The sequence below is a fragment of the Ciconia boyciana genome, chromosome 7 (genome assembly GCF_034638445.1).
Source record: "Ciconia boyciana chromosome 7, ASM3463844v1, whole genome shotgun sequence".
Classification (NCBI taxonomy): Eukaryota; Metazoa; Chordata; class Aves; order Ciconiiformes; family Ciconiidae; genus Ciconia; species Ciconia boyciana.
Window position 1 is genome coordinate 38,388,521 of NC_132940.1, and position 143,793 is coordinate 38,532,313.

The 143,793-nt window shown below is 45.8% G+C and overlaps 3 protein-coding genes across 7 annotated transcripts; 1 reads left to right on the forward strand and 2 right to left on the reverse strand.

Moving 5' to 3' along the window:
• Positions 1-3,020: 3,020 nt before the first annotated feature.
• On the reverse strand, positions 3,021-70,553 carry RYK (receptor like tyrosine kinase). 3 transcript variants are annotated; one of them, XM_072868689.1, is made up of 15 exons: positions 70,098-70,552; positions 49,965-50,086; positions 48,147-48,246; positions 46,771-46,905; positions 43,808-43,864; positions 42,239-42,383; positions 38,296-38,396; positions 35,643-35,768; positions 32,337-32,423; positions 18,023-18,092; positions 14,749-14,881; positions 12,858-12,967; positions 8,841-9,000; positions 4,921-5,057; positions 3,021-4,037 (listed from the first exon to the last, which is right to left on the reverse strand). In XM_072868689.1, the coding sequence occupies exons 1-15, from the start codon at positions 70,408-70,410 to the stop codon at positions 3,926-3,928; spliced, it is 1,908 nt and encodes a 635-aa protein (XP_072724790.1). In that variant the 5' UTR covers positions 70,411-70,552; the 3' UTR covers positions 3,021-3,925. The 3 variants fall into 3 exon arrangements, with proteins under 3 accessions (XP_072724790.1, XP_072724789.1, XP_072724791.1); XM_072868688.1 differs by having other exon boundaries at positions 35,643-35,776; positions 38,295-38,396; XM_072868690.1 differs by lacking the exon at positions 46,771-46,905 and having other exon boundaries at positions 35,643-35,776; positions 38,295-38,396; positions 70,098-70,553.
• Positions 70,554-93,724: 23,171 nt separating this feature from the next.
• AMOTL2 (angiomotin like 2) lies at positions 93,725-101,475 on the reverse strand. Of its 3 annotated transcripts, none has more exons than XM_072867115.1 (10): positions 101,358-101,475; positions 100,013-100,836; positions 98,315-98,549; positions 97,638-97,782; positions 97,392-97,484; positions 96,432-96,727; positions 96,031-96,323; positions 95,709-95,920; positions 95,392-95,544; positions 93,725-95,077 (listed from the first exon to the last, which is right to left on the reverse strand). In XM_072867115.1, exons 2-10 carry the CDS (start codon positions 100,747-100,749, stop codon positions 95,019-95,021), a joined length of 2,223 nt encoding a protein of 740 aa, XP_072723216.1. In that variant the 5' UTR covers positions 100,750-100,836; positions 101,358-101,475; the 3' UTR covers positions 93,725-95,018. The 3 variants fall into 3 exon arrangements, with proteins under 3 accessions (XP_072723216.1, XP_072723215.1, XP_072723217.1); XM_072867114.1 differs by having other exon boundaries at positions 95,392-95,547; XM_072867116.1 differs by lacking the exon at positions 95,392-95,544.
• Positions 101,476-121,226: 19,751 nt separating this feature from the next.
• On the forward strand, positions 121,227-142,697 carry SENP2 (SUMO specific peptidase 2). Its single transcript, XM_072868246.1, is given in 19 exon segments — positions 121,227-121,250; positions 121,253-121,280; positions 121,283-121,412; positions 124,673-124,728; positions 126,378-126,511; positions 127,364-127,439; positions 127,975-128,053; positions 129,565-129,709; positions 130,627-130,730; positions 132,598-132,695; positions 133,883-133,940; positions 135,765-135,819; positions 136,550-136,699; positions 138,078-138,209; positions 138,622-138,825; positions 138,953-139,032; positions 140,517-140,601; positions 141,299-141,394; positions 141,971-142,697. Coding segments are annotated over 19 exon segments (1,797 nt in total). The 3' UTR covers positions 142,034-142,697.
• Positions 142,698-143,793: the final 1,096 nt, after the last annotated feature.

The following is a 143,793-nucleotide window of genomic DNA, read 5'->3' on the forward strand; positions in this document are numbered from 1 at the left end:
AGAAGAATGCTTTGATCCTCCAAGGCATCTCTTGAGTTACATGGAAAAACTGCCCATGGAGCAGCCATTCTCCCAGCATTGCTTTCCAGGTGCCCTTCATATTCCTTATTTAGTACCTCCACAGCTCTCGACCCACCACTGTTGATGAATTGTCTGCTCTCAGCCTTCTCCTCTTTTACCACTGTTTTTTCCTCTCTGTGATTTGATCCCCTCCACTCTGGAGCCCTACTCCATCATAAGTCCTCCGAACCAACCCTGACCTCTGCTTCCATAGGGAGTCCCATGACACCTTGCACTTAATGCTCAACTTATCTTGCCTTTTACCTCTTCTTGCCTACCTTTTTCATCCAGCATCACACCCCCAAGAACACAACCTGGAAGCCACAATCCTCCTCATTTCCTCCCTTTCCTGTAGCCACAGCTTTCTGTTCTTTTACCTCCTTGACTTACTCCTTGACTTACTTAGTCATGCTCCATCTAGCTCTCCCAAGGGTCAGTTTCATAGTTTCTTTTACTGCTTTACTAAGCCTCTCCTTTGGCTTTTCCTTAATACAGGAGCACTATAATTTCCAAAACCCACTCTCATCCGACATGGTTTACTCATTTTTGTCTCTAAGCCCATCAAGAGAGTTACTGACAGCTGCTTCCCCAACCCTCTCCACAACACCTCCCCTACAGTTTCAACATCAGCACTCCAAGTGAAATGGAGGTTCTCCAGTGACATTATTTTATAGAGGATCCACAGCAAGGAGCTATCATGCTCTAGAGGGTTGGGTGCAGAGAGGACCGGTCCACCCCCACCCTGCTATTTTCCCCAGAAATTTGATTAGGACTTTCTCAGCTGTTTCCTTCTTCTTTAGCTCCTATCTCCTGGCTCTCCCACATACAAAACATCTTTTCTGCACATGAAGTCCACAGGTTGTACCTCTCTGCCAGACCCTGTTACCTCCTGTTCAAAGTCAGACATGGGGAAAAAAGATTGAAGAAAGACTATGATATGTTTAGTATGGCCAAAACAGCCACTCTTCTTTCATCCCCTTCTTGTCAAAACAAAATACGCCTCCATCCTAGTCTGCCACTGGAGCTTGTAAGCCTGAAGGCTATCGTCAACATGTTCTTGATGCCTCTCCAGCATAAAACATGGTGCCATACTGGACCTTGGTAAGAGGGTGTGTATTTGTATTCAGGTAACAGGTATTGGATCAATCCAAACTTCAATACTGAGACTTTTCTGTGTACTTTAAGAGTAGATGCTTCTGATAAAATACAGACTTTCTGGAAGGAAAATGTTCAGTCTTCTACCCAAGTGACCTGCTCCTCAAGACCTTTCCTAAAAAGGCCATGGAGCTAAGATATATCACATGCAGCAGTGAAGAAAAATGCCAGCATGAAAGCTATTTTCAATCTTAGGTACAATAAACACTTGCAAGGAATCTACTCTAGGTAGCTCTGCTATCAGCAAAATGCCTGTCTTAGCTTTAACCCCTGTAGGTGAAGCATGTTTAAATGAAAGTAGAATTTCCAAAATTGATAGTTGTATCTATATCTTAACACCACACTGAACAGCTTCTTGGTCTGTACTGATGTGCACACTCATCTGGGAGTAGATGCGAAATAGCCTATCAAAGGAAAAGCTGACGTAGTTTACCATTCCCACAGCTCATGCTGATTGAGCCAAGCAGCTTGAGGTGCAGTACATCCCTAAGCCACCTTAAGGCCACAGTGGTTATATGTCACTTCAGATACATCAGAGGCAAACAGCTCTTGCAAGATATACACCTTGTATGTGACTACTACAGTGCACTCAGTGAAGAGTATACTACCCTGTGAAGTACATACACATGCATACCATTTTCACCCTGGGCTGATTTCCAATCTCAAGTAAATCTTACAGCTATGACCTCTGTAGATCCCCATAACACAGATCTGGATACTAATAACTTGCCACTGATAGCTTTAACAACCAAGTCATCATAAACAAGTACTGACATTGGGTAGTTTTCCTGGGTCAGAAAAGAAGAAGATCAGAGATACACACAACCGAAGCCTTACTGCTATCTCCAACAAAACTCAGTGACTCCAAAGCCAACCAAATGATTCAATTCATTCAAGCAGTTTCAATTCATTCAAGCAAGCACAGCCTATCATAACATGCTCAAACTTGAGCCAGCAGGAAAATTTCCTTCTAGGATAAAGCAAGACTTGGTTCACTAGCCACACAGATAACTAACACCTAAGTACAGATAGAAAAGCTCCTGCATTTTGAAGGACACTCCATTTTAGTTCAGCAACACAAAGGTGCAGCCTGCGAGACTGAGAACAGACCACACAAAGTTCTGCCTCACGTGATACTAATTAGAAAGAATTAATTTTTTTCAGCAAGGTTCAAAACTCGGGAAAGAACAAAAGCTACACATCTGCATGACACAGCCAAATCCAGCTGCTCGTACTTGCAGACCAGAGTCTCCTAAAATGCTACGATCGCTACAGAGCCTGACAGGGAAATGGTCCCAACCATGCAGCTGCACAAACGCTTGAGGTTATGGGTGCTTTATTCTGAAGATGGTGTGAGACAAAAGGTAATTTTTCACATTTCACATTGTGCTAAAGTGCAACCTGCCTCATGTTGCCATCATGTAAAGGATGCAATCTACAGTTCATTTGAAGAACTGGAAGTTATTCTACAAATAACTGTTCTATAGAGAATATGAAAGTTACTGAGGCTGAATCAGTGGATCACCACGCATTTTCCTGAAACACCTCGTTCAGTCCTCTTAAGTAATGTTCAACTCAAAATAACCTGGGGTGGAATGGATTAAAGAAGAATGGGGTTAAAGGCAGCAGCAGGACAATGTATTAAGTCTCAGGGACTAGTTCTGCAGGGAGGGAGGCAGGCAATCCACCTTGTCTTCATACCAACTCCAGCCCAATGACAACCACCAACCTTCAATACACAGGGCAATGTGAGGGACCAAGCTTTCACATTAGATGTAATAGAAAAACATTCTTTACTCTGCAAGTGTCTTTACAAATATATATTTATATATTTAAGCCCACTTCAGGCCATAAAAGCCCATAAAAAACAACCAGTACCTTTCTGAACAAGAGAAACTGCGATCCAGAAGTCTGAGGTGAAAGACTCCCACACAAGGGCTGCTTCGGCGCTTCTCTGAAGGCCTCTATTTAGCACATAAAACCATCTTAAAAATCACATCAGCCTTTTATCTGCAAGGAGGGGCACCATTTTTACCCCACCTTTACTACTCTCTGTATGAGGTAAACTGGAATCACTTTTACATAATCACTTACTGCTTTAAAAAGGGGATATTGTATCCTGAAGACCAGCTTTCCCAAAAACATTTGTGAATGGGTTAAAAAAGTAAGATGCCGCTTGTGGATCCAACCACAATGTGCTATTGTCTCAAAATAGAAGAAGTTGATACTAAAAAGCTATTCCAGATACATACAAGTACAAACACTAGAGCTGGTCAGAAAGATTCAGTTTTGACATTTTTAAAAAGCAGGGAAAATTTTCTGCAGTGTGGCTTTTGCATTAATTTCCCCTATCCTCACTTTTGTACCAGTTCCATATACCCTTCAAAAAAATCATGTGTCTGTTGTAAGAGTGCAAAGTCCATCCAAATCTCGCGTTTAAGTTCACTATCACTACACTTTAAAAATCCTGATGGCAAATAAAAAGGTCTCAATTTAACTTAGCAAAAGTGATACCTAGAAAATATTCAACATCAAGAGGTCTTACAAAAAACTTCAGACTACTAAAGCATTCTAAGGCACAGTGTTTTGGAAGAAGTGCTTTCTCCCTTTGGTGTTGCTTTATCACGTATGTGAGTCCACGTGATGCATGGAGATGCAGAGGTATGCCATGCCTTCTCCCAATCAGTGAATTGAATCATCTTCTGCAGTTTCAGACGTAGGCTCCCAACGCTGCATGAAATTCAGTTAGACATTGCACCAGCTGCTGAAACTTGGGTCTCTCTTCAGGATCTAGGGCCCAACAGCAGGCCATCACAGCAAACCTGCAAGATGAACACAAATGGAAGACATGAGAACGTAAGCCAGGCGACCACCATCCCAGCCTGAAAATGAAAAACAGCATTTGCCACTAGAAAACCTGCTGACTAGAGAGGGAAAAGGAACCCTGTATCTTCTGATACACAATGCTGAACAACTCCTTCAGAAGACACCTGAAATGATCAATAAATGTGCTGTGACTGAAAGCACTTGTTTGATTTAAGATACAAGTCAGAGACAATCCAGGAGGAAGCAATACATAATTCATCAGAAATTGCTCAACTATTGTAAAAGCATAGTTCAAACTGTTTCTGTGGTAGGTTTATGGGAAGTGGATTTAGAAGAACACAAGGCAGAAGGTAGGTTTATGGGAAGAGGATTTAGAAGAACACATGAGGCAGAAGGTAGGGCCTGTGCTCTTGCATTCTCCTATACCATTAGGATTATGAATAAACACCTCAAGCACTGCCATTTAACTCCACTACACACAGTACTTCTCCATAGTCTTGCTGAGAGAACAGACATTCCCTCTACCTACAACCCTAGTGGCTTCCTACACTGCAGTCCCACAAACACTAAGCTGAAAACCCCTGGTCCCTTTGCCTCCCTCCTCCCATCCTGCTGATCAACCCCATTTCTCCCATGTGTCAGAATAAGGAAGAGAGTTGGGTCAGGATTAAGTGAAACTCAACAACAACAAAAAAAAGCGTTTCCTGAGTTCCTTGACATAGGTCACTGAAGCCACACAAATACTTACACAAGGGTCAGCCTAAAAGGCAGAATAAACAGGCATGGGAAGGCAAACCTGGCTCTTTCATTGATAAGGCTTGCTTAACATGCTGGTAACAAAATAGACATTTTATCCTCTCTCCAAAAACATGCACTTACAGTTCATCAGGGCAGTTGATTGGCTGAGCTATTCGATAGCCATCCTTTAAATAAGCAGCCATCTCAAAGGGGTCAATGTCGACATATGGAGTCTGACCTAAAGTCATCAGCTCCCACAGCGTTACTCCGAAGGCCCACTAAAAAGAAATAGCATACAGCATTAACAGAGCATGTCAAATTTTGGGAGCTCCTTCAGACATTCCACAAAATCAGTCATGAGTAAGACTACACAGAGTAAGAAAGCTTTATATAAATGCTATATATATATATATATCTCCAAGTTCAACATGACAAAACTTTGTCTTGAATAGGGACAATTAAGAATCACAGAACAGGTGTCACGAACTAAAATTAAAATCTTAGTGCACTAAGTTTTAAGAGCTTAAACAAATCATGTATTTACTGTATTCTTCCAGGATGACATTTCAAAACACTTAACAAATCTAAGGAACATTAAACACTAAACCCACCATTTTGAAAAAATTATATTACATTTTACCTCTTCAAAACACTACACGAAATTCCTAAAAAAGGTCTCTGAAATCAAAGGTTCAGAAGAGCAGACTGAATGAAACCATCATTTCTTAAAATGAGTAATCTGTATATTTTCAGCATATGCTCAGAAGTAGGACCCATGAGAAAAATAAAGATTTCATCCAAGTAAATCTGATAGCTGGATCAGCATTCCACACATTCAGCTGACAATACTTGCCAAAAGGAGCTTAAGGTGGTAAAAAAAAAAAAGAACCCAAACAATCAATTCATGTGCAAGCACAGTACAAGTAAAATTATTTACTAGCTGGTATCAAGAGACAAAACATAGATGGTGCCGACGCTGCACACTGATGATTCACTGCTGAAGTTACAAGTGCTGCAAACATCATGATTTATTAAAAAGGGGCAGAATTTTGCAAGCCTTTAAAGATTCTTGGTTTTAATCAAAACAAACTCCCAACCAAAGCCTTAACTAAGGGATACTGTTAGTGGACACTGATGGGAAGCTCAGAGCTAGAGAATAGCAGGGGTACAGATGCAGCCCCACTCTGAACAGCCATCTATTAGCAGCATGGGAAGGCAGGGGAGGACATCCTTTTTATGTGCAGTTAAGAAAATGCTGAGGGACAAGTAGTGGTGCACCAAGAACGTGAGAATAAAGGGCGATTCAAACAAAACTACTCTGAGAATATGGCTATTTCTAATTCCATAACTAACTGCATACAAATGGCATAAAGAGATGCAGAGCTTCACATGCAACAGAGGGGGGGAAAAAAACCACAGAATTAAAATTCAACAGGAATCGTGTTTTGTTTTGCTACACTTTGGCTGACTGATATACATGTTGGCAGAGGAGGAACACATTAGGAATGTTTCAAGCCAGCAAAACCATTTTAAAGAAATGCATCCAAAAAGCAAGCCTAGAACACATGCCAATTGCATCTTAACAGGCACCACCTAAATTGCTTGTAACAGATTTCATCACCGATTATGTTACATGCAACCAATAACTAGATTTGTTCCTAGCAAGCAGACGGAAAAAATATTACACCGTATTTGTCAAAAGCGTCCAGGAAAATGCAAAGATGATATTTAGGGCAGATAGTATTTTCTACACCCAGAAAAACTGTCCAGTTTTGCACACTGCAAAACTCAGATAGTTCTTAACTTTGCATACATAGCTATGTATTAGAAGCTGAGTTGCATTTATCCCTATATAATTTATCCCTATAAATGCAAAACTGAGTTCTGTATTAAAATAGTGTGGACTATATGCTGAACTGCACTAGAGTTTTCTGAAATGGTTATGATACTGAAGTGCCTTCATCCGAATAAAAGTCTACATTTCACTGCCAGTGTTACATAAGCTTTTATTTCCAAGTCCAGTCTTCATGAACAGTGAACGCTTTTGTGTTCCAGATTTAAAAAAACGAATAAGAAATCAACATTTAATTGATCCCATTTAGTATTATAAAAACATGCTTTTACAGGCAACTTCTATTTCCTGTTCTGTCTTCAAGTTTGTATAACACATTTTCCCCACACATTTTCCAATGAGTACAGAAGTATTTCTGGAGCAGAGCTGACTCCTTCCCTTTTTCTTTTTGTTGTTGTTGTTTATGTGGCTTGAGCACTAGTACAGAGACCATGGCAATGAGGAAAAAAAAACCCAACCAGAACTTTTGAAAAGTTCTCTAAACTAGATGCAGGTTACAATCTCTGGATGTAGCCATGTTAAGGAAAGCATCATTACCAAAGAAAATACCCCTTTAGCAGGAAGACACAGATCATAAGGGCAAGTGGTTTACCATTAATGAGCACTCTAATTACCACAGGTTGATCTTCAAGGACAAGCTCCTGTAAGCACAACAACAGCCCGTTCTGATGTGCAGGAAGCTGAACAAGCATGGTAGAAGGCCACTATGGATGCACTGACTAAGCTCAGACACTAAGGAAGGAAAGGGAGGGTGGAAGCAGGAGAAGGCTACTTGGAAGAATACAGTGAGAATGCAACAGCATGCAGGGATGGAGTTTGGAAAACCAAAGCTCAGCAGAGTAAACTACCAAGAAATGCCCATAGAGGAAAACCTTTAGGCTGCACTGAAGCCAAGCGCATACACACCAGACCACTGTACCAGACAGGATGCATCAAAGAGTGCCGAGGGAGCAGGTTGAAGTCATTGCAACGCTGCTCTCATCATCTTTGAAAGGCCACTGCAACTGGGGGAGGTTGCTGACAACTGGAAAAAAGGCACCCTCTTGAAGAGGTGGGATCCAAGGAACTATGGGCTAGGTAGTCTAACATCAGCTCCTGCTAATGTTGGGGAGCATGTGATCCTGGAAGTCACTTCCATGCATATGAAGCATAAAGGTGTCTGGGAACAGCCAGCGTGGATTTATTGAAGGCAAACTGTGCCTGACTATCCTGACTAGTTCTTTGCTGAGAAGACAGTATTAGTGGACACAAGGTGAGCAATGGATGTTCACCTTGACTTCAGCAAGGCCTTTGAAGGCCACAGCATCCTTATACCAAAGGATGGTAAGGATGCCACAGCATCGTTATACCAAATTAGTGACATGTTGACATTAAAGTGGCTGTACTGCTGGACTCAAGTTGCTGTTACCAGCAGTAGTAGTCCAACTAGCAGCTGGTTATTAGTGGCATTGCTCAGGACTCAATACTGTTTTATCTTCAGTAGCAACCTGGACTCTCAGGAAGTTCATGGATGATACCAATCTAGGCAGAGTGGCTGACAGGCTGGAGGACAGGGTTCTGCAGGAAGACCTCAAGAAACTGCAGAAATGGGCTGACAGGAACCTCAAAGTTCAAGGAAAGCAAATGCAAAGTCCTGCATCTGGGAGGGAATAACTCCATGCCACCAGGACTGGCTGAGGCTGACCACCTAGAAAGCAGCTTTGCAGAAAAGGACCTGCGGGTCCTGGTGAACGAGCTGAACACATCAGCAGCATGCCCTTGAAGCAAAAGAAGCCAGCTGCATTCTGCGCTGTGTTAGCTAAGTGTAGCCAGCACGTCAAGGGAAGCAATTCTTCCCCTCTTTTCTCTATCTGTGAGACTGCAACTGAAATACGCTGTTGTGGACTCTGTATCACGTTCATTCAAATAGCAGACAAGTCCCAATACAGATTGCTCACTGAATTTAATTGCTTTTTCTGCTAATGGTACCAAGGAGAACAGTGTGCAACGGACAATTTTGCTGTGCAAGAAGGGCCTGCTTGACCTTTGAACTATCTGCCACAAGCAGCAAGTTCAGGAAGCAAGTGTATAGATGCTGCTCTGGAAAAATCACTGTTATCTATTCAGTGCCATGATTCTCCAACGGCTGAAAAAAAAGGGGAAAATGTCAACAGAATACATTTACAAAATGTAAGAGAGGGGAAAGAAAAAACCAAAACCAACACCTTACCACATCACTAGCACTGGAAAATTCATTGTTAACCAGGCTTTCAAGAGCCATCCATCGAACTGGTCTGTTCTCATTATCTCCCAGGCAATGGTAGTCCATAGGAAAGAGGTCTCGAGATAGTGCATTGTCTGTAATCTTAACCTGAAGCGCATCGTCAATGCTAATTTGAAAGAACAGAAGTATTTAGCAAACTTGGCATTACAGTTCTACAGAAAAAAATTTATGCTCAACCTTAAGTTTCAGACTCAGGATTTAATTGAGGAACGCTAATCTCACTATCAACATTTTGAAGGACTAGCATTCTTCTAGATCAAGACACGCTTGTTCTGTGATTATCATATATTATCAAAGAATGTATTTATTCTGTGTTAACAGATAAGCACTAGAAAAATCGGCAGTCTTAGATTAAATAAAATCAAACATTTACAGGTGCAAAACCATACAGTTAAAGCAAAACAAATTCCTCCCTTAAATGATTCCTGCTTCCTTGGAGATCCTCTATCAGAGCAAGTAAACCAATTTTAGCTATGGTACCTCTGTAGCAATAATGAGCCAAAGATTTAAGCAAAGCAAGATCTAGTATTACCTTGTTAAAGCAATCGATATTATTTGTGGCCTAAAAGATTGTCTCTAATTGAGCAATCTGGTAAGATATTATTTATTCCCCTCAACAAGAGATATTCATTCTGACTGCTGTCAGAAGTAGGATACTGGCTAAGGGAAACTTACTTTTAATCAACAAAAGATTACTCAAAAAAGCACACTGAGCCTACTGATTCCCCCTCCATGTTAATTCATATTCTTCTGAACTTAAAAAAGTGTCTAATAAAGTTCAGTGTTCTCATAAACAGCCGACTTCAGAATATAGGTAAGATATTGGCTTTAACATCTTATGACAAAAATATAGAAATAACATTGGGTTAGGGGGATTGTAACAAAATGGCATTTGCTGTCTTTTCATCTTGTCAATTATTTCTTTATTTTGATGAGAAAAATTAAATAGAAATGCTCAATTTGTGTGTTTCCCGCTTCACTATCTCAAGTACCTTCTAATTTATCCCATTTCTATGCACCTTCAGATCAGTTCACTGCCCTCAAAATTTATAGACCAGGAAATTTCCATATCTAATCATTCTTAAGAGTTCAGAGAAATTCCTAGAAGACCTGTCTATAAACAAATACAATACAAAGGGTAATTTTCCACTGACTAGAGAGCTCTGACTTGTGTAATCCATATGTCCACTCTAACTGGGCCCAACTGTGCCACAGGCATTTGAGACCAAAAGTATTTCCCCCCTTAACAAACCTGCCAAGACCACTGCAATCCTGGCTCCCTTCCCAAAATTAGGGCACAGGTACATAGGTGTGATACACTTCATACCAACTCCTCCCAGTCTTTCACCACACAGGAACAGACCTGGGGAACAGAGGGTGGTAGATGAACAAAGCCCTTCAAGGGATCCTGGCTACTGGCACCCTCTTTTTCTCTTTAGGCTAGCCCAGGATTTCTTGTACTGCAGCACAGATCAGTAGATGCTCAGCTCCTGCCTCCATTTCCCATGGAGAAGAAGTGCCAGGTGCATTATGAATTGATTTTTATTGCCAGCACTCCAGATCACATGTATGGCAACTTATCTGAAGCTGGACTTTGCCCCAGGAGGGCAGGGAGTCAAGCTGTTGGACTGCCAACCCTTTGCACAGCAAGGACACAAGGCAATTAATTCACTGGACAGAAATGAGAGGTTGTCACAAGGTAATTTTGCTGGAGCACTGTTTACGATCTTTGGTCTCCTGTGGTACCACTTCTTCCTCAACGTGTTCACCAGAGAGGAAAAGCAATAGGAATGGAAAAAAGTCTCTAAGGAACTGTATCAAACTGAGCATCCTTATGTAGCACAAGAGCCAGGAAAGATTCTGCTGGACTATCTCGCTGGCATCAGTTCAAGAGCACAAGGGATGGCTTCAGGGTGGATCTCACTGTTCCCTCTGTCTCAGCATTTGCTACACCAACAGTGCGTGATGCCAGTACAACAGGTGCAGCAGATAAAATATCATAGGACAAGCATGAGTGCTTAAGTGTCTCCCAGCTTTTTCTCTTATCCCCTGGGATGCAACGTCAGCAGCTCTGTTGGCTCTGGATGGGGTGTTTGAAGAAATGGGTGAAAGACTGACAACCCTGAGGGGCTAGGCAGGAAAGCTAACCCAAATTTCAGGAGTGGAACTTATCCTGGTGTTGGAAACAGGACCCATATTTTACTATTAATTGCTGAGCCAGATGTGCAGAGGTCTCTAATGGACACTAGTGGCATGGCCCCAAGGCAGACCATGCACTAGAAGGGCGTGCTTTCCATGAAAGCTTCAAAGACAAAAACTGGGCTTCCACTTCAAGGACTATGTGGGAAAAATCAAAGCAAACCCCCAGTCAAAAAGGAGTACAACAAGGTGGTTCAACACCTGTGCCTTGAAGATATTGGAGGGACTGATGCCTTGAGGATCCTAGGATGTATTTCCAAGGGTATACTGGAAAACATGTTGGCAAATAAGGAAAAACACAAAGGTAACAAAAAGTTGAACAAGATGGAGGCCAAAGAACTGAGACAGTAACACAGTCACTCCTTCTGCCTGGGCAACTGAGAAACCTGAAGACTGGGGAGCGTGCTTCAGTCTTTACACCCTTGCACTGGCAGAAGACAGGGCCTGAGAAAACCCTGTAGGTATTGCTAAGGCAAAAAGTCTCTCAGATTACATGTAATGCATGCCCCAAGGTCATCAAGAAGATGTGGGCAGCAATTCTGAGAAACTAACTAGTTTATCAATAATATTTTCATAAAACAGACACAAGAAGAATCAAGCAAATGACTAGACCATGAGGCATTTTATTTTCTTCCAAAAATAAATGAAGCATTGTAAATGAAGGAATGCAAGATGTGCATTCATCCCAAGTGATCCAATGATGTACTGTTTCATAAGTGAAATTATAATAAAGCAGAGCTCATCAAATCTCAAAATCACCTCCAATAGCCAATTTCAGGTTAAACACTTTATATTCATCAGTAGTTCAGTTACCTCACTAGAACTTACTTCATTGAGTGACCATTTGTACACGGCCCTGGGGTATAACCTAAATGTTGCTTCTTTCTCCTTTACTTTCATTGCTAGTTCATTAACAGACCAGTACATGTCGGGGCAGGGCGGGGGGCAAAAAGGAGAAGTCTCTCCAAATCAAGAACTTGAATTCAAGGCTTCAAATATGGTCTTGAATTCTGAAAAATAACTATGTGACTTGAATTATGACGTTATTTGCAGATATCACAAGACTAAACTTATGGACTAACTGCCCTTTTAGGTATTTTCAGATGTTTAGTTAAGTTTAGGCAGAACCCTGTATCTTCTATGTTTCCCCTTATTAGGTATGAAAGCAGGTGGAGAATAAGCACAGTTGGTGGTCTCCAAGTGATTTGGTCTACAGAAAGCCACTAAACACCTCAAAGAATCTCTATATTTTGAGGGCATATTCCAGTCAGAACACGGTCTCAAACCCTACTTTGGCATTCCTACCATTTACAGAGCACATTCATATCTATCCATCATTTGACAACTAAGAAATCTACCAGCGATCAAAGCAATTAGGCTATTTTTTTGTAAGAAAATAAATGAAGAAAAACAACACCATAAAAAAAATAATTGGTAAACAGCCAAAGATATTCCAAGTTTTTATTAAAGTTTAAAGGAAGCTTTAATATTTTTCAAGCCTTTGAAAAAATAAGGATAGAAAAAAAACTAGCAAAAGTATTTAAGATGAGGATATTCTGCTTTCTTGAAAACCATGCTTTCTGGTTCACCTTATGTTTAGAGGAAAACAGCTTCACTGACAAGACTTCACTCAAAATTTGGAAAAAACCCCAAACAGCAGTATATTCTGAACTAGAGATCAGGTCAAGTGGAGAAAGCCCATCCTAGCCCTAGCTACTGACGTAACATTGCCTGCACGATGACTCTACCCCGTTAAGTACTTACACACAGTTTCTAGCAGCCAGGTCTTTGTGGATGACCTCCCGTCTGGCCAAATAACTCATTCCACAGGCAATCTGAATAGCCATATGTACAAGATCCTGCTGGGAAATTGCCTGCAAGAGCACAGAAGAACAATCATTGCAAAACTGCAAGCTCAGTGCCTGTTAGGTTAGTATTTTTGTTGTGTTCTAGTTCCCTCTCCCCTCACCTTTAGTGGCTGATGCTTTCTGGTAGCTTGTTACAGACACTACCACCTGCTGAAACCTATGAAGACTCCTTATTCTAAACTTTTTTTCCCCCCCCATGCCAGGGCAAATGTTTCTAATTTGCCACTGCCTCACTGCTACACAGCTTTTCCTCTGACTAGTGGTGAACATAGGCAAAAATGGTCAATTTTACCCTCCTTACCACACTTCTTTCACTTTGTTTCTCTAGAAACCAACTCATTTTCAGACAGCAGAGCACTAAACAGCAGTCAAAATTCTTGTTGCTATCTATTGCTGAAAACTAGTATCAAAGATTGTTGCTCCATCTACTTTTACAACTTCACAGTCCTATACAAATTAAACCCTTGCACATACTTACACCCCAGGTTTGCTCTTCCATTTCTACAGTGTTTCAGAAACTTCAGTATGTAGGTGGACACACTGAAGTTGCAAGACTGTGGTTAAAATAAACCAAATACTAAATTAAAACAATAATAAACTAGCTTCTTCATTAACAGGTTGTTATTAAGAACAGCTGCCATGTATTACTTCAGAAAACTCAAGAGTTTGCTTTACACATTTGTAGGAACATTCCACCTTAAAATAAGTATCTAAGACACCAAATGCCCCATTTTTTGATAGTACAGTCATACCTAGTTACCAAGATGCAACTGCTGTTTGACATAATACAGATTATAAATATCATTTCTACTTAAATTCTTGGAAAGGGATATTGGTGCATTACATAAGGATTTATAACTCAGATTAAGCAGCAAAACAAGTAAAATCAAAGCTGAAAGATCCTAGCAACTTATCACAACTTGTACATTAACAGAGGTAGGTGGCCCTTGCTAGTTTGAAAACTGGTACATAACAGGGACAAACGCTGACCTCAGGAAACAAGATTTCATTTTGTGCTTGATTTAGCCTAAAGACAGAAGCCAAACCAAGGTGAAGTTGAAGAAAAGAGAAGACAAGGTAATCCTAACAAGAGGGATAGTTTTAATAGATACATATATACATACATCACTAAACACACAGATTTGTAAAAATATGCAAAATATGTTCTCATCTAGGAATATTTTCTCACTTCCTGTGAAATATATGCAACAGGTTCCACTGAAACACAATAAAGTTATGTATGCTAGAGAGCACCCACAGCAGCAAAAAAATCAGCAGATCACTTCCTTTAGTATCTAAAGTTAAATAAATCCAGTTATTTTACTTAATAGCAAATCTACAACAGCACTGTAAGTTTAACAGAAGTGCTTTATGCTTACTATAAAATAATTAACTACAGTAAAGGAATAATCTATTAATTATACCCAAAAAATCAGCAAATCTGAAATTCCTCGATACACAATTTTCCCATGTATTTTAACTGAAATCCACAATCATATACCATTTTCTTTATTTTTAAAATATTTTTAAGATGTATTGATATACCAGCTAGTACCCTAATCAGAGTTTAACTCAGCTTCATGCCCTCTGAACATCTGTGATAAACGCAGACAAGAATGTTTTCCTTGTGTGAATCAAGAAAAAACACTTGCTAGGGAACCTGGTTGCCAATCCACTCATTGTCACAACGGAACAGGTGAGTACCACAACTATTTGTAAGGCACATACACAGATGGTAAACCAAGTCTAAGTTTAATGGGCAAGAAGTCACAGATTTCTGAGTGTACCTGAGGATTGTTGGCCTCTACCAGCTTGCACTGTCGCAAGAATAGTTTAAGGTTCCCCCAGTTCATGTATGGCAGCAGCACCATTGGTTTCTCTCCCTCTTCTATACAGACATGAGTGATAGGTAGCAGATTCCTGGAAGACAGGGAGAGAAATTCCTAATTTTATGAAACTGAAATTTGATAAAAATCTTCTCGATCCCTAAACACAGTAAGTGAAAGTAATTCAACACTGAAGAAAAGCATTAATCTCGCATTACAAATTGCAGAGCACAAGGTCTCAAAATAACTGAAGCCCTAGACATTAAAAAAAAAAATTAAAAAAGGAGATATTTGAGTACTTTCCCATTAGGAAGAACCCTCCAAATTTTTTCACTTCGTCCAGAAGGGCTGAAATAAATTTCTCTGAATACAAGTTATCATTCATATTAAGAAGCAATATATCTTCAACTTGGAAGTGTATCATTCGAAATGCAACTATACCTATAAAATATATAGCTCCATTACAGAGTGGTTTAAAAAAAAAAAAGGTCAAAACATCATGTTTGATTCACTTCAAAATGACATGGCAGAAATTTTTAGTTTTGAATCAACTAAACATTAAATTGCACTCTAAATGCAGAAGCATCTCAGGAGTTTCATCACAGGTGTTTTACTCCTCCTTATGGCTCAGATTACCCCCATGCTGCGTTGCTTAAACATCTTCCTATAGTATCAACATACAAATTTGTAGAAACTTGAAACAAACTGTAAATAGTTTTGATTTTAAAAAAACTGTATTTTCTGTTGAAAACATATCAGGAAATCTTCAATGAGTTATAATGATTTTTAAAAGGGAACTTTGAAATCTCCTGTTCTTACTTGAAGAAGTCCGATAGTCAGGTGTCATACCCATGAGCTCTACATACCCATGTAGCTCTACCTTCAATCAACATAAAGGTCCCAGCTTTATAGGCACTGTACAGAAGAAAAGCTTTTTGGACTTTTTAAAGAGTTTGACTTGTAAAAGAGAGGATAACAGGTGATTCTGAATGATGAGAAGGGGGTTGTTTCATTTTGTTTCAATTTTAAGTATGTTTCCCCAAGAACCTGCTATTCCTCTTAATACAATCCTATATTTTAGGCAAAGTCTTAACTATAACAACTCTTAGAAAAGCAATTTTTAAATGCACTGTAGAATAATTTTGCTTGAACTATTTTCATTTCCTTCACATTACCAGCAAATAAAAAAAAAAAATCCATTACCAGTCTAGGGACTTGAAGGTAAGCATAGGTTTCTTCTTACCTGCATCCTTGTCAGTAATGAAGATCTTTAAGGCCAATTTCAGCCTTTAATCCAAGCTGCAAAACTGCCACTAACTCAAGCTGTTTGGGGCATCAATTTAAAAACTTAAGCCATCACTCCAAGAAGACATGCCATTAATTCTTAAGAAATATATCCCATCAGTGATGTCACAATGCCATACCAGGACAATATGTGTGCAAAAGTCCTAAAAAGCACTTCCTTGTGTCCATGTGGGACGGTACCTAATCACAGTACTTTTCTGTGCCATGCAGAAAATTATGAACAATACAAAACAGACTAGTAAATTAGCTAAACTGACAATCAACCTGTATATGATTATGGGGGTTATAGCATTGGTGGATAAGGGAAGAGCAACTGATGTCATCTACCCAGACTTGTGCAAAGCATTTAACACTGTCCCGCATGACATCCTTGTCTCTAAATTGGAGACACATGGATTTGATGGATGGACTACTCGGTGGATAAGGAATTGGCTGGATGGTCGCACTCAAAGAGCTGCAGTCAACGGCTCGATGTCTAAGTGGAGACCAGTGACGAGAGGCGTTCCCCAGGGGTCAGTATTGGGACCAACACTGTTTAACATCTTTGTCAGCAAGATGGACAGTGGGACTGAGTGCACCCTCAGCAAGTTTGCTAATGACACCAAGCTGTGTGGCGCAGCTGACATGCTGGAGGGAAGGGATGCCATCCAGAGGGACCCTGACAGGCTTGAGAGGTGGGCCCATGCAAACCTCATGAATTTCAACAAGGACAAGTGCAAGGTACTGCACATGAGTTGGGGCAATCCCAAGCACAAATACAGCCTGGGTGGAGAATGGATTGAGAGCAGCCCTACGGAGAAGGGCTTGGGGGTGTTGGTTGATGAGAAGCTCACATGACCCAGCAATGTGCCCTTGCAGCCCAGAAAGCCAACCATATCCTGGGCTGCACCAAAAGAAGTGTGACCTGCAGGTCGAGGGAGGTGGTTCTGCCCCTCTACTCCGCTCTGAGATCCCCCCTGGAGTACTGTGTCCAGCTCTGGGGTCCCCAGTAGAAGACAGACATGGACCTGTTGGAGCAAGTCCAGAGCAGGGCCACGAAGACAATCAGAGGGCTGGAGCACCTCTCCTATTAAGTCAGGCTGAGAGAGTTGGGGCTGCTCAGCCTGGAGAAGAGAAGGCTCTGGGAAGACCTTATAGTAGCCTTCCAGTACCTGAAGGGGGCCTACAAGAAAGCTGGAGAGGGACTTTTTGCAAGGCCATGTAGTGATAGGACAAGGGGTGATGGCTTTAAACTGAAAAAGGGTAGATTTAGATTAGATATAAGGAAGAAATGCTTCACTATGAGGTTGGTGAGGCACTGGAACAGGTTGCCTAGAGAAGTTGTGGATGCCCCATCCCTGGAAGTGTTCAAGGCCAGGCTGGATGGGGCTTTGAGCAACTTGGTCTAGTGGAAGGTGTCCCTGCCCGTGGCAGGGAGGTTGGAACTGGATGATCTTTAAGGTAGCTTCCAACCCAAACCATTCTATGATTCTATATATACTTACTCTCATCATCACTAAGATCCCACCACATTTAACAACTAGCCTGTGCAAGAACCAGCGTAAACCAACACACACCTGCAGCACCTTTTTCTGTAATAACTAAGAATATATAAAAGGAATACCTACCCATATTTCACTGCGAGGCTTGGAACACCAAACCAAAGACTTTCCCCATTGTCTCACACACTGCTACCATTTGATTTTACGGACTGTGCAGCTAGGAAAAAAGCTCATAAGAGGTCTTTGCAATAAGCAGCATATATAGAATTCTGTATTTTGAAGTGACACAAAAATAGTTTCAGCTCTTTATGGCTTAAAAAACCCCTTCAAACATACAAAACGTTGCTGAATTCTGAAAAAATTGTTTCCTCTCTTCCTAAGGAGCTTTAAGCACAAGTATTTTCAGCTCACACAGATACAGTTTTGCTTATAAACACTGCTTAACTTACCTGTGATGAAGTCCTCTGAGTTTACAGCTTTCAGTCAGCATCATTGTCACCTGTACCTCTGAGGCTTGATCTAATTAAAAAAAAATAAAAAAGGAACCACAGCTACAACTTTGGAAACAAATCAACATATTAATTAAAATTTGGTCCAGATTTGCAAGTCAGTTGAGGTCATTTGAGCACAAACAGAACTTGTTTGCCTACTTTTTTAAAATGGTATTTAAAAAACCCCTAATGAGTAAGCCAAGTTCTAGGGCATATTTCTGCTTAAACAAATGGGGTGAAGCCGAAAAAGGAAATAAAAACACACTCCAGGTGCTGACAGACTGTACTTTTGCCACTTCCTGACAGCTTCTGGGCAGGCATGAACTGCCTGCACTAGGCAGCGCAGGTCACATCCTGCACACGGGGCCAGTGCTGCTGGAAGAAGGGGAGGATGCTGTGCGTTTCCCAAAAGCACAGAAGTGCTCAAAAGACACTGGTTCGCTGCTGAATTACCAGCATAGGCTTCTGCAGATTACTTCCACACAGATGGAGACCATTTATTTCTAAATTTACTTATTTACTGCTCTCTACTTGAAACATTTGACTCTTGGTAACCTTAGAAATGTTTGCTGTTCTCTTCCCCACCTTTCAAAAAAAAAAAAAAATCACTGCTGCCAGCTAAAATTCAAGCATCTGTGGTAACTCCAGTAACCCACAGCAACCAGAACATCAGCTGGGCAGAAGCAGAAGTGTGGCCTGTAACCCCTTCCCCACAAATATTTTTGTGTTTGGGGGGTTGGTTGTTTTTTTTTTTGCCCTCTGGTGCCAAGAAGCAACAGGGAAGCTTAACACAATGTAAGTCAGAGCTCTCAATCCCACCCTCCTCACACCTGGGTGCATTTTCTGTCCCTCCTTCATGCTAGAACTAGTACTGGTGTGCCTAGGCAGCAAGCTAGCACAGGAGAGAGCCCAGCAAAGGCCAATCAGTTTTCCTCACTGCATTAGGAAGAATTTACATATTACAGATGAGTCAAACCAACATTTTACTGCCCTGGGAGGAAGAATAGGAGAGAACTCATCTGCTCTTTTCCCTTCTTCATGGTCTTACCCTCCGCCCTGTACCAGCTCTGACACCCTTTCCTAATTGAACTTTAACCCTGCAAAAGAAAACGTGACTCTTGACTGAGTTAAGAGTGGTGAACATGGTCAGTGCAGATGAGCACAAGGTAGGGAAAGAAAGCACAAAGCACAGAGGGAGAGCATGGCCTCCCCCTTATGGCAATGGCAAGCTAAAAGATGGGCTCTAACTGTAATACACAAATTCACCTTTAGCTTTCCAGATCTGCTGGAAGTGGAGACAGCTTCAGGCACAACATGGCTCCTGCCTAAGAAGGGTTCATCAAAAGAGAAATTGTGCAACTCAAGAACCTGCGAGCCACAAAACATTGGCTGGATTGAGAAAGTTCCCCTAAGCCAGGGAAAGGAATGATATCTCAAGGCAAACTACTTCAAAGGCTGCTTTAGCACCTCAACTCAGGAGAGATTAAAAAGCAGGCATGCCTTCCCGAAAGCATGCAGGCACTGAAAAAGAAGGAGATCAGGAAATGGAGGTTATAAATGCAGATACAGGTCCCAGCCAGAGGCACTGAACCCTCAGCATGCTTGGAAACCCCTAAGGAGCATCACTGCCTAGATCTTGTAGAGGCTGGAAGGACCAAGACGACCTAAAGCCAAGACACAGCACTCTAGAGAAGTCCAGACACAGAGGTGCCATTAGATTAGTGACAATTATGTCTGCGGTATATTGTGGGATGCAAAATGGTGCATTTCCTTGTATTTGATAACAAGTACGTATGGGGGGAGGGTATGAACAGGTTCTTGCAGTTCAGGAGACATTTAAGTAATGGTCAGCTGAAGCCTCTAGTTTGCACTCCAACACACAGAGGTGTGAGAAAGAGAAGGTCCTACTGTGCAGCAACAGCACTCAAGTGTTTTATATGTGATGAATTTGATATGTAGGAGACAGACTTCAAAAGGCTTGTAAACAAGTAAGAAAAACCAAGATACTACATTAAAATGAAGTTATATAGGCATGAATGGCTGAATCATCCAACTGTTATGAAGGGAAAGAAGCATTAAAAACAGAGGTGTAAAAGCATATTATAAGAAGTTAGAGGAACTGCCAGCAGGCTACTAGTACACAGCTTCAGGTTTAAATACATTAATTACTAGAACTCAGACACCCCAACCTCTTCATCCCAGCATACCATGAAGGGAGGAAAGAGATTACTAGGTGTGAGTTTAAGGTGATTAACTCGCTTATACATTCTTTGGCCCTATGCTTGCTTAACTGGTTTGCTTTTAATCATAAGTCCCACCATGCAGTAATTCAAAGCTCTAAATCAGAGATTATTTAAGACCGGCTTTAAAAATCTACAGAACAAGTTAATCGGGTTTGGACAATGCACCTATTCATCTCTTCACGCTAATACTGTAAGAGATGACACTCTTCTGCCGATGCCTTTCCCTTTCCATCACGCAGGGTGTTTTTCAGCAGGTCACTTATGTTTCATTGTTTTCCTTCAGCTTGGAGACACTATGCTATAGTTGTTGAGCGCCCAAAAGGATGATTGACTCCCATTCAAGCACATACGGAAATCTAAATCTTATCTTGTGAAACAGTCCCAGTATCCATATTGTGTTTTCTTATCAATATTATTTCCTTGTTTTCTGTATGGAAAAAACTTACACAACACCAACAAATTCACCACATTCAGAACACACAATAGCAGTACAAGGCTAATCCTCCTCTAGCTTAGACCGGTGCCAATTTAGAACAACCACACAATTTGATTATTGTGGTTTTGTACTAGATAGAATTCAAAATGGACTATAAATCACCACTTCTTTGAGTGATTCTAGTCAAAAGGGGGTAAAAAAAATACTAAAATAATGCTACTGCAATAGTCCCTATTGCAATTACACTTCCTTTTAAGGCCATTTTCTTTAGTTACACAACAAAAAGTACATTTAAACAAACTGTCACATTTAGTAGATTATAACCACTTTTGAGCATCCAAGAGACAGGTCTTCATAGATTAGGAAGAAAGTGATTTTGGTAATAATACATTTAGTTGTAGAGGACCTGGTGAATCTGACCATCCTGCACTGAAAACCCTTAAAAGCAATCCAGAAAATCCACAGCATTTCTGGCTTTTATACAAGAAGTCCCAGAGCAAAGCCAGCGACAGCCAAGACCAAGCAATTCCGGCTTGGTGAGACGTTTTTACAAGGACATACTAAGGTGAATCCTACAGATTTCATTTTCCTGCCTGGGCCAAAGTGTAATCCTGTACTGAAACCATGTATCAAACATCTAAGCATTACATGTAAGCACACATACGTGGGCATTTTATTCACAGAATTGTTTGTGTAGCCACACAAAACAAGACCTGGGGAATGATGTTGTCAAACACACAAGAATGCCCACAGGCTTTTGCGGCTCGTTTTTTCTGTACTGGATCCATGAAGTCATTTGATATGAACACAGCCACACACGCAGCTAAAGAGGGGGAATGGGGGAAAAGCCTCCCACAGAGCCAGAAACCTCTTAAATTAGAATAGCAACTTAAAGGCACGACAGAGGAGGCCATAGTCTCCCATATTTTAAATTTGCATATCAGGAAACAGCCCCGAGTTTAAGTCGAACACTCCAGGGCAAGGCAAAAAGGCCTTGTTGCGCAACTTCTTCAAAGCCCTAAAAATAGCTAAACTTCCCTCTGAGATACTAAGGCTATTTATGATTAAGAATACGTCAGTACTCAACAATTCATGCAGTTGCAGCCTGATGATCATGAGCTCAGTAGCCAGGTCAGTGCTTCTTAGCCCTGAAAGAGCATCATCTGTTTTCACAAGGCCGTCACACACCAACAGCTGAGTAACTGAACAGCAAAGACCTCAGGTCACATGAGTTAAGAGAAAGATTTAATACCCAGTAGTAATTCTAGATGTTCAGTTAGGACCAAAAAGGTCCAAATTTCAGAAGGTGCTTAAAAACAAGGCTATTTGAGATAGATGTAAATGCATTCCAGAACTAGGAAGATGCTTTTAAAGCACTGTTTTTACCCACTCTGTGCCAAGAGCCTGGCTGTGAAAATCTACCCTAAGGCACAGAGCAAGAACAAGCTAGGACTTCAAGAAGCTTTGATACAGCTGCAAGTTTATCTCATGATATTATGTCATTTGTATATAGCCAGGCACAATGGGGCCCTCAGCTCTACTTATTTTTATATAAGAGGCTAATCTCTCCACACAATTCTGGCAAGTGTTATACGTGCTGAGGCCCTTCCTGGTTCACAGAGAGAAAGAGCACCTATTTGATTTTTACCAACTTCTAAAAGGCCATCTGCAAAACTGCGTTTTAAATCTTTGTTTACCATCACTCATCAGTCACATGAATCACTGTGACACTCATGCAAAAAAAATCTTTGGCAAGTTTTGTGATGACACTAACATTGCAGCAATTTGCTTGCTACAAGACTGGGCACTCATAACAACTGCAGAGCATCATGCTCTACATTCACTAGGTGGTAGTATATCGGAAAAGAGTCACTCCACACCTCAAATTACTTACCAGAGATGAAAAGCAGCAATTACCTGGATATTGCAGTGGGTTACCCGATTAGCTGGATGGCTTTCAAGAATAACATTTTAAGTCAGACCTCCTAGAATGTCAAACTAGCAAAGCACAGCATTACAACTGCTTTAGATTGTAGCACAGTCACAGAGATCTGTTTCTTCAGACAGAAGACAAAAGCAGGATCTTAAAAGCAATATAACCAAAGGTTCCAAAGTTAAAATAAGTAATTCCAGAGCCCTTTCATAGCCTACTATGGGCAGTAACACACAGCAACTTCTTTCAGCGCTCCTATCAAAAGCGGCTCCGCAAACACTATAGCTAGGCAGTCTAAAGCTTCCGATAAACACATTTCCTGACAGCAATATTTAAAAAAGATGTTTTACCTGAAGCTTTTCTCACCTTTGGACTATTTGTAACATCTTGTTCCCATGCAAACTCCCTTCTGTCTCATATTGCAAGCTAATATTCACCAACATCAGACCACTTATACAACCCATTTTCTATATGGCTACCTGTTTTCACAAAGCTTGTATTACCCTTATTATCTTTCAAACTTGTGGGCCTTGCCAAATATACTGTGACAAAGTCCACAAGCTCATTATTGAAGGCTGAAAAGTATACAGGCAGGCACAATAGTCACAGAGTCTGCGCCCATAGCAATTAAGAGTGTAGTACTAGAACTGCCCTAAATGTTCAGCTTCAGGTAAGAAATGCTCCTAGTATCAACACATCTTTTTTAATTACTGCTGCTTCTACAGAGCAATTCATTGTGTAAAATTTCTCCCAAGGCAGAATTCAATCCCAGTTCAAAGAGAATACATGCCTGAATACCATTTTAACCCTTCTACACAAGTCTCTGTTTTTTTGGAAGAAATTCAACACTCAAAGACTATCCTGAGTTCACATCTGTTGCACATGACATTTTTAATACTTCTAGCAGACATTTTCAGAACTTCCCTTCAATAGAAGGATGAACTGCTCCAGGAATGCAAGTAGTCATGATCTAATCTGCTTTTTTATAGATAGAAGGGGAAGCACACACACAAAAATATTTATGCTTTCAAACTTCAAGAGGCCCTAACAGTTAGACAGTGACAATTTACAACAGAAGCCAGTAGCACACCTGATCACTTTCTGCCTACCACAGAAGTGAAGGGAAAACACCTTGCTCCTGTTTAGCTGCTCTACTGCATGCGCAAGTCTAGGTAGCTACAGGGGCATTCATGTAATAGCTATACTTTCACACATCAACATCTACCTGCTTTACAAGGCAACCATGAATCCTACAGAATTCAAATCTTCCTTATGTTAAGACATACATACACAAATTACAACGTAAGGAGGTTAAAACATAGGACACTACGCTTAGTCTTGTAAAAATTTCAGAGCAGGATTCTTCCTCAAATCTTAATATCAAGGCTATTTACATTGAAATGTTTGTTTCCACACCACAACTGCACAAGTTTATTTTCCAAAGCAACGCAGTTCATATTTTCAAATTCAAGCCTAATTTTAATATATTCTGGAACTGAATTCAACATGACACTGCTAAAACGGGGAATGCTGTTCTGGTTTTCCTACATTACAAATGCACACACAATTTTAAAGCACAGAAAAGGGCAGAGAGAAGTATGATTTGGGGATAGTGCTATTTCCCTACATAACAGTAATACTAGAATCCAAGTAGCAGCAGCAAATAGCAACAAGTAAAAAGCTCTTTGCTCAGTAATCCATTTAACTTAAAATGAAGCTGTAAGTATAAGTCAATGTGAAGTGAAACTGGGGAAGAGACACATAACTGATTTTGTGTTTCAAAGTCTATAAACTGCTAAAGAGCAGCAGTTAACAAAATTGAAATACAAGCAGTGATTTTTTTCCTGCAGAAGCATATGGAACAGCAAATCTTTAAATTAAGAAGTACAGTACTTTGGACAACAACCTCAGAGCTGCTACTCAATTTTTTTTTTTTAATGTATATTGTACTATTTTATGTGTCTCAGGATATTTTCTTAATGAACTAGGATTGAATGACAAATATAGTGCATTTTTAAGCTGATATTCAGAAATTTGCTGCTTTTCCCTAATTCTTTAAATTCAAGTATATTTCTTTGTGAAGACACTTAAGAATTTAGCTCAGACTAGAAGCAGCTCTTTCCATGAATGTTTTTTGTCATAAACTTTCTTCTACAGAAACAGGATCCTGTACTCTTGATTTTGGGAGGCTAAATACTTTTAACAATTGACTTATATACTGTACATCTAAGGCATGAACTTGAACTTATAAATATTTTCACAAGGCAGTGCCTTTAAGCATGAACTGCCCAGAATAGTAAATTCAATGCAATTTAAAAATGGTACCTTGGGAACAACTGTGTACACTCCAGGTTGCGGTATACTGTATGTCTAAAAAAACAAGAAACCCTTCAACTTGGTTAACACAAAGCTTGTTATACACACTTAAGTCACCTAAGTATGCCTATTGCTTTCTCCTGCTTTGCATAGCTTAAGTTCTCAGGATCTCTATTCCTACACCTCCTAACTGTGCTGAAGAAGTCGTAAAGGCTCACCAACTTGCACTTGGCTAGGTCATAAGCAGGCCTAAACAGACATCACATGAATGAAGGCAGTAACAGGTCTGTACACTATGGACATTTAAGTCCCACTTGTTTTAACATACAACATTTAACATCTAATAGGTTTCCTCATATCTACAACTCAATACAAACTTGCACTACAAAGTGCATGTTTTGACTCATACTAGAAGAGTTGTGTGTACTACAAATACTCTGAAGACAGCTGCAGTCCTGAGATGTACCAGATGAATACATGGTAAGGTCCTTCTCCAAGGCTTCCATTACAGCATCATGATCTATGTTGTCTATGTGGGTGCACTTTGAGCATCCCCTCTTACCTAGATTAACAATAAATAAAAATTTTTAAAAGTATAATGTTAGGGTAGCCAAGAGTGCTGAAAGAGTCCTTTAGTGACCTATGATGACATGAACAAAACTCAAAGCTTTGTTAAAGTTGGTAAAATGATGAAGTCTTAAGAGTTAACCTTCACTCACACTCTGACTTTGTTTCCAGTGTTTTTCATGGGTGGTTTGTTTTCAAACACTCCTTTCTTGTACATAAGAAAAAATTTAAGTGGTTAGAAAATGAAATGGAAGCAGTCAGGTTATCTTGAACAGCATGATTGGTTGTTTTTAACAAAAATGTACCTTGGCCAGAATGTACTAAATGAGTCAGGGCTCTGCACAACTCAAACTCACTGCGTATGTTCCTGGAATAATACAATTCCATTTGTTCTGCAAAGAATTTTCTCCTTCACAGGAAAAGCACCATTAAACAATGTGTTCTTTAAATCAAAGGTGAAAACCGTGTGTTTTCTTCCTCTTCTGACGTAAGATGATCTAAAAGATTCACAAGAAAGTCTATTTCACACCATATAAAGGCAGAAGAGTTCTGTCAGTCACTGGCAAGGGATGCAATACCAGCTTTGAGAAACATGCCAACCAAGACACTTCCCAAAGTTAAGCGTGACTGGAAACCTCCTATCAGAAAGTGAAGCATTACGGCCTCATAAGACAGTTCTACTATAGAGCAAGAAGCACAATGAAGAAAGCAAATGCCAGCTAAGTCTCTCATCTTTTTAACAAAGAACTTATTCAGGTTGCGTTGATCCATGGATTCCAATATCCCAAATATAGTACAAATAACATACTCTTGTTCTTACTGGTAATGAGACACGCATCCTTAATCTTCATGAATGTCCATTTAAAGAAAGAACAAAGGCAAATTATCCATAGAAAAGTCTAAATGTGAAAGAAGCTAAAACTTTTACAACAATGAGTAGCAAATTAATACACAGTGAAACTGTAAACTGCAAATAGAAAAGAACAACCAGATGGCCTACATGAAGGGTCTAGAGAAACTATGAACAAGTGACACCTTTTGCCCAGAGCTTGTGATCTTTGTACTCCCAAAGTTATTAGAGCTTCCAGAAAGCTACCTCTAGTTTTGCCAGCTGATACCCATTTTTTCTTCTAAGCTCTCCTCTTTGGCACAGAGCACTGCACATAATGGAAGACTCGGTATCCAGGCACACTCTAAAGTGTTAGATGATACAGCATTAAAAAAACCCACATAAATTAATGTATTGCATGAACATGCAGGTAGAAGCTTTTTCACTACCCAGGGCATGTTACAACTTTTCTCTGGAGTGCACTACAGTTAGGTGAAAGAAAACCTCTTCTAAGGGATCTGGAGCAAACTTCTGGCACTCAGGGATGAATTCTGCCTGCAGACTATATCTTCATAAAAGATGCAGTGTTGAGATTTCAAGAGAAGTGTCTCCAACTTTTCAGTCATATCAATTTACAAGCTACGGAACAAGTAGTCACTGAATCAGTTGAAAAGCACTTCAAAGACTTAATGAGTGGTTCAGATGAAAGACCCCAGACAAATTCTGTGGCATAGGAGAAACTAGTCAAATAATGCTAAACAAGCAAACTCCAATCTATTTGCCACCTGCACTGATGTTGCTTTATTAGGATCAAACTTGCCCTTTGAGAGTCTGACCTAACAGGTCAATCCCAGCTTGAGAAAATGGGGAATACAATACATTCCTGGAAACTAGTCTCACACTCTGAATGGCCTCTTTCACTTAAAGAGTTTCTCAGGACAAAGGCAGGCAGGGTCCAGGCTTTCTCAGTTTTTATGTATTACCGATTCCTTTAACAGCAGATCACTTCAGAAAGGAGAACAAATAGTAAGTTCAGAAAAATCAAGGCTTCTTGATTTCAGTTAGCACTATTCTAGTTTATAGTAATGATCAACATCTTACCAGAAGGCTAGAAAACATCAGGGAAGGAAAGTGGGAAGGGCTGCTGCAGTTACTGCCATAACAGCCAACTATCTCTGCTTTTTGATCCTTTGGGGAAAAGGATCAACCCCAGGGAGTGGTAAGAAGATAGGAAAGAGGCAAACTGACAAGGCTGCAAACACACCCTTCTCAGAGCAGGAAATACTCACAGATCTAACTATTGTCTGATGAGCATGTCATCCACAACATTCATCTCCAGGATATGAAATTAGAAGACTGACAGCACGTGCTCCTCTGTCCACATTATTAGCAAGTAACCCATCCTGAAAGGTTATGGATCTTATAAATACACTAATACGAAGAAGGAACACAAGAAAAAAAGAGATCCATTATGATATGCACCTGCTGTTATATCTATGGCATGACCTTTTTTCACAGGTTTTCTTAATAAGAAGTATTCAGAAACCATTACTTGAATGGCACAATAACCCTTCTTTGACACCTTTCCTAGTACAGCAGACATCATCTCCTAAAAGCCAACGTACATGAGCTGCCCATGGCTCAAGGAAGCCTTCCAGTCCCATATATACTACTTGTTGGGCTTTCTTGGGCATGTCCAGCAGATAATCACTTAATCCACTAGCTTTACCACTCTGCACAACACAAACTTGCTATGATCAATATAGCTTGCAATGGTAACACCCAACACAAAGCCACTTACATGCCAGTACACTGGTGTTACTCTGCAGGGGTGAAGGCTCATATCCAGTCACACAGACAACTGCAGCAACTAAGGTCATGTCTAGACAAATTTCCCAGGTTGAGGGAGGTGATTCTCCCCCTCTACTCTATTCTCATGAAACCCCAACTGGAGCACTGCATCCAGCTCTGGGGTCCCCAGCACAAGAAACACATGGACCTGTTAGAGCGGGTCCAGAGAAGGGTCATGAAAATGATCTGAGGGCTGGAACACCTCTCCTATGAAGAAAGGCTGAGAGAGTTGAGGTTGTTCAGGCTGGGGAAGAAAACACGCCAGGGAAAACCTTACTGTGGCCTTTCAGTACTTAAAGGGGGTTTATAAGAAAGACAGAAAGGTATTTTTTATCATGACCTGTAGCGACAGGACAAGGGGCAACAGTTTTAAACTGAAAGAGGGCAGATTTACATTGGACATAAGGAAGAATTATTTTTTTTTTTCCCACCACAATGAGGGTGGTGAGACACTGGAACGGGTTGTCCAGAGAAGGTGTGGATGCCCCATCCCTGGAAGTGTTGAAGGCCAGGTTGAACAGGCCTTTGAGCAACCTGGTCTAGTGGAAGGTATCCCTGCCCATGGCAGTGGGTTTGGACTAGATGGTCTTTAAAGGTCCCTTCCAACCCAAACGATTATGATTCTGACTTTAATACAAAATTCTAGTTTGGGCACAAGTGTACTGATCATATTTGCCATGTCCAGGTGTTCTCCTTCCAAAGGGTTTCTTCCATTGGCAATTCCAGATTTGAAGCCATAGCAACTACCCTAATATCAAAACAGCCAATACAACATCTTTAAGTTTCTCAAGCTCTGATCCTGCTGAGAAGGAAGAGGTGTTTCTCCTCTGAAGAAGGTTATTCCTCCTCACAGTACCTGCTGAAAGAATTTCAGTTCACATTTTTCACAAGATTTGAAACACGCCACACCCCCTCCCATTATTCTCTGTCATTTGGGGTGCCACTGGACTTATTTTATCAGAGTGCACCACTAGGTAAAACAAGACAGTTCTGGAGCAGCCCATAGGTTTTTTTGGGGGGCATAACTTAGCTACATAGACAAAGTCTTTTTCCCTTGTTTCTTTTCCATGACCCTCAAGCTCCTTTCTTGCCTTCAGCAACAGAGATACTTAAGTCAGTTTAATAGTTCTCATACCCATCTCACTTTTGTGGTCCTGCCCTACTCCTGTGTTTGTGCCAAGAGAGCAGTGTGTGTGTGGTCACAGAAATAACAAGATCAAGGAAAAAGTTGTTAAGAGAGAATTTTTGCAGGTTTTTTTTCTTCCAAGAAGATCAAATTCCCAACTTATTACATGACCCAGCTGCACACACAGCTATCACAGCCAGGGTACGAAGACGAAGCTGCTTAATATTAGCACTGCAACTGAACTGCTGTAAGAAGTAGGGATGTTTATAGTTATTCTCCTAGCAACGTTCTGCTGCCCAAACCAGTATTATTTTAAAGACAAGTATCAGCAAAATCTATTATAAACTTTGTCCATATAGATCCTTTTTAAAGCTGAGAAATTCTCTACAGACAACAATTATGTGAATATCATTACTCCCTTAAGACCATGCTCCAGTTCACTGCAGCCAGCAATTCTTTCACTGCAAAGGGGAGGGCTAGAGAAATCAGGATGTGCGCTGTGTCAAAGATACAAGCCACTGCAAGGGAGAAATGCAGCTTTAAGAGTAGATTAGAAGCCCCTTTTTGGTAAAGCAATTAGACAAGCAGTGATGGGAGGCAGCTAAATTAAGATCTGTTTTCACAAGTGTTGACTTGTCATTTAATCCAATGCTATAAAAAGTAAGCATGCTTGAGTAGTGCTGCACAGACGTCAAACTGCCCTAGCTCACAACAATTTTGGGGCTCACAAGAGCCATAGTGTTTGTTGACTCTGAATCAGGGCAGAGAAGCACCAAATAACACAGTGAAGGGGATCACAGGTTAAGGTAACACTGGTGAATGATGCCCCAAGTTAGAAAGCCTCATCATACACAGAGGATGATCAGGCTCACATGATATGGGATAAGTCTTCTGGAAACTATATCAAATAAAAACAAAATGATAGTCAGAACCGTTTGGCAGGGAGGGGCAACAGAAGAGGGTAGAATTTGGGAAAAGTTCCCAAAATACTGCAAAGAAGCATACTTTTTTTTTTTTTAAATTGAGGATGGTCCTTTACTTCTTGCTAGAAGTCACTACAAGAAAATACTTTCCTTTTTACAAGAGGACCATTACTTTTGTTACAGCTATTACTACTTCAGCAGACACAGTTCTAGCTACCACCATAATGCTAAATGGTAGCTACCAACATGTTCCAAAGGGGGAGCATATCTACTTTTCAGAATTCTTCTCTGGACTCAACAGGGAGGAGAAGTGCTACAGAATGAAAGCGTACCACCTCAGAGGCACTCCTGAAGAAATAATGGAAGTATCTTGCAACTACGAGAGTAACTGTCACCCTCAATCTAGGAATGCACATGAGGATATGCAAGAGGAAAAAGTAGGAAAAGTGACAGCAGCAAATCCTCACTCTTCAGCCCTCCCTGAATCCCATTAGCAGAAACACAAGCAGTTGTCCCAGAATACAGATCAAGCTCTGCTGGCTGACTCAATGCTGAAACATATTTACTCACAGGCTACCCTCCTGCTGCCCACAAAGCACTACTTCACTGTTGGTACCCATCCCACCTTACAGTTCAGCCATACCAGGCTGACTAGGAGGTAAGAATTTGTTAGGCAGGAAAGGAGGCTAATTTCACACTGCCTATGTTGATTACTCACAACTGGTACCTGTCTCATAGTACTGACAAGTTGGACCTTTTTAAGTTCAACATATTTTGTTAGAGCAGCACATATGGTATCAGGCAATGACCCGTCTTCACTGCCAAAGCACACCATCCTGCTAGGCCTACATCAAGAACTATGTGCAGCTAAAGAATGCAACAGCATCCATCCCAAACTGCCACTTCAGACTGTTTCAAGAAGTAGGGACCCCTTTTTCAGCTACCTTTATTCCAAATCATGTTGACTTTAAGAAATTCCTCCTCTTGAAGTGAGCGTGAATCTTTTTCTAAGTGGCTTTCCACCTAAACTTTTTTTTATCACAAGCACACATCTGATTGTGTGAGAAACATACCAAGAATAATAGAAGGTTGCTTTCTTTAAGCAATATATTTTTCTGAAAAAACAGTACAGAATAAATGGGTACCAGAAAGATTCAACGACAAAATTTAGCAGCTTCACCAATTCCCACCTTTGTCTTTAAAATTAGTATCTTTAAAAATTATTAGCCAGGCAAAAAAATTTAAAACAAGTTGAAATTCTTATAGAAGCCCAATGTTTTTTAAGAATTAAAGAAGTTGTAAAATTAAAAACCAAAGGCAATAATACACCCAATTGAAATGATGCAAATAACTGGTGAAACAACTACTGCACAGGGAATTCAGCAAAACTGTTGTGAGCTACTAGAGAACTCCTACAATGATGAGTGTAGAGGAAGAGATATATGTAGGATATATGTAATACATATATAGAATATATGTAATACGGTTTTCACCTATACTTACGTCGTTGTTTCTTAAGTCTACCTATCACGATTTAAAGCACTCCAACAACATACTTTTTGAACAAAGATGCTATATAAGTTAAGTTCTAAATTATAATTCTCATGCTTCAGTAGCAAAGTTTAAGTATGGCGGAAACTATACCCTATCTTTTGTACAGCCATGCATGTTTATAAAAGATTTTTAAGATGCATTGCAGGTGCTTTTTTCAGCAATTTGCAGGGGGAAAGGCTGTGGATGGAAAAAACAATGACATGATAGGGGAAAAAAAACCAAATATATTTTTTACTTAGAAGAATAATAAGCAAAAGTATTCAAGACGCAGTAACTGAAGGCACTGGTGGAAAACACACACATTTTTCTTCCATATAAGATTTCTGTTCTCTCTGGCTGAAGGCAGCATCCAAATTGCTTTTGCTTTTTAAGCAGTAGTCATTTGCATATTTTGAGGAGGAGAGGTTTGTTTTTAAAGACAGATTTCATACACTCAGCATGCACCACAATCCAAACAACTGGACACAAAAACCCCCTCCTTTATGTAAACATACCTTTAACAGTTTTGACAAAAACTTGTTTCTCTTTACTGGGGTCTTTTTCTTCTATTAGAATTCCATGGAAAATGCGCCCAAATGTGCCTATGAAGAGAACAGACAGTTAAGTATTATGTAGTAAAAATACACTGTAATAGATACTAAATTCTGTTAATGTAAGAAAACACTACCTTAAAATGATTCTGCAACAGCAGAAAGTTAGAACAACTACTGTTAAGGCATAAGTCCTGAATGCCCTATTAAGTCAACAATATATAACCCAGCCACCTCTCCAGCACTGAATCCAGATCTGGATTCAGAACTATATGCAGTAAATGCTGAAAGTTTAGATAACTAAAACTTAGGGGGACAAGCGTGAGTGTGAATTAATGATAGCAACAGAATCCAGTTAAATTAAGTATCGATACTGATGATGGGTTTATTTGTGGCAGTTCAGCCTTTGTCAACTGTCTGCACTAAAAACTCCAGCTCTGTCCTTTTTTCATCTAGCAGGTCTGGAATTCTCCAGTCAAAACATTTCTCACAAAGATGAAATTTTTTTTGAAATGTACACAGGGAAATACTGGTTTCAGCTAACCAGTACACATGGAACAGTCTGAAAAAACAGTTATCGCATTATTCAAATGTTTCACCTCAGCTGGAAGGTGTTGGGTTTCTCTGGGGATTTTTTTTTTTTTTTCAGTCTCTCCAACATTCTTCCATTCACAAAATTTTGACAAAGCTATTACAGGAAGAGGAGCTACACTGAACAGCAATTGCAGTGTGGTAACCCACCCAGAATTAACTTTTTATACAACTCAGGTTGGCAATGCTTTTCTGTCATGCTATTACTGCGGCACCAACATGTGCATCATCTTCATGCAGTCTATTCATGTGTTGCATCCCTTTCCCGTTGATTTGTCCTGTCTGATTAGGTTGAAAGGTCTTTGATAGGGATTGCCTTAGCCTGGTTGTACATCTTCTGGCATGAAGCGTGGGTCTCATTTGGTTTCTAAATACTTAACAGGGACAGTGCAACACTTCCAGCATCTACCCTGGGACTGTGAGTAAACCCTGCAAGACAGGGATCTTGTATTTCAGGGAAATTGTAATTCATTAAGAAGCAATTTAACTAGAGACTACAGGCAACCACAAACATACAGAATGAGTTATTTAACAGTAAACTAAAACCCTCCTATCTTGGTTCCTGAAGACATCGTAAGAGTGCCTTAAATACGTATTTCCAATATCCAGATATATGTAAAAGTCAAAGGGAAGACAGCATCTTGTACTGAAACATGTTATGGTATCAAGCTATCTAATATTTTTAAATGCTGGAAATAAAGAGAATGAGAAAGCGTGTAAAAGCAGTTATGACTAGAAAATAATTTTAATGCAATCCAATATCTAGACATAGTAAAACTGTAACGCAGCATGCCTGTATGGTCCATGGTTTGGGGTTTTGTTGTTTTGGGTTTTTTTTAAGGGTACCCCAAAAGACTTTATCTTAGTAGTAATTGTGTGTCACCAGTGTGCTATAACATTTAGAGACAGCACTGTGAACACACTACTTCTGCCTCACTCTCCTCTGGGCTTTTTGCAGATTATGCCATTTATATTCGAGACTGGACATGTAAGTCATTTCTCTACTTCACCAGAAAATGGTAAAGCTTCACTTACTATTAACATCTGCTCCATTTGCTAAAGCATAGCTATTTCATTTGAAAGTTTTGTTTTGGTTTTGTTTGTTTAAGACACGTACACTTTTGTCATACATCTAGTACAATATGAGCTTGATGCAGGTTTAGAATCAGGTGCTGCACAAGCCCAGCACTACAAGAGGCCCCTACAGATCCCTCTTCCTTTGGGCACTCTCAAACCCTGGTGCTTTGCATTTTCCAACTGGTTACACCACAGCAGAGCCATAATCTCCTAAATTTATAAAATGTTAAAGTAGGTTAAGTTATGGAAGCTACTTGAAGTTTATAATGAATCTCTGGCTAAGACTTGTAAAATATCTTTAAGTTTCATTTGCAGCACTTAGGAATTCCTGAGAATTTTATGCAAACATTTCTATTATTCACTTCTTCCCCTCTGAAGCTCGTTAGTTCTTAGATGACAGAGGCTCAACTCTGCTACAAGCCTGAACTAAAACTGATGATTGTTCATCAGGATCTGTCTTCTAGTCCTCTGACTAACTTTTGAAGGTTTTGACAGACTCAAATACTAACTGGAGGCCAAGAAACAAGATCCCAGTATTAACTGAGTCCACATTGCATTCAACAGCCATTTAAGCCACACCTCGCAGAACAGGGCAGCTCTGTCACTCGGTGCTGAACATCTGAAGTGTAGCTGCGGTACCGAGTCACTTCTAGTCATCGGATGACTCCTAACATCACAGCTACAGGCAACAGACAGTACAAAGGAACACAAAGCACAACCCACATGCGAAGGAAGCTTTTTGCAGAACCGACATTGGAGTTGAGCACAAAGCTACCTCCTTAGAGATTTAGAGGCATATATTAAGTGGGGAGTGTTAGCATCCTCTCATTGTTTTTCAGACAGTAATGCAAAACATTTAGCAGTTCTACCTCCAAAGGATGAGTATCTCCAATCTCTAGCTTTGGAAAGTTTGATTTCTCATGAGGCTCAGGGAACACAGACTTGAAGTTGCAGCAGTAAAGACTGATGACAAAAAAACCCTAAATATGTAAGTCTATTTGCCAAATTCAACATCAACAAGAACCAATTAAGTGCATGAACACTTTTGAAATAAACATTAAACAAGACAAAAGAATCATGTAATCTCTGAATTTTTCATATCAGAGCTATAAATGTTACATCTGCTGATTAGATTTCCAAATCAAAAGCTATTAAATTGAGACAATGAGTTTAGACGACTGAGGTTTTTGTGGGCTTTGGGGTTTTTTGTTTTGATTTTTTTTTTGTTTAAGAGAAGCTCTCCTGCACTAACTTACAAAAGTGAGTTACTTTGCCACTTACAGCCCCAACTGATTACCTCATTCCTTAGCCATCTAACCCTTTCCTTTATTTAAAGGACCAGATTATTAAGACAGACAAGCTGAATGATTTACTTGGGCATGATTACTTGCTCCCCTGTTCTAATGAATTCTGGAAGCTGCTTTCCCCACCCCCACACACCCCAAATGCAAACATCATTCATCATTCTTCTCCTCCTCCAAAGTTACAAAGATCAGAAACGTCATTCATGATTAATTTCAGGAAAAAATCTAGCTATAAAAAAAAAATATATATATATATACACCATGTTGTAGCCAAAAAGTATCCAAGTCCTGTAAATACCTTCTTGGAGCACATCTTTTAGAGTTATCCTCTCCCTGGAGATGGCTATGTCCTTCACTTTAGCTTTTGCTTCCATTAGAGTGACACTTTTAAGATCATTCTTCTCTATCCGTAACGTAGGATAACCTGAGGAGCCAGCAGAGCCAAACAAACCAATATAAATACCCTTATAATGAGAACACAAGGACATTGCTTCACCCCAGCACCACCTACAGGTATAAAGACATGCAAGCAGCATGTACTGAAACAGATTATGTATTAATCTTTAAAAAATTATAGTATTAAACAACAAAAAACACAAGAGAAGTCATATGAATATAATAATCTGCAGCAGGAAAAAAAAATCACATGGGAATTCTATATAGTGTCATGCAATCAAGTCTCATTATTAACACCAAGTAAACAAAACTCCTCCTTACATGCTGAAGCCGATTAGCACCACACTGCACTTCCCTGACAACAAGGAAATAAAGATCACAGTTGGAGACTGTCAGAAGACTTGTTAGAGTGAGGAAAATGCCTTACCCCAGCAGGACATAACCACAACTACCAGTGCCCTCTTCTGGCACCTCTAGACATCTAGATACACTAATATAGTCAGAAAGGTCTGAATATTTTTGTACAAGTTTATGAATTATTAGAGAAATATTGAGAATTACTTTGATGGTTTCAGTTTTTTAATTTAAATGTTACTGAAAACAAATTTAATACGACTGTGGAATGACTAAGAATGTTCTTCCTGTTTATTTCGTGCATCCAACCTTTTTTCTTCTTATATTTGTTTACACCCTTCCCTGTGCTACCAGGGGTGTCCCAAAACAGGTAAGAGGCATTCTGAAACAACACAGACTGAACACAGCAAACAGTTGCTATTCAGGCATAGTGACTACCACGCTCATCAAGGTGAGGAGGCCTCCTTGGTTTGGAGGCCACCTTCATGACAAGTCCTCCTCTCCTCTTTTGCTAGAGGCTCAGTAATGAGTTTCCAGGGGTCATATTCAAATCAACCAGTGTCACTTAGAGGGTCAACCTAAAAACCTGATGTTGAAAGGACATCAACAGCAGAATGAGATCTGGGATAAGAGATGGAAAATAAAAAGGCTGAGGAGGGACTTCAGGTGGCAAGCAGGAAAACCAGCTCTAGAATTAGTTGCATTAGCTGCTAAGGTGTCTTCCAAACTCTGTGGAAAGGAATTTATTTATTTTAATATATTTTTATTTCTTTTTATTTTAAAATTAACTCTTCTACTAAATACATTTTTAAGGCAGTTTTTTCAAAGATGAACTCAGATGACAAAAAATATCCCCCCACCCCCCCCCTTTTTTTTTTTTCCAGGAGATATAGTACAATTCAGAAGAAAGCCAGAACTCTCCCGAAGTTGCAGGAGTTCAATCGTAGGTAAACACCTGCTTCCACACATGGGGAGGAAACAAGAAAACACAGTAGGGCTGAACAGTAATCATGACATTTGTGCAGTGCTCCCTCATGAATTGGGATGGTCTGTATCACTACCAAGTGCAATCAGAAGAAAATGGGAGACACTTTTGGGTCTTATTGGTTGCTTTTTAAAAAAAAAAAAATCAAGCCATTAATCGTTATTTTTACCTAGCTCTAAATAACAGATCTACATTGACATTTCTACTCATTAGATTGCTGAACAAAGTCTCTTCAGGCAATTAATACAAAACTATTAAGCATTACGGAAGAGAAAATCACTGGTGGCAGTAGATGAAAACAGGAGCCATTTAATTTACACTTTCTGAAAAGGTCAGGATTACCAGGGTACTGTTTCAGCTTGGCAATTCCCACTGTATTGAGAAAAAAAGCAAACTGAGTTTAACAAAGAGACAGTTTGTTCCTCTCGCGGGGCTTCCCCATTTTTCTCACTTTGTAATATAAACCCTTACCTCACTTTAGATCAGCAGGCTCTCCGGCAATAGCTTAAGCCAACTGAGTTTAGGCTAAGTCATGCCTTCTTCCAATGCTCAGTCATGTAGTACCATACCCTCTAAACATCAATCTTGGTGCTCATATAGCTAGGCTACAAACCAGTTCAGAGACCTGAGTCAACCAAAAATCCATGACTATGAAAGAAGTCAGTTTTTGGCTGGCTCAGCTCCCTGAATCATCTTGCAGCCTAGCAGCACAAGTGCCAGCACAGAGGAAAGGCTCATGGTCAGTCCAATGAGACTGAACCACTAGGGAACTGCACACCAAGTGTGTCTCTACACTGTCCAGGTTCCTTACAGTCTAAACAGTCCCTTGCCTGGAGTGATGCTATATGGGATATCCCTCCACTAGAGAAGACAAACAACTGGAGGAGTAAACATTCTGCAGATAATAAATACCTTCAGCAATTACGGAATTAACACAGGACATAGCTAGTATCAGTCTATCACAGAGTATATAAAACACTGCCACCCTTCCTTTTAATTCACTGCTCTTTTTAACTATTTAATGTTCTTTCAAGCAAAGCTGTGAACAAAAAGAAATAAGTAATATATCACCCTTGAAAGGTTTTCCCCCATTCATTTCCTTTGCAGGTTGTAGCAACAAGATGAAAAGACTAATCAGTGAGACCCCTACCACCAAATACTCCGGCTGTGTCCAAGAGGGTCTGTTGCAAGGGTCTGTAATTAGATTAACACTTACTGGTTACTGGTGTTGCATTGTTTGGCGTGTCAGCTCGCAAGTACTGTGTCGTCTGTGTGGAAGGTTGGGATAAACCTTGTGAGCTACTGCTGTCGCTAATGCTGTTTTAAAACAAAAATGGACATGAACATGACTGCTTGCCACTGTAATAAATTCAGAATTAATGTATCAAAGTTAAAACCAGAAGATTTTCCAGGCTCGACTTTGAAAGAACGGCATTTTTAAAGTCTCTCACACATTAAACTGTATTTCAGGTAACTCAAAAATCTTAGCATTTCTGTCCTTTGAGCGTGAACAACTTCCTCCTATTTGTTTTGCAGAATTTGCTCTGTTTTCCAGTACTACTTCCCCACTTTCAAAAAGTCAAGGTGACAAAACATTTATTGCAAGAACTACCCCGTCATACCAGAAACAACAAAATTATTATATTCCAGAGAAGACTTGTATGCATTTGTTTCATGGTACCAACATCCCACTGAGAATCAACAATGAATATACAAGTTTGAAAGCAGTAGCCTGAGCCAAATGGAGAGGCACCCATAACATCCCGCAAAGCTTAACTAGATTTTTCAGCCAGAGTGATCTCCTCTTGCTTGCTCTGGGCATGCCAGCTGCTAGCAGATAGAGTATCTGCTGCCCTTTAGTTCCTGTGCTGGAGCAAGTATCAAAAAGATATTCCCTAGTGCACTGTTGGAAACAGTTGTTTGCCCTATACCACTGTACCTGTCTCAGCTCTCTTTTACAGACCAAACTGCCCTAGCCTACTTTGTCATTCCTCTCTCTAAGGATGCTTGTTGCCCCTTCCAGGGCCACCTACAGTGTGCTTTTGAGATACTTTCTTCGGGTAGAAGTACCATAGCTGCACGTAGTATTCAAGAGACAGGACATTTTCTGTCTTATCCTCATAGACAAAATCCTACAGAGAGAGTTGTTGTAGCTGTAATGGCCTAAGAACAGGTGAGAAAGTTTGCAGGCAGAGGCAGTACCTGTTACTAGCTCAGGTGGCAAGGCTGGAAGAGGCTTTTTTGATTTCTCTCCCAAACATACACAAACATCCCCCCCTTTTTTGAGACTTAAAAGCTCCTCCACTTCTGTTGACTGTATTGGGAGAACAAAGAAGAGATTGATTATTTGGCAAGGCAGAGGGTTATACCCAAAACCAACACTTCATTTGCTTCTTGGGCTGCTATTGAGCACTGACCAAGCAGCGCTAGCCATCCTTGTAGGATTTTTAGACATGCTTGGAGATGCCCTCAAGGACCACTGTTAGGTTTTTGAAGCAGGACTTCATTTAAAAAACAAAAAAAGCAAGCCAAGTCAACTCTTCCCCATTATACGATAATCACAGATGCACCTGCTGCATTTCTTCTTTAGTGCAGAATCTACTAATTCTCACAATACAAACATCAGGCTTACTGATTTATAACTGGCCTCTATTTCTCTCTGGAAACTTTTTTAAAGCTATTCCCACATTGTCTTCCAGGTGTAGGGTCCCAGCATAGTTTTTAGCATAAGGTTAAAAGCCACAGCTGGTGGTCTAGCTACTCCCCTTTAACTTCCTTTGAAGTTTTTTTAATTAATATTCTCTGGTGCTGGCACCTTATTACTGCTTATTTTAACTGTTTGCACTATTGCACCTACAAGCTGCTTCAATGTGATCCACTCTCTAGTGAGTTCCCTGGAAAGAAATGTCCTGGCATGGTCACTGTATTAAACACTGATGCGGAACTTGCATTTCCTTTTCCTGCTATGGCTTTATCTCCCCTGGAAACTCCTTTTGTAACTTGATCACCTACCAACCCCACAGATTTCTTTGGCTGCTTTCCTGCTGCAGGCAATTTTGAAAAAAGTAAATATTCTTTTTATGTCTGTTGCAAGTTTGAAAAAATAACTTTGTTGGATTCATTGTGGTTTTTAGGTTTAACTTGTTTGTGTTTATGAGCTTTCTTAGTTTTCTCACTTGTATACTACGTCAGCTTTTTGAACAGTGCCTTCTTGCTTTTAATAACCTCCACTACCGTGCTGTTAAGCCATGCCAACTTTCTTTGGCACTTTTTCAAGTGCCTTTGATCAGCATTTGCTCTGAACTTTCAATACAATATTCTTAAATAGTCCACGTGCAGCCTGTAAACTCAGCTGCCTGGTGTTAGCTTCTATTTAACAACTCTCCTCATTTTTATTTAGTTCTGGTTTTTGAAATTAAGAGCAACAGCAGTGGGTTTTTAAGCCTCTGTTGCTCCTGGGAGGTCATTAACTCTAATGATGTCATCTTTGATTCAGAACCCCTTTACAGCAATGTTTTGAGCTTGTTATTCAAAACCAAATCAAAAGTTGTTTATTCTCTCACAAGTTCCTTGACTAGTTGCTCCACCAAGCAGTCACTGATCATATGGAATTCTATTGCATAACATTGAGCCTCAATTATAACACTGAACCAGTTTCTCAACCAAGCACTGAAACATCACCTCGCAGTCTCTTTGCTGGCTCCTGTGCACGCTGCCCGTTCTGAAAACAAAACTCCACAGATCCTGATTTTCAGGCTTGGCTCTGTTACACCTTTGCTACAACACTAGTTGACCACAGCTCTTACCCAGGAGCCCATCCAAGGTTTTGTCAGGTCAGGCACCTTTGGGCTCAAAAAAACAAGTCATCACATGGCTCTGAAGAGCTATATCCCACTATCTGCACAAACTTCACAGAAATTATCAGAAGGCCATATACTGATTTAGAGCAAATTCTTTAATACCTGCAAGCCACAGAGTATTAACATTAGATGAATTTTTAGCTTGTATCTCCACAGAAATCAAGTACAACAGAGTGGATGAAAGCACATTTGATCACACTGCTAGGCTGAGACAGTCTCAAACTCAGATGACACTATTCACATACTCTATAAATGTAATGCTTTTCCTTTCTGAACTAAAGCAAGCTGCACATCCTTTAACACCTTCTATTGATTAATTAACCTCAGTAGACAATTAGGCACAAATGAATTGAGGAAAGCTGACAAGTCATCTGGTTAGACAATCAGGCCTTGAGAAACCATTACTACTTACTACACTGACACCTCCCAAAAACAAAGTGGTCTGGGGACACCAGAGGATAAAATGACAAAGAAAAACAGAAAGAAAGAGATGAATTGAGAGAGAGGAAGATGAAAAGATAGAGCTACTCTGAGAGGCTGCAGGCAGGAACAGAAACAGTTCAAGATATCCTTTCAAAAGGGGTGACCACCCACAGGCCCAACTGTTTTCCAAAGTATTCCGTTTCAAAACTGCCTGCTTCTGAACAGTTGTATCTGATACCTAAGCAGAGCCTCAGTCCACCTGCTTCTTCAGCCCCCCCCTTCCACCTTGGTGCTTAATCCCCACTCAGCTGACCATATTGCCCTTGGGTTCACATTACAAGTCCTTTTTGCATGCATGTGCCAATTAGTTTTTTCTGGATTGAAAACACATTTGGGAGCGCGCCACATTTTCAGCTTTATAACCAACCAGTTGTAATCCCCAGACTTTACCCTAAGGCCAAAGTGAATACTGGTAAATCAATCAAAATAGATAAAACTGAAATTCAATCTCCTGTAGAATCCAGTAAAAAGCAAATATTTTCAGTGTGCCCAGGTATCTATCAAATTTTCCTTCAATCCTGACAATCCCTGTAGATCTGATTCCGTCCAAATTTCCCCACTGTGTGTCCTCTGTGCAACTGTTCTGGCAAGAGTCCAACAGCCACAATCCTCCCACCTCAAACAGCAGAGCACCTGCAACTGCTGCCTTTCTGCAGTATAGCACTTACCACAACTCTGCACAGGTAGTAATTGTCACAGCTTGACATCAAGAGCAGAAATTGCAAGCTACTATAGAGTGCTCATTTTGAGACTAGAACTCCCACTAATCTGGGTAAACGTGTCCCAGAAATGCACCTGAAAAGCTTGAATACATACCTGTCATCCAACTCTATCCTTTTCATGCTGTGGAGATGCAAGACAGCTAATATTATTGCCACCAGGAATATAACAGCACAGCACACGCCTACACTGATATAAAACACACGGGTAGAAGTAGTGGGAGCTGCGTTTACAGGATCGACTGAAATAGAAAGGTGAAAAGTTACTGAACCTTTCTCAAGAAAAAAAACCCCAAAACAAAAAAATAAGAAAACAAAAAAACCCAAATAAACCTCACAAACGACATTTTGTTAGTTCCCAGCAGGCTGACATGTCAGGAAGGCAGCGCTGCTGTCCCCAGACTCGCCTCCAGTGCCCTGCCACCCAGGTCCGGCAGGAGCAGGAGCCAGCCTACAGAGGCAGATCATGGTAACCCCCAGAAGAGCAGGCACCACAGTTCCTGCTGCAGCAATGCAAGCCACTCGATGCCTCCATTTATCTACTGGGACAAAAGGAGGGTTCCTCCTGAAGGATAAAAGCCAGCCAGGAACCTCCTAAAATGGTCTTATTGGTCCTTCTGGTCCAACCTCGAACAACCCCCGACCCTCCTCCATGGCTCCCATGCTGCAAACACAGTAGGAGCATGGACAAACCCAGCCTCCAGCTCAGCTGAGCCCCAACGCAGCAAGTGGCACAGACTTGCTAGTTGGGGCTGGAAGAGCAGGAGTCACCTGCACACCAGGACACACACCAAAACAGTAAATAAAATGAGACTAATACCTAGGTGTAGTGTGATAGCACTGCTTACTCACTGACCGAATGTGCCAGAGCACACAACTTCAGCTCCTCCTCCTGTTTTTAGCGTATGATGGGTGGATTGCAGCCCCCTGACCTGAATCTTAATGCAGCAGTGTTAACAGGGAGTTAATCCTCTTTCTCAAAAGAATCTCAACTGCGACGAGTTTTACAGCAAAATTCTGCAATTGCACCTTGGCAGCAGAGGGCTGTCTGCTGCGCTGGCCTTCAGCTGGTGCTAAGCAGCAACACAGGCAGAGGGACTGGAGGCAGGAAGAGGCAGTAGCCCTAGCCATCCCCACTTTCAAATCACGCATTGTGGAGGAGCAATTGCCCTGGAACAGACAGTGCACGGTAAAGAGAAAACTGAGCAATGCACTCCACTACTTTCCAAAAGCATTTTGGCAAAAATGTTTACATTTTGGGTACTACAGAGGCTGGCCACAGTCAGTCGATGATATTTCCAGCTAGAAGAGGAGTAAAAGAAACTACCTCATTCTATTCATTCAGTACTGACAAGTTAAAACAGCAAAGCAGACAGGTCCTAAAGTCAAGAAAATAGATCAGAGTCAAGTACGGAAACCAGAGCCTGTAAGACATGATTTAAAAAAAAAAGAGTTGTTAGGAGACTTGAAATTGTTTTTTTTTTCCTCTTCACTAGTATATATTCCCAGTGAAAATAACTACTACAGAAAACCCCCACTAAAATACTGGGTATAGTACAGACTACCTGGGGAGTGTTTTCATGGGGAAAGCTGTGGAAACAGAAAGAACATCAGAAGGTTTTCATTTTTTACACTTGAATTAAGTTGTACACTCAGAATTACTTACAGATAGCCTTGCTGCTGTTTTTATCAGATGTTGGAGATTTTGATTCTGGTTCAAGCTCTAAACAGATGAGAGAAAACCATTAAGTTTGGTATACATTTATTATTGTAGCCCTTCACAGGAAGTCAATTGCCTCATTTATGGAAAAACAAATCTGCTTTTCCAAATAGGTGAGCTGACTTAAGGACTATAGTTATCTCTAGATTTCCATTTTAAATACCTAACCACTATATAATAAAACACACACTTAAGACACATGGGTCAGATATATTTCACCACTGATACACATATCCATTGAGGCCATGCTTGAACCCACTGAATCTACCCACCTCAAAAAACCCTCCGGCTTGTCCACCAAAGTCCAAAGCAGCGACAGTAGAAAGAGGAGGTGCAGAGTATGTAAGTGTATGCTAAGACACTAGACAAAGACCTCACAGAATCAGTTACTACAGGATAGAAAATAACTTCTTGAATGTCCAGTCAATACTACCCTGACCTTTTGGAAGAAATTCTGGCTCTGGTCTAATGCTACTTATCCTAGGAAGAAGTCAGAGATGCAGCCACAGGCACTGTGCCTTCTCAGCTGATGCTACACTCTTGAGTGTTTTAAACCTGAAGGATGAAAAAGGTAATGCCTATTTAAATACTCATAAATATGGAACAAAAGGCACAAGGACAATACTCAGTTCATGTGTGAAAATAGTCCTTTAAAAAGGGAATAAACCTTTGTCATGCTTACTATGAGTCTGGTCCCTAAGAGGAACAGTGCAAACCAAGGGAATGCAGGCTGTGGAGACGACTTCAGATGAACCTCACTGAGGATTTGCATGCAGTTAAGGCAATATAATGGATTTCTGTGGCTGCAAAGGCACGGTCCCACTTGCACATCCCCCTTCCTGCTCCCAGCTGTGAAGAGCTGCTTCCTCCCAAGTACAGCCCCTTCTGACTCCTTGGCAAGCCAGTTCAGCCTGATAAACTTGCGAAACAGTAATCTGGGGGAGGGGGAGGGAAAAAATGAGAGGTTTGGGGGGGGGGGTTTGGTTTTGTTTGTTTTTGAAGTGTTTGTGTTTTGTTTTTGGTTTTGGTTTTTTTTTTTAAACTTTAGGAAGAACTGTTACGAATGCCTTGAGCAAAACCACTAGCAAGTTCCTGCATATTTTTAACTTGTGCACTAAATTAAATCAGAAATCCCTGCATGCTCTATACCAATCAACACACATGAAAAATGTCACTGACATTTTTATGAGCCGACAGAAACATGTACTTTTTAAGAATCATTTTTGCATAATTTAGGAAGTGGCCCTATCTCTCACACCCTGATAACTGTGTAGCGCCTATAGAAACCTCCTCTGCTCATTCAGCAGCTCAATAAGCTGTGAATGCATAAGCAGTGCTGACTTCCCCCACTTAGAACATTTGAAAAAGTTGCTAGGAAAACATGAAATAAAGATTAAAATGTCAACATTATCAGCCAGATCTCCATTTTTGCTAGAAAGAGAGATACACTTCAAACTAAGAATGATCTTCCCATAACATCAGTGGAAGGAACACGAGTATCACATTATGTGCTAAAAAGCCACACTAGCTCTTTCACCTTCCAGAAGTTCATCCTTAGACATTCATACTCAAGAGAAGTGACAAACTCACCTCTGAAAAGCCAACTACTGTCCTCAAAAGCTCCAAGTAAACTGAACAGTGCCAGGAGGAGCACAGAATCATAGAATTGTTTAGGTTGGAAAAGACCTTTAAGATCATCAAGTCCAACCGTTAGCCTAGCGCTGCCAAGTCCACCACTAAACCATGTCCCTAAGCACCACATCTATACATCTTTTAAATACCTTCAGGGATGGTGACTCAACCATTTCCCTGGGTGCCAATGTTTGACAACCCTTTAGGTAAAGAAATTTTTCCTAATATCCAATCTAAACCTCCCCTGGCACAACTTGAGGCCATTTCCTCTCATCCTATCCCTAGTTACTTGGGAGAAGAGACCAACACCCACCTCTCTACAACCTCCTTTCAGGTAGCTGTAGAGAGCAATAAGTTCTCCCCTCAGCCTCCACTTCTCCAGGCTAAACAACCCCAGTTCCCTCAGCCGCTCCTCATAGGACTTGTGCTCTAGACCCTTCAACACCTTCGTTGCCCTTCTTTGGACACACTCCAGCATCTCCATGTCTTTCTTGTAGTGAGGGGCCCAAACTGAACACAGTATTCGAGGTGTGTAAATAGAGAAGCGGCCATCCTCAAATGCTGCCTGAGAACAGGATACCACAGCCATTTTTAAGGAGAGTACAGTTCTTGGGATTCTCCAAAATAATTTTCTTCTGATACCTATGAAAATACTTCTAGGAAGCAGCAACAGGAGACAGTAACAATCCAAGAATAAATTGTGCTTGCAGATTCCCAAGTCAAAGCACAGAAGTCGATCTGGGATTTCTGAAGTCTGCATTATCTACCAAGATCATTTTATACTCCAAATCTGAAAGACTAACACCTGCTTACATTCACTAAACAGCCAATTTTAAGTAATTTCAATTTATAAATTAAGTAGATTTCAATTTATAAATTAAGTAGATTTCAATTTATAAATTAAGTAGATTTCAATTTATAAATTAAGTAGATTTCATTGGTAATTCTTAGAACAATTCGAATATTCAAAGTGCTGCAGTTTTGAGGAAACTAATTTCTTTCTTCCAAGCACAACAGAGAAAATGCTTTATGCTATATATGTAAAAAGGTCAGTCAATGCAGCAGAACACTTGAGGAATCTGTTCATCCATCTGGTTTTACCAAAAGTCCCCATTCATCTCTGAAAGGCAAAATTTTACCTGGTTTCTTCCTATCCTCTCCAACATTCACTCTTGGGAACTGTTACTCATGTCCTGGATCGTATACCTTCCCACTCCTTTTTCCTTATCAAACTTTAACACTAAAAGCTTTTTAATATTTGAAACTTAATGTCTTACTTCTGTAGCACATTTTCCTTCGTTTGAAATTTAAAACTGTGATGTTTTTTGATGAATTTATTGCCAAGTTGAGCTGCATTAATATTGTGACCTCAGAGTCGAGTCTGCCAGTGCAGGAGAGTTCAACACGAAACGCTACAAACAGACAACAAATAGTCATTACAGTTAAGTTCGAGCACTTTTCAAACATTGTGGTAAAAGAATATTTAAGTGATAAGGATCTTTTTAAATGATGTTTATAATGCACATTTTTAGAGAACTTGCACAAGTTCTTATAAATGCTATAAAATGCTATAAAAATGCTATAAAATAGCAATTCTTAATAAGAAATGCTAATTTCAGACAACTATGTCTGAAATATAATTTCAGACAACTATTGAAGCATTAAAGGGCAGAGATTTTAAATGAATTTATGTGAGCTATATTAAAAGTTTACAGATTACTAGAATTGTATCTGTGGATAAATTACCATTAGCTGACCATTAGCTATCCATTAGCTTTGGAGTTAGTGCTGTCATAAGAGGAACCTCTGTTACCACAGAAAACCAGAAAATTCAGTTTTCCTCATTGCTTTTTCAAATGCTATGAAGGTTAGCTTTTTTCACAACCGTTAAGTTTAAATATTTTGGTCTCTGCAAATCTGACTGGAATCAAAGCTTAAACTAATATGACATTATTTACTTTCTAGTTTATATACTAGTATTATTTATGCCAGCAGAGCAGACACAACAAGCCTAATTCCCTAGTGTCTGCTTTTATAAAAAAGTGGTAGGAAACCAAAGCATCAATATATATTTTATTGCCCTTTGAATATCTAACAGAGTACAAGGAACCACAGTTGAATGAGCAAGGAATGATGATCACTTGCACATTCCCTGAAACAAATAAAATAGTTTCTAGTATAAATTCTATGGAGGAGCTAATACATATTCAAAATAGTTTTCTCAGTTTTAAAACTTACCATAAACACTTTAATGTATTAACAACTCCCACATATCTTGAAATGTCATCTCTATAGGCTAGAAAAATCAAAAGGCGTGGATTTTAAAATCCATGCAGTTGCTAACGATTATTGTTGAAAGGGAACAGGAACGTTGTGTGTGTACATAGACATAAAAAAGTCACTTTTCCTTTCCAGAAAAATCTCTATCCTCCACTAAACAAAAAATATTACTCTCGGACTAACAGTCTCAATCTATGATACCCTTTTAGCAATGTCGTAACTGTTGCAGAAGGCCTGTAAACTTATTATATTTAATAGAGAAAAATTATGCTCTTATGCAACACTACACATCTTTTGGAAAAAATAAATTACCTCCAGAAAGCATTATTAGTATCAGTGCTAGCTGTGCACTTTCAGGGGGTGGGGAGTTTACCTGAAAGGCTGCGAGGAACTTCTCCTTGTAGAGAAATGTTGGCCTGGGGCATAGCCATAGCCATGGGATTATCTACCTGAAATCCCAGTTTATACTCAACCTGTAACAATAGTTGGGAGATGGAAAACACGTAAGAAATCTCTACACTAGTAAAAATAAATGCTACATACCTTTTCATAATTCTTCCTGAAATTAAAAAACTGTATCTTATTTTCAAAGAATGTTGATGATTTCAGGTGTCCAAATTCAAGGTTTCTTATATGAAGTCTAAATATCAGACTTTTGTGACAGTTCAAATTAAGAAAGCCAAAATAGAAGCCACTCTTGAAACCATTCTTGAAAATGTGGGGCAGAATTTAAAGTGCTGTATTAACCTCCCTTGCTGATACTTTTAAACTTGCTTGTTCAAAAGACAGTTTGTTAAAACCATAGGAATTGAAAAAACACCCCCTCCCTTAGTCAGTTTTACAAACTACACAGGAAAAATTGCTTACAGTTGATTCAACTATAGCCAACATCTTGTTTCCACTTAAGAAGCTGATTCTGAAAAAATTCATTCAAAAAAGTACAGGAAAGTCATAAGCTCCTATTGGAAATTCATCCTATTCCTCCACACCCAGTTGAACAAATTTGGTTTGACTTTGCCCCATTGGTTTCCTTTTTTTCCCCCTTTCTAAAACATAATAGGATGCATTTGTGTTATCGATTTATTTTTCAGTCAAGATGGGTAGAAACATAACCCAGTTTCTGAGTTCCTATAACCTGCACTACACCCATCCTATAAAGTTAGCACAGAAGATGCCGAGTGGTGCAATCACAGTAATAGAAGCAGGGCTACACAAGCTCAAAAATTCCTATTCAAAATTCACAGACAGGCCAAAAGAAACTCAGGGCAGGGACAGCGATGCAGGTAGCTCATAGCTGAAGTTGTAACAATGCAACTCTTTCAAAAGTCCTATTAAATGGCAAGTGACAGAACTGCCTGTGAAGGTGGAATGAGCTATCAAGTACAACAGCCGGCTTGCACTGTACCCAATACTGTTGCAGGCCAAAATTCACATCTCGTAAGAACTTACACCTCAAAGGGAAGAACACTGGCAGAGGGAATCTTCAGAAATTGCATTGGTGGAGTTGTTAAATATTACTGTTCCTACTGCAGTCTTTCCTACTTAAGGACAGAAGAATAACCATCACTCAAGTTTAAAAAAAAAAATTTAACATCTGGCAGAGACTAAACAGATTGTTTCCTATCCAAAAATAAATTGTTAAGTAACTAGAAATCCTTCAAACTGTAAGAGCATATGCAATCTTTATGACAGCTGTTGCTGCATGCTTCAGCCATGATGATTAAGTGAAATAAAAATCCCTTTCCATTTAATCAGTGCTCAGTAATGACACACTAGATGCTACTTTTATAGGTTCTTCTCATCTCCAAACATATGTTTCTCGAAATCTCTAATACACAATTGTTCTACATTTGATTTCCAGAGGCTTCAGTTCATGGTTGCCCCTTCTGTGTGTTCAGTGCACCACCAGAACAGATTCCACAGCCCGAAGCTTGTATATATACACATGTAGCTTGCCAGAAGCAAGAAGTATAAAATACTTCAAAATAAGTGCTTAACCTTTCTAAAACAAGAAAGGAACAGTTTGGATATACATCATCTTAACTTACTGCCTGCAATCATATAAATAATTCTTTTGCACCTAGCATATGCTAATTTTTGCAAATAAAAAAGCCATTAAATTATAATAGCGGATATTCACTAAGCAATACAGATCATGTATCAAGTACTCACAGAAGTTATGCCTGCTTACCTTGGATTTAGCATGCCAGCTGAAGTGAAGATTGTTGGTCTCACTGGGTATTAAGAGATTAAAGGACAACGCGTAGTGATTAACCACATCATTCCTCACATAAGACAACTCTGCATCAAGACCTGTAATGAGAAAGAAAAGAGTAAGACAGGGAAGAACAGGACCAGCAGTAACACACCAGAACAAACAACGCTCAGAACCACCAGCTCCACTTGTATCTGAATGTTTAAGCAAATACTTCCTCAAGTCCATAAATTCAATTGCAGATTTGGAGATCAATGCTCAATCACGTCAGCATTAACAAGAGTGCTTCAAATTCTTACAAAGCAACAATTTCAGAGAGATGCTGCAGCCTAATAAACAGGTAAAAGTTGGAACGTAATGGAAGGAAACATGACTTTTCATACAATGCTCCAAAAGGGTCATTACAGACTCTCCTGAATGTACTCCTGTCTGCTTCTGGGAATCACAGGTTCAGTTTTGCTCTTATTTACAACTGTGTACACTCAAAACAAACTACTTTGGATTATCAGCTCATTAACTGCAGGTAATTCTTCCTGGAATAGCTCATTTCTTGAGCTGAGACACATAAGCACTAAGAAATTAACTTCAAGGTAATTAGATCATAACACAAAGCACATAATGAGAGGAGGCATGACATTTGTACACCAAGTAATACTAATATTTTATGCCTACCCTTTGCTTTCTGGACTTTTAAATAAACCTAGATAATTGAAAGACCCACAAAACTATTTACTACAGAGCACTAAGGTCAATTTTCCTAAATAAGATATGTACTCTGATATTAAAAATACTGAAGCTGCCATTATATTTTGTGGCACACATTTCAAGGTCACACTGAATACAGGGTAGGACCCTACAGCTTGCCCTGGGTCCCATTAGCAATTAGTGGTAAAGTAAGCACTACAAGTTAACCCCCTTCCCTGCAGCTGTAAAATTAATCCCAGCTCCATATCCTCAGGACAAAACCATACTGTATTTGTAATCAGTACCATTTTGTCTTGTCTTATACAACTTTTCCTCCCTTGCTCCTAGTTAAACACTATCCAGGCTCAGCAATATATTGACATGCTAGGAGAACAACTGGGCAAATCAGATGCAGGTGCATGCTCCAAGCATGATCTACGCAGAGGGAACTGAGTGCAATTAAAGTATTCACAGTACAATTGGGAACATAAATAATGGAGTTCTTTTTGTTATGGCTAGAAAGTCAAGAAAACCGGAGAGGCTGTGACTCCAAGATGACAGCATTTAAGGCATCCTGAAGTTATTCCAAGAATCTAGGGAATCATGAAAGGGGTTTTTTAAGGGGGGTGGGGGGGGGAATCAAAGATAACTATTGAACTGTGTAGACAAGCTGCATTTGAAAAAAGGGAGAACTAGCTTGAGAGAAATAATTCCTCCTATTTAGTGCAAAAACTGGGCACAGATCAGTGCAAAGTGATAAGCATTCTCTTATTCCAGAACTTGATTTAATCCACCTTATTTTCACAAGATACAGAAATGCAGCCAAGACATTCCTCTTCATTCTTGTTACTTTTACTCCCTGCTGGCTCATTAGTGTCCTGAAACTCAACCAAAACCCAAGAGTATATAACCACAGATACTCGGGGGTGGCAAGGGGGAGAACCCTAGAAACTGGATGCATGAAAGGGATCAACAGAACAGAGTAATCCCAGGGAGAAATGCTCTCAACACCTTGGAACAGAAAAAGATGCAGGTCATGCCTCAAGTGCTGAATGTAATCAGCCTGACACAGTATATAAAAAAAAAGTTAAACCTTTCTTCTCCAATTTGTCCATATTTCCACTCAATAATAAATGGCAAATGCAAAAGCACATTCACCAGTAAAATATGGAGGAGGGGGAAGCACACACACACACCCCTTGAAACAAAATAAAACTTTGAAAACACCTAAAAGAAACAGCAAACTTCCAAAATAGCTTGCCCAGATAATTTTTACATGTGTACATGTTTATACATGAAATCTACCTCAGATTTGGACAACATGGAAGGAGCATGGAGAAGAGCTCACAACTATCAGACACTTGCCATTAGATCCAATCAAGATGATGGGAAGCTTTATGGGCATAAACTTACTAAACAAAGTATTCAAATCAAAACAAAGTATTCAAATAGGAGGTTCTTGGAATGTGTGGAAGATAACTTCCTGACACAGCTGGTAAGTGAGCCTACCAGGGGAGGTGCCTCACTTGACCTGCTGTTTACAAACAGGAGGACTGGTGGGAGATGTGGTAGTTGGAGGCCATCTTAGGCTTAGCAACCATGATCTGATAGAGTTCTCGATTCGTGGCTAAGTAAGGAGGGGCGTGAGCAAAACCACTACCATGGACTTCCAGAGGGCAGACTTTGGCCTGTTCAGGACACTGGTTGAGAGTGTCCCTTGGGAGACAGTTCTGAAGGGCAAAGGGGTCCAGGAAGGCTGGGCATTCTTTAAGAAGGAAGTCTTAAAGGCGCAGGAGCAGGCTGTCCCCATGTGCCATAAGACGAACCGCTGGGGAAGACGACTGGCCTGGCTATACAGGGAGCTTTTGCTGGAACTTAGGAAAAAAAAGGACAGTTTACCACTTTTGGAAGAACAGGGAGACAACTCAAGAAGAGTACAGGGATCTCATCAAGTCATGCAGAGAGAAAATTAGAAAGGCAAAAGCCCAGCTAGAACTCAATCTGGCCACTGTTGTAAGAGATAAAAAATGTTTTTACAAATACATCAACAACAAAAAGAGAGCCAAGGAGAATCTCCCTCCTGTATTGGATGCGGGGGGGAACATTGCCACCAAAGACGAGGAAAAAGCTGAGGTAACTTAATGCCTTCTTTGCCTCAGTCTTTAATAGTCAGACCAGTTATCCCCAGGGTATTCAGCCTCCTGAGCTGGAAGACAGGGACAGAGAGCAGAATAAACCCCCCATAATAGAGGAGGAAGCAGTTAATGACCTGCTACACCACCTGGACGCTCACAAGTCTATGGGGCCAGATGGGATCCACCCGAGAGTACTGAGGGAGCTGGCGGAGGAGCTTGCCAAGCCACTCTCCATCATTTATCACCAGACCTGGTTAACAGGGGAAGTCCCAGACGACTGGAGGCTTGCCAATATGACGCCCATCTACAAGAAGGGCCGGAAGGAGGATCCGGGGAACTACAGGCCTGTCAGCCCGACCTCGGTACCAGGGAAAATTATGGAGCAGTTCATCTTGAGTGCGCTCAACAGGCACATGCAGGCCAAACAGGGGATGAGGCCCAGCTAGCATGGGTTGATGAAAGGCAGGTCCTGCTTGACCAACCTGATCTCCTTCTACGACAAGGTGGCCTGCGTAGTGGATGAGGGAAAGGCTGTAGATGTTATCTACCTGGACTTTAGTAAAGCCTTTGACATGGGTTTCCCACAGCATTCTCCTAGAGAATGCTGGCGGCTCATGGCTTAGGCAGGTGTACTCTTTGCTGGGTAAAAAACTGGCTGGATGGCCAAGCCCAGAGGGTTCTGGTGAACAGAGTTAAATCCAGTTGGCAGCCAGTCACAAGCAGTGTTCCCCAGGGCTCTGTGCTGGGGCCAGTCTTATTAAATATCTTCATCAATGATCCGGATGAGGGGATTGAGTGTGCCCTCAGTAAGTTTGCAGATGACACCAAATTGGGCAGGAGTGTTGATCTGCTTGAGGGTAGGAAGGCTCTGCAGAGGGATCTGGACAGGCTGGATCAATGGGCCGAGGTCAATTGTATGAGGTTTAATGAGGCCAAGTGCAAGGTCCTGCACTTGGGCCGCAGCAACCCCATGCAACGCTACAGGCTTGGGGAAGAGTGGCTGGAAAGCTGCCCAGCAGAGAAGGACCTGGGGGTGTTGGTTGACAGCCGCCTGAATATGAGCCAGCAGTGTGCCCAGGTGGCCAAGAAAACCAATGGCATCCTGGCTTGTATCAGAAATAGCGTGGCCAGCAGGACTAGGGAAGTGATCGTGCCCCTGTACTCAGCACTGGTGAGGCCGCACCTCAAATACTGTGTTCAGCTTTGGGCCCCTCACTACAAGAGAGACATTGAGGTGCTGGAGCGTGTCCAAAGAAGGGCAGCGAAGCTGGTGAAGGGTCTGGAGAATAAGTCTTACAAGGAGCAGCTGAGGGAATTGGGATTGTTTAGCCTGGAGAAAAGGAGGCTGAGGGGAGACCTTATTGCTCTCTACAGTTACCTGAAAGGAGGTTGTAGAGAGGTGGGTGTCAGTCTCTTCTCCCAAGCAACTAGTGACAGGACAAGAGGAAATGGCCTCAAGTTGCACCAGGGGAGGTTTAGATTGGATATTAGGAAAAATTTCTTTACTGAAAGGGTGGTCAAGCATTGGAACAGGCTGCCCAGAGATGTGGTGGAGTCACCATCCTTGGAGAAGTTAAAAAACGTGTAGATGTGGCACTTTGGGACGTGGTTTAGTAGGCATGGAGGTGTTGGGTTGACAGTTGGACTAGATGATCTTAGAGGTCTTTTCCAACCTTAATGATTCTATGATAAATTCAAATCAATTTGATTATATAGAGCACTAATGTTTTAATGCCTGTACTGCCATAAAAAGCTACACACTAACAGGCAATGCTAATTACATGATGCTGTTGAAATTCATATAAGAGCAGCATGAGAACCAATGTCAAGTTTCATTGCCTCAAAAAATTATGCTCTAACTAAAAGACTGGCATATAAAAATAATTTAAGAGGTTTTGTAGTATAGCTCAACTCATAAAAACAGCAGAAGATTGCCTGGCTTAGTATCCTGTTTCTGTCACGGGTCTACAGAAAATGCCTAGGGAAGAATATAAAACCAAAGTAAATACACAGTGACACTTTAACTAGTAGATCCTCTCTGCTTCTAGTGTTTGTGGATCACAAACTTCCTAAACTAATAGGCAGTATCTTCCAACAGCTTCTCACTAGATTTTTTTCTTCTATGAATTTGGATAAATGCTTTCTCAAACCCTGGAAACTGATAGATACATATTTGGGAAATGTCAGTGTTTCAATACTGTATGGTATTTTTTCCTTTTAAGTTTATCAACAATTAAAACATTTCCTCTATAGCATGTCTTTTCCCATCAGTGAACTACAGACAAAATTCAATTTGCCATGCACAGCTAAGAACCTGTGTCCACACCAGACAAGCAAGCTCCCATCTCCCTACCTCCAATCCACCACAGTACAGTTTTGCTTCCAGAGCAGCCTTCCATCCCTAATTTTTCATCCCCTCACTGCCTCCCCCACCTCAATCCTGAATTCCTGAAGCACTTTGTCTATATAATTTATCTCAATCAGGCCAGCAAAACACACAATAAATTGCAGTTGAACCTGCCAATCAAAAAAGCACCTTGCCTGTGCTCCAGGCAGGCTGCCAGGCAGGAAGGTGTGTTCTGCCCGACACAAAAGAGCCCAGGTGCTGACCACCAGCGATGCCAGGAGCTGCACCATGTCCTAGCCATAAGGGAGGGCACCGGGAAGGTACGTACAGGTAAGGAATTGTGCAGGGCACTGCGGCGAACGGCGGTGAAAGCCAGAGCCACAGCTCACTGATCGGTTGCATGATCTGAGTATTCTTGAAGCAGGCTGCCATCACTTCACTCACTGCATTCCCAGGCTTCCTCTGTTTCACTTTGACGAAGAGAAAATTCCCCCATACCCACAGAAATTGCCCAGGCAATGCTGCAGCACCATGTGTGCTCAAGAGCTCCATGGTGGGTGGACTCCAGACTTCTACAGTTAGTAGATTTTAGCCAAGATAAGGTATGCTTTTCTCAATGCCACATGGGTTGCACAGGTTAAATTCTCAACAAGAAAAACCACGGCACAGCCTGCTGAAGACAGAGGACAAGGATACCACTGCAAACATGCTGGGCAGATCACATCCAACACCTCTCCTCCCACAAGTTCGATCAAGAGGACAATGATCAGCCTCGGTGAAATGTCAAACAGGTTCAGTTATGTTCACTGAGTATTGGCTGTGAGCTACCTCTAGCAGCTATAGTACAGCAGTAGCTACCTCTAAATCAGCTACTTTGTTCCTTGTTATCTACATACCTTTTTACACACAATGAAATGGTGCCTTCTCACTGCTTAGATTTCCAGACTATTAAGTGCTATTAACTCTCTCTGGAGTAGACATTAAAAATGGTTAAGGAGTTTGCAGAAAACACTTTAGGCTCCATTACCGTGACAGTTTAAGTCTAACTCAGAATTGCTTTAATTCTGCATTTCACCTTCTTTCTTCAGAAATGCATACTCACACCTGCCTTGCAATGTTCTTTATTTAAACCTTCAGCAAGTCAAGTTCAAGGAGTCAAGCTGGCACTATGCGGGGAGGAAAAAAAAAGTGGGAGAACACTCCTCAGTCAGTTTAACTCCCTGAATTAGTGAGGATGCTCAGGAGCACCCCATACGGAGGGTAAGACTGCAGCAGCACTCATTTAGATGGACATTATACTAAAATAGTATTGTTACCTTATCCAGATAGTCTAGGCTTTTTTCAAAGCATGCTTTGGGCATAGGTAGCTTCAGAAGATGGTATCAAATTAAGCAAGTCACTGTCAATACACAGCCTAAACCAGCAACCTCAATTTTTTACTTTTTTTAAACATGTAAATCTCTTTCAAACATAGCAGCAGCGTAAGATGTAATCAGCCTACATAGCAGATCGCTGAAGAAAAGAAGACAGAAACAAGGTATGTTTTCCCAATTGTTTCAGATTTCAAGAATGCTTAGTAAACTACTAAACTACTACCCTAAAACCTACTGACTGGTAGGGGGGAGGGAAAATGTAATTCTGGGAGATGTCAGGTTCCTCCTAAGGTGTTGAACACTTTCACCACCTTGCACTTTAAGTAAGGCAAATCCACCAGCATCCTGGAACAAACCCAAATTGGTATGTAATGTTTTATGTCATATATGGAATGATAAAAGGAGAAAACAGGTGGCTCTAGAAGAAACACACAGATGCATTACAAACAGCTAGAGAAAATGGGCAGTTCTTCAATAATCATTTTCTAGGCAAAGCAGTAAAACATAAAGAAAGGGGCAGAGAACCTTACAAAGAAATACCAAAAAAAATGTTGGGTTGCATAAACCACAGAGGAGGAAAAGAAGCTTTTCAGAAATGTTTCTATTGGATTAAGCAGCATATTGGTGATCAATGATGAACAGTTTTAAAACATAGGCTGCAGTTTTGCTTTGGCAAGCCTCCTTAAACAAGCCCATATGCAGACAATGCACAACACTAAAGGATCTAGTTTCTCATAACTTGGACTTGACTAACCTACACCAACCCACATGAAAACAGAAAGACCAATGCTTTGCTTTGATTTCAAGGCAAAACCACCACCCTTTTACCCAGGCAACCCCTAAATCTCATTATTAACTTCCACATCTTTGTAACTCCCACCCTTGGGCACAAACTTGAAAGAATAAATTACAATTGAACACGCACAAAAAGGTAAATTTAAGCAGCACCACAGAGAAAGTCTGTCATTCTTTGCACTGTTTAACATAACAAAACATCAGAAGCAGCTCAGAAAGGGAGAGGCCAATTTTCATTCCCAAATGCAAAAGATGCTGAGCAGCCCTTATGTTCATGACAAAATTGGATCATGTCAGTCTAGCAGCCTAACAAAACACTTCTTTTCAAATGCCCTTGTGTAAATGCAGTCTAGCTTCAACTCTTCTTTTTCCTTTTTTTTATTTTTAAGCACAATATACAAAAGAAACTTGCCACTATCAGCATGGGAAAAATTAGATTTTATTCTTATGAAGCAAATCTATCCTACAACATGCACTATTAACAACACATTCTTCTTAAAGACGACAACAGTATTTAGGCATCTGTTACCCCAGGTAACAGAGTTCAAATCATCAGAACATAATTCTGGAAGATTATGTCTAAAAAATCAAGAATGAACATGCAATGTAAGAGTTAGATGAGATTGCTCTTACTGAAATACTGCTTGCTGCAATACAAATATTAGCCCATGTGTAATAGCAATCTGCTAATGATAGCTGACATAATTGGCTCTCCCAGTTGCCTACCCAACCCTCTGGTAGATTCCTGTCTGTGTACAGAAGTGACTGAAATTAGTGCCTGTTTTCTTAATACACTAGTCTGTAATTTGTAAGAGTTTCTTCATAAGCAGCTGAGAAATCTCTGCAGTGCAACGTCAAACCACTGCAGCCCTCACAAAGCCACTCTTGCTCCTGACTCACAGCCACTGAAATAAATTAATTGAGAAGAGTTACACAGTTAAACAAGTTATTATCTTTATACAATATTCCATTTGTTCAGAGCTTTACGTGCTCCAGAGAACGATACCTCCACTCCTGAGCAGCTCATCTGGGTCAGCCCTCTGGCCAGACCAGAAGCTTCCACTCCAGGGTGAACATCCACATGAAAGATTATGAACCTCAACATCCCTTCATCACCATCCACTTCCCAAGTCTGTGCAAATCTACTGCATAAACACACAGGATTTTCCCAGCATTGGACAATTTACCTTGTTGAAGACAGATATAGTTTTTCTCCCCCCCCCCCCCTTCCATTTTCCTTTCATTAAAATCTGAAACACTGACTTTAAATCCTAAGCTCTCCTTTTTTTGCAAAAGGTTCTGCAAACGTGCACTGGAAAAATTCTGCTATTTTCATGCCATCAGCCTAAGCATAAGGAAATGTGGCTGAAGAATTAAAAATCAGCTCTTGACTACTGAAACTTTTTTTTTTCAGGGTAGAAAGAACACTTTCCCAGAGCAAGCCTTCTTAGTTTGAATGTATTTTATTAGTTCACTTCAACAAACAGCTTACACAGGACTGAAACTACAACTAGGAGTTAAAAAATGAGGAAAATCAGATACAAACTGATCCACATGGATCTATTTCATTTAGAAAATAGCAAACTATTGGAAATGTAATACTAAGCATCTGAATACAGATACACACACATAAACTTCTTATATCCTATTTGTACATATCCAGTATATACAACAATGAAAGTGAACTTTCCTTTAATAAAACAAGTAACAGATTATAGCCTTCCACTTGTATTTTTACTTAAGTTTTCCACAACACTACAGGTCTGCCAGTTATAGCTGTCAGTCAGGAATTTAGGCTGAAATACTTGCTTTTAAACATCTTACAGGCCATGAGTCTCTGGAAAAGATGACTGATGAAAAATATCACAGGAAAAAGAGTTAAATCTTAAGTAACACAGAGATGAAGAAACAGCTTTTCACTCTCATAACACAGGTGCCAGAGAATGTCAAAGGATGTTGTTCAATGTCAAGCTGAAAAGACAAATCAGCAGGCACAAATCCATCAATACTCACTAACACACTTTCTACCTTTTGCTTAGAAACATTTCTTCCCTGACTGTTGAATAGTCCTTCTGGTCATCACCCACCTGACACTTAGGAAAAAAAAAACACACCAAGACAAAAGAATTCCCCATTTTGGGGGAATTCCCCCCATTCTGGGGGACAACTTCCTACCTCTACATGAAGTTCTTCATTGCCTACATCTTCAACCCTTTCTTTCTAAACTTCAGTCTAAGCTTTGCTAGAAAGGAATGTCTTAAAACCCAGTATCGTAGACCTTGAAAAAAAAACCAGTATCAAACGCATGGAAAACGGACTAGAAGTAAAATCACAGCCTGACACACCACCAAAGCATACCGAAATGTGCAAACTCTTTATGGAATTGCTCCATCATTAGGTCATTAACATAACAGTGATTGGTGAGGCTTCAGAATTAAATCCATTCGCACCTCCATGGAAGACTTCTCCCATCAGAGATGGATGCTTCATTGCAAATAGCACGGTTGCTTTGCAAGCTCACCTAACTCTGCCCAGCAGTAGCAGAGAGCATACAGATTGTGGTTATTTACACAAAGAGCTTTGTCACCTGCACAGAGTTAACTTTTCATGAGCTGGAGATGGAAAACAATATGTAAGGCATTCAACGTGAGGAAATACTCAACAAAACTTCAAGGCAATGATTGCATCCTTGAAAACCAACCAAGACTCCCTAGCAGGGAATCTTAGTAGGAAATTTCCCAACACCTAACACAGGAAGAAAAACTCTTAGCTGAGAGCTCTCATTAAATCCTCATGAATCTTCACTGACAGATTACCCACAATTCACCTTATTGATGCTGTTAAATAGAATTTGCAAGTTCAACACCACAGGCAAACAGGATTTTTCTCACTGAAAGGTCTCTGTGAAAGTTACAGAGTAGACCTCTTCCCTTCTAGGGGAAAAAGGTACCCCTATGAGATAGCACTTGCTGAAGTGAAAGCATAAGGCAATATTTAATTCAATCCATACCAAAAGGAAGACATTAATTGTTCCTAGGACCCAACTGCTTACCCTTTTGTCTGTCTTTGAACAACAGCAACAATTACATTTTAACAGCCTGCCTGCTTATTATTCTCTCCTTCACCTACAGAAAAATCTTCATTTTTCTGATAGGCAAGATGTAAAGACAGCCGTGAAAATGGTTAGATGACAGCACTCTCCTTAATGGGGAAGGGGGGGGAAACACAACACCACATATCTTACCTCAGAGCACAATACAACTAAACTCTGCTCCTGAGAACACCTAAGTGAAAATTGCCCATTTGAAAATAAAATAAATAATAAACCCCCAAAAAAACCCAAAAAAACTCACTAGTAAAACTCCCAACAAAACCAGCAGTCACTTTGCTATTAATAGCCAGAACAGTGCATGCAAGTTACCTGAGGGCCGATTCCAAAGCAAAGATGCAGTAGAGATGCACGAGATGGATACTTGAAGGCAGAGGAAAATTAGCACCACTGACCTACACAGCGGGCAAGGGGAAATGGGATAGATAGGAATAGGAATGGTGCAGGTACACGGTTGAATGCAACTGAAAGGGAACTCTGTAATATAAAAATATAAAGCTAACTTTAATGAGCAAATTAAACAACTCTATTCTTAGCCCACGGAATAGTTAGGTATATTTATGAAATAAAAATTTAACTTATTAGTAATGGCAAATGTCTCAATTATGTAAACATGAAGTTTGATGCGCCTTTTGAATTATAATGAAAGTAAACACTGAGAATAGAGAGCAAAAAGAAAGGTTCCATCCATGTGAACCACAGTTGCCCAAGAGCACGCACCTCGAAATAAAATAACTTCAGATCAAATGCTTACTAGTATCACAAAGCTTTTGAACTGAACTGCTGTAATCTTCTCAGCCAAAACTCAATCACCTAACAAAGCTATGTCAGACATCATTTGGACTCATGAATAACGTGCATTTGCAGTATTTTAGTGTCACCTACCCCCAGAAGTTGTACCACTTCATTATTTTTTTGTTGTTGTTATAGTAACGCACCCACATGTTGATTCAGTTACCCCTGTAGGCAAAACCGTAAGCTACAACAGCGTAAGTCACCTTTAGAACGGTGTCCCTGCCAGTGGTCATGACTATTTCAGTTACAAGTACCCAACTGAGTACAACTAAAAAAAAAAAAATTTAAAAAAGCCCACGCACACCCCTTCCTCAATGCAGCAAGCCCCTCTGCCTTGAAATGCATGCTTCTAGTTCTGTGACTGACAGGACTGCTGATGGGATAACACACCTTTCACATCTGTTGAGATGCTTTGGCAGACTTCCATCACAGTGACACTAATTGTTTAATGCAAAACCAAGCTCCACATCAACTAAAATAGGTCTATTCGCTTCTGTGGCAATCTCTGCACTCAGGAAAGCCATGGAGCTTAGTATTTTTTTCTTTTATTAGGAATTACTCTACAAGGCCATCCACTAACTCATTAAAGGCTAAAACAGTTTTGAGAGGATAACCATCTTTAGTTTATCAACCTGCTCAGCTTCACCATTGGTACTGCTGGCATTACGTATTCCGAGTGGCTGCAGCTTTTCAAGCCTACCAAGCAGCAGCTCCAACACTTACATTACTGCTCTTATCTTTCCCAAGCAGCATGGTGAAATCAATATACTGCTTAATTTAATTACAGCTATTCAACACTCAGCAAGTGGCAGCAAAATTCTAAAGCATCACATTAGTTTCATGCTGTTGCTTCTGCTTACAGATCTCCAAAGCAGTCAGTGCAAATATGTGAGTTATCCGCTTGAAAGAAGGACAAAGGCAGAGATGGAAGAGAAATAATGCATTTGAAGCCTCTACCATCGTGCCCTTTGTACCGCCACAAGGCACTTTCAGAGAGTTATAGCATTCATTCTTACATGGGATCTGCTGGTGCTGCTGCCATTCGGGGGGGGGGGGGGGGGGAAAGGGAAAAAAATCAATTCATCAGGCACAACTCATTAAATGCACTTCACCCTTTACACACTCCCTGCTTTCACAGTTGAGACCTCAAGTACGATTTTAATACTGCACACTAAGTAACTAGAGGAATGGCCTCTAACTAAAGACTCTTCCACTGCAAGAAAAGTAGGTGCCTCAGTGATATTTCAGTCTGGATAGTTTCAGGTGGAAATTAATCATCAAGCAATCCCATTTCGCTAGAGCTCAGAAGAACTGTGAACAATGATACATTTGGAATGTCTCATTGATTCAGCTTTTCCAGTATCCAGATACAACTCCGAATAGCAGAAGGGGAGGAGAAAAACACAAGACTTCCCCAAATACTTCCATCTTTTAAAGTACCCACACACCAGAGTGTAGAGTATAGCTGCCTCCACAGCTCCCACTCTCAGGAAAATGCCACCCTGGGATTTTTCATGCCTGTGAGCATGATCCTTATCTCTTGTATTTCCCTCTGCCCAGGTGGTGAGCAGTTTCAGTCCCTGCCTTCCTCCCAGTACCCTGAGCCCTTCTTGCTGGCTTTTCTCACGCATGCAGGGAGCTCTTTTCCTCCATTTCCTCTATCTTGTTCCCATTCTGTCCACACACTGGAGGGAGAAAGAGAGCATGTATTCAGAGACCAAACAATCCACAGTGATAAATAAGATGCTGCCAAACAGAATACAGTTGTAAAATCACAGCAGTGAGGAATGCAGCTTTGGGATTCCGCCCCCCGCCCATCAGGCTAGCCTTCAGTCTCAGAGGTCAGATTTCTTCCAAGTCCCCGACACACAAGTGTTACAAGAGCCACAAACATTTATCACTAGACAGACCCTAGCCTCTTGGGAACTGAAATGGCTGCTTCCTCCCAGGGCTGAGTGCAGTCAGAGAACCGCACAAGGAAGCCAAGCCGCCTGCTGCCCATGTAGCCCCTCCTGAACAGAAAATTTGGAGAAGCAAATTGCTTTCTCCCGCGTAGGATTCAGACGGAGCCCCCAGCATTTTTAAATCCCAACACATAAGCTAGTGTGATAAAGCAGGCCACAGAAATCAACCACTCATCTCAGCAATGCTGAGTAGATCAGTACACACAAGGACTTAAGTATTTCCCAGACTTCTCTCTCAATGGCAGTCACACAGAATAAGTTATTTCATAGCAATCCTAACCCAGCCTAGAAGCTGCCTCCACTGGCATCACTCCTGATGGCCCTCCACAGGCTATTTCAAACTTCTAGAAGCGTATTCTTCTGCCAGTTTGCAAGCATTACAAATACTGCAGAGGGTTTATACGACTACATGTGTTTCCAAAGAAACAGCTATCCACACGCTATTTGAACTTCGCAAATTAAAAGTGAGGTAATAGAATTGAAAGGGGCAGAGGAAGCCCAAATACAGTTTGTTCTCATAAACCTCAAAACAATATTGACATGAACCATGGTACTCGGTAAATCAGATGGACAAGCATCCAAGCACACTGAAAGGCTCCAAAACGAAAACAGATTGTTCAGCTCTGTGATGCAAGTAACTTGTCACAACCTGCTGCAGCTTGCAAGCAGCCAGATGTCGCTGCATGTACCCTCCAAACACCCTGCCAGCCTTAATCGCCCTACTTCCCCAAAGCAGACACAAGTAACATTCACCTGCAACACTAAAAAGCCTGTCTAATAAGCACCAATCACAGACTATCATTAGGCTGAAGGGTTTTACAGGGCAAGGTAATAAAGTAATTATCCTAAAAACAGCACTTCCAATTAAGTGGAATATATCAGAATATTTTCAGGCCATCATCAGTAATTCAGTTTTGTTACAGTGCATGGAATCTGTCAAGACTAGAAGCTTGCTTTCCATCCAGCAGTGTGCACCTAAGTAATCTTTAAGTCCCTTTCAAATGGTAAAATGAAGCATTAACATGCAGGTTTTTGCACTTCTGCAAAGACAGGCATGTGGACCATAGCAACACAATACTTATTTTTGCATACAACATGCAAAAAGCTACCGTTCTTCAGAGTCAAGCACTTAAAAGCTAGAAAATGAAGATTTAAGAACAAGTATACAACAGAACCAGATTCTGAACTGTAGGTCACGTACCACATAAACACTTGCTTCAAGACCTTAGGTTACTCAAATGTCTGGTCTTCAGGGGACATCTCATTCATCCTCCTGCAGCTACACAAAGGCTCTTTGCTGTATGTTTTCTGTCCTAAAAGAGGCACCATGTACAAGCACCTGTAAGTTACCCATCTCACATGGAAATCTATCTTGGGTGGTACTAACAAAACTCACTCAGAACACAGCACTAGCTCACTGGTGGTGGTCTTGGTAGTGATGCTGTCAGACAGGCGTGAGTAGGCTTTTAACAAGGCCCTGAAGCATTTCAAGAATGAAAAGGAAGAAACACTTGAACCTTTCAATAATTTGAACATCCAGCTCATCCCAGCACACTGATTTTGCAGCTCCCTTTCATAACAGGGACAATTAACCAGGTGACAGACAAAGGAACAAGAGGATTTCCAGTCACTACAAACACAGTACAAGCATCATAAAGCACTTTTGACGTGAACTCCTGTTGCTAACTCCCTAAAATAGTGACATTAAGAAAACTGTTCCACAGTATAAAACTAAGACACCACTTGATCAACTGCTGCAATAAGTACATGTTTAGTCTCCATCTGAAATTCACAAAACTGTATTTGGCCTATAATTTACCAGGGCTCTGCTCAGCCCTGGCAGGGCCACACCTGGAGTACTGGGTCCAGCGCCGGTCTCCCCAGAACAAGAGACATGGAGCTACTGGAGAGAGTCCAGCAAAGGGCCACCAAGACGATTAAAGGGACTGGAGCATCTCTCCTATAGGGAGAGGCTGAAAAAGCTGGGGCTGTTCAGCCTGGAGAAGAGAAGGCTCAGGGGGATCTCATCAATGTATATAAATATCAGAAGGTGGGTGCAAAGAGGATGGAGCCAGGCTCTTCTTAGTGGTGCTTGGTGACAGGACAGAAGCAATGGGCACAAACTGGAACATGGGAGGGTCTGTCTGAACATTAGGAAAAACTCATATACTTGCAAGAGTGACTAAGCACTGGCACAATTGCCAATAGAGGTGGTGGAGTCTCCATCCTTAGAGATGTTCAAAAGCTTCTGGACACGGTCCTGGACAACCAGCTCTAGGCGGCCCTGCTTGAGCAGGGGGTTGGACCAGATGACCTCCAGAGGTCCCTGCCAACCCCAGCCACTCAGTGAGTCAACAGTACGATTTAAAAAAAAACAACCAACCAATCCACCCTCTGCTATAACAGATTTTGCATCTCACAACAAGAAAACTAATTTCAGTAAGCTGCACACTGGCTTCAAATGAAGTTTAGAACACGTAACAAAAAGTCACATAAGTGTTAATTAATTTAACTCTGTAATTAAGGAAGTGCAAATATAAAACCAACAGAAGATGGCATTCAATATGATTACTTAGAAGAAACTAGTCCAAAGAATACTAAGTTTGCAAACTCAATGCAAACATTGTAGGACTTCTGACTAAGATTCTCCTGCAATTCTAATTTAGCCCCTATGGGACTTAAGTCTCATTTAGCGCTCAGGCTAGACTTGTCTCTAAAAAAGAACCAGAGCCATGCGATAAGGAGGGCTATCCACAAGACCAATTTCACAGCTGAAAGGTATGTAGTCTACAAAAAAAACCCCCTGCAAGAACAGAAAGGATTGTCCTCATTGTTTAAGCATCTTGTTGCTGCCATGAACAATTAGGTGCTATCTCACAAATACTGCAAAAGAACTGCCTGCAATGCAAGAAAAACTGCTTAAGCCAGGTTTTCACAGGCAGCTATTGCTTCTGGTCCTCTTACTCAGAGGGTATTACTCGGAGGGTATAATCCGAGGTCTCCTGTGAGGCTGAGCTGCAGAACTGCCAGGAACTCACAGCTGAAGGTCTGAGAGATATACCATGAATGCATTAAGTCATAAATAATGCTATGTACTTTAAATAGATCAGATCAAATCCTTAATTATTAAAGCTAGCTACCTAATATTAATGGATATTTTTACCTTATTCTCTAAACCTTAGTTTGTTGGCAGGTAACGACCTGCCAAGCAGGGATACATGTGCCTTTATATCACTGGATCCTGTGAAAAGCAGACCGATGGAACATTTCAACATTAGGCAAACACCACATTTTGATTTCACAGGCAAATTTGAATGAAAGTCACTAAACCAAGTACAGACCCTCTACTGAATAACTCCTCACTAGTTTAACACCATCTGCCCTGCATGTTTAGCATCACAGGGCAGTCACTGGAAAAAAGTGATACGACCAGGTGGTATTATCGTGCCTATGCATTTAGCCACTCTGTAAGACTAACACTACTTTCTTCAGGTTTATGCGCAGGCCCAAAAAAGATTGTCCATATGAACCAAATCCAAAAAGCTATGAACCAACTCCAAAAAGCAACAGATCACGGTGCTGACAGAGTTCACAGATGCTCCTAAAAAGGGTTGTGGTGCTCTGGATGTCTCTCCCCAACAAGCAGTGCTTCTCTTCCTCATCCTCAACTCCTCGTCATCACCCTGTACCTCACCCCTGCTCTCACTCAAACACCTCTAGCTCCTGCTGCCATCACTGAAGTCATCCCAACCAAGTCCCCTCAACTAACTCCTCTCTCTCTCTCTCATCTATTGCTGAATCCTGCCTGGTGTGAGTGGGATCTGACACATCCAAGTGTGTGAAAACCACATTATTATTTTTTTCCAAAGACTTACAGTTTGTATGGCTGTGAACATTTTCCACAGGAATGGCAAGAGGTATTTCTGACAGCAACACCATCTGCCTGTCATATAGCAAGCCCTGCTTTCAGACCATGAGAACACTGCAGCTTTTCAAAATAAAAATCCGTCTCACACAACAAAACAAGCCAGTTTTCTCTAGTTTTCCTATCTGTTAAGTTCTGAGGATTTCAAAACAATTCCTCCTAAGGCAGACACGTGGTCAGAATCACATAGCCTAATGGTGGAAATCTGGCATAAGCATACAGGAAAGTAGCAGGCAGTTTTCACTATAAACCATAGTATCTGTCCTGCCTCCACGCCACAGAAAGAACAGCAGCCACAAATAATCTTAAGCAAGTCACTATTTCATTTACAAGAGCCACAACCTAATTAAAAACACAGGCCATGGTTCTGTAAGACAGTGAACTCTGGTTTTGAGGAGAGGAGAAGCACTGCAATGTGCCACTGAACTGGTACAGCCTCACTGGTGGAGAGACCATGCATGGGCACGGCCCCACAGACCTTACAGCAGACCCTGTAGATGCTCTAGCTTTGCACAAAGGACACACTGTGTCACCACCTATGGCTGATTCAACAATTCGCAATCGCATGCTTACATTTGTTCCAAATCAAATTTGTGATCTAAAGATGTATGGGGATGATATTAAGAAGCGTGAAAACACACCACAGGCTGTAGTAACTCCATGTACCATTGGGTTTATGAGCACTCCAGAAAGTCTAAGGGTTTTCAGTTCAACCACAGCAAGACAGTAGCAGAGACAGTTTGTTCAGAAACAAAAGGTGAAAGAAACTAGCTTCTATGTTTATATTAGCAGCTTCACTGAACCTAATAGTTTGCTTCAAAAGCAATGTCATTTTCCTTTCTACTGTGAATGACTGTTCTAGCATCTGCTGAACCATGGCTTTCCTCAAAGAAGTTACAGAAGATGAAACACCTCCCTGCTCTTTGAAAGTTCATGCACACCTATACAAGCACTTAAACTATAAACTTTGAATTGTGTTTACATACAATCCGGATACTACAAAACTGAACATGTTCCAGAAGAACTGGAACAAACCTGTCCGTCCCTTTGGACTTTCTTCTGCCAGAGGAATACATAAAGTTACCAGAGATTTGATTGCCTGTGTCTAGATGCCTTGTTAAACTACACCTTACCTACAACAGCTAATACATCCTTTAGGGGTAAAGGATACCCCTAAAATTAAATCTGCTCATGCCAACAACACAAGGTAGATCCTGAAAGTTTAGTTTACAACAGAATTCTAGTGATCTGAATCCCACTAACTGAAAAGAGTGCCAGTTTATCTCCACATTAGACTCCAGTTTATCCAAGCCTTTGGGGTCACAGAAGCAGAACAGATCATTAAGTGCCAGACACTTAAAGTGATATAAAACAGCTACAGACAGCTTGAGTAATAAGTGACTTTAGCCATGTTAGCAATAGACACCCATAAGGGAGGTTATGGCATGCAATTTAACTTAAAAAATAACAACAACAACAGATCTTCCCTCCTCAGTTGCTACTTAATGATGAATAATTATGCTAGTGGACCATGGAAGTCTGAGCAAATTCAACTAATACAGATTTCAGGCACTAGACTCAGGATAGCTCAAACCTTAGCATTCAGTATTTCCAAGATTAACTACTTGTTTAGAAACTCAGCTAAACAGCAAGCCTGACATTTTTATCCTCTATCTGCAACAGAGCATCTGGCAGCAAGCACATGCAATGTAAAAATGATGGCAACAGAACACTAATCACCAGAGGAAGCCATAAGGAAAAAAAATGTTTACAGTGTTATTCACTCCCTGGGTTCCCTGACTTCGGTCAGCTACATGCTTACAGAGTTCAAATTAACTGGAGATATTTTTATTTTGTCCATTTAATGAAAAAGTCTTGCACTGCTCGTTTTTCACCTTGCAGAAATACAGGACACTTGCTGAAAAACAAATCACTGGGGATACCAACATATTTGTTTTGAGATCCCAGCCACCAACTCTAAACAAGAGCCTAAGCAAGACAAAGCCTACAGAAAACAAATCTTTGTTTAAATCAGAGACTCTCCAAGCACAAAACTACTGCGAAAGCCTTCCGCAGCAGGCCAGATGGGGGACTTCATGAACTGCCTCCAAGTACTTGTGCAGCAATTGTTAGCCTGCCTAGAAATTAAGATTCCTTTCACACACACAGCCAATTATTGCCAGGTCTCCTCTCTGCCCTCTGAATGTCACTCGCCTCGCTAATTAAATCACGAGCCGGAACTCACCTCTTCCAGGGCTTACCCTGCTCCCACAGGGAACCATCCCCAGTCACTTGAACCTAGGGAACCCCTCCCCATAAGGGTAAAGCCCAGGACCATTTTCTTCCCTTAAAACCCCAACCACACACAACGAGGCAGCACAGAGACTCTTTCCTGAGTCCTCAGACTCATCCATTCTCCCCATGACCCCCTGCTCCCCCAGTACCACAGATCCCTACACGGATCCCCAGATTCACCCAACCCCACCCCCGGTCCCATAGTCCCCCATCCTCTCCTGAGCCTCAGGTCCTTCATCCCTGCTCACTGCCCTCTCCATCCTCCCCTGCACCCCCAAATCTGCCACTCTCGCACCAGTCCCACAGACATCCCCATCGCCTCCTAGACCCCCACTGCCACCACTCCAGTCCTCCAGTCCCACTGATGGCCACCTTTGCCGTCCCCAGACCAACCATCCCCACCCCAGTCCCACAGACTCCCCCCATGCTCTTCCAGACCCCCAAATTACCAGTCCCAACCCCACAGAACTTCCCTCATCCCCTTTTGAGACCCGGACCCCCAACACCACCTCAGCCCCACAGACCCTCCCCTCCCCCAAGCACACTCCTGGCCCCTGGCCCCGCACCCCTCCCCAGCCCCACAGGCCCCCGTCTCCCCCGGCCCCCACCCCACAGGCTGTCCCACCGCCGGGCCCAGCCCGTCCCCCCGCCGGACCTGACGCAGCCCCGTCCCCGGCCCGCACTCACCGATAAGCCGGCGCACCTCTTCCTCGCTCAGGTAGAGGCTGAGGCTGGGCCCGGGGCCGGCGGGGGGCCAGTCTGGGGGCCCCGCGGCGTGCGGGCCGGAGCTGGGGCCGGCCTGGCCCTCGGCGCCGGTGGGCAGGAGCAGCAGCAGCGGCAGGAGGCGGAGGAGATGGCGGCGCGGGCCCCGCACCCGGCACAACGACGGCCGCCGCCACCGCCGGCCCGCGCCCGCCTCCCCCAGCGCCGAAAGGGGCCGGTCCCGCCGCCACCACCCCCCGCCGGGCTCGCGGCCCCCGCCCCGGTGCCCCGGCACCATCGCTCCGCGGGGAGGGAGGGACGGGGGAGGGGGGGGAAGGCAGGGCCGGGACCCCCCGCCCCGCCGAACCCCTCACACGCCGCGGCCGCCAGTCCCCGCCCCGCCGCTCATAGCTGCGCACACCCGACGCCGCCGCTGGCGCCGCTTCCTCCGCGGCGCCGCACGCCCCCCCCCGCGCACGCGCGTCCGCGCAGCCCCGCCCCCCCCAGCGGCGCGAGGCGCGGCCGTCGGGCGCCTCTCACTGCCGCTCCGGGAACCCCTTCAGCCCCGGCTCGGCGGGGGAGCGGGTGCCCTCTCCCGCCTCTCGCTTCCCGCCGGGTGCCGGGGAGCAGGAGGGAGGCCCTGTTCGGCCCCTGGTTCCTGCCGGTGCCTCAGAGTCTCAGTGCCTGGTGCTTGGAGGGTCTCTGGGCCCGTCCTGAGGGAAAGCTAGAAGGGGGGGAACACCACGCCCCAGGCAGCCCTCCGAATTGTCTCACGCTCGCCTTTAGCCCGCTACACGGCCCTCCTTCTCTGCTGTCGTCTCCTCCATCCCGTACCCTTTCAGCCCCACACTCTGTCCTGATCGTCTGCCACGACCTGTCCTTGTCATCTACTTGCCTACCTGGCCGGGGGCAGGCCTGGTGGCTGAGTGTGGGGAGTTTCTTCTGCATGGCTGGAAATACTTTGCCAAAACATCCCAGAAAAAGATATCCTGAACTAACTGATGCTGATCAGAAAGTTACCCAACTGGAAATACTTCTGGAATACCAGCATTTTAGTTTTAAGAGAATTTCCTTTTTTGGTAATTTTTTTAAAACTTCATGTACTGATGTTATATTTAATGTTTTAATCTGCTTTTTGCTTTTATCTTGTGCTTACGCTCCTTTCAGAGCTAAGAAATAGCAGCAGCGTTTCATTTCACTGTAACAAAGGAGGGCCTTTGATCTACAACGGATGGTTATTTCAATCCCAGCCAATCCCATTGCTGCCTATAACAATCCTAAAGTAAAATCTAAACTGTAAACGTCTGCTGTTTTGTTGTAGTATGAAATGCCAGCAGCAGTGCTGCATGACAGCTGATACATTTTGAAAGAATGCAATAATAACCAAGTCAAATGATGAAAACATTAAATTCCAGCATGAGACTTTGAATCTCCTATACAAACTTTCCTGACCTTTTCCCAAAATCCTCTTCTGTGCAGAATTTCAAAAGTAAGTACTTCTGTTGCAGTTTGGTGCAAAACACTGTTTCAAGATGACCACCTTTCCCCTGAAACACAAAACCTCTGTTGCGATTGGCTCGGCAAGTGGATCTTGTTTTTCTGCACTGACGTCTGACCTACGTGTGCCTAGTCCCTCACACCTCCGGGCTGATGATGGAAGAGCCGCCTCCATCATCACCCTCCTACCTGCTTTTGGACCTGGCTGCTTTCCAGCTCCTCTGGACTCCCCGAAGAGCAGTAACAGCTTCAGTCCTAGCAAATTCATCACTGGTAGCTGCCTGCTTGATTGAGCTTTTCAGCAGGTATGTCACAATATTCATTTATGACCGTTAAATCAGTTAATAGCTGTGAATTATACGCTCCCTTCTGACCTGCCAGGAGGAATTTCATACCTACACGGGACACCGTGACAGGAGGACACTGCAGGCTAATTGGCCATGGAGGGTTTTTAATCAGTGAGTCTTTCAGATTGTAACCATAAGAGTGGAAAGTGTATAGGAAGTTCTGTTCTTCTAATCACTGTGGTGAAAAAGAAATTGCTCGCACACCTCCCCACAATAAACATCACTTACTTAGCAGCATGAGGTCTAAAAAAATAAAATGGCAAACTGAAAATGGAGTTGCAAATTACATTAGTTGGGTGGATGTTGACCAGCCTGAACAGCACTGGTTACTGAGAGACAGCCCTCCATACCACAGGTTCTCCACAGACCATTTCCTCAGCCTCTAAACCCAGAGTCTGGGCGCATGTGTTTATTTGCTGTTCAGACATAGTCTAAATTTCAGGCTCCAGGTATTTTCTAATGTACCTCACTAAGGGACTCATGGACAGACAGACAACTTGTGCATCTACAGTGATCAAAACCAAAACTGAAGCTCATCTTTGGCTTAGGATTCCTGAATTGCATGATAAAAATCATCACAAAAGCATTCACAAAACTAATGCACTAAATGAGTGTGAATTTGCACCAAGCTTTGTTTGAGAAATGCAAAGAATACAAAATCAGCCTGTTTCAGCAACAATCCTCGTTAGTCTCTTGAACTAAAGAATCTGTTCACTGTAGCAATAACTAACCATGCTTCAAGTTGTAAGAAGAGAAGGCTGTTAACATCCTAATAGTGTATCGCTCAAGGATAACTAGTGCAGTGTCACCTCTTGCACTTCTGGTATTTTCTCGGGCAGAGCCACTCTCACCTGGGTTTTGACAGCAGGCACCCTGAAAGGCTTGCCCAGAGACCAAGGAAACTTTTGACAGGCTTCCCTGGTGAAGTTAGCAGGCAGCTTACTTGCTGAGATGCTGACAAAGCCACCTAAGCATAGGCAAGGATTTATCGCTTTGAGAGATCCCTGCCTCAGTCGCAGTCTTTTTGGAACAATGAGGGAACAGCAAGAAATTGCTGCTGCTCTCTGGAGGTAGGATGAGCCCAGCAAGACCAAAGAATGTGGTGTAGGCACCAGGCAGGAGATGAACAGCTGTTTTTTTCCGTGGGCTTGTCAAAGACTTGGCAGAAGAGACAGGACAACGCAGGCACTCCCCATCTATAAAACAGCCCGTAATGGTGATCAGACCCATAGGAAGCCCCACAGGGTCACTGGGCCCCAGTTGCCCCATAACTCATTTCTGGGCTGCCATTCTTCATTAGGAACAAGGGGGCAATATCCATGCAGCCATCCTGTCCCACCAATAACGTTACTTTAACCTTAATCTCGGTCATCCCTGCCTTGGACACAGGGATACAATATTCAGCAGAAATGTAATATTTAGCAGAAGGACCCATGCTAGATTATTTTACTGCATTTCTTTTTAGTGAGTATGTAACTTGCCTCCTGGAAGTCACTGGCTGATTTTAACAAAAGGTCACCAAAACCACGTAAACCAAATGCAAATAAGCACATTCTTAGGATATATCTGCCAGCCTGCACACAGACGCTTTTAGGGCTAAAGTCATTGCTGGTGTGTCTCTTCCATTATGCCCGTGAAGCTGATTGCTTGCTGAGCCCTGAAGTTATAATTAAAATGCAGTCTGCTACACTTGGAAGAATAATCAGGGGTATTGGAAATCAAACGAAGGTTTCATGGATGTCAAGAAACATATCATTTGAAAAAGGTGAAAAATGCAACTAACAGGCCAGCTCAAATGCTAAAGATCTTCTGTTGATTTTTTTTGGCTGCACGGACTATTTTTGGCAGGATCGAGTTCACGGTCTTTCAAAACCATTCTGGGTAAGATTATATTGCAAGAGAATACATAAAGTCTCTCCATGGAAAGCTGCTAGCAATAGCTGTGAATTCACAGCACTCGTATGGAAAAGTTTTGCTTGGCTAGGCAGTGGGATGTATCATTGCTTGTGCTCTTGAGCGTGATTGTATCAGCATTTACCACTACTGTGTCCCAGGAGGCAGGGAAGAGCTGGTATTCATTTCTGGATGTAAAACAAACCTGCAAAAGCAAATAGCTGACAATTAATGGCACTGATGAGAATTTGATACATTAGAACTTCACAGAAGACATATGATATAGAGATATTCACATGGGTGCTGGAAGATGGGAGACAGGGCTTTGGTAACCACTGCTCCATGTCCAGACTCGCTTACATGCACTGCTGCGATAAAGGGTGGCTTTTCCCACCTCCCCTTTACAATTGTAAATGACTGTGTAACATTCCCTGTAGAGAGAACTGGCCCCTTCACATAGACACAGGAATGAAGTCCTTCTGCCTCCTTCAATCAGTCGTCCAACATTTTTGCCTTCAACAGTTTCTCTTCTTTACAAGTACCAGGTGACCTCAGTGCTTGGATGGCTTCCAACAAAACTGCACGTTGGTTACATGGCCCAGGAGCCTTCATCTCATTGCTTGCACAAAGACTTCTGCCAGCTGGGCTTCTCCACAGAAATGCTGTGGAGCTTTGGCTTTGCGCATGGACAGTCATTAGAAATGGGCAAAAGGGATTTTAGGAGACCTAGGAAAAGATATCACAGCTGAGCCTGTGTAAGCACTAGGCTTTCTAAGCTATTTAGTATTTATCTTCTCAGGCAGCTTCTAAAGGGCTCTGTAATGGCAGCAAGAATCCCTTTCCATGGGCAAGGACATGTGCGTACACTTCTGAGTAGGGATAAAACCCATTCATTTGCTCTGCTTCACCTGCTGCCGTTTCCTGAGCGGTGTCCCACTTCTGTCTTTCACGGATCAAGGTGTCCCAGGGTTTCCAGTTCTCCTCTGTCGTCTGGGTGGAACAGACTGGGGGCTTACTGATTTTTTTCTCCCACATCTCTAAATTTGCCATCCCTTTTCCCACAGCCCAAGGAGGAGAACTGAGAATGAGGGAATGGACTACATACCAAATCGTATAGACAGATGGCTTCACTCAGATCAGCAGTCACCCATGGACTCTTACAGGGTAGGGAAGAGTTGAAATTTCAAAGTTCAAAACATACAGAGCTCCCCCACTAACTCTTTTTACCCCATCTCATCAGCCATAAACCGGAGGCAGTGGCTGGGAAGGCTGGTGTCCCTGTTCCTGGACTGGTAGAGACCCAGCACTGAAGCAAAGATAAAAAGCCTCAGACTTCCAGGCTGCTCCCTTTTGCAACAGACTTCTTTTTCTTTTTTTTAATTTCTAATTGTGCATGCAGGTCGATAAAGCTGCCCTTGAGAAGGAAGGGCTGGCTGATCAGTCACTGCAGAGTCAGACCACTTGGGCTGGAATATGTAAAGAGAGGAAAAGTCGCTCATGCAGCAGCAGAAGGAAATGCCATACACAAGTTCCTGGAAATGCAGCATTTAATGGAAAAAAACTTCCTGGGAACATTAAAGGTAGCTGAGAGCTACTATGGCATTAAGCAAGCAGAGGCTGGAGGAAAGCAGAGCATCAGAATATTATTTCAGTGTGTGGTTAAGGCACATGCCATTCCTTTGTTTGCCTTATAAGGGGAGTGTTGCATGCCATGATATTGCTAAATGTGAAATAAATTGTTTGCGTTTGCGGGTTGGTCGTCTCACCTCTTCCCTCCCCAGGACACCTGGGGGATGCTGGCTGGGGTGTGTGTTATCTGAAGCATTTTCCTTGCCAATAGATGCCAGGATTTTGGGCCCTTTTAAGGCATGGGTTGCACAGAAAGGCTTGTAACAGTGTTACATTTTGTTCTGCACTCAGACAATCGGAGCTTGATGCTCAGGAGAGTTGGTATCAGGACAGGCCAGAAAATGTTGAATAAAACCATTTTGACGACAAGATTGAGGGGAAAGTCATGTGATCGGAGTCTTGCATTATCACCCTGCTATTGTTGGTCTAGTGCTGTTTCCAAAGGGAGTGGGGCAGGCCGAGAGGCTGGATTCAGCTGCCTGAACACACCTACTGCTTGAGAAACCCTGAGGTATCCCCCAGGCTCCAGCTGCTGCTCCAGAAAGTCCTCTGTCATGTTGGCCAGTTCCCATGCCTGCCCTCCTGCTCTTACACAGGCAGAGATACAGAGCCAAAGGGCAATGACACCCATGTCACTTCATGGACTGTGACAGTAGACCCAGGAGCATGGGTGACATGCACTGACCAGCCTGGGTAATTCCTGCAGCGCAGACAGAGCTGCTGCATTTTGGAAAGATGTCTGCTGGAGGGAGCAGAGAAGGCAAGCAGGCACCTGAAACTGGGGGCTACCTCTTGCCAGATCTCGGGAGCTGGCAATGGATCCTGCCAGCCCCAGCTTTGTGGGAACATTTCCCATCTTACAAGAATACCCCGTCTCACCTTGGATCAAAGGATTTGTCTTCAGTACGGCTTTGTCTGGATCTGTGGCTAGCACAAGCTGTGAGACCCAGCATGCTCTGGATGAGACTGAAAAAGATTGTTTTTTCTACGTCATCAAAGGGCTGTTGGAGTTCAAACCAACCCCTGACCCCTGGTGTTAAAACCACCTTGGCTCAAACGTCCTAAGAATCACTCAGTGGCAGAGACCCAAGACCAGCTCAATGGTGCCGCACCCCAGAGAGCTGCCTCCAGGGCAGCCTGGTGCTCTTGGGTTTCTGTCTCCTGTTTGGTCTTTTTTTGGCTTTTCAGTGCAAATGAACCTTCAAAATTTGTCTGCAGGGGCTTTCTTATGTCTCTGCTGAAACAACAGACCTTGCACTGTAGTTCAGCACATGACTCATGCAGTACCCATCCTCAGAGAGGTCATTCCTCTCTGTGCCTTTCCGTTTTCCCTTGGGAAGTCAACTGAACAGCAGTTATAAACTTACGTGGTCATGTTTTACAGATCACTTACATAAGTTTTTCCCTGTGCTCTGGCAGTTTGAGCTGTTTTATGGTTTACCAGGGCTTTTCCAGAGCCCACACACGATATGGGAATAGAGAGAATTAGTTGCAGGAGTCACTGTATCCCATCCTTCTTTTACAAAAGCAGAATTGGAGCATTTTCCCAAGAAGTGGAAAATACTTATTTGACTTACTCTTTGAAAAAGTATTAAAATCCCCATTTTCACTAGGGTAAAAGTTACTGCACATGAGAACCAGAAAGAAGTACTGACTGACTCACCCAGTTCACTGAATCCCCCTCCCTCTACAGAAGAGGTTGTGAAACGCCTGGATCCATCAAAGCAGGAAGCACGAGAGACCATGACTCTCACACTCCTCTCAGGGTTTAGATTGTCTTGGGGAGCAGCAAGTCTGAATTTCTTTAGGCTGCAGAGATCTAACTCTTGTCTCCCATTTTCCAGCCAAGTGGCTTTACGATTCTTGCAATGTCACCAGTACCATCCAACAAAGTGGCTGGGAAAGAGCAAAGCCTGCTCACTCCTTGTATGCAAGGGGTAAACAGCCCCTTTTGCTAGCAAGTATTTTGGACTCTGGATCCTGCATGGATGAAATCTTTGCCTGCAATCCCAATGCAGATGGCCACACACTCTCCTGCAAGCTCCAAATTAGCAGTTCCTAGGTGACTCTTATTCAGCAGGAGGAATACCTGGGAGATTTTTGCCTCTGCACACACACTGGAGAGACACCTGGGCTCCAGCTCCGGTCCGTGGGCTGGGCACCTATGGTTAGATACCACAGATTTGGCAGTACTTAAGTTATTGGTGTAACCAAATATCCTAGACTCTGGTGAATGCTAGGTGATACTAATGAACTCATTGTGGGCAACAGGAATCTTCCCATGGCTTCTGGTGGCCTTTGGACCAGAACAGAGGGTGTTCAAACCCACCAGAACCTGCCCATGGGAATGAAGGAGAGTACTGGTATTGACTTCCTCAGCTGCACACAGGATCTGAGTCGCTATTATATTGTGGCCAAACAAAGGTATCTGCTTCTCTTCCCAGCACTGGGCAATACTGTTACACCCTAAGCTCAACTGGACACCTTTTATTGAAGGCAAATATATTTTACTTCTGAAAAACAGATTCCTGTAACTGATATACTCTCATATGGATAAAAATAGATCAATTTTAATCATGCTTATGTTGCAGATCCCATAAACCAACTATTTTAATAGATTCTTTCTGAGTCCTTTTCTTTGGGCTTGGAACATACTCAACACCAATAAACTGAAAGACTTAGCAGGATGTTTTGCCTCACTAAAATGCTTTGTGCTTTTGACTGTATACTTTTCTTTCAGGGCTGCTGTGTTTTCATAGATCCTCATCTTGAAAATGAGGTAAGGGACAGGAAAAAAGCTGTGAAAAGACAACTTTGCCTCCTCCCATCCAACTGTTCCTGTGTGCTTTCAGAGTCCCCACCAGACCATTCATTCTCTAGCAGCTCATACCACATAAAGTCATGTATACCCAAAATTCAATGAAAACTCCTTCCTTCAACAACAACAAAAAACCCCAAAACATTTTCAAAACGCTTTTCATAAAATATCCAGTATTCCCACATAGTTTTCAGTGCTGAAAAACCTTTTAAGGCCCCAGAGTCAGCAAGCAGGGATCCTGTAAGCAGGCACTTGCTTGGGCCAGGTCTCTCCCCATCTTGAACAACAGCTGCAGGATCCTCACATGTTTTCACCAGCTGGTTCCTCTGCTGGTTAAAACTTTGTCACTGTTGTGACAAAAATCCCGAGCCAGGCATTTTCTAGACGAGGTGATTCAGCAGCAAGTCACCGACCTAATAGACTGCAGAAATGGGGAGAGTTTCTCTGCTGGATGACTCCGCTCTCCCTGCAGGCTGGATTTTAGTCCAGTTGTGAGTTGTCCACAGCTGCATGGCTCAGAGGTCATTTCCACTCCTTGCCCAGCATTTACCCTTGATAGTCAGGTGGAGATTTACTGAGAAAGGGAGAAAGAGGCAGGGGACCCGAAGGGGCTGTGTCCTGCAGGGAGCAGAGATGGGCAGCTGTGGGCTCTCCCATGCCCAGACAGAGTGGAGCTGCCTCTCACCCTTGATGCATTTTGCCTCAGCTTTCCCTGCCACCAGCTTTCATTGTCTTTAAAAATCACTGGCTTCCAGGAACTTTCTTGCTTTGTCATCACTGTGATCAGCCATTTCTCTTGCATAAGCGAAATAAGCTCTGTTTCCTTGGCCTTTCCCTTTAAAGCAAAAGCCTGACCTTGAACTGCTCCCACAGGTCTTATTTCAGCATTTTCCATTTATTTGGCTTCTTTATTGAATTGTGGGTGACAGTACTGGACACAGCATCCAGTGGTGGACCACACAAATTAATTCTATCTCCCATTTCCTACTGGAAGCATCTCCGTGTTTCCCTCTGCACATCAGGGTGAGGGTTAGATCAGGTGGAAACCAGCTTTCTGCTTTGGGTGTGGTGCTTAACATCTCTTGAACGTCACTAAAAGCAAAAGGCTGCTCTTGGAATACCATCTACAGGCGTTTTTATGGGGTGAAAGCCATACAGAAAGTTTACAGTCATGCAGTTCAGTTTCAAGACTGCTTTTATTTTGGTAATATTGGCATCTCACAGCTCATGTTGATAATCCATCCTGGAAAGGGCAACAGATTTCCTATCCCTAATTTATAAGCTTTGTCTCCCACGTGCAGGCGAGAGCAGCGAGGCCTGCATTAAAGACCCATTATTGTGTGCAGAATGAAACCAGGCAGGGAGAAATGCTCCTTAATGAATCACGCGAAAAAGCCCTCAGCTGGAAACCATCATTGCCGCACTAAGACATGGGAAATCGTTGACTAAATGCAATTTTTAAAGGGCCCTCCTGACATCTAATTGATATTTGCAGCAAGGAGGATGGTATGAGCAGAAGATTCGTGTGTGGTTTTAAGCACTCGGGGGCAGATGTCTTCTGCATCCAGCTGGTTTTGGTGCTGTAACCAGACAGGTAGAGAAGCACTGTGGCTGTGGCGCAGGGGTGACAGGTCCTGGTGCTGGGGGGTTAACCCTCGACCAGCGCCGGCTGCTCTGTCTCCATCAAACCCTCGGCCCGAGGCTGCTTTACCCCATCCCCAAGTGCGAGCTGTGGTTTGAAGACACCGGGTCCCCCCAGGACTTCTGCGGAGAGAGCAGTTTGGCAGAATATGTGCCACCAAACGGGGTTTGAGGCAGAGCCATGGTACCGCGGGGCGGAGCGGGACGCTAGGTGTCACTGCCCGCCCGGGCTGGCCGCCGGCGGGGCGGCCCCGGAGCGGCGGCGCGGCGGCGCGGCGGGCACCGCCTCCTCCCGGCCCCGGGCGGGCTCCGCCGCCCGCTGCTGCCTCCTCCGCCTGCGCAGCCACGCGTGTGCCCGGCCCGCCTGCTGTACGGGGGCGGGTTACCCCGTGGAAGCACCTACCGCCGGCCCCCGGTGCTTTCCCTTGCCGGGATGCCCGCAGGAGCGATGGGCTGCTGTGAAGCCCCATCTCGCCGGGGGTGTCTGGCAGCGTCCTTTCACGGAGGCTGAGTGCAGACACAGGGGGAGTGCTTCGCACCAGCATGGTCCACGGGAACCACCCCGAGTGCTGGCAGCACCTCTTGGTGTTAGGGTGCCTTATTCTGCAATTCGACCTTCAGCCTGGCAAAGCCGTCCTTTCTCTAATTTCATCCCTAGAGAAAACGGCCCCAGAGAGTCTGTAGCGTGGGGTCAGCCAGCCCTGGCACTTCTGGCGCAGAGCAGAGACTCTGGAACCCTCATTCCACGTCTTGTAATTAACACCAAGGACGGGGAATCCCACGAGAGAGTAAACATTGCTGCAGATCCAGATTCCTCCCAGGAGATATGAGTAGAGCCAAGGGTGCCATAACATTGCCGGGTTTTAAAACCAGCTAGGTTTTGGCATGCCTGTCGCTCCCATGTGAATCCAAATTGGTACCGCAGAGGCAAATGAGCCAGACTTGCATCATCTTGGCTAGAGCGGGAACTCCAGGCTCCTGATGCCCTGCATTGTCTCTGCACAAGGAAGGAACGCTTTGCCGGAGCGTCATGGACACAAAGTGTGCCGAGCAATGCCTCACAATCCGCTTGCCAAAACCTGCTCGTAAAAAACTGCCCACAGAGTGATTTTAAATACCTAGTACACTGATATAAACAAGTCCCTTCAGGATCAGAGGAATTAGGGATAACTGCTTGCCTGTAGGTTTGCATCTTGCATTCTCTCAATCGATGATGGGAAGGCATGTAAGTGAGTACCGCCCCAACTCAGCTGCATTCTCACGCTGGAGCCAGCCACCGGCCTGTCCTTGCTTAGCCTCTCCAAGGATTTTATCTTGCTTGTAGTTTATATCCCACACTGCCCTGCTTGCCAGCTCTGCACTGGGTCATGCCTGCTAGATATACCCCTGCCACCACCCTGCCAGCAGCTCATCTGGAAGCAGACTGCCTTCTGCAGCCAATGTGGATGGGTTTCTTCCAGCACCTCTCAAGTGGTCCTAGACCCCAGGACTGGCTTTTAATAATGTTTCTGAGCAGCATGCAGTGCCATTGAGCCCCAGCTGGTGCCAGGAGTCACGGTTTAAATAACACACAATAAATATTAGAATAGCCTGAGCTACGGAGAACTCCTCAGACACCAGTTTCTAAGGATGATCTAATACATTTCTTGGACTTGCTAGTCCTTCTCATTACTCTTCTGCATTTTTCCCCCCTGCTATTTTTCTTCCCTCCCAATAAAATGTTTTGGTTTTCTTCTTCTTTTTTTTTTTACTGCTTGGGTCTTTGAGATATTCAGCCATGGAAACAGGCTGGAGGAGCAAATTCCCCAAGTCCGCCCGCATGTCCTTGGGGTCTGGTTGGGAGCGAGGGGGGTGAATTCCAGCCATTCCCTCTCACCAGGAGCAGTGTTTAGTAAACACACACGAGCACACACATGCTAACCCCTGCCCGGCTCTGCCACATGCCTGCCAGTACGGAAAAGGCTTTTCTGTGGGTTTAGCACGTCTCCTCCTGTCTCCCTGGACCAAGTGGCACCCCTCTCCCCAGCACTGTTTTGGGCTGGCATTTTTTGGGAGCAGCATCAGGGAGGAATGCAAGCCCCTGGCGCTGGGACAGGAGCTGACATTCCCAGCCCCGGGCTGAAGAATGTGGACATAGTGTCCACTCCAAACTCCAGCGCTGGAGTTCATTCACCCCGCGCCCCGGGTGAGGGGGACGACGGGATCTGAGCTGGGCTCGGCCCTCAGTGACGAGGCTGCTGTAACCCGGGGGCTGATGCACTCCCCCATCACCTCCCGGCACTCAAAGGATCTCCCCACACGGGCCATGTCTTGCTAGGGTGTCTGGGGGATTGCTTCTCCTTGTTTTGGTGGCTCCGTGGCCTCTGCCCCTCAATCTGCAGATACGTCAGCCTTTTCTTGGAAAAGTCGGGAGAGCATGAGGTGCACTGGAGGCTGCTGGATGGGTTGGTTTCAATGCAGCAGACAGCTCTAAATCTGGAGAAGGCAGAAGCGTGCAGCACACCGCTCCTCAGCAGGCTGGTGGCAAAGCGGGGACCACCGTTTAGGAACTGAGCACCCCGGTTTGACGTGTGTTACTTAAAGACCTGGAAAAGACAGTGCAGACTGAAGGTTTCATGAGGTTTCTCTTAAGCAAAGTGGACGTGCTTTGGCATCTGTGTTGTGGCAGAAACCAGAATTGAATGCAAATTCAAGCCCTAAACCCATTGCTAGCTTTCAGCTCATCTTCCTAAGGCAAACATGGGTGTTACAATTCCCCCTGCCCCTCTGACAGACCCAGGCGAAGGCCAGCAAGGACTATTTATACACTTTGTAATGTTACACACCGCTTGGATTACCTCATGACATCCAGTCTGTTTGGAGCGGGGTCTCATGAACCAGAATAGTTTTGCATTAATACAGTTCTCACCAGTTCATAGGTTTGAAATTGGATATGACAGAGTTACTCGCCATTTACTTAGACTGGATTGTACAGGGCTTTGTGGCTTAAACTAGCAAAACTTCAGCAATAACAATGATACAACACAGTTCAGGCAGAAATATCCCCACTGATTCACCACCCTGTTACGTCAGTGTTAGGACAGCAGGGAAATGCTGCTCCTTCCACCAGTTTTCAAGGACGGTGAAGCCCCGAGATTGCAGGGAAGCTGAGAAAGTTGGGGAGTTTCAAAGGAATTTGTGGAATTGTAATTTTTTAACAACACCAGAATATGAGAGGAGGATTATCCCCAGCCGCTGGGTAACTGTGGTTCAAGGACAGGATAAAATGAAATAAGGTATCACAAATCCACCCTGGTTCTGCGCCCAGAGCGGAGATGAGCGCAGTGACACTATCCTGACCCGCTGTGCCGAGGATGGAGCTCAACAGCAAATACCCTGTGCGAGACCGCAGGCTGACACGGTGTTCCCAGGAGGCTCAGCAGCACAGGCTCCCATACTTCCCCTACCTGCCCCAGCTTCTGGAAAGTCCTCAGTGGTTGGACAAAAGCAAAGCACCAGTGGTTTGTTGCAGAATCTGAAGGAAGAGGCAGCACTTGCCTCGGCACATTGGAGCCAGCCAACACTTTCGAGTCATGCTCTTAAAGTCAAGCTCTGGGAGTATCCAGGGTTACCCAGCAAATTCTTGTCTGCAGGAGGGAAGACTGACTGTTCCTGAGCCCTTGATGTGTCCATGGGTAGCACAATCAAGCCCACGCCTTTCGGTTGTCAGAGCTCGCTGTTGAAACACAGGAGTTGACCCATGTCCCTGGCCACCTAGGACAACAGGACAGCAGGGCTGAGCTGCAGAGAGACCCATTGCCCCAAAATGTCATCTTCAAGGGAAAGAAAAGCCCAAAAAGCAGACCTGCCACAAAGGTCATCTGCCCCCTTTCTTCCATTAAAGGATGGGACTGAGCTTGTTTTGGACCAACAGTGGGAACAGTCCACCCCAAATGGAGATGCTTGGGAATGCTCTGCCCATGCTGGCTTTCAAGGGTTAAGCCTCTTGGTTTTTTTATGGTGGTAGAACTCACCCTGGCATGCTGCTGCTTTGTCATCCCAGGATTTTGTTCCCTGACGTGTGAGCAAGATCTGACAGTTGGGGAGATGCACAGCTGTACTTCAGTTGTGCAATGCAAGGCTGTGTGTGGAGGCAGCAAGAGGGATCCATAACACAACAGGAGCCTGTATGCTCATGATTCCATTCTTAAGTATTTGTGCCATGGTCACACTAAGAATCCCTAGTTCTAGCACCAAGGATCCCCAGTGCTGGAGCCAGGACAGGTTGTGGAGCTGGAGATGCTCTAAATTCAGAGTTGTTTTCAGTGCTCTCCCACCTGCCAGGGCACCAGCCTCCAAGGAGCGGTGGGAGTGGAGATGGACTGTGAAATGGAGATGGTGTTTGGACCATGGGAGTGGAGATGGTGTTTGGTGGACCATGAAGAGCATGTGGTTTGGAAGGGTTGGGGCTGGTTCTCCTGCCTGGAAGCAAGCAGAAGCCAAGGAGAGTGATGTGATATCTTACTTGCTTTACCACAGAGCAATGCTTTCAGCAACCTCAGCCTCCCGAGCCAGCCCTCCTGCTGCCTATGGTGCAGCCGTCCCGAGAGCGATGTTCCTTCCCCCTCACTCCTGTTCCTCTGCAACACAAATGCCCACAAAGCCACCAGGTGCCTCCCTGAGCTGTGCTGCAGCCATGGCACAAATGCCCCTCTCTTGCATGGGTGGTCTTCTCTCTTACAGTCCTCTTGGACCTTGCAAAGCCAAAGTGGGCTCTCCTGCCTTAGCTGCCTGGCTTCCCTTGCACCCTCCTGGCTGCAGCTCTGCAGCAGGGCAGGGACTCGCTGCCAGCTTGGAGCTCACCCAGCAGCACTGCCAGCAAATGCCTGGCATAGAAGAGGACAGCAGGGATTATGCCCTGCAAGCAGTGATAAACAAGAAAGCAGAGCACAAAAAAAAATGGCTGAAACTTGTGATCTGGTCTTCCCAACCTGCTGGTGAGCCATGCACAGGGAGGCCAGGATGCTGGGCGATGCTGAGCCTTCCTCCCTGCCGGCCCACGGTCCTCCCCAAGCTAGGTCAGCTCCGTGCACCGCTCAGCCTCGGAGCCAGCTGAATGTGATGAAGAGAAAGCAACACTGCTGGTTAAACAGATGTGCCGTAAAGCCAAGCAAGATGGGGAGAAAAATGAATGGAGGAGGAGCGAGGACCAAGATGAAAATATAAGGGCTTTTGGGTAGAAACGAGTTGTGTTTGAGCCGCATAGAGGAGCCTCTATGGGGCCCCAATGGGTGCTGCAGACACACATTTAACTCTGCAGGGACACAACCCAAAATAGCTGGCATGGGATAATGTCTCCATGGTGGTTCTATTCCAGGATGGAGCCTCTCCTGGTCTGGTGCACGGGGCAGCAGCTCAGGAATAGCCCCAGCTGGCGAGCGTGGCCCTGGTGTGCTTTCCTGCTTGGAGAGGACCTTGCTCACACCATGAGCATCTTCCCTGCCTGTCTCCAGCCAATGTTCATCAGGAAGGGCCAGGGAAAGGGACCTGCCTGCCAGTTTTCCAGCTGATTCCATTTTCTTAGAATTTCCTCCATTGATTCTGTTTCTTTTTTTTTTTTTAATTCCACTTTTTTTTTTGTACAGCTGGAAAAAATAATATGTTTTTGTTACCATGGAAACAAGCTCCTAAACACGCTCCTAAACTTTTGGTGGGTCCAAGACATGCCAGGAGTTCCAGGACGGCCAGTCATGGTGGTGGGGGTTTGCCCTCACTTCCTGAAAGCGGCAGGCGCTGCTCTCCGGTGGGTCTGGGCACACGTGGCCCTGACCTACCCTCCATACCGACCCCTGTTTACTCAGCAAATACGGTGTTGCTTACAAATTCCTGGGGCATGCCATGGGATCACAAGGCTGGGCTCCACCAGCGTAGTGTTACTTCATGCTGGACCCTATACAAGAGGAAAAAAATAAAAGGATTGCGCTTTAAGGCTGTAAAAATGCGGGTGGGAATATTTTCCAGCCTGTGTCATTTTCCATTGAGGCCAAAATTCACATTCTGCCTCTCGCTGTTTGTGTTTTTTTCCCTGAAACTCGCTTTTTTTCTCATTTCAGGCTCTGTAACGCCTTTCTCACCCCCGCTCCCAGCAGCTTCCAGCCTGCACCGGTGGGAGGGAGTGAGCAGGGCAGGCAGCCGGGGAAGCCAGGCTCCCCAGGGAGGGGGTACGCAGGGAAGGGGGTTGCCCCCAGCACCAGCTGTGGGGACCAGGCATCTTCCCTGTCCTGGCTCTGATGGTGGCTGCAGCATCCTGTCTTCACTTCAACATGTCAGCTTGAGGTGAAACACACTCTAACTTTCTCAACTGAAGAATTAGGAAATTCAAGGGAAGTGATTCTCTCTCTCCCCACCCAGTGAAAAATTTCAAGGAAACCTTGTACATGTAAAATTTCAAGTATCGGGAGTTAAAACTTTTCTTTGGCCAGAAGCCAATCGTTTTCCCCAAATTTAAGTATTTCTGTGATTTCCCTAAGGATGAGAACAGTGAGAAATAGGCACCTTCTCTTTGATTAACCAATACAAATTCTTACACTCTTGTTTTTTTCAGAAGAGTTTTAGCTCTAAAGTGGAGAGAGAAGCAAAATTACGATGAAACATTTCCCCCTCAGTGGGCAGGAAGACCAAACATACAATTTTTCCTGGAAAGAAGCAGCTAGGTTTTTTTATTAAAAAAAGAAAAAAAAAAAAGGAAGCCAAGCCACTTTTGTATGGGAAAATGTTTCACTTGAAATTTCCTGAGCAGTGTTACTGTGCAGTGACTCAGTGCTGGTGTTAAGACCTGGGAAATGAAGTTTGGTGGTTTTTAAAGGCTTTCCCCACCCTGAGCGATGGCTCCGACCGTCTCCATCCCCTGTGGCTGGGTGTCATTTGTCCGTCCTGCTGAGGAAGTGCAGTGAGCCTCATCCCCCTTCCAATGAGTTTCTAACGACCATGATTTTTGTCCATCCAGTTAATTAATCCCTGGCTCCCTTTGGATATCTGGCCTGAGCACTTTGCAGTGCCCTGCAGTGGGACTTGGCCCTGCAGCCCTGGGGACTTGCCCTTAGCTCCATGCCAGATCCAGCCCTGTGTGCTCGTGCTGGTCCTGCCGGGACAGTGTGCTGGGACCTGCCACAAACCTCTAAAACTTTCCTGCTGCAGCAAAACACAATGAGCAAACAAAAAAACGCCACATCAGCTCTAGTAGGATGCTCAGTTCCTTTTCTTTCCAATTTCTGCTTAAATATTTTCAGTGGCACATTCAAAAATGAAAAGCTTCGGGAAACAACCCCTGCCTGGTGGGAAGTCAAGCTTCCAAAATGTCACAGTGAAACACTTAGCAGGTTGTTGTGGTTTTTTTGTCAATATAAATGAAGAAATAAAAAGGCATCTTGGGCCAGGGACAACTCAAGCACTGACAGGGGTGGCGTGAACAATGTTTAGCTAAAAAAATGTATTTTACTTAAAAATGCTTCTTGCATCTCTCCCCTTTGCTCACACTGAAGCATCGATCCCAGGTGATGTGCGTGACATCAGGGATGCTTATTGCTGCCCTATATAACAAAACTCACCTATAGTTGTCGGGGAACGTAGAGATACATAAATACTTTAATTTACACACACAAGTAGTATAACGGGTGTCATGCACAGCAAGAGATGGCATCGCATGAGTTCTGCAGGGGGCAGGCACATGGGAGATGTCCCCACGCCCCAGCTGATTTCAGAGCCCCCCCCACTATTAGGCAGGAGCTTGAAATTATTGTGTGCTCAGCTGTCGTCACTGTTCACACCTCCAGGCAGTTTGTCCCCCTGCTTTCATTCAGCGATGCCATTGTGGCCAGCATCCTGCAAGTCCTCTGCGTGCTCCTGCTCTGACGAGCCAGCGGGGGCTGCCCGGAGGCTGGGGGACCCCCATCCCCTCAGGCAATGGCAGCTCCACTCGACAAGGTCCTGAGTCTCCTGCTGTGACTTTTCTCCAGGCGGGGAGGTGACCTGGGGTCTCTGGGGGTCCCTGCCAACCTCAGTGATGCTGGGATTTCCCGTGACCCAGCTTTGCCGAGTAGAGAGCCCTTTGCTCCTGCTCTCTTGCCTGGTTATTGTCGCTCTTGTGTTCCCAGGAAGCATTTGGTCCCAGAGGTGGGGCCTCACACTCAGATCTCTCCAGACATTGAATCGCCCCCGTCCCACTTGCCGGCACCTTCTCGTTACCCCAAGGGAGCTGTCGGTCCCCAAGCCTTTCATCTGACACTCACCTCAACACATCTTTGTGGGTGCTCCTCCATCGCAGAGCTGGTGTCTGGAGCCCACCCGTCCTGGGGACCCACTGTCCCCCAGCTCCCGCCCTGGTGCCTTCCCAGCATGGACAGACCCACCTGCAAAAGCCCAGCACTGGTTTTCCCCCGGAGATGCTGCACAAGGATGAATTAATCAGCTGCTCAATGATCATCACCACTGCCGTCCGAACCAAGTCCTAGGTCCAGCCAGAAACTTGAACAGAAATCCACTGCATCATCGCGTATTAGCATTAAACTGCCAACAGACAAGAGGCACGGCATGGATCCTGCCTGTCCTCCGCATCCCGGCTGGCACTGACCTCCGCTTCCTCGCCTCCTCACCACTGTCCATCCGGGCTCACCATTGCTTCTCAGCCACCAGAGCATCTGAAGCATCCTGAAAATGTTGCCAAGATGAAACAACCTGGGGCTGAACGTGGAGCCCACCCAGCCAGGCATCTCCTCCTCTGGCAGGCAGTGATGCAGCTGAGCATGGGGTCGTCCCCTGCCTGCAGCCGGCGCTGGCCCAGCGCTCCACCCTGCTGGCACTGCCTGTGGTGGCAGTCCTCACACGCAGGCAGGGGTGCGTGACCCACATACCAGAGCTCAGGCGGTGTGGCCCAGACTCATTTTTCGTGTGAAGTAACATACCCAGGGGAGGGAAAGAAGCCCCCCAAAAAAACAATACACACACACACCAGCAAACCCTTGTATTTGAGGAGCTGGAGGAGCTGGCGGGGATGCGAGAGCCCTGACCCATTCCGTGCCTCTTGCCACCAGCTCTGACCTCCTGGAGACCTGTGGGTGCTGAAGCCCAGGCTGGAGAGGGGCTTTTGGGTGCAGCCATCCTCTGCCTGGCCCCTGCCCACCCCATGCCGACCCAAAGGTCCGATACCAGGTCCAGGGAGGGCTTTCAGGGATCGCACCTGAGAGCAAAGGCAGAGGAGTGCCTATGGGGCTGCCCTGCAGGAGGATGAAGAGGCAGGAAAGGGTAGGAAGAAGTCCCAGCCCTGCCAGGGGACCTGCGGGGTGAACCGAGGAATACCTGCTGCCTGCAAGGGCTGGATGGTCAGGCTGCTCTCGTGCTCCCCTCTGCTCCCAGCTGCCTGCATTGTCCCTGGACACATGTCTTCTAACCCGTGGGGACACAAACCAAGGAGCACAGGCAGCATCCTGCGCCCCTGCCCCAGCTGCCTGCATGAGCTGCACCCCCAGAGCATCCCCAGCCACCTCGAGCATCCCCAGCTGCCTCGAGCATCCCCAGCCACCCCAGCCCAGGGGAGGCAATGGGCAAGGTACCCAACGAGCCAGATCCTGCTCACCACCACCAGACCAGGGCTGCTCTGCCACCAGACTTGGCCCCAAATTCGCCCACTGCCAGCTGCGGGGAGCAGTGAAAGCAGCAGCCAGAGCGTGGCCAGGGAGCGGGTGTGAGTGGGGAGAGCCAGTGAGCTTGTCTGCCTGGTTTTTCAAGGTCACAGAGGTGGTGGGAAGGAAAGAAAAGAGAGCGAGAAAAAAAAAGTTGACTCAGAAACCGCAGGGAATTTTTTGCCTTTTTAGAATACTGGGAAGAGAAAAAATAGCCACAGTTATTCAAAGCATCCGGGATAATAACAGCCTGTTTACTGTTTGCATGCAAAGATGGCAAGCAGGCAGCACAACGCAGGGAAGAGGAATGAGGAATTTGCCATGCTCGCGCCGCAGCCCAACCGCTTCTGCTTAGCCCAGCAAAGCACCAGGCAGCTCTCCTGGCCTGCCTGTGCTGGCGACAAAGGCAGGAGCTGGGTGTCCCTGCCACAACACCTGGCCAGTCCCAGCCACAGGCCTGGGAGGAAGGGCTTCGGGATGGACCTGGGGCTGGGGAGGATAGAGAAGGAGCTCCCAGCGCTGGAGGATGCTTGCGCTGCTTCACAGCTGGGCAGATGGAGCATCCTGGAGGGAGTCACACCCACACCCGTGCACACAGGCCATGCATCTCCCCTAAATAACACCCACCACACCCACGGGTCCCATCTCTGCTCCGGCACCTGCTACACAATGATGCTCTGCAGGGAGGGGACATCTTGGGGGTGGCTCTTAACTGCAATGGGATGCAAAGCCCGATGCAAGGACTTTGGGGGCGGGGAAGCGTTGGCCCCCCAGCAGAAGAAAGCTAGGGTAGAGCCCCCCCCAACAAGCCCTGGGCACAGAGAGGAACTCATGGGCTTGGGTGTCTGGCAGAGCCCCCCGGAGAAGGCAGTGGGGTGAGGGAGGGAGGAAGGGGGAAGGGAAGGGTTCAGCAGGCCCAGCGGGGAGAGCTTCATTCCTGCAGGAACCCAGCCCGAGTAGCAAGCCGGGACTTGAGGTGAGAGAAAGCACCACGGTTTGCCTGACTGGTTTGCTGGGAAGCCAGCTGCGGGGCTGGCCCACAGCGTTGCCAAACTTCCCCCACAAGAATCGGGATTATTTGGAAGGGGAGTGAAATTCCCTTTCTCCCAAATCCTGGTGGGGATTTTTTGGCTTTTCAAAGAGACATTTTCCATCATAAGGAGGTTGTGATGAGCTTGTCTTTCTCCATCCATCTCTAGCATTTGGCAAGTGGAAAAGGAGACAAGATGCACAAGGAGAGGATGAGGAGGGACCAGGACCAACAAAGGACCTGCCGAGCTCTGAGAATGCTGCAAGGACCAAGCTCCAACCTCCAGGCTCCAAGGAGGAATGAGGAAAAGCAGGAACCAAAGCTGCAGAGATGCTGCTGTGGTGTGGCACCAGGGGAACAAGGTGCTCGTGGCTGGGAATGGGACTTCATGGACAGCCACAGGGCCCCAACGAGATCCTCAGTCTTGTCCTGACCTGCGGTGACCATGGGAGAAACCGTCCCTCCCCAAACAGCCCCCAGGCCAGACAAGCCATCTCCCTTTCACCCGTGAGAGGGCTGCTGCCCCAGGACAGGGTGTCTCACTCAAAGCCACCAGGGTGACAGTGGTGGCATTCAGAGCAGAGCCCACTGGCCCTTTTCCATCTCTCCAGGGCTGCGGATGTGCAGCCCATAGAAGGTGTCACATCCAGGCACCAGCCCAGCCAGCAGCTCAGCAGACATCTCCAGCCACCCTGTCTTAGGGTCATGGGGACACAGGGACACAGGGATGCAAGGACTGGGGACACAGGGATGCAGGAACACAGTGATGCAGAGATCAAGCACACGGGGATGAAGGAATGCAGGGATGCAGAGATCAAAGACACAGGGATGCAGAGATGCAAGGATTGAGGACACAGAGATGCAGGGTCACGGGGATGGAGAGATAGATCAAGGACACAGGGAAGCAGGAACGCAGGGATGCAAGGGCTGAGGACACAGGGATGTAAGGACACAGGGATGCAAGGATACAGGGATGCAGGAACACAGGGACGCAAGGGTCAAGGATGCAGGGACACAGGGATGCTGGGATACAAGCATCAAGGACACAGAGATCATGGACACAGGGATGGGAGCAGGAGCAGGAGCAGGAGGTTTGGAGGTTCCCACATGGTATTTCAGCTGAAACAGCAAAAGAGTCACTGGCAACTGTGCCACGGTGACAGGGACATGTCCTGGCCTGAGCAGGACCCACATAGGATAAAGGACTGTAGGTCTGAGCAATGCTGATGGTGAAACCCCGTGAGACATGGCGGAAAGAGCGGAGGGAAATGCCTGTGACGACAGAGTGATAAAGCAGGTGATAACACACACCCACACCAGCCTTCCTTGTGCCAAGGTGTGGAGCTCCATCAGGCTGTTGCTCTGGCTGAAAAGCAACCCTACCAAAACAAACGAATCCGGGCGCTGCTGCTGTGTCCTTGGGGGCATAGCAGGAGGAGCTGTGACCTCCTGCCCCAACCTGCTGGGCTTGGGCATCATCTCCCCATGGCCCAACTCCCACATTCACAGGCAGACTTTGGGGTTTTTCTTTCCCTTCCCATTTTTTTATGCTTCTGTGCCGCCTCACTCATACAGGGCTGTGCTCCCCCATTTTCTGTCTCCTGGAGACTGTGAAAGCCCTGGGGATGGGGGTCCTCAAGGCGATGGGCAGGACAGAGGATGGCCAAGCAGTGGGCAAAGGTCTCAACAGGAGCCCATTCCCTGAATCCTTGGACCCGGAAAGCTGCCTGCAAACAGCCAGACCTGCCGCAAGGCTGCTCCACATCCGGATTTGGGTAAATAAAGCGTGGGGCGTGAGAGCTGCGGTATGCCAGGAATGCTGCAAGCCTTCCCGGGTGGCTGCCTGCAGCTCTGGGGCAGCAGGAGCTGGGGGAGGCAGGGCAGGTACAGCCCTTGGCCTGGGGCCACTGTGCCCTCCCAACATATTCCCAGCTTCCCACCCAGTCCTCCCCATTGCTGGCCCCGTTTCGGGGAGGGCAGAAAGGTCCCCTTCAGACATTCCCTGTGCATGGGGGGAGCTTGTTTCTCTGCTTGCAAAACCCAGGAGAAGCCATGGGTGGAAGAAGGAGCCCGGCTCCGAGCTTCCCATTGCTCTGAGTCTCTCTAACCTGCTCTTGCAGGGATGGAGACCTGTCCCACGGCCACAGGAAGCCCCAAATTTTCAGCCATGCTCCTTCCAGGTTCCTAGGTGGGAAGGGTAGAGTTGAGCTGGTGTTCAACATTACAGGCCCAAGACCGGTGATACTCAACAGAGTCCTAAGCCACCTTCCAGGGAGGAATTGGCAGCAAAGCCAATTTCTTATGCCACTGCTCTGCATAATCTGAGCTAAAGCCCATTGCAGAGGCTTGCACATGATCTCCTGGTCCCCAGGGACAGCAAGTTAAAAAAATGAGCTGCCAATAAATGCCAAGTGATGCACAAAAGGGAAAGCCCCAGCCCAGCTGGTGATGGCTCCAGACAGGCTGCCAGCACCCAAGCAGACAGAGCAGAATCCCCGGGGATGCTCCTTGGGAAGCATTAATGCGACAGCTATTAAAAATAAAAGTCAAATTACAGCAGCAAAGAAAAAGCTCAGAGGAGAAGGGCAGGGGAGCAGCATGATATGGCTGTGGAAGATTTAAGGCAACCCTAGCATTAACACCAGAACTTCTGGTCTTCCAGAAGACCAAGGAGCTGAGCAAGGTGGGAAGGGCTTGGAGGTGGCTGACAAAGCCAGGGGAGAGGTTGGGGACCGGGAAGGTCCAGCTGTGCTTGGAGATGCTGTTGAGGAGTCCCTGCAGTAGAGGCTTAGGAGGGCAGGAACAGGTCTTGCAAGGAAGAGGAGGATCCCACCAGGATGGACTTACCAGAGCAGCAGGAAGGAAACTACATCGACATTTCTAGGCAACTCCATCCTTTTCCCCCATTGAGGTGGGGGAAATGGGATCCCCATGGGATTTTGGGAACACAGAGATGCTCTTGAGCATTTTTTTCCCCAAATCGCTGTCCTGGGGAGCTGGGAAGGGCAGTGTTTCAGCCAGGGGCTCACCACCCCTAGACCCCTTCCCCCCAGCAGCGCCTCTGTCTCACCCCATCGCATGGGAAAAAAGAGTACCCGTGGTTCAATATTTGGGGTTTTTTTATTAAAATATTGTTATACCAAGTGGAATGCTACAGCAATCTCGGTATAGGGCGGCATAACGAAACAGCCAGGTTTACGTTTAAATACTTAAGATAACTTAAAACGCACAAACAAGAATTCATCGTCTTTGGCAGGAAAAAAAAAGTTCACAGCATGAAAAAAATACTTAAAAAGAAATACCAATATTAATATAAAATATATTAAGTTGTGGGGGTTTTTTTTCCTCTTTCATAATTTTTTGTTTGTTTTCTACTTTGTAAACAATGCACGAGAACCGAACGCATTTTTTACGTGTCTGGGACAGAAAAATAAAAAATGCAGTTGTCCAGCAAATGCACATGTTTAAAGAAGAAAGAAAGAAAAAAATATATATATACATACATGAAGGGCAAGGACAGGAAGTGTCCAAGCTCAGAGGAGCGAGATATCAGCGCTGGCCACAGGCAGAAGCCAGCTGCCAGTAGCTGGGGGATGTTGGGGTGGGATGAAGCCACAAGAGGGGCGGTGCGTCCCACCACCTCCGTCAGCCATCCTCGGTTCACTCCGAGCATCTCACCTCCTGTTTCAAGGGGATTTCTCCTCCACCTTTCATTCCCTCAATTATTATTCTCTCTTTTGCTTCACCACCACCCCATCCTGAACCCCTCACCCGTCCATCATAAAAACCCAGAAGCAGGATGCAGGTGATGGATGCAGATGATGGAGGTTTGGGGCTCCCAGTGCTCAGCTTAGCCATGAGGATCTGGGCAGTTGATGGGACCCTTTGAAGATCCCTCCCGGCTCTGCCCTCGTGCAGAGACATCAGCTCGTTTGGGCAAGCAGAGTGGGAAATTCCAGTCGGAGGCCAAGCACTTGGGTGGATGTGGATGGCCAAGACCCAGAAGTGGGATGGTGATGGAGCCACCAAGGGAGGGGATGGGAAGAAGCCCCCCGCCTCGGGAAGAAGAGGCTGAAACGATAAATACATTTGCTCCCATCGTACAAAACCTGTGTATATTTACAGGGGAGTTGAGAGGCCCTGCTACCACTGTGGGGTCCCCGGGCTCCAGCACGCCCCGCGCAGCTGGGGACCCGTGTGGGTGCCGAGCAGGGACGGCGGCCCTCCCACACATGGGGGCCACCCGCTGAGGCTGGCCATGGGGATGCTGCTGAGCTCCAGGCTCAGTCCTCCTTCCCGCAGGCTCCTCTGTCCCGGGCAGGTGCAGGCAGGGCAGCTCTGCCTGTGCAGCAGGCAGGGAAGGTGGAGGGGCTGATGTGCAGCCCCTGGTTGGCCTTAAATCAGGATCTCCACCATGTCGGACAGGTCTGGGGCTCTGGCAGTGGCTGAGCTCTCTGCAGAGAAAGAAGGTGAGAGCTGGAGGAGAGGTCAAGAACATTGGCACAGCGCCCACCCCACCGAAGGGCCAGCAGCAAGTGTACCGCTAGTCCAGCCTCCCCCCAAGGTGTTCAAGAAAAAAGCTCTGCACCTTAAAAATAAAAAAGCAATGAGTGATTGCAGGGATTCAAACCCATCACACTCAACTGGGGCCTTTAAAATGTCTTAAAAAAAAAATCACCGATGCTCGTACAAAGCCCGTCTCCTGGATGCCACGCCCACATGCTGGAGCATCCCTGGCTCTCCCCCGTGCCATCCCCAGGGGACTCACCTAGGAAACTGGCCAGGTGCTCAGTGCCCTCACCCTGGCCGCTGCTCTCAGCCACCCCATCCGTCTGGGTGCTGCCATCCTTGCTGCCGTGCTTGGAGTGGGAGGGCAGGGGGAGGGCAGCAGGCGCTGCTGCCCCTTCGGTGGTGGCTTTGCCTGCTGGAGGAGACACCATTAGGGATGGCCGGCTCCTCCAGCTGGTCCCTACAGCTCACCAGAGAAATCCCTACTCCCCAATCTACTTCCAAAACCACAGGGGAAATTGCAGGCAGCTCCCTGCTGCCAAGCAAAGGCAGGGAATGGGCAGTGCCTCTCTTTACCTGTGCTGTCCCGCAAGCTGCCCTCGGCCAGCCGGTCACTCTGGCCAGCCCCCGGCCAGCTCAGGGCAGCAGAGGCAGCAAAGACGGAGGGCACGGACTTGGCTGGCCGCAGGGAGCCCTGGAGGGCTTTGCCGGGGTCCCTCCGCGAGCGCTGCTGCAGGACCTTGATGATGGCGTCCTTCTCCAGGATTTGGGCATGAAGGACTTTTAACCTGGAGAGGAGAAGAGGCAGAAGCTGGGAGAGGAGCTGGAGGTAGGGGAGGAGGATGCAGGCACTGCCCGGCCAGACCACGGCACAAGCTTGTCGGCGAGGTGGGCCTACCTGTTCTCCATCTCCTGGTGCTTGTGGCTGGCCAGGAGGAGGTCCTCGTTGAAGCTGCTGTTGGGGGAGTGCCGCGGGGAATGGCTGATGAGGGTGGTGTCCCGCTGGGCGGCTGCCGTGGCTGCGGCGTCCATGGCAAACTGCCGCATGGTGCACTCCTCCAGGTACTTCTGCTCCCATTTGGTCATGTCAGCCTCCAGGGCCAGGATCTTCTCCTCCTTCTCCCTCAGCTGTTCGGAGAGCGTGTGGGCACTCAGCTCTGGTGTCCCCCCGCCCGCAGCGCCTGCCTGCCTCTGCAGTGGCAAAAAAAAAACCAAAAAGAGAGGATGAGGAGGTGCTGGGTGGATGCAGCACCCACCATGTCTCACCAGCACCCACCACTGTGTCTCACTGGCACCCACCTGCTGAGCCCGCAGCATCTTCAGCTCCTGCTCCAGGCGGGTGCGGAGCCGCAGCTCGAGCTGCTCCCGCTTCTCGCAGGCGGCCTGGAGCTGGCCCAGGGCTGCCTGCAGCCGCTCCACCTTCTCCACATAGGCCCGCTTCTTCCGCAGCTCGGCCTCCGCTTTGGCTGCCCGCGCCTGGGCGCTGCCCAGCGCCTGCTCCAGCAGCTCTGCCCGCCGACGCTGGTCCTCATTGGCACTGCGCAGGAGGGAGACCTCCCGCTCCAGCTTCTCCTTCTCCTGCTGGTGCTCGTAGCCTGCAGGAGAGCCCCCAGGTTTCAGCCAAGGAGGCTTCACCACCCTAAGGCTGGTCCACAAAGCCCCACAGGGGCTCTTTGCTCCCCAAAACCTGGCTGTGCCATCCCTCCCCCAGCACACAAGGTATATTGGGGACAGGGGCATCCCAGCCACATGGGCAGATGGCCAAAAGCCTCCATTTGCCATGTTCCAGCCCAAATTTTGGCTCGTGGAGTGTAAAAAGCCATCTGGCGTGAATCCAACCACCTTAGGGAAAGGGGTGCGATTCCTCCCACGTAACACCAACACCATGTCTCTCTGCTAAAATAATGGATTTAGGTATATTTTCCCAAAAAAAAGCCCAGGCCTGTGCAGCTGCGAGGCATAGGAGGGAGGAGGGAGAGAAGGGCCGGGCTGGCGTGGGGTGGGAGTGCGGGCTTGGTGCTGGAAGAGCTGGCGCGGCAGCAAGAATGTGGAGAATGCGGGTCACGCCGCCGGCCAGCCGGGATTAATGGCTCGAGTCCAGCTCCAAGAGCAGCTCCATCCTCCCCAGGGAAGGGCAAGAGCTGTTGCCCGCCACCCGCCTCCTCCTCCTCCAGCCGAAAGGGAGCGCGCCGAGCCCCGCCGTCCCGCTCATGGATGCCCCAGGGAGCCAGGCAAGGACAGGCATTCCCCGGGACTTACTCTGTGCCAGGAGTTTGGCCACGCTGCCCTGGTTGCTCTCTTGGCTTTCCTGGGTCTTGCTGGCCAGCTGCTTGTTCGCCGATTCTAACCGCTCTGGTCCAAAGGCAATTAAACCCAATTAAGATTTAAATACAAGATTTTGGCCCGAGGAAGCAGGAGAAGCCTGGCTTCCCATGGAAACACCCTGGGGGAGAAGCCAGGGGATGGAGAGCGCCCGTGGGGATGGGGACACGGAGGGTCCCTCACCTTTCAGGTCCCGGTTGAAGTCCTGGAGCCGCCGCATCTCGCCATCTCTCTTGTTCCTCATGGCTTTCTCCAAGGCTTCCCGCTTGGAAGACGCCTTGACAAGGTTTTCGTAATCCTCCGAGATGCGCTGGATCTCACTCTCCAGCTGGGGTGGAGAAAGGAACAGGCCAGGGTTAGATATTCGTGGAATGAGGAAAGGAAAGGGAGATGTTGGCCAAAGCTCACCCGCATCGCTCAGCCCAACCCAAGCTGCCAGAGGAGCTCAGCGCACCCATGGGACCCCCCCAGGCTGACCCCTAGCACACGTTTTTGGGGAAAACTAATTTTTTCTGCCTTTCTTCTTGCAGAAGAGTCCCTCCGCAGGTTTTGGCTCCACCATAGCCCAGCCGGCGGGGAACAGCCGCCCCTGTATGTGGCTGTACAAAGGGCTTTCTGTGGCGGCTGGGGATGGGGGGGACAGGCAGAGGGAGGGGGTCACTAGAGAATGGGCTCCTTCTCCCTCATCCCGGCTGCTATGCCGCTGAAACGCAGCTGCTCAGAGGGGAACAAGCCACCAGAGGGAGGAGGAGGAGGGATTAAAACACTAAAGGGGGTGAATTTTCACAGCAGCTGGTTGAGCATCCCCCCAGGCGGGGGGACATGATGCCATGGCCATGGGGCTGCTGCCGTTCGCTCACCTTCTGGATGCGGCTCGCCTTTTCAGTGCAGCTCTCCAGCTCCCGCCGCAGCTTCTCGCTCTCCCGCTGGAGCCTCTCATTCTCCCGCAGGACTGCGTCTGCCCGGGCCAGGCGGCTGCCAGCCGAGACTGCCTGGGCGCTCACCAGTGCCTCCACGCCAGCAGGATCCAGCGTGCCTGGGCACAGGGCGCCCGGTGGCGGCAGGAAAGCAGCGGGGACATGGCTGGGCAGCACCCTGCAGGGAGGGAGGAGAGGGATGCTCAAGGGGCTTGGCAGGGCAGGAGAGCCGACTGCATCTCCAGCGTCCCACCGACCACTCCATACCTATGGGCCAAGCGGGTGCTGGTGCCTCCAGGTCACCCCAAAGGAGAAAGGAGGCTCCAGGAATTGCCTATCCTCCTTTTCAGAGCTGGGAAGGGTTTCCTTTCTAAAAGGTGCTCGCCCAAGCACCTTCAAACATGAAATAAACTCCATCTCGCAGGAATGCCTTGACCTGACAACTCCAGGACTTAGCTGGTGGGTCAGGATGGGCTCCCAGACTCCCAGGCCCACCTTATTGCTCAGGATGCTGCAGATGGACAACAGCTCGGCAAAGGATGCACCTTGGAAGCCTGCAGCGCTGCCCCTTTTCCTTGTTTTCTGGGCAAAGTGAGGGCTCCTGGCATGACTCCTCACCACCAAACTATTAATACATCTTCACTGTATTTGGAGGAGCAGGGCCAGCCCAGCGACCCCTCGTGTGGCTGCTCCAAGTTCCTCGACATCCCGCGGCCGCCTCGAATAGCCCAAGCAGGGCAGCTGCGCACGGCCTGGCCCCGCTCTGCCGTGGGCTGCCCGCCAAGGGCCTGCATTCCTGCAGGATGATATAGGAGCGAGGAAGAATAAATACATCTTCCTCGCAGCTCCCCTTCCCCTCTTTGTTCCCTGGAAGGAGAAGGTTTTCCTGCCGGAGATGCTATTGCTCTCTGCCCAGATAGGTCAGCAGGGCTGGGAGCAGCGTGTGTCCTCCCATCGAGCCACCAATTCCCTTCTTCCCGTCATTTTCTGCACGGGAAGAAGTTGCTTCCTGCCCTCCCCAAATGCCAGGCAATGCCTGGACCTCCGGGCTCCCCAGACCTCTCCGTGGCTCTCTCGGAGGCAACCTGGGGCTTTGCCAGAGGCACCAAGCTGCCAAAGGGAAGGGGAGAGCTGCCCGGCACTGCTCATCACCTCCACTAACTGCCCTGCACCAGCCCAGGCTCGGCTCAGCAGCAATCCCGCAGCACCGGGAGCAAACCGGGGTGGGTTTCCACAGACTGGGGAACGCGTTTGCCTTCCACCCTGCCCCATGCCTGTTCTAGATTTAGCCATTTCCTGAGCTGGTTCCAGCTCCTAAATTAACCCCAAATTCCTCCCAGCACATGGGGAGGGGGCAGGGTCTGCAGAAGCAGCGGGATTTTCATCACCAGTTGGAAAAACTCAACTGTGCTGAGGGAGACTGGGGAGCGAAGAGGACCGGAGGGGTCCCTGCAGACCCCTGCAGGCTGAGCTGGATCCAGGCCCATGAGGACGAGAGGTTCGGCAATGGCTGGCCTGGGCCCCCCACTGCTCTCCACATCCCACATCTTCTGAGCATCCATCCCGGCCACTCCTGGGGCACCACAGCTGGGAGGCCCCCAGTGGGCACCTCAAAAGTGGGGCCCAGGGGCCACAGGTTACCTGATTTCGGGATGCTGAAATCCAGGACCTTCCCGGGAACAGGGTCGAGGTTCGGCCAGGTAAGTGTCCTGGGAAGGGATGACATAGGGATACTCCGGGGGGGGGCCCCGGGGCTCCGGCCCCTCGGGGTGCTGCCCTCGGAGGGCAGCGAGCTGGTGGTGGCGGGAGAGCTGGGGGTAGCTGTGGGAGGCACTGATGGGGCTCTGTGCTTTGGCCCCGTTCCTCTCCAGCGACATCCGCATCAGCCGCTCACTCAGCGACCGCACGTGGCCATGCTTCAGGTCCTTCAGCCCCTCGTCATGGTGTCGGGTGCCACTCTTGGCCCCACGCAGACCATTTTCACTCCAAATTCCCAGGCTGGTCCCTCCAGGCTGCTGCCCACCCCGCTGAGAAGCATAGTACTGGGAATGCGCCTTGGCCTCCTCATAGGTTGGGAGCTCCTCGCCCTTGTGCTGGGGCTGGCAGAGCCGATAGACACTGTTCTCCAAGTAGACGTGGTCAGAGTGATGCTCCTGCCCCTGGGGCTCCTGCCGCGTGGATTGCTGCACCATTTGGCTCTCCTCCGGGCTGAGGCTCTCCAGGGAGGAGCGGGGGCTGCCGGCACCACCGCCACCGCCACGCAGGGCTTGCTGCTGGATGGCCAGCAGCGTGCGGTTCTCTGTGAGGTTCCCATAGCGCAGCTGCTCCTGGATCAGGCGGTGCAGGACCGTCCCGTTTGAGTCCTCTGCCGTCCTCATCTCCACCCACACTGTCAGCAAAGCCACGTTTCCACCCGAGAAGGGCGTCCCCGGGGACCTTAGCAGCAACTGGCCACGCCAAGACACCTGTGTGGGGAAAAGAGGGGATAACTGGGAACCAGTACAGGCAGGACGCAGCACAGACCCTGATGGACAAGGGTTTGTTTTCCAGGAATCCCGCTCAGCACGCTGGCAGGCTGGCCGGGACGTGCCGGCCGGGCGGGAGCCCGTGGCGGCGGCGGTGGGAGCCCAGATGCAGCCTCCCCGCTGCGGTGGCTGAGCACTGGCGCTCTCATCACACCCACGGCCGGGGCTGGCGGCGGGGGCCGAGGCTGGGGCCGGGGCGGGCTCGAGGGTCGGGGCTGGCTCCGGTGCTGGCTCCCCACGGACCCGGGATCTCCCCCAGGGACCGGCGCTGCCCCGCGGTCCGGGGACGGGGGACGAGGCGGCCCCGGGGGACCGGGCACGGAGCCACCGGGAGGCGGGCAGGACCCCCGCGCCGCCGCCGCCGCCCCCGCAGCCAGAGCGCGCCGAGCCGGCCCCGCACGGAGGTCCCGGTCCCGGCGGGGTCCCGGTGCCGGTGGGAGCCCCGCCGGGGCGGCACTTACCGGGGCATGGCGGAGCGGGGCGGCGGCGGTGCTGCCCCAGGAGCTCGGCGGCGGGACTGAGCGTCCTGCCGGCAGCGGGGGCCGGCCCGGGCGCTGCTATGCCCGGAATGCAGGGGCCGGACCCGCCCGCTCCGCTCCGCACCGCCCCTCCCCGGCCCGCCGTGGCCGCTGCCGGCAGGGGGAGCACGGACACGGACACGGACGCGAGGGTAGTGGGGCGGCCGCAGCTGGCCGGGGCTGGCAGCTTCAGACCCTTGGGGAGGGGAGGGAGCGGGATGTGCATTCCCAATCCCCACTCCCACCCTACTCAAAAGCACCCCAAAACTCGCCCAGGCCTTTCCCGCGCCCACCGGAGCCCACCGGCACCGTGAGCCCTGACGGTGTTGCTCCCAGCCACGCAAGCACGTGGGGAGCGTGCCACGAGCGTGCAGGGATGCTCGGGGTGCTCGGCTGGCCTGGGCCCGGGAGCATGTGCCCGGGGTGTGCAAGGGGCCATGCACGTGCCACGGGCAGATGCAGGAGCACACTGGGGGCCCGTGCATGCCACACGCGTGTGGGGAGCTCGCAGCTGCTGTGATGGGGGGGCCGGTGAGCTCTGCCTGCCAGCTGTCCAGCAGCATAAATCTTCCTGTTTAATCGCAGCTCAGAGAGACACGCCATTGTCTGCAGGACCAACCCAGCCCCACAAAAACCTGCCGGCCCCATCTGCTCTGCCCTCATGCCCCCCTTCCTCGCATCCCCCCTCCTCACATTCTCCCCGCTGGGGGATGTCAGCTTGCTGCAAGCGCAGCTGTCCCTGACAGCTCTTGCCTGTCGGGTGCTGGGCTCGGCACCTTTGGGCAAGCCCCTGCCTCTCTCCTGGCCTCAGTTTCCCTTTTCAGGCAGATGTCATTTGCAGCATGGCCATGGGACCACGGCGGGGCTTGGATACCCACTACACTGGGGTACACAAGACGGTGGAGGGAGCCATCAGGGACGAAATTCCTTTTCCCCTTTCAACACCAGAGCCCCAGCTCATCTCCAGGGGGATGCCAAGAACCCCAACCCCAAAGCAGAGGAACGCAAGCCCCATCTCGGTCCCGAGTACCAAAGCCGCAGCTGCCTGTGGAGTCCTGAGACAGCAGATGGTCAGAGGGGAGGCGGCGGTGGCAAGGCAGGTGCAGAGGAAAATTGCTAATTAGCTACAGGACATGAAGCTCCCTTTCTTGCAAGAGGGAACTCAGCATCTTCCGACCGGCACAGACCTGGCAGGCAGGTCTGGGGAGGGGGGACACGGTGGTCTCCAGCCGCATCTCCTTGCTTTGCTGCTTCTGCTGGTGTGAAATCCACCCCATCCCACCCCAGTATCAACCCTGGGCCATGCCAAGCACCCCGAAAACATGGGATGTGATAGCAGGCAGGGGGCTGCAGGCACAGCTCTCTCCCTCTGTGTTTTCTCCCCAAAAATGGGGAAAAACAGTAAATCCCCAACGTGGAGCAGGTAACAGACTCAAAGGCAGGGGAGCATGCAGAAAAGGTGCACGGGGAGAAGGAGTCAGTGCTTGGAGGAAGAGGAGCACTGCGTTACAGACCCAGAGATGAAGGATGCGGCTCTGGCATGGTCAATCTGTATTCGGGCTTAACAAAGCCTAACAGCATCCCCATCCAGGCAAGTCCTGAGCCAGTACTTAGCACCGGGGAGCTCATCAAACAGTAATAGAGCTCAAGAAACAAGTTTTTCAGCCCAGTTTTACTGGTGACAAATCAAATCTACCTGGCTGGAGATGGGAATCAGCCCTGCAGGTGTGGGGGAGACTCTGAAACCCCAGTGAGGGTCTACCCCTTCGTGGGGAGGAGAGGAGGGCATGGCTCTTGTCCCTGTGTCCCCAAGCGTATGCTGAGCCTGGGAACACCAGCCCAGGCCCAGCACTGGGTGGATGGACGGATGGATGGATGGATGGATTGACGCACTGCTGTGAGATACCAAGCCTGGCAGCAGCAGACCCAGGGGGGGCCGGCTGTGGCTCTGCCCTGCTCTTTCCCAAGGGGATGGGGCAACCCACCCTGAGCCCCGAGGGAGCCAGCCCAGCTCCCCCAGCAGCTGAGCTGCCTCTCAGCTCATCCGCCAGCCTTATCTATGCCTGCATCATCCTGCTTCCCTTCCTATCTTAACACCACCCTATTTTTGGCAGCAGGAAACCCCTCCTGGGCTGGTAACGCCCCTTTGGAAATTGATCTGAAGAGTTTCCTCTTCTTCTTTCTAATGCTGGAGGTAAGAAAAGCCTCAATCTTCTTGTTTTCCCCTGGAGAAGGTGAAATAGCAGCTGGCAGCCCCATGCCGGGCCGGACCCGTGGGCAGCAGGCAGCAGCAGAGGCACCGCGGGGGCTGCTGACATGGACCCTCTTGCCCAGGTGGGAGCGTGCGGGTGGAAAGCCCAGCTGGGGTCATGCCTCGGGGCAGGGACTCACGGCTCCGGCTGGATCCATGGGAGCAGCGGGCAAGCACAGGAGCCGGTGTCCTGGGCTCCCTGGGTGACACACAGCTCCGCAATGCAAAACCCTCCCACTGACCTCACCGCCGAGCCTTATCGGCAAGGCGTTGGAGCGCAACGAATGAGCCAAGAAAATACTCGTGGGATGAGATCACCTCGGCTGTCTTTGCGGCTCCCAAAATGCCTCAGCCATGCCGAGCCCAGATAACCAGGGCGTTGTGGGCAGTTGAAGGTGCTTGCGACAGAGAGGAGGTTTGCAGCCAGCTTTAGGCTGGGCTCAGTGCAACTCCCGGGGCAATGTTTATGGTGGTGAGAGCATCTCCCAGCCACCGAGTCCCGCTGCTAGGCTGTGGGATGCTGAACTCCCCAAACCACTCCGTGGCAATTTGCCCTATAAAGCTCCCTCCAGGCACCTGCTTCTCTCCCAGGCTCACAATTCAAAGTGCAACCAGGGGGGAAGGAGAGCTGGAGTTCAAGGAATCACACAAGTGCCTTTCCTATGCTGTTTCCGGGTGCCAGGATCCATGCAGGGTGCACAGTGGGGGGAGCCTCTGGGCTGTCCCCTGAGGGTACGGGGATGCTGCAACCCTGTGGGCAGGGAGCAAAGGCAGCACCCAGGCCCTTCCTCTTGCCACCCAGCATCCCAGCCAGGTGCTCCAGTCCTGGAGACAGCCCCACAAGATGCCAGGCCTGATCATGACTCCTCTTCCATGTCCTCTGATACCGGTTTCTCTCCAGCAGCTTGAAAAGGGAGTCATGCCATTTTGGGGGTGTCCCCATGGGGATGCATGGCCTGGGGTGCTGCAGTGTGATTGGGCAAACCCCATTCCCGTGACTTTTCCCATGGCTGCGACTCAGACAGGGAACACTCCTCAACGTGCTTGGGGAAGGTACGGGTAGGAATGGGGTCCTCTTGGCTTTTGCTCTTTCCCCTCATTCCTTTTCTTGCTGCTTCATGAGCTGGTGACTGATAAGGCTCTTCCTTGGTGGAGAGAGGAAAGATTCCTTCCTGCCCAGGGGGAACCCAAGCAGCCTTGGTGGAGGCTCAGCTGGAGCAATGGGGGGACCAGGGCCAGCCCCGTTGGAAAGAGGCTGATGGGGACGTCTCCATGGGCAGCCGTCCCCTGAGACATGGCTCCAGCACTGCTCCTGCCTGCCCCATTGCTCTGGGAAAGAGCAGGTTGCCTCCATGTCTTGGATGTCTGGCCCAGAGCCGGAGCTCTGAGACTTCCCCTTGTTTGGGAGGATGCTGGGTCTGGCCCCAGGTGAGGGTCGCACAAGGTTGGGTCACTCCTGCTCCCCGCCACACCTTGTCCTGGGTGCTCTCCTCTTCTCCTGGGGCAGGGCATGACCACCTGCCGTGCAGCTGGGACATCCCAAAACCGGCACCTGGGTAACCCAGGGGACATCCCCACTTCCCAGCAAGGGTACTTTTGCTGCAGTTCGCCACCAATCAGACACCCAGGAAGGTAATGCCACAGATACATTCACAAAGCCCCTTCTCAGGAATTCAGGGAGGGGAAGAGCGTGGCTGGAAACTCCCCAGCTGCTGCTCATCCACGGGATAACACGGATTCCTGAGCATGACACAGTCAGGGATGTGGTCCTGGGTGTGCGCACCAGTATCTTCTGCAGTGCCGCAGCTTCACCCTCCTGGCCATCCCCACTGCCGGCTCCAGCTCCAGCAGCCACTCTGCAACACCAAAACTGATTCCCAGCCCTGGGGGCAGCCCCAAGCCTTGCCCAGCCTTTGGGAAGCCATCACCGCAGGCGCCCAGCAAGGAGGCAGTGAGGCTGGATGCCTCTGTGTCCTCCAGCCCTGCTAAACAGGCAGCATGGGCCAAACCCTGACGTAAGGGACAAGGTAGGAAACGCAAGGGACAATGTGCAAACTTGTGACAAAGCCACGTGGCCATCAGAAAGGGGCCGGGACCTTCTCCTCCTCCTCCTCTTCTTTCTCTGCATTTTAAACCCCCTGAGTCATTTCCATTCCTGGATGTTAAATTGTCCTTTTCTGCTTTCCTTTATTTCCCCGTTTCCTGAAAGGGGGTCATTGTTCCTGACCTGCTGGCACTGGCATGGTGGGACCTGGGGCTTTGGTTTCAATCACCGGCATCCACCAAGGAGATGCCAGCAAGAACAAAGGTCAAGCACAGCTGCCCGCTGTGTCCCAGCGAGATGCCAGGAGCCACCAGCCCTGGGGGACAACGCTCAGCATTTCCATAGCAAAGCCCTTTGCTGTCATTTGGCCACGTTCTCACGTTTGAGGCATTTTCACTCTTTCTTGAGAAATGCAAAACGCTAGGTGCGATTTCCCGCCTGCCGGAGGTCTGGCAGGGAACCCCCCATGGCTCTGGCAATGCCGGGAGAGGGAGCAGCTCCATCCCCTGCCCTGGCGCTGGGTAGGAGCATGGGGTGACACAGTGCCCACCCGGGAAAGTGCCACAGCCAGGTGGCCACGGGCAGCACCCCCTCACTGGCCATGTTTGCACACTTGTCTCTGCTCTGGAGCACCCCCAAGTTGATGTGGCCTCCTTGTCTGTACCCCCTCCCCATGGCCAAGTGGGGGATCAGCACCCTAATTTGGAGCCACCACCTGCAAAAGGAGGGGGGTAGCACCCAGAGGGGCAGAGGGACACCAGCCACCCCACCCCCATCACTCTTTTGTGACGAAAATAAGCGCACACATCTGGATCCCTAAGGAAGCTTTACATCTTCCTGGCTGTGAGGATAACCTGCTGGGAATGCAGCCAAGGCAAAATCAGCTCAGCGTTGTGTTCCCAAATGTAGAAGAAGTGAGAACTATCCATCCTGGAAGAGCAGCGCTGGCTCGCTCATGCTGCGGTGGGGGGTGAGAGAAAAGGACTGTTAGCTCTTGTGCCTAATGATGACGCTTTATGAAACAGGATGTCAAATAGCTGTCTCCAATGCATGGACAGGCTAAGTGAAATAAGAAGTGGGAAGGAGAGATTTGGGCAGGGGTTGTTCTTCATTGCTGGACCCCAAGTGCAGCAGGAACTTGTTGCCTTCTTGCTGCCTTTCCTGCCTCCTGCCTGCCCTTGTAGAGACCAGATGGTCTGTCTAGAGGGATTTTAGGCCACTCTCTGGAGGGATCTGGCTCCTGCACACGGGGTGTCCAGGTTCCCATATCCTACTCTGTGCTGTGCAGCTTTACCCAGAGGCACTCCCACCTCAAGGCATTACCCGCAGGAGGAAAGTAAAGGGATAACAAGGGCAGGCACGTCGGACGGCATCAGCCTGGAAGCAGCCCTGTGTTTATGGGTACCATGTTGTGGTTTTGGGGTGTACCCTCTGGGGCAGCCAAGGTGGGCACCAAGCTCCTGGTGTGAGTGTGGTGTTCCTGTCCTGCTGGAAAAGGGCTCCACCACGGAGTGGGGTATTGAATTAGGCACTTCCCTGGCAGTGGCTCACCCCATGGCTCCACCAGCAGAGGAGGGAGTGTGTCCGAACCCAAGCACCGCAGCCTCCTGGAGCAGCTCCCACTGGGTCCCTGCCACCATCTGCCCTTTGCTCAGAAGCCATAGGAAACAGGGATTTGGAGGGAGGACTTTGCTTTCCCCATTCTCTGGTCACAGCAGAAGCACCAGGCACTCTTCGGACCTCCCCTCCGGGTGAATCGGTGCCTGATGCAAGGAGTGTGTCCTGGTGCACCCACATCCGTGGCCGTCTCCTGCATATGGGGAGGACAGCTATGTGCGATCTTGGAGTTGAACCCACAGCCCTGTTTGCTGTTTCATCAGCTCCTCTGCAGAAGTGAGAGACATTTTCGTACAGCAGCTTGGCACCGGGAATAAGAGAGACAGCAGCCACTGAACAACCTGCTTTTAAATTTTCATGCAAATATGGAATAACAAAAGCAAACAGGAGAAAGAGCAGGTGTTCCCCCAAGCCCTCTCCTCCAAGAGACCTTCTTCTTGGGGCAGCTAGGCTGGTCTTTTTAGCTAGCAGCAGGTTTTTAACTGCCTGAGAAATTGTAAAGACAAACTTTGTCTTGCAGAATATGGAATATACAGTGGGAATGATGGATGGATAGATGGATGGATGGATGGATGGATGGAAAGAAGCAAGGATCTTCCTTTCTCCCCCATTTAAATGCCATAGAGATAATTATGTCTTACCAGTACACCAATAAAAAGGCCAAATTCTTCAAAGCTCTGGTGACTCCTCCATTTCTTCAGGGGCTGCTCAGCTATCATGAAAGGAGGAGATGGGTATGAGCTCTTCTCAACAGAAAGAAGTGTCAAGGGAGAGGCATTGGGACAAGGTGCAGAGCAGGGTAGAGAGGGTGAGGGATACCCCAAAGGTCAGTTCTTGGCATGCATCATGCCATGCCCCCTGAACTGGGGAAGAGGGAGGTCAGCAGCATTTCTGTCACCTCAAGGTCCCCCAGGATGGTAGCCATCCCCTTGGGAAGAAGCAGCTTGCCTCCAGGCATCCCTAGGGGGAAAGAGAAACCCTGGAGACCAGGCTCGGTGGTGTTATTGCTGGCTCTTTTCACAGGTCAGATTATTTTGGACTGGATGCCTCTGTGTCCTCCAGCCCTGCTAAACAGGCAGCATGGGCCAAACCCTGATGTAAGGGACAAGGTAGGAAATGCAAGGGACAATGTGCAAACTTGTGACAAAGCCACGTGGCCATCAGAAAGGGGCTGGGACCTTCTCCTCCTCCTCCTCTTCTTTCTCTGCATTTTAAACCCCCTGAGTCATTTCCATTCCTGGATGTTAAATTGTCCTTTTCTGCTTTCCTTTATTTCCCCGTTTCCTGAAAGGGGAGCAGATGTTATTGCTCTTTGTGGATCGCTGCAGGAGCTGGCTGGCTTGCACTGTGTCTAATGAGGTTTTGTTGTGCAACAAGAACCAGAATGACACAGGAAACTCAACCGGTGGCAGAAGCCCTGGCACGAGCATCTTGTCACAGCATGGAGGTGAATCATGCAACTTCATGGCAGAGCATCCCCCCCAAACAGAGGGGTGGATGTCCTTCTGACGGATGGCAATGGGCTTCCTGGCTTCCCTGCTGCTCTCCCTTTGAAGCCCAAAGCTGACAACTGTCATGGTGTTTTCAGCATCTCTGGGTTTTGGAGCCACAAAGGCTTGGGAGAGTCACCGGATCTGCCCCTGAAATTCTTGGAGCTGTTCAGGGCTTGCTCGGGAGATGCGGGTAATGTGGCTGGGGTGGGAGGGTGTTGAGCGGCAGTCAGCCCATCCCCTCCAGTGAAGTTGGAAGTTGTTGCCCCATTGCACCCACAGAGACATAGAGCTCTCAAAAATATAAATTTCCTACAAACCTTGGAAAAAGGGGTGGTGGGTAGGGGAGAAAGATATGATGAATGTCCTCCCCAAGGGATGGCAGAAACTGCACACAGTGGGTAAAGAAGGGAGGGAAGGGAGTGGAGAAGATCAGGATCACAGGATCACAGAACAGCCCAGGTTGGAAGGGATCTGGAAAGATCATCTGGTCCAACCTTTCATGGGAAAGGGAGCCTAGCTAAGATTATGTAGCACCTTGTCCAGGTGCATCTTGAAAACCTCCAGCAATGGGGACTCCACCACATCTCTGGGGAGGTTGCTCCAGTGAATGATTGTTCTCGCTATAAAAAAATTCCTTCTTATGTTGAGATGAAACCTCTCCCAATAACTTGTACCCGTTGCCCCTTGTCTTCTCCATATGGCTCCTTGTGAAGAGAGCACCTCCATACTCTTTGTAGCCACCCTCGAAGCACTGGAATACTGTGATGAGGTCCTTCCTGAGCTTTACTTCTCCAGGGAGTAAAGACTCCTTCAAGCTTTCCTCATAGGGCAGGTTCTCCAGCCCTTTGATGATCTTTGTGGCTGTCCTTTGGACCCTCTCCAGTCTGTCTGCATCTTTCTTGAGTTGTGAGGACCAGAACTGGACACAGTACTCCAGGTGTGGCCTGACAAGCACTGAGTAGAGTGGTATGATCACTTCTCTATGTCTGCTAGTAATGCCCCTGCGGATGCAGCCCAGGATCCAACCTGCCTTCGTCACTGTAGCGGCTCTCAGCTGACTCATGTTCAGCCTGTTGTCCACCAGGACCCCCAGCAAGTACCTTTCAGCAAGGCTGCTTCCCAGCCACACAGGTCCCAGCCTGTGCTGGGCTCTTGGGTTATGTTGTCCCAACTGCAGGACTTTGCACTTGTCTTCATTAAATTTCATTCAGTTCTTGCTAGCCCACTCTTCCAGCCTGTCCAGGCCTCTCTGTAAGATGGCTTTCCCTTCTGACGTGTCTACCTCACCACCCACTTTGGTGTCACCAACAGACTTGGTGAGGGTGCCTTCAATCCCATTGTCTAGATCATTTATGAAGATATTGAACAGCATGGGGTGCAGTATCAATCCCTGGGGGACCCCACTTGTGACAGCCTGCCAGCTGGAGTCAAAACCATTGATCACCACCCTCTGAGCACAGCCTGTGAGCCAATTTCCTACCCATCTCGCAGACCACCCATCCCGTTTGTGTCTTGCCAGTTTGTCCAGGAGAAGGCTGAGGGTGCTGAAATCCAGTAGGATTTCAGGAGGATGGCAGGAAAAGCCTCAGTAAGAAATGGCACCTCTTAGACGGACGGTCTAAAGGAGGCAGAGGTCTGCAGGAGCTTCCCTGGCTGAGGGCTCTGCCACCACACTCGCTCCTGCTCGCTTGGTCTCACAGCAGTGCAGAGGGCTTCCCAGCTACTCTGTGTTAATAAATCTGATGTGTCCGGGAATGCCCCTGGCACCAAGGCCACACAGCATGGGACAGACTAGCTCTGTGTCACTGCTGGGATTGGTCCCAGCTGCATCCAAACACCTGAGCCATGCCTGGGAGCTGCATTGTGGTGAAAATACAAGTGAACAGTGTGCCAGACATAAAGGTAACACCTTAACGGCATTGAACATCCCCTGGCATGGTGACAGTGAGGGTGTCACCAGGTTGGTCACTGCTAATACGCAGCTGGATTACTGGAGGGCTCATTACTCAGATGTAGCTCCAGGCAAACCCTGCGTGGGCACAAAGCAGCTGTGAAACATCCCCATACCCTCTCATCATGTTTTTGAGCTTCTCCTGTTGCACATGGTGATGGTCATGAGAGCGGCTGGGGTGGCATCAGGACAGATGCGGAAAGGGGACGGCGAAGAGCATCTCTCTCTATAGGTCCCTCCAGTCCAGCAAATGTATGGAGGAAACACAGCTGAGGCAAAGCAGGGTGTAAAGGTGGAGCAGCAGCAGCTTCAAACCCAATGCTGTCCAGCAAAGATGCAGCAGAGAGAAACCCACAGGCTGTATGGCTTCTGGTCTTGTCTGTCAGGGGGACACAGACGGGTGTGGAGAGATGGGCGCCAGGAGGACCCATACCTAGCACCTATTTATTAGCCCACAAGATAAACAGAGGCAGGGCCTCAGGAGCAGTTTGTCTCAGAGCAGGGAGACACTGAAGGACTCTGCCCAGACTGTCACCAGCTGTGCATGGCAGAAATGCTCTTTCCTTCTATACTTCAGCTCCAGGGAGCAGCCAGCAGCCACACCAGCTGCTCCATGCAGGGATGTGTGTCCCCAGCACTCCTGTGCTGCTACCTGTCCCTCCCCCTGTGGCTCAGCTGGAGTGGACAGACACTCCTCAGCTGCCTGCTCAGCTGTGACACTACGCTTAAGTGCTCTGTTCCTGGACCTTCTTGTCCTGGCAGGATCCCTCCCCTGGCACACAGCATGGATGCTGCCTCTAGCAATGGAGAAAAGCAAAGAAAAAAGTGTGAAGACCAGGACCTGAAAATGATGGGTGCTGAACTTTCTGGTGGCAAGTTTCCACCAGACTCCCACGCTGAAGGTCTTCTTGCTTGTGGTAACAAGTTTGTGGCTGGCCCTGTGGCTGGCAGCCTGCAGCTCTGCTCTATGAGCCAGCTTTCTTGCCAAGGTGAGACTCCTCTGGGAACACGGGGACACGTCCACACATCTGCCCTGCACAACACAGCATCAGTTCAGGAATCCCACAGCCAGCTCTGGGCAAAGATGGTGCTGGCACACAAGTTCATGTGTCAGAAGAGCAATAGCTGCATTAGCTGGGGCAAATTAGAGCCCCTTTAGCCAGGATGCTGGAGCTATTTTTGTTGTTCTGGAGGTGACCGTGACCTGTTCTTCAGAGCTAACTTGGCACCCCTGTATCGCATACAGGCAGAGCCTGTGACACCTGGAAACCTCCAAGGGGAACATGGAGATGAAGCCCAAGTGCACCAACAAGGTGTTCCTGGTCTTCTCAGCAGTCTCCCCTTTTACGATGTCCTGGTCCCATCTCCTGGAGAAAACTTAATCCATGCATGGGGTAAAACTCACCCTGCCCCAGCCCAGCCCAAGGTGGGAAGGTTAGGTTGGCCACTGAGCAAAGACCTTCAAGTGGAGCTGCATGTTTTAGCTGTACGCTCAATGATACAATAGAAAATGCCTCTGAAGTCCCAGCCCTCTGGAGTATTTCCTTAGCTCGCTGGAATTTCCGTTTATTTCTTCCTCTCCCAGGCTCTTACCGAAAACCGGTGTCACCACATGTGTCTCCTCGGCAGGCTCTGGAGACCAGCCAGCTCTCTTGGTCCCCCTCTCAGGTCTCTCACCGATGTGCCAGGCATTTGCAAAGAGTGAGCTCCCCGAGGGTGTCAGCTTCAGCTCGCCCCTTGATTAATCACCAAAGGCAACTCTGCCAATCAAGGAAAGATTTACGAGGCAGGCAGGAAGCTGTTGTTTTTACAGGAGTGCCTCAAACACACGCACACAGTAGGAAAAGCAAACATTCCAGGCATACCAAGGGATCCATGGGATAAAAATTCCCCAAACAGCCCAGATTAAGATACTTGGCGGCACATGGAAACACTAAAACCTGGACTCAAAGATTTAATTGTCTTATTTAGCAGAGAGCCCTGAGTGCTGGGTGTAACAACCTGAGCTGCATGGAAACAGCCACCCCAGGGGGGCAGGGAGAGGGTCAGCAGCAGTGCCCTCCATACAATAAAGGTCAGGTCTGGCCCCCACCCCTCTCCCAGCTCCATATGGTCACCAGAGCCTTCTGGCAGCATTTAATGTGAGTTTTCCTTTGGAAACACTCAGCCCTGCTCCTTAGCAAGTTGGGCAGGGGTCACTGAACCAATGCAACGCTGAATCCGAGCTCATCAGACCAGAGAGAACTGCTGTTCTGGCTCCAACCACCAAGACCCCTGGCCTGAGAGCAGCGGTCATCATGCTGGGTCAATACCTGTTACCTCCCATCCTATACCCTAAAGCCCTCCGAAGTGAGTGGAAACACTCCCATCCTCTCTGGTCCCAAATGCCAACCCAGGAGATGCAGCAATGCCCCTGCAGCTGCTCACCTCCACTGAAATACTCCTCGAGCATCATCAGGGTTGAATGAGAAGAGAAATGGGCAGGCTAGAGCAGGTCCAGTCCCACCAGTGGGTTCAGGTGCTTCTACAGAATAACCTGTCTCCTGGGCTGCTTGACCAGCTCACTCCCTGGCTGGTCCCCAGCTGTCACTGTTTGACAAACAGCAGCAATATTTTTTGTTTATGGGTTTTCAAGGGACCATGAGAAAGGTAGGAGGGAAACAGCACTTTGGTTTCTTTAAAAAAAATCAGTCCAAATGATGTACTTCCCCTTTCTCTGATGCTCTTTTGAACTGCCTTTAAGCAATTTGAAACAATTTTTCAAGGGAGTTCACTCTCTGGCTGTATTTCTCAGAACTCACTCCTGTTTGTCAAGTTATCTGTGCAACGAATTCACACTCGTATGGTTAGTCCTGACTATGTATTGTGGGATAATCTGGACTGTACATCAGGCTCTGAATATCTAGGTGAAGAATAGGAAGAAGCGCTGCAGGACAAGGAAGCGAGAAGGCTCAGAAATTTTTGTAAGCTGGCAATATTCTCCCCTCTGAAAGGACTCGTTGTCACATAAAGCCTCCTTTTTCATCTTTCTGCAAACCACCCCACAGAAAATGGAATTTGGCCTCGCCTAGTTACATATGGCTTGTCCACTTCTGCTCCGAATCCAGCTGCCAGTGGCTTGTCCTGGCAGGAAGCTCTGGCTCCCACTCCCAGATGGACAGTTTCTGGAAGAGCAGCGAAGGGGACTGATAAGGAACTAAGTCACCTGCTGAAAGCAAGAGTTAAAGGGAAGCACATCCTTGAGATCATTGAATCACAGGATAGTTTTGGTCAGAAGGGACCTTTAAAGACTATCTAGTAAACTCCCCCTGCCATGGGCAGGGACATCTTTCACTACATCAGGTTGCTCAAAGCCCTGTCCAACCTGACCTTGAACACTTCCAGAGATGGGGCATCCACAACTTCTCTGGGCAACCTGTTCCAGTGTCTTACCACCCTCATTGTAAATAATTTCTTCCTTATATCTAATCTAAATCTACCCTCTTTCAGTTTAAAACCATTGTCCCTTGTCCTGCTACAGGTCCTGGTAAAAAGTCTCTCTCCATCTTTCTATAAGCCCCCTTTATATATTGAAAGGCCGCAATAAGGTCTCCCCGGAGTCTTTTCTTCTCCAGACTGAACAACACCAACTCTCTCAGCCTTTCTTCACAGGAGAGGTGTTCCAGCCCTTGGATCATTTTTGTGGCCTCCTAACAGGTCCATGTCTTTCTTGTGCTGTGGGCCCCAGAGCTGAATGCAGTAATTATCCTAGAATAAAATCCTAATTTACACACTATACAAGTCACCTGCCATGCACTAAGAACATGCAGATTGCCCTGAGCATTTATCCCAAATTGCAGCCCATGCTCAAGCATGAGTGGGGCTGCCTGCCCCAAAAGCTTGCCCCAGCTCCTCTCCTGCAGCCCAAGCTTTCACAGAGCTCCCTGTGGCTGCAAGGATGCTCCATAGGATCCAGATGTGGGAGCATGACTCAAATTATTGAGAGTTTGCATCTCAGTACATCATATCATTACTGCAAGCAGTTTCCTTGTAGTCCTCCTCTCATTCCTGCCTCTCTTCATCACCAGCCAACGCAGCAGAAGTCCAGGAGACCTTTGACAGCTAGCTCACAGTTGGGACATGAATGCATGCTTCAGAAGCTGGTTTTGTCCCAGTAAATAGGATTGGCTTTAATGTGTGGCTCTGCATTTCTTCTGCGATCACATGTGCCAGCGCCTGTGCCCTTCCGTCTAGCAGCCGAGTTTAACCCTGCTTCCATGACAGCTTTCCCAGCAGCATCCTCCTAATGTGGCCACAGCTGTGCTGAGAGTGCAGTCCCTTCCCAGGAGCCTGCCAGCATCTTCTCTTTCCAGGGCTTTTGCATCTTCTCTTTCCAGGGCTTGGCAATTCGCATCTGCAAAGTTCAGCATCTGCTTAAAAAAAAAAGCTGGCTATGTTTAGGAAGTTTAACATGGCATCGCAGGGACACAAGTCATCATCACCAGCATTGTTTTCTGCACCACGGTATTTTTGTTTGCCCTCGACCACAGAAGAAGGACACAACTCAGCTCGCCACATGACAGCAGCACCTGGCCCACTAGTCACAGCCCCATCTTATTAGGAAAAGGTAAATAAAGTCACACTGTGCAGCCAAGGAGCCATCCCAAGGGAGATGGCCACCGCACACACCACTCAGGCCAGTGCCATTCAGGGACCAGAGGGTCCATGAATCCAGCAGCCGCTGATGAAATGTGATAAAGAGTGGTGGATCTGGGAAGCAAGTGGTCAAGTATAATCGCTCACTTGCACTAGAGAGGGCCAGGAATAAAGCCCCGGGAGCACCGCAGTCAGGAGACCTGGTGTCAGGAGGACCGCTGCTGTCAGCCACAACAGATGCTGGGCAGGCTGGAGGCCTTGACTAGGCACTCTGTCTTCACACCAAGACTTTCCAAGGTCTTGGTTTGCAGCCCCTTTCCAAACACAGTTCAGAGTGGAGACTCCTCTGGGCTCTCTGTTGTGGTTTAGCCCCAGTCAGCAATTAAATACCACACAGCTGCTCGCTCACCCTCCACCCCCGGTGGGATGGGGGAGAGAATCAGAAGAGCAAAAGTAAGAAAACTCATGGGTTGAGATAAGAACAGTTTAATAATTGGCACAAAACAACAATGAAAGAATAACATTTCGAGATTGTAATGAGAAGGAAAACAACAAGAGAGCAAGAGAGGAAGAAAACCCAGGAAAAAAAACAAGTGGTACAACTGCTCACCACCCACCGACAGACACCCAGCCAGTCCCCAAGCAGCGATTCCTACCCCTTGGCCGACTTCCCCCAGTTTATATACTGAGCATGACGTCACATGGTATGGAATAGCCCTTTGGCCAGTTTGGATCAACTATCTTGGCTGTGCCCCCTCCCAGTTTCTTGTGCACCTGGCAGAGCATGGGGAGCTGAAAAGTCCTTGACTAGTGTAAACATTACTTAGCAACAACTAAAACAACAGTGTGTTATCAATATTATTCTTATACTAAAATCCAAAACACAGCACTGTACCAGCTACTAGGAAGAAAATTAACTCTGTCCCAGCCAAAACCCGGGCACTCTCCCAGAGGCCTCCAGCACCAGCACGCCCACCCTGGGCATTGCTGCTGCCCCCCTGGGGCCCATTTCCTGGCTGGGAGCGCATGGGGGTGGGAGGTGGGGGAATATTAGGGCAGGTGGGACTTCCCATCCTGACCTCAAAATGAGGCTGGGAGACCTGGCCAGGGTGCTTCAGGTGCCCTCTGCCCTGCCTCACCTTCCTTTATGTTGCCTTCCTTTGCCTTGCCTTGCCCTGACCTTACCTTGCTCTCCCTTGCCTTGCTTTCCCTTCCCATCCCCTCCCATCCCTTGCCTTCCCACCTCTTGCCTTCCTCTTCTGCTTCCCTCAGGCAACATTAACCACCTGCCCTGAAGGCACGGCAGGATGAAGTTGAGAAGGTCCTATGGCCACCACACCACCAGCTGTGTTCAGAGTGGGCACTAGGGACAGCACACCAATCTCCTCTTCCAATGCATGGGCCCAGGGGGTTGTGGGCAGGGGTCCGGCTCTCCAGGCTTGGGTGGGAGTATGGCATCTCAAAGTGTGAATCCTGCCCTGCTTACGAGCAGTGTCACCCCAGGACGAGGATGGTGGAGAGCCGAGATCAGATGTGGACCAAACACTGCACTGTTAGGCAGCTGGGATTCGGGAGATGATGTGCCACCTCCACGCAAGCCCCTGCCATGACAATGGTGATGGGAAGCTGAGAGACACCTGCCCTGCACTCAGAGTCCTTCTCAGTCCACAAGGTGGTGGAGATGGTGGTGTCCCTTCTGAGCTGTGACAAATGACACCACGACAGCCCACGGGGAAGGAGGAATGTCTGGGAGGCGTCAGTGGGCAGGTGAGAAGACAGACATGAATCTAGATATGCCCTTCTCAGCTCATCCAGGAGTTGAGTTCATGCTCTGCAATTTTACGTCCTGAGTAAGGCTGCCCAGACTGACTGCTTGGGCACGAGACAGAGTCTGTCTCCTGGAGTGGCTGTTTTAGGGTGAGAAGCAGGGACAAGCTGCGAGGTCCTCAAAGGAAAGTCATCATTGCTCCCACGATGTGCTGTTAGGCACCATGTTCGCATGTGCATGAGGTTACCCAGCCAGGCACGCTGGAGACACGGGCACGTGAGTGAAATATGCCCCACCAGCTACGATGCACCGTAAACACAGGCTTAAAGGGGCTGCTGGACAGAGACGTGCTTAGAGCTATTCCCATCCCGAGCAGGAAACTGAAAGGGATAATACACAGTGAAGCCATGAACTTAACCTTCAGCTATGTAAATTACAGGGAACGAAAAATGCAACCGATGTGAACCAGTATTATAAATGCACCTTAACTACAGGCACTGCATTATAATGCGTAACCTTGCTGAACTGGGGCAGTGGGAAAGAGCGACCAAGTTTCAGCCTCAGAGCTAACCAGGGTGAAATTTTTTCCAACCTACTTTTTCCAACCGCTTCTGCTGTCACATGAGATCCGACTTGATAGAGAGTGACTGTACAAAATGGGCTGACCAGCTAAACACACACGAGTCATAAGGCAGCTATGTTGACAAATTGAATCGTATTTAGTGGGATGATACCCAAGGCAAAGAATTGTGAAGATCAGTGAGTGAGTGATGTGAAAGCATCAGCAAACGCGCACTGCTGAGACTCGCAGTGCTTGTTTGGGAGTGCTGAGCTCCAGACCCACGCGCCAAGCCCCTTTTTGTAGGCAGTAAGTGAAAGCACAGGCAGCGGCAGCTTTTGTAGGGCGCAGTGCCCAGAGCCTTGCGACAATGGGGATCATAGCCACTGAGCTAACATGGTCCCTCTTGGTGTTAGACCTTGGTGTCTTGGTGGAGGGAACGGAGAAACATCTTTTTGGCAAACAGCTCTCTGGCATAGCACTGTGCCACCTGGACATCATCTTGAACACATGTAAAGTAAAGAGATTTTAATGACAGATTAAGTATATTATGCTTTATATACCTAAAATTAGGTGTATACCTAACATTACCAATCATTGCTCTAGCCCCAAAATTAATTATTCAGTGGAACTACTTTGTTATCCCACAAATTTGAAACACGCTGCTTTAGCATTCAAATATGTGAACTACATTGCTTTCACACTGAAGCTGCTCTAAAGGTAGAGACTTTGGGTAATGCACAATTAATGAGCCCAGATTCTGTAATTATCTGTATTCACTATCGGATCAGAGATGGGACACAGGTAATGCATGCATATTTAAATGGCCAGTAACAGGATTCTGGATTTACATGCACCAAATGTCATAATTTTGAGTCATTACACATCAATGTACTGAGCAAGAAGCTCAAAGGCATAGTAAGGAATTAAGTCATGAAGTTAACCACCAGCTGCATAAATTACAGGGATTGAGAAATGTAACCAATGTAAAACTGCACTGTAAAGACATGCCAGGAGTTACAACATATAGCCTCTTGTACATCTAGCTATTGTTATATTTTCCTTCAGGAAAAAAAAGGAAATTTTTGCCATATATGTGAGAGATTAAAAAAAAACATTTCATGTAAGGTATGACAGGACACCCAACTCCAAGAAGAAAGATTCTCAGTCTGGTGGCATTAATTTAATGGAATTCTAACTTCTTTATGTATTTGGTTATTGATTCATATGATTGGTCATTGATATGATTTGGTTATTGATGTTTTAGAGGTCGCAATAGTCTTAATACCAAACACCATGTAAAAAAGAATCAGATCATGTAACTCCACATTAACTGTCCTCACATGCCTGAGACAAAACCTTCAGGCTGCACAGGACATCAGATGGGCACTGAAGATGCACTGACACTGCTGTCACAGGTACTCTTCCAGAACATGCAAAGCCATTCACACAGGCGTTTTAAAATAATTTAACAGCATTAAAATCACTGTCCTTACACTGTCCTGGTGAGGATAAGGAAGTGGTGTTATCAGGAGGCACAGAGGAGCTCATTTAAAATAGCAAACACAATTCCTAAGAAGATCTCTCCTATTTTTTCTGAACCCTGAGACTTCTGCGGTGGGTTATACTGCACGGGGGAGGATATCGCAGCTGGGGGGACGTGCCTCTCAGAGTAATCCTGCAGCCCTAGGGCTGGGTCCGCACCTGCGCTTGGGGTGCGGGGGTCCCAGGGCAGGAGAGAAACCTCAGCACCGTCCCTGCTCCCGGCGCAGCGCCTGCTGACAGGGCAGCAAGCGGTGCAAGGCAGCTGTACGAGCCTCATGTGTGCCACGTCTGCCTTGCGGGCAGGGAAGACCCCTTCCCCAAAAGACCATGCTTCCTCCTTTCCTAGTTTGTAGGATATTGTGCAGTGGGTTCAGCGCTCTTGCTTCCTCTGCGCAGATTTAGCCGTGGAGAGAAACAGCAGGAGTGTTGCAGACGAGTCTTGGCTTCGCAGAGCTAAACCGAGGAAATCCTTGCATCTTTCCTCACCCGGGAATTTGAACAAACGCCCTGCGCCCCCTCCAGCTCTCGGCTGCAGGATTCAGCTAAAACACGCGGGGTAGGGAGACAAATGGAGAAGCCGACTGAAGAAGCACCTCCAAGTCGCAGGCCCAGGGCAGGCCCTGCGCGGGGCTGCCGTGCCCTCTGCCGGGCTGCTTCCACCACCCACACGGCCCCGCGGCAGCCTTCCTACAGCCTGCTCGCACCCTGCCTGCGCCCCGCTACCAGATCGTGCCACGTCTGCGTCCAGGGCTCTGGCACCTTCTTTGGCCAAAGCCCTGAAGCGTAAGTGGAGTGGTAATTAAGTTCCTAAAGTAATGAGGAAGGTCGTTTTAATTAAACCAGACACCACCACTACCTAGACTCCCTGCAGGCATGAAAAGCTAGCGGGATCTCCTGCGACAAGGCCTGCCCCACAGTGCCGTTCCTGCCCCGAGCACTTTAATCTGCCCAGTTTACTCCACGGCTTCCTTCTTCGCCTTCCTTAAGACTTAAAAAATCATTTTCACTCCTCATGTGAAAAAGTCTCTCCAGGACGTGGCTGCAGCAACACCTGCAGTTTCCCCTGCTGATTTCCACCCCAGAGGTAACAGCCGATAAATGATCGGGAAGCGACGTATTGAAAAGCCCCCTTAATAGTGGGGCAGGGCGAGGGATTGCCCTAACAGCCGGCCAAACCCACCAGGAGGCAGCTCAACAGGGAAGCTTGTTCGCCAGCTCCAGAGCAGACGGTTAAGCAGGGCCACCGGGTGGGCTTCCTGAGGCGGGCAGTTAGGCGCTCCTGCATCACGGCTTGAGTCACAATGGTGGAACGCCGAACCCACCCGTTTACCCCTCCAGTCGAGCTTCAGCCATGGCCCAGTCGGCCGCTGCGGCGGGAGCGGCCAAGAGGAGGGGCACAAAGCGTCGGTCGCTTAAGCAGGGCAGGGCTTGGTAAGCCCGGGATTTGCACTTCCTCAACACCTGCGGGGAGAGGAAGCAGGAGGAGGCGGGCAGGGGCCCGCGCTGCCGGTCGGTCTCGCCTGCCTCTGTCCCTCGGGACGCGGAAAGGCTTCTCTGGCCTGTGTAGGGCGAGAGGGGCTTCTCCCCGAGGGGAGAGACCGGCCTCCCCCCGCCAGCAGCGCCGGGGAGGGCCCAGCAGCTCCCCGCGTCCAAGCAGGGCCCGCCCGGCCGGGAGCTCGGCGCTGAGCTCCCTGCCAGAGCCCAGCTTGGGCATTTCTGAGGGGTAAAGCCCTTTGCCCAGGTGCAGGAGGGCACCGAAGTCTGGCCGGGGTGGGCGGATGGGGCGGGGTGGCGCGGCGGGGAGGACACGGGCAAGGCGGGCCGTTAACGCCCCTCTCAGGCAACGGAAGGGTGGCAACGCGCATGTGCGCGTGCATTGTCCCTCCCCCGCCCCCCCCCCGCTCCTTAGGGGCGGTGGGAGGTCCCCAGGCCGACGGCGGCGGGAGCCAATGGGAAGGCGGCCCTGCGCCCGCGCGTGGGCGGGGCGGGCGTCGCGCGGGATGGGCGCACTTCCGCCGCGGGCGGCAGGGGCCTATGTACCAATGGCTGCTGGGGGCCCTCGGCGCCCTCTTCGCCGCCGCCCGCCGCCCCGCGCCGCCCCCGGCCCCGCCGCCGCGCAAGAGGCCGCCCCCCAGGTCAGCGAGCCGCCCCGCCGCCTCACGGCCGCCCGAGGGCCTCGCCCCATCACCAGCCCCCGTGGCCTCCCGGGGTGGGGCCTGCGGGACCCCCAGGGCCTGCTTGCCGGGAGCAGGAGCCCGCCCGGAGCCCGGCGCCTCAGCCGCCTCGCCTCGGCTTGAGGTGTTTGAGCCGAGGGCGGGAGCGGCGTTAGTCGCTCTGTTGCATCGTGAGCTCGGGTGCAGTGTGGTGTCTTGCCCTGGGGTTCCCCTCGCTCCGGCTGCCCGCCCCTGGGCTGGGCTCAGCCCCTCTGCCCGCCCAGAACCCCCCCTCCAGGGCGGTAGGGCTCGTGATGGGCTCCCAGGAGATCCGTGTCGTCCATCGCCCTCTCCCACTTTGGCACGGGAGTGGGTGAAGCAGAGCAGGCTGCGCCCCTCCTTCTGGCCCGGCTGCTGGCCTGTGTGGCTGTCCGTGGCTCACGCTGCTGTCGGGTCACCCTGTGCCCACGGTCACAGTTGTTCACGTGTGATGCTGAGATGATTGTGGGTTCCACATGTTCCCGATAAATCCGTTGGCAAACCCACCCCCTCGTTTGCTTTCCATCTGCACAGTGGGGGTTTGAAAAGAAGAAAAGGGGTGGAGACTTGGAGTACGTGTGTTGAAGGAGCAGAGAGCAGTATATATACATATAGGGATATAGTGCATGGAGGAAAGTCATGGCATGGGGATATGGTATGTATGTGGAGTGGAAGAAAGGGGGATGCCTTCCCAGGTGTTAACCACTGCCGGTGCCCCAGAGCTCCCAGTGACAGACGGCTAAGCCATCTCCGTGCCTATCGCTTCTGTCTCTCAGAAGAGAGGGAACGTATGGATTATGTGCCATGTTTTGGGGAGTATGGTTGCTCCCTCTGGGAGAAACTGTTGCTCCAGGAGGCTCTGCTTAGTGTCTCATATTCCAGAGTGAATGGAAAAAGTGAATGTCTTCTGGAAAGAGCCAGTTGTTGCACAAGTAGTTGTTCACAGCTGCTGTGCAGAGCACAATCCCAAACTGAAGATCATGCCTTTGTAGACGCTGCAGGCTGTCGTATCATGGTCTGACCAGGAGACCCAGTTTTGCTAAGAGATCACTGGGAATGATAGGCGAAGCAATTAGCATGAAATTCAAGTGAAACTGTGTTAGGTGGGTTCAGAAGCTGTCCTGATGAAAATAAGTTTTCCAACAGTGCTCTCTGACATATGCTTTAAAATGGCAAAGATGTTCCCAGCTCCTCTGTGTGAGTCTCTTCAAGGAAATCTAAACCACAGGGTGGTTATAATTTCTACCACTTGAAGTTTTCCCGTGGTAGAAGGATGAAAAATTACGGGCATGGGTGGTGAAACTGGTGGGGAAAGTAGATAAGCATTAGCTACTCTTGTACTTCACCACTGAAGCACAGTGTGTGATTTTTTGGGGGGGGGGTTAACCTGTGAAAACTTGAATTTTTTACAAATGTAAATTATAAATCTTAATGAATGGTCCTCAACACTGGTGGGGAAGGAGTTTTTGAAAATAAGAGTGCCTGAGCTTATATGGGTGTCTGCGGAGTTATTGAGTTTTTGTAATACCTTATTTTTTTCCTGTAGTTGCTAAGGAGGCAAGTAAAATGCTGGGCATAAATAGGTGCTGTCTTCTCTAGAGTGTGGAGCATGCATCTTTACATGGAGAGCGGTCTCAAATTGCTTTTATTTTCTGGCCCATTTTTTCAGCATGTTTCAAATATTACTCAACACCCTGTGCACTTACCTGGTTTCTTCCAGGCCCTTGGCAAAACCCCAGCTGCAATGACACAATTTAACCTTCTCACGGGGTTGTGTATTCCCATCAGAGGCAGAGGTAGCTAAGCATAGGTTCGTTTTTTCCTTGCCTTTTGCTCATCTGTGTTCCCTGGCCATGCCTACTTCAGAGCATCCAAGATTTCCCAATTTATTTCTTGAATTATCAAGAGAGAATTCATCTTTTCTCATGATAAAACTGATTCTAAACCTTCAAGTGGTTGGTAAAGTAAAAAAGGACAAAACAATGCTCTCACAGGTGTTGGGTGCTCTGCTAAAGCTGGAGAAAGAGGCACTTCTGCTCAAAAACAGTTATTGTAACTGCAGTCAGGTATTTAAACTGCTTATCTCAGAACGTAGCCTTGAGGAGGTTGAATTTTGCTTTCTCTCTGCTGGAAAGTTTTCACTGAAGAGCAGCTCAGAATTAGTTAGCTTTTGCTAAAAATTGAGCAGGACGATACAAATATTTTGTCGTCTTCAGTTTTACCTTCTGAAATACCAAATATGCTGAGTAAGAATGCATTTTTATAGGAATGTACTTGCCTTTAATACCTACCCCCCAATATTTTCTGCCTGACTTTAATAGCACAGTAATAGCAAATATTCTTTATATTGTATGAAAGGTGCCATTAAGGATATCAGTTACTTTTTGTGCTCCTGATACAGGCAGAAGATAGTCCAGAAGCGATGATACCAGCAGGGTTTGGGAGCATAAAAGTTTAAAAGAAATTACTTTGAGTACAGAAGACCAAAGAATTCTTCAAAGAATCCTTGCCATCTGTCGTGGCATTTTTGGAGGCAAATAGAAACAAAAAAACCCCCTAGGAACAACCTTTGCACTCTGTTCCCAAAGTAAAAATTTTTACTAGTTTTTATCATTGTTATCAACTGATAATAATACTTGGACTTACGCTTCGTAAGAAAGGGTGCAGCTAAGAATTATTTCAAGAACTAGTTCACGAGTGCTGATTTAGCAGTAAGTTATTTAAGTGGGTGTATGCATGAGTTGCTTTCCCACCTTTTATTTCCTGTCCTACTTAGACTTTTTTTTGCAACTCAGTGTAGTGATTTATGAACTTAGATGCTTTAGTAATCTCTGGTATGCTTCTTTCCTTGAGGAACGAGTAAAACTTTGCATATGAACTTAAGCAATTTTTTGGTGATAGGAACAAACGTAAAACATTAGGAAGCATTAAAAGAACGAGAAAAAGAAGCCTAATATGCTTTAGCGGGATAATTAGCTCCCTGTGAGCAGTCTGTTGACTGGGAGAGGTGGGGGATGTTGATGAGAGGTGCTCAGCAGTGGCAATTGGGTGGGTGTGTCTGAGGTGATCCCAGGGGTGCTTGGAGGGTGAGACCTTTGGGATATGAAAACTAACTTTGGAAGTTTAGGCCCTGTGAAGGGATGTCAGCCTGTTGGAAGCTTACCTGTGGTTGCAAAACACTGTTCTGTGTGTTCTTTCCTCAGCATTCGGCCACCTGTGGAAGATCCTGACCAGGCTCAACCAAAAAAGCAAAAATCAGGTATTGCACATTACAGAAGTATTTAATATGCCTGATTTTTCTTAGGTTTCATGTACCTTAGAAAACTCTGGCTTTTGTACTTCAGCATTGTTACTGAAACTGTGGCTTTTCAAGCCATTCTTTCCTTGTGGCCATCTGTGTAGCCAGTGGCCTGAGGGTGTATCATAGGGCCTAGCCCTATATATGATGTTATCTCTGTTGACTGTGGCAGGGCACAATACTCTTACTGCCAGCCGGAGATATCCCAGGTCTCTCTGGTGGTGATCCCATGCATGTCAGTAGAAAGAGCATTTTAAATCAAAGCTGTGTGCTCCCTCCTATCTCTATTTGCGATATATCTCTGTGAGTTCAAAATACCCGTATGTCTTATGAGAAATCACTTAGAATCTGGGATATGAAGGAAGGTAACTTTAAACTGATGGCAGGCAGAGAAAAATGGTATTTCAGTGAGCTAGTGAGTTTGGGGGGAAAAAAAGCTGAATTGAAAACAGAAGAGTCAGATTAGTCTGAATCTGAAAATTTTGGCCTGTGCATTTTGAAAAGATAGAGGAAGGATGAGTAAAGAAAGATGGAGATGCATCAGAGCATAGGCATAGCAGAGAACAGTGGGATAGAGAAGTGCTGTCTTCGCTGGGGCTTTCTCTGATACCCCCTCCACAAAGTGTTTAAGGGTAAAATTATGCAGCTGCCTGCAGCTGTGTCAGTGCCTCTGGATGCCAGCTGCATTGGTCATGATTTGAGATGGACATTTCCCCTTTTCCGTCTTTACTGATAAAGAGGGAGAAATGATGCTCTTTAGGCTGTATGACATTTCCTAGCACAAGTTCTATGGGGAGATGTGGAGCTTCCTAGTTACTGCTTGGCAAATGACACTGCCCCTTATTTAATGGTAGGGGCTGCTGAACTGTTTGTGTGCTTTTCAGGCTTAAGAGCATAAAACAATTGAAAAATATGTCAAATTGATATCTTGCTCCCCTATCCCTCCTCCTTTTAGCAACATGACCAACTCTTGGTAGGAACAATTCCCATGTCTCAGTAAGTAGGCCAGACCTGCTTCTAAGAACGTGGTACCATCTATGGCCTCGTCTGCTAAAATGTCATTCTCTTATCTTCAAACAAATGCTGTTGTCTAATATGACTTAATCTCTATCACAACCCCTTATTAGACAGCCCTGGCTTGTCGATGTTTGGAAATACTGTCTGAGGGCTTGCATGTCTCTGCTTCTTTAATACTGAAAAGAACAGGCTTGGGTAGCTTTGGTTTCTAGACCTCAGTGAACAGCTTCTCTCAACTAGACAACAGTGACACATAATAAACTGCAAGAGTACCTGCATGTGTGGAGGGGATGAGGAGGATAAATTGCACCCTGTGCTGCTTCTCTGGAAACAGGGAATGTTCCCAAAAGCAGGGTGCTTTTGCAGATCTGGCTGGCAGACTCACGGGTTAGTCTTTGAGCTCCAGCTCTGAAGGACTGTGCAGTGAGCCAACTAATACAAATATCACCACTGACTGCTGTTGGCAGAAGGGTGTGTAACTTGAAATGAATTACACTGCCTTAGGTGGGATTAAGGAGATGTGCTTTAATGCAAATAGAAATGCTAATCCCCTTTTAAATCATGCTCTTATATGGCCTGTCTTTGTTTTTTAGATTACCCCATCTCTAAGCGTAAAGAGAAAGTTGAAGAAGTTTCTGCTGTGGTGAAGGTGCCAGCCAAGGCAACAAGTGAACGCCAGAAGGCTTCAGTCAGCAATGCCGCTCCAATCACAGAGTCTGCAGAAGAGGTTAGCAAGGATTTTGAAAGTAGATAGAGTCTGTGCAAGATGAAAGAGGAAGCAGCTCTCCCTAATGCATCTTGAAATTGGGCCTGCTCTGAGCCTGTACAGCAGTAGGTTGTTCTTTGCCATTTATAGCAGGCAGCTCTTGTGTGCTGGGTTTGCCTTACTCAAGCTTGCGTACTCTGCTGTAGCACTTGCAGCTGAGGAAGGAGCTAAATGTTTGTCTTCCAGATACTTTACAATTGTTCAAGTTTATAGTTTTAGTGTGTTTGTAAACTGTTACTCTCTAGCTTGTAGTTAAGGAGTCAAAATACGTTACAGTACAAGAAAAGCTGCATACTTCCTCTGGATAAACCTCTTTCTGCTAGGTTCGTTATCCGCCAGTCCAGGAGAGGATTCCTGTAGGACTTTGGCTCTGTAAAAATGAGTCATGAACTGCTTGACTCTGTAGTTTGGTTCAAAGTTATAGTGCTATTTTTCTTATTGCCCCATAGGATAAGAGGAATAAGAAACTGTCATGGTCTAATTATTCATTCCTGAGAGAGTCACTAACTCTTATTAGTACAAAATGTATTTTTCGAGGGCTAAACTATCATACTTTGGAATGTTTAGGAGCTGACAGAGGAGAACTCAGCGATAAGCTTGTGTTGTTTTAATTACTGCACGTATGAGAGCTTGTATTAAAAATGAAAGTGTACTTGTCAGAGATCCTGCAAAGATTTGCATTCTGCTACAATCTGAACCAGCAAATCATGGTCCCCAAGTCATAGTAGAGCTGGCTAAATTTCAGGAAGTTTGTTTGCTTGGATTCACATTCGGGTTATACTCACATTAGTACTTTTTTTGTTTTTATTTAAGACTCAGTCCACTTCTTCTGACCCTTCGTCTAAAAGACCAACAGGTTCTGCGCTAGAAATAGAAATGCTACAAATTGGTAAGGCTGAGATCACATTATTAACTTGTTTCTTTTTCACCCTACCTTATGTACTGTGCAACTACCCCTAGGCTTATGTACAGATTATTGCAGGCACAATATCTGGGTAGTACCTAGGGATACTTGAGTGTGAATTCTGTTTCTTCCCTGCATCCTTGCATTGCTTCTGGATTGGGGCCAGGCATTTATCTTGTCATCTCAGTACAAGAGCTGCCTTGGATGCAGTCCTTCAGTTCTGATATGTCCACTATTAGCTGGCCAGAAGTAAATTGTTTTAAACACTAATTTTAGGTAGTAGATCCTGATAACCCTTTTTTATTGAAGGTTTAGGCTGTCAATACCTTGTTTGCACAACCTTCTGTAGTTGCCAATATGAAAATCTGAAAATATCCTAAAGTAACATAACACAAATAATATTATGATGTAAGAGAGAAAATGAAAATAATTTCTTTTTGGTGAAGCTCTTTACTGTAAACTCATAAAACTCTTCAGTTTCCTTTTATAGTTACTGATGACTTATGCTCTTCTCTTGTAGATAAAATGCCTTGTGGAACCAGTACTTGCTTGAATAAGGAAACACTGTCCCTTTCTCACAAGACAATTCCATGTCTGAGGTAAAAATCCTTCTGTTTTCTTTGACTTCTTCTCTGAAAGGTTTGCTGTCTTTCACTTTTGTTCTTGAATTTCCTCTGTGTTGCCTAACATTTGTATTTGTGTCCACATAGCAATATTTTTCCAAAATATATGGAACTCCTCCGTGCTGCTATACTAAGGGATGTCTCCAGCTGCTTCCCCCCCCCCAACCAATTTTAAACTTTTTCTTTAAATCCAGATACTTTGTAGACACAGGAGATTAGATAAAGATTAAAGGTCTGTGGTGGGAGGAAGTGTTGAACTTGAGGAGAGGCTGAGACCAGGAATGCTTCTGAAAAGGTCCTAAATAGTTAATTTGACAGGAACAAAAAAGTTGTTGTTTTAAAAAAATAAAACCAAAAACCCCAATAACCTTCTCTCAAAAAAAACTTCCGTGATGTTTGGCATAAAGTAGTTCCTGATTTGATAAAAGGACTAGCCTTTACATTGCATTTGTTTTGAATTATTGTTTGGGGGATGCTGTGGCATTGTTTGTACGCTTACCTCAGAGTCAGAAATAGCTGGAAGGAGGAGGGAATGGGTCATGACATGATTTGATGCTACTGTTTGCCTTCCAGTCTCAAAATTGGATTGATAGTCTTGCGTGTACTGCAGCTTGGAGGTGCTATGGTGACAAAGTTACGAAGTCCAGTTGGAGGCCAGTCAGTAGCGGTGCACCCCAGAGATTGGTACTGGGGCCAGCACTATTTAACATCTTCATTAATGACCTGGACGATGGGACAGAGTGCACCCTCAGCAAGTTCACAGGTGATACAAAACGGGGAGGAGTGACTGATGAACCCAATGGGTGTGCTGCCATCCAGAGGGACCTGGACAGGCTGGAGAACTGGGCAGAGAGTTTGTGAAGTTCAACAAGCAGAAATGCGAAGCCCTGCACGTGGGGAGGAACAACGCCATGCAGCAGCACATGCTGGGTTGCCTAGAGAGGTGGTGGAGTCTCTGTCCTTGGAGATGTTTGAAAACCTGACTGGACGTGATCCTGGGCAACCTGCTGTGGGTCACCCTGCTTGAGCAGGGGTTTGGACCAGATGGTCTCTAGAGGTCTCTACCAGAATGATTTTGTGAGGAAAGCAGCAGCTATGCTTTGCTGCCAGTTCACTAGCTTTTAGAAGAGCTGAGGGTTGGATGGTATGAATAACACACCTGCATGGTTCTTTAGTCTTCTGTATTGACTCAGGACTTGGACTGCCATGGACATAACGTGTGCCTCTGAGTGCAGTTGTGACGTGCAGATCAAACAGCAATGTATATTCAAGGCAGTTGTTCTGATTTTCACTGTTACTTCTCTGTACTTTCCTGTTAGCCAGTTGAAGACAGCAGGCCTTCATCTGAAAGTCCTGAACATCTTGTGTCTGGCTCCATCATCATCAGTGTACATGCTTTACAAAATAGTTGGTGGTGGAGCTTGAATCAGGAGGTGCATATTTGAATGTTCGTTTGATACTGTTTCTTTTGCTGTTGATGTTTTTAGCACAAGCAGGCATGGCAAACACCACATCAAACCTGCTCCAGATGGCATCTTAACACTGAGGCCACCCATTAAGGAGCGCACTGTACCAGAATCCACGACTTCGGAAGTCAGCAAAATGGGGAGGGTTTTCTGTACTGCGGAAGAGGTACGCTGGGTGAGAAAGGTGTCTTTTGAAATGAAACAACTTAGCAGTTATAACAAAGCTGTATGTAAACGCTGAAGTGGCAGTTTGTAACAGCACAGTGGGTATAGTTAATGAAGTTCAAGGAATGCTTCTGGAAAATCAGCGTATAGTGTTTTATTTGCCTTTACATGCATCAAGTCTTGGAACAGAGCAGTGCTTTGTTGCCCAAAGATTGAATTTTAAACCATTTTCTTGGAAATGGTGTGCTGGGGGAGGACCATCCAGTCAGTTTCACTTGTAAGTAGAGCTGTACTGCCTTGTCACTAAGCGTATATTTGTTGCAGAGTTGTTTCACTATTTTGTCCTTAACCTAGCTCAACTGTCATCTTTACACAGCAACTTTAAAAGGATAATGTAGGCAAAAAAACACTCAGTTGCTGATAATCCTTCCTTACAGGACTATCTGAGAGGTCTTTCCCTGTCCTTTCTTTCCAATATCTGAAGCGACTATTGGAAAATTCCTGATAAACCTAGCTTACATGGGTGAAGAACTTATACCGAAGTACTGGAGAAGCAGGCCATGGCAAATTGTGGAGTATGATTGAGATACCCTGGGGACTCATACATCATTATGTATATTGACAGGAATGCATATTAGCCTGAATTATTATGCAAGGGGTGCAGACCACAGCTAAAGAGAAGAGGCCCTCATTTGAGGAAACAGTTGCAGAAGGAATTTTGAGGTTTATAGTGGGACACAAGTTCCTAGAGCAGGTCTAACGCAAAATTAAGCTGTGGGAATTCCTGCTAAAGTATACTTGAATAATGTGCCAGTATTTTATGAACAGCCTGTGCAGTCCACACTATATCCAGATTACAAACATTTGCTTCATATGCAGTGGTTCTAATCTGTTTGTTTTTTCCCTCCATCCTGCTAGGATGTTCAGCGAGGAGAAAAGGAGAAATACAAACAGCTCTTGGAACTGGTAAAGGAAAAATATCCTAGAAGCCGCCCTAATTTACAGCCGACAAGTTTCCGCAAGTAATTATAGGAAAAATAACCATTAATGTTTTGGTGGTAACTTTGTAGCTGTTGTATATGGAAGTGGAGGGAAATTAAACTTTCCTACTCTCAGGGTTCTGGACAATGTCCCAGGGCAGGTGTTGGGGCAAACTCATTTTTAAAAGACTGACACCCCTCTTCAGCTCCCTGCAATGAAGCATGAATATTCTCTGAATGTGTATTCTAAAGATGAAGATTGCTTTGTTGGTATGGATGTGTTTTTCTTTCTGATACTCCTTTCTTGTTTCTGTGTTAAGAAAGGTACTATCTAGTTCTAGTGCTGGCAGTGTAACTTCTAATATAAAAATCCACAGCCCTGGTTATTCCGTAGCACCATGAAAAATAATTTATCTTCCTCTTGTTCGCAATTGATGAGTTTTTCCTTGGTCAGGAATCCTGTTTTATCTGAGAACATGAAACTTAAGGTAAACACAGGGAATGCCAGAATTTTCTCTGTTTCTTTCTACCTCTCCCAGTCCTTCTCGCACAAATTATAGGAAGTTTTCTCTTTGCAGTACACTAAATTAACAGAATCCCCCTAGTGTGTAGAATTCCAGTTCCTAAAGCAACCTGCAAAGGGGAATGTGTGTGTAATTCCGATTCATATATTACCAGTGATGAGTATATTTGATATCATAACTATGTCAAGAGATTGCACAAAGTTAACTACACGAGTGAAAAACAAAAAAAAAAAATAGAAGCCATTATCTTAGCGGAATAGTTACACTTCAAAGTGTGCAGAAGGGGCCTAATTCTTGTAAAATACTGATGCCAAGGTGGCGCTGAAGTTCCAACATGCCTTTCTACACAGTAAGACAGTAGAAAATGCCATGTTTTCTTGCAGTTTCCTTTAAATGCTATGAAACACAGGTCGTTACCAAGGCTTAGAAAAATCCCAATCTCTGCTCGGTGGTTCACAGCTAGAAAACATGTAAACACACGGCTTCGGAACAGTGTATCATGTTTAAACATTCTGGTGCATGAAAATTATATGGAAAACAGTATCTCATATAATTTTTAGATGCACTGGCAATAGCATTTCAGGGTGGGTCAAGACTCTGCTTTTGGCATCTAATCTCCCAGTCATTGATTATTGTGGTTTGGCTCATATCTCAGAGCAGACCTGGAGCATGTGAAACAGATTCCTTTCAGATGAAGCTAAACCAAAGAGTGTTCCTGTGGAATGTATCTAACGCACTCCGACTGCTAATGAGCATGTGGTCCCTAAGGTCAGAGTAGAGCAGATCTGAAGTAAAATGTCCCAGGAGTATGTATGTTGTGGACATTGCATTCTCAGTGTCAGCATAATCTTTAATAAATAGATTTAAAAAAATTGGTCAAGCATGGTTGTAATGAATGCTGTCTTGTCCCATAAAAAAAGTGGTCTCCTCAGATTAATCCAGATATTTGTAGGATGTGCAAAGAATACTTTTTAAAGAAAAAAACAAAAAAGCCAGCGATTTGCTGGTGAAAAGGTAAAGGAATCAAATTTCATGATTGATTAGTCTCTTTTGAAATTCTGGAGACAGAAAATTTGACTCCTGTATCTTCAGTATGCCTGAGTTGAAAATAGCCAAGCTTCTGAATGTAAACTGCCTCCTTCTGGAAATGCCCTTTGCATTTTTTCATGAAACCAGTGCAGGAGACAGGATGTTTCTGTCAAGGGATTAAACAGCCTAGTTTTACTTTACATATTTCTATTGCTTTAACTATGGCTTCCAATTCTAATGTAGACAGTTGCGTACGAATAAACTGTATCCTTTCTAGTGAATTGGTATGCCCTGATAACAAATGCCATACATATAAAAATTGTGATTCTTCTCTGTTGTTTTTTGCTGCACCAAAGTGTTCAAGCCTACTCCAAGGAACCAGTGATGACTGTGAGTCACCTGGAAGAACAAAAATATGGAGGAGATGTCTATCCACGTATGACACTAAGGACCAGTGAGTATCCCCATGATTCATATCTGTTCCACTTTGTAGGTAGACTTCAAATCAAAATAGGGTATTTCCTTAAGTCTCGAAGGTATAGATTACACTGAAAAGATTTGTCAGTGCTAGTGTATCATTAATCTGTGTCTATAAGGAAATCAGCCAGAGTGCTAGTATAGCTTATGTCAACTCTTAGAATGAAATGAGCTGTCTCTGGAAAAAAAGGGGGAAAAAAAAAAAAAAAGAGGGGGGGAACACCCCCCCAAACCATAGCTAGTTATTGGCTAAAATGGCTTTGTAAGTTTTTTGTTGAAGTGAAAAACTTTGTTTAAAATTGTACTTGAGAGTGATGTTTGTAGCTGCAGACATAACTCTGCACCATACAGGAGAACTTCGTAGTATGTGGCTGTTTGTACTAGTGGAGAGTGGTACATTACTGTGCACCCTTAGATGCCTGTTACTTAACTCAGAGTTGTGGTTATGTGTTACTCTCTAATCCCTTTTTAATGGTATACATGACTACTTCTGTGACAGCAGAGCTTCAAAACCAAGTAAGCTAATTGCACAGTACCACTGTTTGTATCAAGTTAGCTTCTTTATTAGATCGTCTTTAGCGAGTTGAAGATATGTAACTACTGAAGGTGACCTTAGTTGTATTCTGCAGAGTGGGCTAGCTAAACTGGTTTGCTGACAAGCTATTTTATTTTGTACCAGCAGTGTGTTATAATACCATGTGTTCATGGATATACATTTAATATTGTCCCAGTCTTTTTTTTTCCCTGTTCATTACTTAAATAATTTTTCATCAATACTTCTTTTTACATATCTGTGCCTTTATTATGCAATCATATGGGTTTTGAAGTTATTTCTGAGCAGGTGCTAGAATTTGGGGAAAGCTTGTTTTGTCATGGAAAATGACAAGCTATTCTTCTGAGCCTGGAGGAGCATCTGGTTTTGCAAAAATCACTCAGTTGTGTGCAGTCTAGGATTTAAAACTTAATAAATACCCTGCTTCAGCTCTCATACTCTTGCACATGATATTCAAAATTCAAACTGTTTGCCAGAGTTCAAACTTCCTAACCGTACAGTTGTCATTAAAGGTTTTTTTTATATTTGTCACCCAGAAACCGAGAGCCATGTACGTCTAATAGTAATTGAAAGTTGACTTCTCGTTTTCATATTACTGCTTTTCTGTGTAGGTATCAAACGTGCAGATGTTTGCAGCCCACAGTGGTCTCAGAGAAGTGATATGATCAGGTAGAGTCTATTTTAATCATGGTTCTTGTTTCTTTTGGCTCTGTGTGCATGTCTCAGCCTCCAGCAGTGTCCGGAAGAAGACAAATCATATTTATTGTCTCAGTACTGTGGAAGAGGAGTAGCTAGCTTGTGGCTCTGGAATTGCTCGCAAGCCAGTTGCATCTCAAACACAGCTCCCATGCCGTGCTGTGTGACAAACAGGGCTGTGCTGGTGTGGTGTTTGCTGGGTCCTTTGCTGTGGGAAGAAAGCCAGTGAGGGTGAGAGTGGTGGCCGTACCAAGTTGTCCTTGGATTTGCAGAATCCATTTTTGCTTGTGAGTGTCTTTCTGCCAAACCATTAATGAGCTGACGTCTCATTTCTTTCACTTTGAAACTAGCATCCTAAGCATAAGGATTAGAGAGCTTGTAAAGCCTGATGGGACCGAGGCAGTTTTTGTGACTTACAGGATGTCTTGGGTTTGAATATGAGACCAAAAAGGAAGCATGCAGTTGGGTTGTCTGCCTGTTTGAGAGGCCAGTGGACTCATTCGTATTGGCTGTCTGAGCTGGCAGGACTATGAGTTCAGATGGCTTTCTGTTGTTGAAGGAAATGGGTTTTTGGTTCCAGTAAGTGCAGCTACAGGGAGGGATTTTGTATGGCAATCTGACGTACGCATCTTTCTGCAGTGACCTGCGCTTAAATGAGAGAGGAGAAAGCGTAGATGGGAGCAGAGAGAGATTCAGTTGTGGCAGTCCTGTTTTTTAGCTAATTCTGTCCCTTTTCTCCCCATTTTAAACAGTAGTGCTCTATATAGCTGTGCAGCACTGTTTCTGTGCTTAAATTGTCAACTTAAGTTATTGTCAACTTAAGTTATTGTCAACTTAAGTTATTGTCAACTTAAGTTATTGTCAACTTAAGTTATTGTCAACTTAAGTTATTGTCAACTTAAGTTGTCACTGTTTCTGTCACTTAAATTGTCACGAGGGGAGAGAAGGAAATAAAATAACTGATAGAGTATGATGGGTTCAAGTAAAAGGAACATTTTCTTGCCTTTTTTTGCAGATTTAGCTACTAACTGAAGTAATTTGACAAGGCTTGTGATATCTACTCTTACCATGCTGGACTGAAAGCCTTTAAAGCACAATGAGTCTAGGATACCATGACAGTCTGTTGTAGGTCTCCCTCCTGAAAAAGGGGATCTTTGGTGACAGTGCAAATTCTTGTTTTTGAAGAAGGGACATATATATGGACAACTTTAATGTCTGTGTATTTGCTTGCTCTTCAGAGTCTGCATGGTTTTAATGATAATCCTCTCCAAATGGGGATAGTCACTCTCTTGACTAGCCTATAGAAGGCAAGTAGACATCCTGTAGCTGTCCCATTTTTAATTCAATGTGCTGGTCTTAGTTTCCGTAAGCTAACTATATTTGGATGCAAGTATAGTTGCAGATGTTCATGTTATACCTTGCAGCATAACACCTAGTGTGCAGTATTTATCACCAGTAGGTCACAAAGCACTTGATAGAGGAAGTGCTGGTTGCTTCCCTGTTTTCCAAATAATGAAACTGATAAAGAGAAATAAAAGGAGTCTTGCACATGTAGATAGAAGAAAGTTTGCAAAGCTCCCAGCTCTTCATTCTATCCCAGTCTTGCTGCTACGAAAGAATGGTGCTGGAAGCTGAGACGATGTTGTCACGTGTTCATGTGTGCAACTGAGGCTTTAGTCAGAATCAGCCTTGAAAAAGCATTTCTTATCCAGAAGGTGAATTCTTGAGAATTACATGGGACAGTACAGATATACAGCTCACTTCTCTTTCACTTTTTCGTTCTCCCTTTCTTCGCAGGTACTACACACCTGCAGAAAAGTCTCATGAACCAGTGAAACAAACCATTGCAGGGGTAAGCTTGTGTTACTCATTATTTCACTTTTTAGGAAAATACAGCTATTTGTGATCAGAAATTTTTGCACTCTTCACTTAAATACATTACTTGCTCAACAATATATATGTCCCGGTTGTTTTTCCCAGGTAAAGCGGGAGCGTTATTTTATGAGTAGCGCTATCACAAGGGGTTTCCTGCTGCCATTAATTTTGTTTATGGACTCTTATGAGCACACTACACTATACTATTTTTATTCTTCCCCTTTAATGTGCTGGTCATAGCTTCAGAATCTTTAGCGCACAGACTTAGTTGACGTGCAAAGCTGGACTGCAGTATCTTTAGTTTTGTCTTGTTTTGTGAGATAGGAAGTACCTCTTTTTGGAGTACCTGACTTTCATCTCTGGTCATGATTGAGATAGATAAAAAATAAAATTTTAATCATGGAAATCAGAAATATTAATCTCAATCTCAACTTGATACCTACATGTGGAGGCTTTGCTGGGGTTCTTAATGCTATTCCAAGCCAAACTAACTTTCTGCCTCTCTTGCCTCCGTTTAGTTTTGAGTGCTGCACTACATGAGTGCACAGCTGGAATGCAGTCATCAATAAAAAATAACTTTGGAGTCTGCTGGTTGGATGTGTGTACAAAAACCCTTCCAGTTTTATACATGAGCATGATTTTCTGCACTATCCCCTAGCAAACAAATCAGTACTTGCTTGCTAGCTTAATGTTCTTTTGTCTAACAGAGCCAGTATGGAGCTGAAGTCTCAGAAGAGGTGTTATTCCAATTACATCTGGCACCTGTTCTGTCCAGAAAGTCATCTGCCCTTGATGTGGAAGAAAAGAAATTCCCAAGCTCAGAAAAAGCAGTAGAACACTTTTCTCCGCTCACAGAGGTACCATAGCTGACAGTCTGTTAGACAAAACAGAAGGCTGTGAAACAGCTGCAAGGACCTCCATTTATTATAGGTGGTTCTTAAGACTTTTTGAAATCTTAAGAACTTGCATTTAACCTGTTACTGAGTGTCTGCAGCTGTGACTTCACAGTGCAAGGGTCAGCAATAAAGCTGGTTTTAAGGATTTAATATGCTCCACAAACTCCTTCAGTTGTGCTAACTTAAGGGTTAGCTTCTGCTAACCTGTGGGGCTTCTGCCAGCAGGACAGAAATTAGTCCAGGTTTAACAACAGTCTTCGTTCACAGAGCAGTGCTAACCTGATTCATACAGTTATATTGGCTGTGCCTCTTAACCTGTCCTACTATGGTGACAGAACCTGAAAAATAAGCTTTTGCTGATCCACAGTGTTGCATTGCTTGTGGGGGATCTGAACATCCTGTGCATGTCCTCAGGAATTCGCGGAGTCACGTATGCGCACTGAGCATGGTTGCACTACATGTAACAGTGGTCACAGGAGTTAACTTAGTTAAGCTATTCAACAAGGAGTGGGAGTTCAGGTTCCCCTATTTGTAAGAATTTTGGCTGCTTTTATTATTCGGAGTTGCAGTCGTGCTGATCTAATTGAGCACCTCCTCATTTGCCCATTGAGGATTGACTTGGAAAGGGCTAGCAAATCCCGAGTTTACAAAGTCTGCAGAGTGATGCTCAGTACAAGGAAAACCAGGAGTTTTTCTTGTTTTGCTAGCCCAGATTCAACCAAGAAGGAGATTCTATTGCAGATCAGAGTATTTTATACTAACAGACCTAGTGGTTTATTTGCATTCCTTAAGTGGATTTAGATGGAAACATCCATATTGCAACGAGTTGCATGCAGAACCTGGACTCCTGATTGCCTGACTCCAGTGTAGCTGCCTCAGTTTCCCCCTTTGCTGTTACTTGAGTTCCCTTTGAAGTCCCCCACCTTCACATTCTTTCAGGCTCCTGACTTAGCTGCCTTGGTATGGAGAATGCCTACTGTGATTGGCTTAAACCTCAGTATTTCGAGGGCTGCAGCATCACATGGGAAAGGTGTTTGCTGTACTTCTGTTGCTGGGATAGCATTTTTCGGCTGCTTTAGTGTGTTCACTAGTCCACGTGTTTTATATCAGCTTCCTTTGTGAAACCAAATTGAAGCAAACCTGGGCTCTAAAGTTCAAAGTTAGGATGGTGAAACAAACAAAAAAGTGGTATTGCTAACTTAGCAAAAAACTGGCAAAGCCAGTTGCTCTGTCACCTGAACTTAATTTACAGGCCTTGTCTCAGTTGAAAGCTGCCCACAGGTTAGTGTGCTCAATACTCTGTTTCACAACTCCTTCCCCATTTAATTGTTCATTTCAGGCCATGGAGAGAGAGGTCATTGCTGCATTTGGCAAAGGTGAGCCAGATGAGATCATGAGCAGTGCCTTCAAACTAAAGGTCACTCGTGAGGACATCCACACACTAAGGAACCTTCGCTGGCTAAATGATGAGGTAAAACTAGCTGCAGCACAGTGATATTCTAATTCAGCATTTATTTAAAAATACCCTTTCACTGTGTATAGAAGTCTTTTCAAAGTTATTTGATGACCACCACTGCAGAGCCTAGAAATATCTGTACAGTTCTTATTTTATGTACTCAAGGGTCTAGTGTTTCTGGAAGTTCCTTTACTTCTTGTATTATGCAGTTTCCAGGAGTTAGTCTAGGTTATTGGAGTGGGTGGCAGGTGTTTATCAAATTGCAGAAGTAACCAAGTGCAAAATTCTCGGAACAAAAGCTGACGGATGAGGCCGGAGTTCTCTCAGCTGCGTACTTAAGGGTGGCCAGCAAAGACATGTTGCTGTATTTTTCATTTGGTAAGCTAGTGCCTTATTTTACATCTCAAGTTTACTCTTTATGGTACAGGTCATTAATTTCTACTTGAGTCTTCTGGTGGAAAGAAATAAGAAGGAAGGATATCCAGCAGTCCATGCTTTTAGTACTTTCTTTTATCCCAAACTAATTTCTGGGGGCTACAAAGCAGTAAGAAGATGGACCAGAGGTGTGGATCTCTTCAAGCAGGACCTCATCTTAGTGCCCATTCACTTGAGAGTGCACTGGGCACTAGTGGTGAGTCAAACTGGCTTTTTATTTAGAACTGGATGGGGAGAAAAAACTAGCAAGAAAAGTCATTTAGGTTTTGTCATGTGTGCAGCACAAGGTTGTGCTTTGTCTAACAGTCACCTTTTAATAACAGGTCATAGATGTCAGAAAGACGACCATCAAATACTTTGACTCAATGGGACAAAAAGGGGACAAGATTTGTGAAACCTTGTTGTAAGTAACTGCTCAGTCACTGCTTTTATGTTGTGAATTATGAGAAGATTTTGGGATTTTGTCCCTGTAACATGACTGCAAGTTTTTGCATTTCTTGTAGATAATGAAACAGAAATCTTTGATTCACTTGCTGTGAGTTGTGTAATATTGACCACTTATCTAGTCTCACATTGTCCCCTCCACCCAGGGTCTTGGATGCCTGGATTCTGCCACCTTCCCACTATACGCGCAGTCAAAGCATCGCTATCAAATATGTGATAGCCCTGTGGCACACATGTACTGACTTTGTTAGTAATCAGTAAAACTGGGCTATTGACAAGAGGGAAGAATTTCAAGGAAGTGTTTCAAAATACCAACCTGACTGTAAAAGGATTACAGTCTTCCAAGAGTTTTTTAACTCCCCTTTCGTTAAGAACTTTCAGATTGCAACTCAGTAATGTCTTGGGGTATATAGACTCCTGTTTGTGATCAGCTACACATATACTTTTACTCTTTATTGCTTAGCTCTTTTATCCTTTTCTTGTATTGAGACCTTTTTCCCCCTGCCACTTGTAATGTTCATCCTTTCTACTGTAGTGAGCTATGTAACATGCTCCTTCTCAGTTTGTCTATACCTCTTGTATTCTGTTCAGTGTTTTAAACAAAGCCACCGTTTTTCCCTCTAGCTTACCCCAGCAGGCTACCCTTGTGTCTTTACTGTGTGTTATTTGTATTTCTGACATTCTCATTCAAGACAGATGTCTTGTAGCAAGCTTTTCCAGATGTATCAGCTGGCATGGCGTACATCTCAAATGTAATGGGTACAGTTTTTCATATTGTGCAAGCCAGCATCCTTAGATGTTTTTGCCACTGCTGCAGAAGTAGTAAAAACCATTAATCCAACAGCTTTGTAGACCAAGAGCAGGAGAGCAGCCCCACAGACAAACCAAGTGTTGTAGTTGTAGTCCCGTGCTCTCCCGAGCAGTTAACAGCAGATGCCTGGGAAAGGGTATAAGAACAGGTCTGCATCAAGTAATTTTTTCTTCAAGAGTATTATTCCAGCAACTAGTGACCTAGAAACTTCCTCAGCCAGAGGTGTTAGCCCAAAAGCTTTTGTATTTGTTCTTCCAGAGGTGCACCCAGTATGTGGGATTAAGGCACACGGTGGAATTATGGCATTATGGTTCCTTGCTTGGTTTTTCTGTTCCTCCTCTGATAACATGTGATTTGGCGTTTTATTGACCTCTGCTAAGCAATGAGATTACTCTTTTGTGGAAGTCTCTGTTGGAATTGTTGGTCTCATTCCTGACCATTAGCTCACAGCCTCTCACTGTGTTTGTAAATTTAAGATTTAGATTTTCCTCCAAATGCCTTAAATCAGCTGCTGTGAGGATCCTCTGACATTTTACTGTCCTTCCATTCATCTTCGTGTGATCCTTCAGCAGCTCTTTTTTTGTTGGCCTAAATTACAGAGATGAAGAGTGATTTTGTTTTGTTTTAAACAGCCGATACCTGCAAGAAGAAAGCCGGGAAAAAAGAAATCTGGAGCTGACTCTTTCAGAGTGGACTCTTCACAGCATGGAGTCACATGTATGTGAGCACTACGTGGATTTGAAATGTGAACTGTAACTCCTCATCACAAAGGTCTTAACACTTTCTAATGAGTCCAAGCCTTTAGAGAATGGCCATAAGCATCTCATGTTCTCAGGTACCACATTGGGCTGCAAGTGGACCAGGAAACCATGCTGGCATGAAATCTTTAAGCAGTGCCTCTCCTTGCTGGCTGAATGCTTTCTTTCTTTTAATTAGTTTGCCACATTAAGGTGAATCTGGCTTTGCCCCCATTTCGCAAGTCAGATTTTAAAATCTGTTTAGCTGTTGTCAGAGAACGTAGGCTTCTTGTTTGGAGCACAAATCCCAACATGTGACAAAGCAAAAGGTTGAGCTGATGTTTCTCAAAAAGTTAAGTAAAAAGCAGTATCTAAAGCCTCAATTTAAGAAACACAACACTGTGCAAATCTCAAGGCACCTTGCAGGAGGAAGGCTGCTATGCCTTTTCAGACTGCCAAGAATTTGGATTGTAACATCCAAGTAAAGGAAGCAGAGGGGAGGGATGATGTGCAGTTAATTGGGTCTATTCCTTGTGTTTGGGAGTGGTAAAAGGATTATGCAAGTAGGTTCACGAGTGTCTGGTTAGTGTATTGTTGGTATGGATAATGTGTGCTACTTCCAAATTGCTTTTCTTTTAAGATAGAGGAAAATTCTCCATCTGCTTTGCATTCATTAGGAAATCCCTCAGCAATTGAATGGAAGTGACTGCGGGGTTTTTATGTGCAAATACGCAGATTATATCTCCAGAGACAAACCAATAACCTTTACACAGGTGAGTGAAGGTTATAAAAGGCTCCATTTTGCACAGGTACAAGAGCCAGGGAAGTTACGCAGCAGCTGTTAATTGTGTCTGGGGCAGGGGCTGAGATTTTGTACCTCTCTCCGTTTTTGGTGCATGGTTGCTGGGGTTGGAACTTCAAAGTGACCTCAGCAGGACAGAGCTGTATTCTCCATCCTTACATATGGTATCTGCTTCCTACTTGAATCAGTGAGATTCCTCTTGGGCAAGATACTGCAGCCAGTGGGTTTGTGATATCTGGCCTTTGTATCTTTTGGAGAAATGGGTTTCACCCTTTCACCAGTTAAGACACTGGTTATTTTCCAACACACTGGTCTTGTATTAAAGTGCTTGTAAGCTGTTGTGTAGTCAAGTAAATCTGGTTTTGTTGGGTTGTCATGTCACCCTCTTAGGAGCCGTGTGGGTGAAACCCATGTTTGTACCCAAATGGCAAGCATTCACAGTTCTTAAAAGGAACTTCATATTAAAGAATTAACTGGCTGTTTATGCATATTTTCTGCCTCTTTCTGCCGTGACTTCGTATTTAATGGATTTTTCTTTTCTTTTCAGAATCACATGCCTTACTTCCGCAGGAAGATGGTGTGGGAAATAATCCATCAGCAGCTGCTGTGAGACATGCACTATTAGAGTAACACTGTGATCACCTTGGGGTGACTAACTCATTTTAGTTACTTTTCTAATACCTTATTTGAAAAGGCAACAGGCACACAAATTTTCCTCTTTAGGCTATGAAGTAGTGGTTAAGTTTTTTGTTTGTTTGTTTTCCCCCCTGATTTTGGAGACAGTAACTCTCTTTGAAATTAGCTAATGCACCTTAAGTGCAAGCCAGAAAGATTGCTGTGACCTTACCAAGGGAACGGTTAAGAACAAATGCTGTGAACCTCCATCGCTGAGGTGGATGCTCATACCTCGCAGCACACATGGCCACGTTATGGACAAATGGGATTCTGATCTGTGGTGGTGGTAACAGTCGTGTTAGCTGAATTTATCTTCCCAAGGACAATGTGCTTAGCTACTGTTTCCTGAAGGAGAGTTTTCTTCTGTTTCTGGAATATCTGTGATCTACTTGGTTCCTAAAACTGGATTTGTGATGACCATAGAAAGAAAGTGTTTACCATCTTTTGATTTGTAACAAATCCATAGTGAAGCCCCTGTAGTTGGGGTTGGTTTGTTGTTTGTTTGGGGTTTTTTTCTGTCTCCAGGGAGTTATCTAATGTGAAAAGAGAAATATTTATTTCTTTTTATTAAAATAAATATGTAACTTATATAAAGAGCCTTACTGGAATGAAACTCTACCTGGTAATGAAAGAGTGATTTTTTTTTTTTTTTAATTGAAAAAAAAGTTTGACGTATCAATGTGGTTTTTAGCTTGTTTACAATCTACGAGGAAGAAGACTCTAGCCAGGATGAGCATCAGAGCACAAAAGCCTCTAAGTGATTGTCACAAAATCCTGAAAGGGCAATCACGATGTCATTCAGCAACAAGGTGAGCAAGCACAATCCCAGTAATACCGAAGCAGGAGATTTCTCTTTGGAGTAACTCACTAGACTTCTCAGTAAGACAAACAAAGCATGTGCACACAGCTTGGTGAACATGGGCTGTCCAATACTGGAATCTGTTTAAGGCTAATAGGGGTGTCTCCATGCAGTATCGCAGTGTACTGCTATGGAAGTGGAATAAAATGTGCTAGCACCGATGTGCCAGGCTATGGACACGTGTCCTGCCAGGTTTAGTGGTGTTGCTGGATGTGTTACTGCCTTATTGCCCCTCTGCTGCAGGTACTGCCTCCACGCATCTGCCAAATGAAGAGCTTGTGTGAATTCTCACTCTCTTATGGTCAGACGAAGCTACATTAGTTTAAACATGGTGTTTCCCCCTTTCTTTCATTTTTATTCCTTTAGCTTACATTCCAGAATGGGAGTGGGATTTCAGGTCTTTCATTTACCATCACAGAGGAAAGATTGCCCCATAGCTGGTTTGAAAGCCACATGTATGAATGCTGGTATAAATAGCCATGTCAGATTGTTTCTGTAATGGCATAGTTACCATAGTGTAAGGTGATTTCTGACTGGTGATGAGGTATCTCCTCTCCTCAGCTCTGGGGGAAAGATGGTGGGTTTGGGGACATCCCCTCTGTCATTGTGGGTGCAGTCAGCCTTCATGGTTCTGCTCCTTGCCTGAAGATGTGCTCTCCTGGGAAAGCTGGTAAGATGGTTTATCTATCTGTGTTGCAGGTCAGCAGCCACATCAGTCTTTGCTTTCACACTGATTAGCTTAATCTGTCACAAAATCAGAGGAGATTCTCCAAAGAGAGAACTATTACAAAGGCAATCTGTTGTGTTTTATCCTTACATGAGATACTTAATCTTCC

Excerpts from the sequence above, each read along its gene's own strand:
- RYK (XM_072868688.1), bottom strand. The coding sequence starts at position 70,410 with ATGGTGCCGGGGCACCGGGGCGGGGGCCGCGAGCCCGGCGGGGGGTGG. Across the intron at positions 14,882-18,022 it reads CTCAGAGGACTTCATCACAG|GAATCTGCTACCTATCACTC; the intron begins GTAAGTTAAGCA and ends CCTGTCTTCCAG. Across the intron at positions 9,001-12,857 it reads CTGGCTGCTAGAAACTGTGT|CATTGACGATGCGCTTCAGG; the intron begins GTAAGTACTTAA and ends CTTTCAAATTAG.
- AMOTL2 (XM_072867114.1), bottom strand. The coding sequence starts at position 100,749 with ATGAGGACGGCAGAGGACTCAAACGGGACGGTCCTGCACCGCCTGATC. Across the intron at positions 95,921-96,030 it reads CACCAGGAGATGGAGAACAG|GTTAAAAGTCCTTCATGCCC; the intron begins GTAGGCCCACCT and ends TCTCCTCTCCAG. Across the intron at positions 95,078-95,391 it reads GCACCTGGCCAGTTTCCTAG|AGAGCTCAGCCACTGCCAGA; the intron begins GTGAGTCCCCTG and ends CTTTCTCTGCAG.